The following is a 118,099-nucleotide window of genomic DNA, read 5'->3' as shown; positions in this document are numbered from 1 at the left end:
CCGGTTCCACTTCCTTCCTGAAGACTCCAGCAGTTTAATTCCCCCTTCTTGAAGCTTGAAGTATTTTTGTTATTTAACACTTAACACATTCACTGTTTTCCATCACCCGTTTTGGTTGTAAGCCCCATGACAGCAGACTTCACTAGTTCCCACCCTATCGGTGCAGCAGCATTCCACAAATATACCTGATGCTCAACCGAGCTGAATTAAGCATTCAGGGGTAAAACCATGTAGAGCTAACGAAAGAATACAGGACACAAACCTGTAAGAACTTGGTCCTCACAAAGGCTAAAAGCCAAGAGTAAGTGGGGCCTCCCAAAGTGAGGGAAATGTGGCAAAAGGGACTGGTACTAAACATCAGAAACATTTCTGGAAAGGAAGAATTTGACCCAATTCAAGATAAAAGAAGCTATAGCTTGAGGAAAAGGTTCTAAGAAAAACATTTACAAATTGATGGAAAACAATTTAAGCACAGAAGCTTAACTGCAAAACTTCAATTGCCTAGCCCTGATTAACTCCTGGAAGAAAGTCTTCATTAAGAACGCTCTCAGTGATAAGCGACAGAAAAATAAATGTAAACACAGGTTAATGTTACCCAGGGTCTTGATGTTAAAAACACAGCAATAACAACAAAAACTTTACAGAACGTATAAAATGAAAAAGTGGGCAAATATATCTTGGAAATAAAATAGTCTATTGATTATTTTACCAGTATAGTTTACCTGACAACTCGCTTCTCAATCTTGATTCTCAAACAATAGCAGTTACAAGAACCAGCATCACTTAAATCTTCAACTAAATCTAGAAACAGTTACTAATCAGAAACAATCTGAAAAACATTTGACCACCTAATAGGGGCAGAGTGCTATAAAAAGGAAGAAACTGACCTTCTGGCACTAGATTGGTTTTGGTGTTCACTAACTACAAAACAAAATGCTTCACCTATATTCTCATTTAAGCCTCACAATCTCCCTTAAAGTGCCTGTTAATTATTACCATTTTAGAGATTAAGGGAAATAAATCACCCAAGGTCAAACAGCTGATAGGTAGCAGAGCCAAGATTCTAACCATTCTGAATCTTAAAACCTTCTTTATCTACTCCACCTCACTGTGTAATAACTGGAAATTTTAGCTTGAAGAAAACGGACTTTATTCTGACAAGGCAGAGGGAATAAGAGGTCTTATTCATGTTTATATCCCTCATGCCCTAGGGCATAGTGTTATTTGCATCTAAGTTTTCAGTAAATAGTAATCAGAATTATTGGAAGCAGATGCACAACCATTATATTTCCAGAAAAGGGGGATGAGAGGAGGAAAAGAACCAGGCACTGAAATACAAGACATCTGGTACATCTTATCACTTGTACACTGATAAATGCATTGACTATGTATTTGCTTCCTAATGTAACATCAAGTTTTACACTACAACCTTAATAGCTGTTAGTCTAAGATATCACCTTTCCTTCTACACTCAGCCACGCTGGTTAAGATTAGATCTTCTTGTCTTTCACTCTAGTTGCTGTAAAGCAGAGAATTGTTCAGAAAGGACAAGCCTTTCTTAGATGAAGGGCTGTCCTCACATCCTGAGGTACTGCCTCAATCACTCACCAAATATTTAGAGTGCCTCCTCTGGATCAGTAACTAGGCTAGGTATCATTTGAAAATGCAGGTTCTAACTTGATGGAATGATTCATGGTGACTTGTGACTCAAGCCTATAGGCTAAGGTGGACCCGTGTTCATCTGATTCTCAAATCTCACTTCCAAAAGGGAGAATAAAAGGTTTTGGTGTTTCCCCAAAAGTAGAAAGGAAGCTGAGTACAAACCTAAGTAAGGAACTCTTGCCTCAAGTTGTTCAGGGGAAGATCAATGGGTATAAGGGAATTTGTTTTAAAAGCTCCACTCTCATTAGAATGCATACTCATAAATATACACACCAAAGAGCTGTGTGCTTCAGAGCCAGCAGTGCTCTGGCTCTGGGAAAACAAAGTACCACCACGGCTGCTTCTCCTTCAAACAGGTTCAAGGATTATGAAGGTAGAATACTGGGTCTACCAGAGCTCCTCTCCACACCCCTAAATAAAAGCTTAAATTCTATGCGGATGGTTGAACCTAGTAAAGAAACATACCTTCTTGTTTCAATGTAAAAAAGGTATGCTTTTTTACATTGGCGTACATTGGCGTATGCTTTTTTACATCCAGGCATATACCTGGATGTTATATTGAAAACAAAGTAAATAAAATAAAATACTTGTTTTGGAAAGAAATACTCAACCTATTTAAATTAAGTCATTGAAATAGTTCAACAATTTTTTAAAACTAGAAACTATGTGTTAGGAAATGTTAATAATATGTTGGTAAGGGGGAAATCTCCCCTCTATCTTTTTTGAGTTTTTTTTTTTTTTGGCTGGTCTAATGATTAAATTGACACCAGACAGACTAACAGGAGAAAAAAATGAATTTAATTACCTATGTGTGGGAGTCCATAAGAATATGAGGCCCTAAACCAAATTAGGCAATTGAGGCTTACATGCCATCTGAGAAAAGGAGAAGGGTTTAGGGATTTGGGACTCCAAAGGGGAGGAAAACACTTTACAGGAAGATGGGGAAATGTTTGGTAAACAAATGTTTGCTGGGCTACGCAGAGACAATGGGACACAAAGAAGACACTGGTCTCCAGGCCCTGAAGAGTTCCCCTTACCACTCTTAGCCCATATTCTGTGTAGGTATCTCCCGCGATGGTGCTCTTCCTGGACCAGGCCCTTTATCTAAATTCTTTTAGGCAGTTAAGGGGGAGGTAAAAAAGAAAGACCTCCTGAGTCTTTTGTTTCTTAAAAATAATCAGCATAAAATAATGCTCATACCAAAGAGAAACATTTTAGGGAGGCAAATTTTGCTCCCCTACCGTCCCACCTTTAAAACTTCCCCCAAGAAATTTCATAGTCCAGAAGCTGAGTTGGAAGATTGTTTTATCTCACTGAACCAGTCTCTTAGTCCTGACAATAGATTAGTTCAGTTAGACTCATTTTAGGAGAAGGTGATTCAGGTGGGCTCCCCAAAATAGGGCTGTGGTGCAAGCAAACAGGCATTTAATGAGGCATTTCTATGGGGACAAAATAAAACAATGGTTAATGACTAGAGCAGACACATAATCCCAGTTCCTGGGATCTGAAGGCAGCCAGTGGAGATTTCTAGATGTCCGGCTTAAAGCATATTCAGATGGAATAGGGCAGGCAGTGACAATTTGACAGATTTTCCTGGTTTGTCACTCAAATGTCTTTGGTGATGTTATCAGGTATACCAGTAAACTTTCTGAGTGGCCCACATAGCAAGAGGCACAAAAAAGATAGTCTAAAACATGAGCAACTGTGGTGATTTCTCTGAAGTTTATATCAAGTTTTCTAGTTTTAGTTTGCAGGGCTTCAGGAGAAAAGGCAATTCTCAATAATTCCAAATCAAAAGGATGGGGAAAAGCAGACATTAGTTCAGAGAGTTGTAGCTAGATATGAGGAAACTAGAAGAATTGAGGATCTAGTCCAGTTTATAGGTAGAAAACAAACCTCAAAGACAATGGACAGTATTAGAAGCTAATATCCACAGTGTATTACTGAAACATAAATTTTCTCTCTAAAATCATGTTTTTATAAGTTTATTTATTTATTTTGGCTGCATTGGGTCTTCGTTGCTGTGTGTGGGCTTTCTCTAGTTGCGGCGAGCGGGGGCTACTCTTCGTTGCGGTGCACGGGCTTCTCATTGCAGTGGCTTCTCTTGTTATGGAGCATGGGCTCTAGGCGTGCACGCTTCAGTAGTTGTGGCACGTGGGCTCAGTAGTTGTGGCTCGAGGGCTCTAGAGCACAGGCTCAGTAGTTGTGGCACATGGGCTTAGTTGCTCGGCGAGATGTGGGATCTTCCTGGACCAGGACTCGAACCCGTGTCCCCTGCGTTGGCAGACAGATTCTTTTTTTTTTTTTTTTTGTGGTACGCGGGCCTCTCACTGTTGTGGCCTCTCCCGTTGCGGAGCACAGGCTCCGGACACGCAGGCTCAGCGGCCATGGCTCACGGGCCCAGCCGCTCTGCGGCACGTGGGATCCTCCCGGACCAGGGCACGAACCCATGTCCCCTGCATTGGCAGGCGGACTGTCAACCACTGCGCCACCAGGGAAGCCCGGCAGGCAGATTCTTAACCACTGCGCCACCAGGGAAGTCCCATCACCCTAATTTTTTACCAAAGGTAGTCAACTTAAGACAAATTTGTCTGCAAAATAAGTTTAGTTTCAATAAACTTGGCCCGTTTATCTACTTAAATACAGCAAGAATTGCAACTGACCATGTAGGCCCTCCTAATCTGCTTTGTTGGAAACTTTCATAAGGAATTTCAGACTGGACTTTTTTTTTTATATGTTCAGTATCAGAGAGAAAACCAAATTCTAATTTTGCACAGGCTTACTTTTGTATTAAAACTCATTTACTTAAATAAATGTATTCCAATCTTAACCAGTCCTGACCATACATAAAATTTCTTCCCAAAGATTCCTTTTTTCACAATTCTTCTATAACTTTCTATATCTATTTTAGTTTGTCTCTTGTTCTCTTTCCCATTTAGAAATAATCAGTTTTAGGACAAAGACACTTTCATTTCCATCAACAAAAATGCACCTCCATATCTCATACCTTTTCTTAACCAAAAATACATCTTATTTTTCTTGCATACAGAATTGTTTTCCTAATTATTTCTAGCAGCCTTAGTCACACATGTTAATTAGAAACCTTAATTTCTAGTGAAAATAAAGAAGCAAACAATTGTGAATGGTATTAGCATTTTGTGGCTTGGTGAATTTATAAATACCTTTTATAATTTATAGAAACATGTACCCTTGTATTTATTTTTTAATGTCTTTATTGGAGTATAATTGCTCTACAATGGTGTGTTATTTTCTGCTTTATAACAAAGTGAATCAGCCATACATATACATATATCCCCATATCTCCTCCCTCTTGTGTCTCCCTCCCACATTCCCTATCCCACCCCTCTAGGTGGTCACAAAGCACCGAGCTGGTCTCCCTGTGCTATGTGGCTGCTTCCCACTAGTTATCTATTTTACATTTGGTAGTTAATTTTAATTTTTTGGCTGCGTTGGGTCTTTGTTGTTGTGTGCAGGCTTTCCCTAGTTGTGGTGAGCGGGGGCTACTCTTCATAGCGGTGTGCAGGCTTCTCATTGTGGTGGCTTCTCTTGTTGCAGAGCACGGGCTCTAGGCGTGCGGGCTCAGTAGTTGCGGCAAGCAGGCTCTAGGGCGCCCGGGCTTCAGTAGATGTGGCGCATGGGCTCAGTAGTTGTGGTGTATGGGCTTAGCTGCCCCTCAGCATGTGGGATCTTCCCAGACTAGGGATCAAACCCATGTCCCCTGCATTGGCAGGCAGATTCTTAACCATTGTGCCACCAGGGAAGTCCTGTACCTTCTTAAATAGTGCAATCTTTCAATGTGGCACAGGACGTGGTTATTAATAGACACAAATTTATCTTTACTTTCTCTGCAAGAGGAAGATAAAAGTAGATAGACATATATTCCATAACTAATATTGTATTACTTTATCTTATTTGGAAATGACCTAGATATTCAATGAGTTTCCATCATTTAATTTAACTTAGCAAAACTCTAAGGTTTCAAGTTACCAAAAGAATTCTGAAAAGTATTTTTAAGTACACACACCATGATACGTAATTATTGTTAACAAGTTCACGTAAAAACTTTTTATCCTATTTGCATCTATTTAATTTGGTTTAATTATTACACTTAATGCTGATAATGCTAAAGACATGCCTGTTTTAGTTAAACCAATAACCTTAAATTTGCTTTTATTTTCTAAAGATTAATCCTAGATCATGTGAACCTGAAAAATATTTGGTTGAGTTTCTATTATATTTTTGAGAATTTTATATAAGCACTTGTTTAAGCCAATTGAATAGGGCTCCACTGGTATAAAAATATCACACATCTACAACATATATATATAGACTCATACACAAACATATAGACAGATACAAGCAATGATCTTATAGCTTTCATTTAAAAAAAAACTTTAGTCATTAAATGGGCACAATGGTACAAAACTTACTAGTTTACAGAAGAACATTTGGATCCAAATTTTGTTTCAGCAGTTGGAAAAAGTTAAGTTTATCTGTAAACTTAAAGGTTTTTTACTAATACTGGTGGAGAAGACACATGAATTTTCATTCATTTAAATTTTCAAATGACCTTTTCCTCTTTTTGTTATTTTTCTGATAAAATGACCTCCCTTAACCCTCCTACACTGTTGGTGGGAATGTAAATTGGTGCAGCAACTATAGAAAGCAGTATGGAGGTTTCTTAAATAACTAAAAAATTGAGTTACCATATGATCCATCAATCCCACTTCTGGACATATATCCAGAGAAAACTCTAATTCGAAAAGATACATGCAATATTCTTAGCTGTACTATGTACAATAGGCAAGACACAGAGATGAATGGATAAAGATGTGGTACACACATACACACACACCCAATGTAATACTACACTACTCAGCCATAAAAAAAAAAAGGTGAAATAATGCCATTTGCAGTAACATGCATGGACCTAGAGATTATCATACTAAGTGAAATAAATCAGAGAAAGACATATACCATATGATATCACTTATATGTGGAATCTAAAATATGATACAAACGAACTTATTTACAAAACAGAAACAGACTCACAGACATTGAAAACAAACTTATGGTTACCAAAGGGGAAAGGGGGTGGGAGAGGGATAAATTAGGAGTTTGGGATTAGCAGATACGAAGAACTATATATAAAATAGATAAACAACAAGGTCCTACTGTATAGCACAGGGAATTATATTCAATATCTTATAATAAACCATAATGGAAAAGAATATATATGTGTGTGTATGTGTATATGGAACTGAATTACTTTGCTGTACAGCAGAAACTAACACATCATTGTAAATCAACTATACTTCAATTAGAAAAAAGAAAAAAAAGCAGAAAACCTCCCTTAAGTTTCTGGAACATTTACATCCCAAAGGCACAGGAAAGGAATGCAAGTTCTCCAAGGAGTTGATTTCTTAAGGCTGGAATACTTATACATCTTTTGAGATAGATCAGTGAAGTTAGTTGCTTATCATAGGAATGACATGCCCATCAACTTATGTTGGAATGTTTTTCTTTCTATCCGGATACATTTAGCTTAGGGGAGAGGGCCTAAAAAATTTTCCTATTATGCTCTGAATTTGAGTTATGGTCACAAATTCAGTCAGACCGGTGGCCTTCCATCTTATTTTCTGCCTTTTACAACAAATCTTTCAATGAAGCTATTTTGAAATTTTGAGGCCTTTTGGCAGCTCCTGCATACTAATTACAGTAGGTATCCAATTCTGTTTGCTTGATTTGGAAGCCCTTGCTTTTTTTTTTTTTTTTTTAATTTTGGGCTGCATTTGGTCTTCGCTGCTGCGTGCAGGCTTTCTCTAGTTGCTGCGAGTGGGGGTTACTCTTCGTTGTGGTGCACAGACTTCTCACTGCGGTGGCTTCTCTTGTTGAGGAGTAGAGGCTGTAGGCACATGGGCTTCAGTAGTTGTGGCACGCGGGCTTAGTAGTTGTGGTTCGCGGGCTCTAGAGCGCAGGCACAGTAGCTGTGGAGCATGGGCTTAGTTGTTCCACGGCATGTGGGATCTTCCCAGACCAGGGCTCGAACCCCATGGCCCCTGCATTGGCAGGAGGATTCTTAACCACTGCGCCACCAGGGAAGCCCCAGCCCTTGCTTTTAAGTACACTTTTTAAATGCTCTTATCTAACTGGAACATTCCTCATAATGGCCATTGTCATTCTAGGTTGTAATTTCCTTGAGGACTGGCAGCAGTTTGGTAGGACCCTAGTCACAAATGGAGTATAACCCACATTTTCTTTCTTTTTTTTTTAAAAAATATTTTCTTGGCCGCACCGTGCTGCATGTGGGATCTTGGTTCCCCAACCAGGGATCGGACCCAAGCCCCTCGCATTGTAAGTGCAGAATCTTAACCACTGGACCGCCAGGAAAGTTCCATAACCTACATTTTCTGTCCAACCATATCTAGCTGCAAATAGGGTACAACCCATATTTTTGTCCAGCTATTTTTTTATAGATATTTATAGCTTCCAGGGCTATAGTTCATAGTCATTTAATATTTCACCCCCCAATTTCCATATAGTTTATCTTTTTTTTTCCTTCTTTTTCTTAAGTACAGGACAATTGAACTTCCAATGTCCTAATTTTTTACAATATCTGCAAATGTCTGAAGGCAAATAGGAAGGGGTCTGAGTGGATTTTGATTTGTGTTCTAATTTCTGTCCTTCCCTCTTATTAACAGTCCCTAAAGTTAGCCATTACATATGTATATTTTTTTAACCCACATTTAAATTTGGTCCTTGGATGAGAGCTGTCTATATTTTCACTTTTAAATATAGCCAATTCAAAGGATGCATCATCTGGCCTTTGATGAGTAGGGTCCAATATTAATCTCAAATAGCAACTCAAATCAGTAAGCCTTTTTATGGCTTAACCAAAAATGCAAGAGGCACAAAGGATGAAGCCCTCATAAGATCCAGAAAGTTCATTCCCAGAATTCATCAAGAAAGCAAAGACCAGGACTTCCCTGGTGGTGCAGTGGATAAGACTCCACACTCCTAATGCAGGGGGCCCAGGTTCGATCCCTGGTCAGGGAACTAGATCCCACATGCATGCCGCAACTGAGTTCACATGCTGCAACTAAGGAGCCCACCTGCTGCAGCTAAGACCCGGTGAAACCAAATAAATAAATAAATATTTTTTAAAAAGAGAAAGCAAAGAGCTTTGTTGTCACAGGTGGTAAGAATGGTGTACTGCAGTGTCTCCAGTTTCTCATGAGAACATGAAATGCCTCCAGTCAAAGACCCACTAATCTGTGACACCAGGCAGGTACTACAGGAATTGGACTTTTCCAGCACTAACAAAACAATGAAGGTTGAGAAGACAAAGGCCCCTTATGGACTGGACCCTTATGATAAATTCCCCTGAGAGCTGGCACAGTTGGAAAAGAGAAGCCAGTTGCAAGGCTAGGTTGTTACCTGGGTTTCTGACCAACAGGCTACAGCTGCTCAGAATCCCAGTCTATTTGATTGACTGACTGCCAAATACACGCTGATACATGCACCTTCCTGATGGTGGAGACCAGAGAGAATATTCTCACTGGTCATAAAGCTAAGCTCTTAAGGCATAGAACAAGACAAACAACACAACAGACAGAGACAAAGAAAAACAGTGACCATCTCTGGGAGGAAAAGGATCAATAAAAACTGAGAGTAGGCATTTACCAAATTTTTACCAGAGTTGTTGTGCCCAAGGGACTTGTTCCACAAATATCTTCTCCTGCTAATCTAAATTTAGAAAGAGAGAAAAGGGGCTCTCACCACTTTTGATTTCACTGGACCCTGCAGAGATCTGGGAGGCTGACATGGTGAGAAACTTTACCTTCTGCTGGCTTTTATCAGACGTCCCAGGATCTCATCTGTAGCAGTTTTGGAAGAAAGTTTCCAGCCAGTGAAGATTATCCTGACTACACCAACTGTTGGGGAGGGGGAAATCTCCCCCCTACCCTTCTTGAGTTCTTTTGGCTGGTCTAATAATTAAATTGACACAAGATAGATTAACAGGAGAAAAAAAAACCAAATGTAATTACTACATATGGGGGCTGCATAAGAATAGGAGGCCCAAAACCAAGTTAGGCAATTGAGGCTTATACGCCATCTGAGAAAGAGAAGGGGTTAGGGGTTTGGGACTTCAAAGGGAAAGAAAACAATTTATAGGAAGATGGGAAATGTCTGGTAAACAAATGTTTGCTGGGCCATGCAGAGACAGTGGGACACAACGAGAACTTGGGTCTCCAGGCCCTGCAAAGTTCCCGCTACCACGCTGAGCCCATATTCTGTGTAGACATCTCTGGCGATAGTGCTCTTCCTGGACCAGGCCCTTTATCTAAATTCCTCTAGGCAGTTAAGGGGGAGTTAAAAAGAAAGACATCCTGAGTCTTTTGTTTCTTAAAAATAATCAGCCTAAAATAATCCTCATGCCAAAGAGATACATTTTAGGGTGGCAAATTTTGCTCCCCTACAAGTACATAAAGCACACTAAGAAGCATAATTTCAGATGAGTGTTTCAGGATAAAGTTAGTAAGTTTCTAGTAATAAGCTTGAGAGCATGTTTAGTAAAACTTGCTATAAAAATGGTAGAAAAGCACAGAGATTCACCAAAATCTAGGTAGGTATCTTATTATAAGTTCATGTGTCCCCAAAATACTTTAAAAAACCCAATTTCAGAAGTATAGTATAGTATTAGTATTTCTTTTAGAGTGTGGTCAGTAACTAAGAAGGTTCTTTCCTAATAAATTTTTATTTATTTATCAAAAAGGGCCATGCAAAGGCAAATGACAAAACGATTTATGTTTTAGCTATTGTTCTTCCTGTTCTAAAAGAATACACCCAAGGATTTCGTAACAGTTTACCAGGCTTTCTGTGTTAAGTATAATAAAGCAAACATGTGCATAGAAGTCTCAGAGCTACAAATAACATATGAATTGGGATTTTATACGAAAGTTCAAACTGAAACTCTTATCAATCATATCATAACATATAAGAAATCTGCTCCTTACTTTATTTCTATAACTTTAGAATCCCAATTATCCAGATACCATATAGCAAAATAGTATCTGTGCTATGCCTCAAGCATAATAGGTACTTAATAAATACTTGTCTGATATACCAAAACCTTTTCCTTGATCCTATCCCATAACATAACAGTCTGACTAGCTCATGCAGCCATTTACCAGGACTCAGGCAAAGCAGAAGCCTCAGCAACGCATTTAACACCTTGCTCACTGGTCGTCCACCCCTCAGTCTCTATTTGTGGTAAGAAGGGAAGCATAGAGACCCTAAGAAAATCAGGCCTAGGGAACTGGGAATGTTTTGGGACACAGGGAGAGCTCTTAAAAAGTTCTTGATTTTCAGGCCCAATGCTCAGTGTTGTCAGCTCTTAGGAGCAACTATGAAGCTTCCCTGAAGAACTTAGAAATAAAATTGCCCTCTTTGAACTACCTCTGAGATGAACATTTAAATGAAGTACAGTAGAAACACGCAAAGTCACTTTAAAGCTGACAAACAGACAATGCTTGGATGGGTATTGTCCATGGAAGTGAAAACTCAAGCCAAGTTTCTAGCAACAGTAACAAGGCAGTCTTGAAGGAAGATACCCAGGAAACACACCCCTCTGTATTGCTTCAGGCCCTGGGGAGCCACTTTTCCTGTATCAGCCCTAATCTTATCTTACCTGATGCTCTAGGTAAAGCATTCATGTAACTCGCCAAATTCTGATTTGCCCTCATAATTAATGCTTCAGTTTCCCACATGTCTGCCTGGAGAAGGGAAGAATTTGCTGGCCACACAATGCAAGTTTTACTTTACATCTGTAAATTGGCATCCATTTTCATACACTGGTCTTATGAACTTGGTTTCTGTGAGTCTGAGTCACCCCAAGAGATGGATGTGCTCTCCATTTTCTGATGAAATCGGTTTCTGAGCCTGCAATGCTGCAAATCAAACTCTGGACTACAATACATTCTCCCAAGTAACTCAACCTCCTGAGGCCTCTTGGGAAGCAGCCAAATAACTCTCCAGACAACACCTCTCTCCATTGATGAGAGGCCAAGTGAACTATTTCCCCTCATTTAAAAATTTCTACACTTAGAATTAATATTACAGTTTTTACTTAAGAAAACCAGCTTAAATACAGTAAAAACAATTTCAAGTGAGTCTTAGATAGCTATTAGACAGTCTGCTTGAGCAACTAATAAACATGCTAGCTAAAAAAAATAAAAGGTATGAATTTTTTCGAAGAAAGAGCTTCACTTTAAACAAAATGGGGGAGGGGAGCTATTAGAGATTAAAAGAAATTTAGACACACTCACCAAATGCAATGGGCAACACCTTGTTTAGTTCCTGTTACAAACAAACTATGGTAGGCAGAATAACAGCCCCAAAAGATGTCCATGTCCTAATCCTCAGAACCTGTGAATGTTACCTTACATGGTAAAAGAGACTTTGCTGATGTGATTAAGTTAAGGACCTTGAAATGGGGAGAGTAGCCTGGCCTCTCCAGGTGGGTCCAATATAATCACATGGGTCCTTAAAAGCAGAGAACCTTTCCCAGCTAGGGGTCAGGGGGAGCTATTACTATGGAATAAGCATCAGAGAGATGCAACATTCCTAGCTTTGAAGATGGAAGGGGACCACGAGTCAAGGATTGCAGCCTCTAGAAGCTGGAAAAGGCAAGTAAACAGTCTCTTCTAAAACATCCAGAAAGGAACGTAGTTATATTGGTACTTTGATTTTAGCCCAGTTAAGACCGTTTCAAACTTCTGACCTAAAAAGCTGGAAAGAATGAATGTGTTGTCGCTATATTTGCAGTAACTTGTTACAGCAGCAATAGAAAACTAATACACAAACTCAAAGATATTTTGAGACAAATCAGGAGATTTAAACAGGGATTAGGTATTAGATAGAATATTGAGGAATTAAGGTTAATTTTTGCAAGGGTATGGTAGTAGTATTTGGGCTTTTTTATCCTTGTAGAGATACATACTGGAGTATTTACAGATGAAATAATAGTGATATCTGGGATTTGCTTTAAAATAATACTGCCCCTCCCAGCAGGTAAGATACTAAATTAACAAAAGGTTGGTTAACTGTTGAAGCCTGGGGCTCAAGATACTATTTTACTATTGTATATACTTGAGATTTTTCATAGTAAGTTAAAAAAAAAGTAAATTAATTTAGGAGAGTGCACCTGAACGCTACAGATCAGCACTATCTGAAATATTCTATAATAATGGAAATGTATTGGTACTAGCCACAGGGCTATTGAGAACTTGAAATGTAGCTAGTGTAACTGAGGAATTTAATTTCAATTTTATTTTAATTGGCTAAATTTAAATAGCCCCACATGGCTAGTGGCTACCATATTACACAGTGCAGCTCTAGATATTAGAAAAGAGCCATGCTGCCTTACTGTTAGAATTCAGTTAATAAGTAAGCTCATGAATCGAGTCAGTGTACACCTATTATTTCTATCCGCCCAGCTTCTCTTTCCCTTTCTTGCTAATAGTAGTACCCAGCTCCGAGCCCCACTCCAAGCCCTTCTTCACCAAAGAGGTGGGGCATGAGACCCAGGCTACAGTACAACTTCTTCCTGGCCCAAGAATAATGACCAGAGGCAGGACAACCACACTCCTTGCTTGGAATCTTCTGTATTAGGAAGTAAAGTAACTCCCTTGATCAGGAGTTGTATGGATGGAACCCTAGAACTGCTAGCCATCATGCTCCCTTGACACATGATGAGACTCCTAAGAGAGTAAAACCAAAATTAGGATAAAGATGGGCAGAGTCTTCTCTTCAAGTTCTTAGATCCAGTCAACTGTGGAGTCAACTCCACCCTTTCTTTCCCTTCTTTCAGTTGGAGAAGCCAATAAATTCTTTCTTTTTTTTTTTTTTTGCTTATGCTATTTTTGAGTTAAGTTCTAACAATTCCAACTTTAAAAAGTTTTAATACAAAGTCCCGTAAAAAACTTCTTAATGCCAGGATCATTAGCAAAATAGTAAGACTAATGGCACTGCTATAAGCTGAACTGTGTCCCCCTAACCCATATCTGACTATATTGGAGAAAGGACTTTTATGGTGGTGATAAGGTTAAAGGAGGTCATAAGGGTGGAACCCTTATCTGACAGAACTGGTGGCCTTATAAGAGGGAGAAACAACAGAAGTCTCTATCAGCCACGTGAGGACACAGTGAGAAGGCAGCTATCTGCAATCCAGGAAGAATCCTCACCAGAACCTGACCATGTTGGCACCTGATCCCAGGCTTCCAGTCCCCAGAACTGTGAAAAAATAAATTTCCATTGTTTAAGACACCCAGTCTGACATTTTGTTATGGCAGCCCAAGCTGACTAATACGGGCACCCAGTATAACTTGCCTAGTGGCAGTTACTACCAGGTCCTTCTTCAGGGTGAAGTAGACCCTGACTAGCAAAAATAGTGATATTGGGCTTCCCTGGTGGCGCAGTGGTTGAGAGTCCGCCTGCCAATGCAGGGGACACAGGTTCGTGCCCCGGTCTGGGAAGATCCCACGTGCCGCGGAGCGGCTGGGCCCGTGAGCCATGGCCGCTGAGCCTGCACGTCCGGAGCCTGTGCTCCGCAACGGGAGAGGCCACAACAGTGAGAGGCCCACGTACCACAAAAAAAAAAAAAAAAATAGTGATATTGATCTTTTGTTATTCCACTCTCAGTCTTGATTTCAGTTTAGACTAAAGTTGCTTTTTAACTGGTTTTTACTTTTTCAAATAAAAAGATCAGCCCAGCTATCTTGAATCTCATTACCAATTCAGAAGCATTACACGAATAATATGGAAAAAAAGTTTTTAGTGACATTAAGCAGGTAGAATTACATTGGGGAGAAAAGCTGATAAATCACATAGTCAAATTCAAGTATTAATCTTTTTAATTTTTCATAGTTTATTCCTTATATTGATAGGTTAAGAAAGTAAAATTTTCCTAAGTACTGATTCATAATGTTTATAAGCAGCACACAAAACATTCAGTTTCACAAACAGTAATATCCAATGATCCCCTTAAATGCAATTTTAAATCCTTACTTTAAGCTAAGTGCAAGAATAATACAATAAGCTAAATACACACAAAACCTGTATATGCTGAACTACAAAAGTGGTTTCCATAGCCACACGTGGTCTTAGTCAAGTACACATTTCCACAATGAACAAGTACTAACAAATATGTTAATAAAACACGACCCCTGGGCTTCCCTGGTGGTGCAGTGGTTGGGAGTCCGCCTGCCGACGCAGGGGACGCGGGTTCGTGCCCCGGTCCGGGAAGATCCCACATGCAGCGGAGCGGCTGGGCCTGTGAGCCATGGCCGCTGAGCCTGCGCGTCTGGATGACTGTGCTCTGCAACTGGAGAGGCCACAACAGTGAAAGGCCCGCATACCGCAAAAAAAAAAAAAAAAAAAACACGACCCCAAATGCTTATCCTACCATCAGCTTTTTCAGCAATGCCATTCCTGCTACTGAAAACACTTATATTTAGAAGCTTTAATTTGACCTGGGGAAATGAGTTCTCTTAAAACCTGACAAACAGTATAAGACCCAAAGATTTTTTTTTTGCGGTACGCGGGCCTCTCACTGCTGTGGCCTCTCCCGTGGCGGAGCACAGGCTCCGGATGGGCAGGCCCAGCGGCCACAGCTCACGGGCCCAGCTGCTCCACGGCACGCAGGATCCTCCTGGACCGGGACACAAACCCGTGTCCCCCGTATCGGCAGGCGGACTCTCAACCACTGCGCCACCAGGGAAGCCCAGCCCAAAAGATTTTAAATCAAATAGGTCTTCCAACACAGAAGAATTCATAGGAAACTTTTAGTTTCTCAAAAAATTAAAATCAAAAAAATCACTTGTTATCTAAAGAAGAGTATTAAAACAAATTATCTTAAGACAAACACTCTTAAAAAGGCTGTATTTTCTATCATTTTCTCCTTAAAAGAAACACAAACCAGTTCACTATCTTTTAATAACTTAGACTACTGTAATCTAAAAACTTTAGAAACATCAAACACATGTCTTAGCTATCAAAGGTACCATTGAGATTTCACATATTAAACAGCCACAGTACAGCCTACAATGGCACAAAATCAGAAGGAACTGAATGGTTTGCAAGGTACTTTGACTTACATGTGGTCATTAAAATCCAGTAAGTAATTCAAAGTATAGTAATATAACGGCAGGCAATTAAAGGCTCAAATATCACTCTAAAATTGAAGACATGAATAAAGACTGAAAACGTTGTGGTTCTCTATCTTTCATTCACATGGCTAGATATCAGAAACTTACTGTGGAAAATATAGTTATTAAATATGGTTTCCCCAGAAAATAATGAAGCTTCAGAAAGTACCAAAGGTGTCAAGATCCATAGTTTGCTTCATCAAATGCTTTTCTAGCTCGTTTCAATTCTTCATTCATAGTAAGCAAGTCTTTAACCCTAGCAAACTTTCTTGGGTCCTTTCGAATCAAGAAGACGATATCTTCAACTTGTACCCGACCTTGTCTTCCAATTGACATTGCCTTGTGAGTCTATTACAAAAAAAATATTAAATTCAATTAATTTTTTAAAAATCTAACATTTTATTCTTTTAACTTGTGTCTATTTAATGCTGGTGAGTTTGAAACTTTCTCTTCTAATTATTATAGCTAGTCACTTATGAATTGTCTTTCTATTAATGTCCTTTGTCCACTTTATACCGTTATTAGCAATGTTTCAATGCTTTATAGACATTTTAATATTAAGGACATTAAAACTATCAAATTCATTGATTTAAAAAAAATTTTTTTTACATCTTTATTGGAGTGTAATTGCTTTACAATGTCGTGTTAGTTTCTGCTGTTTAACAAAGTGAATCACCTATACGTATACATATACCCCCATATCCCCTCCCTCTTGTGTCTCCCTCCCACCCTCCCTATCCCACCCCTCTAGGTGGACACAAAGCACTGAGTTGATCTCCCTGTGTCATGCAGCTGCTTCCCACTAGCTATCTATTTTACATTTGGTAGTGTATATATTTCAATGCTACTCTCTCACTTCATCCCAGCTTACCCTTCCCTGCCCCTCCTGTGTCCTCAAATCCATTCTCTATGTCTGCGTCTTTATTCCTATCCTGCCCCTAGGTTCATCAGAACCTTTTTTTTTTTAGATTCCATATATATGTGTTAGCATATGGTATTTGTTTTTCTCTTTCTAATTTACTTCACTCTGTATGACAGACTCTAGGTCAATCCACCTCACTACAAAGAACTCAATTTCATTTCTTTTTATGGCTGAGTAATATTCCATTGTATATATGTGCCACATCTTCTTTATCCATTTGCACTGATGTTTCTTTCTGTGTGTTCTGATATATGTAGTTTGTCTTCATTTGCATAAAATAATTTTATTTCTTTGTAACCACCGCTTCATTTAAACTTTGTGTCCATTTCAGTAGCTGATAAATATTGGTGGGTTTCCTTAAAATCAAATCTCATCCCCTACCATTACATATTCATACTGTAAAAACAAAAATTCATCACAGCATTATTTCTAATGACTGAAAAAGGGAAATTAAATATTTAATAAATTGAACAAATTTGAGCACACCTAGTCAATTAATATTGTGAAGCCATCAAAAATATTAATTATGCGGTGACACAGGGAAAATGTTGTAGACGTACCTAAGTGAAAAAGCAGGTTCTACGACTATATATACTGTATGATTTCAGTTTTATAAAGTTTAAAAATATGTGTAAAAAGACAAAAGAATATTCACTAAAATCTCAGCATTAGTTATCTCTAGGTAGAAGGATTACAGATTTTTATTTTTTCCCCTGCACTCTTTAATACTTTCTAAATTTAATCAATATTACTTTCATAAGCAGAAAAAGATTTAAAAAATGGACTCTCTGACCCAGTAATTTTACTTCTATTATTCTTTACGAAGGAAATAGTCCAAAACACAGGGTAAAAATTCATAAGAACTGAACACAAACAAACTCAGTATTCCCATCCCTGCAAACATATCCAGAGAAGGGGGAAATTTCATGAATATGGTCATTCAAACTTATCTACTCAGTTGAAAATAATATGTAAATAATTTCAATAGGGAAATGGTTAAGTATATTAGAAAATAATTTGAATGAATTTTATGCAGCTACTAAAATAATTGTGATCAGAACATAGGAAATATGTATTAAAAACTTTGAGTAAAAAGAATGTTTACTATGATCAACACTATGTAAAACACTGTATATCTTTACATAAATACTGGAAGAGGGAAATTTATGTTGGATGATCGGATTATGGGTAATATTTTACATTTTATTCAAGGATCTTATAATTATGTCCTTATAAATAAAATTCAGAGGAGGGGGTAGAATATATTGTGTGTGCATGTGTGTGTGGGTGTTTGTGTATGTGTGTGTGTATACACCCACACACACTTATCTCTCTCTATCCTTAATGATAAATAGTAACTTCCACAAAACAGGCACTCAAATGGCACTCAAGCTTATTTCAAAGGATGCCATAGTTCTAGTCTTATCTAAAAGTTAGAATTTCAAATCTATTCCTTAATTAACTAAGACCAATTACCAAAAAAACTTACCATTTCAGTGATGAACTCTATGACAAGGTCTTCAAGAATATCTACTGACTCAGTATAAGGATTCTGGTCATCCCCAAACCCATACATCATACACCGTACTGTAAAAAGAACAATCATTTTTGTTTAAACAAACTTGACCAATACTTTTTCAAATTAGAACTAAGCTATAGAAGATATTGGTATGAAAGTATATTTACATTGTATTTCTTGTCTCCAAGTATGGATTTTGGTGTAAAAGGTATTAACCACTAGCACATAACCAACTGTTCTTACCTAGCCTTCCCTAGGTAGGAACTCCCCTTCCCTCCCAGCTACTGAACCTTGATATCAATATTCCTTCCCTAATCTCTATTATCTACTCACCAACAACCCCAGAATACCTTTAAGTAGGAAACTTCGTAGCAGGAACAGGATGAGTAGCAATGGTTTAGCCTTTACTGGGAGTGTTTTCAGGGGGTGAGGGGTAGGTCTTGGAAAAAAGAAGGCAAAATCCTTTCTGATACTACCATAAGGAAGAGGACATGAGAGAAAGTGCTCCAATTACCTTCTTATAGGAAGAACAGGTTAATCAAAAGGAGAAAGCAAAGGGCTTACTATACAGAATCTTGACATTTTATTCCCTGGATCAAAGCAACTGCCAGCAAAGCCCTTTTAGTCTTCATCTGAAGGAACCATAGAAAATGCAAAAGAGAAGAAAAGTCTACAGAGTAATGAAAATAACTGCTAATAGCTAAAACTTATATAGCCCTTACTGCATGCCAGGCACTGTTGTAAGCGCATTTAATCCTCAGGACAATCCTCTGAAGTAGGAACTACTATTATCCCCTTTCTACATAGATGAGAAAATTGAGGCATAGAGTTTAAGTGATTTACCCAAGGTCACACAGATAGTGAGATGGAACTTGAATTTGAACCCAGATGATCTGGCTCCAGAGTCTATACTCCTACCCACAACACTATTACACTTCTTGGTAATTTAGGGCAGATGAGATCCATATGGATTCTTATGCTATAGCCTATAAACTCCCAATCAGTCCATGGACAAGTTTTGAGAAGTCCTGGAACCCTACTGAAATTACATGTAAAAATTTTATACTTTATTTGTGTGTGCATTTTTCTGGGAAGAAGAATCAACTCTTAGCAGATTCTCAAAGGGGTATAGAAATACTAAGAAACTCTGTCATATGTTAGAAATGTTTTGTATCTTGATCTGACTGGTGGTTACAAGTATATGTATATATGGAAAATTCATCAAGCTGTTCAATGAAGACTAGTGCAATTTATTGTATTTAAGTTTTACATTTAAAAAAAAGGAACGGGGCTTCCCTGGTGGCACAGTGGTTGAGAGTCCGCCTGCCAATGCAGAGGACATGGGCTTGTGCCCCGGTCCAGGAAGATCCCACATGCCGCGGAGTGGCTGGGCCCGTGAGCCATGGCCGCTGAGCCTGCGCGTCCGGAGCCTGTGCTCCACAACGGGAGAGGCCACAACAGTGAGAGGCCTGCGTACCGCAAAAAAAAAAAAAATTAAATAAAGAAATAAATAAAGAAATGGAACGAACTCCTAGAACACTTCTAAAAGTAGGAATGAGTACGTTAAGAATAATTTCCATTTAGGAGAAGCAAAAGCAGGCAGAACTAAGAAGACAGTAGACCAGGCCTGCGGAAGAAAAGAAACAGGTGACCTAGAAGTCAGACTAGGATAGAGAAGTGCCCCTAGGGTTTATTCTGGCAAAAGCTTTTAGGTCCAGATACAGGAGGGAGAAAACAAACACAGGAGCCAATATTTTCTCCCCTCTGTGTTTTTTGGATTCTGAAATTTTTGTTTGCTTTTTTTTTCGTTTGTTTTTTTAGATAATTTCAGACTTAGAGAAGAGTTGCAAAAACAGCACAATGTTCCCGAATTCCTATATCCAGCTTCCTCTTATGTTAACATCTTACACAACCAAAGACATTTCTCAAAACTAAGAAATTAACACTGGTACAAATACGTAACTTATTCAGATTGTACCAGTTTTTCCACTAGTGTACCTTTTCTGTTTCAGGATCCCACAATATTTAGTTGTCATGCCTCCCTAGTTTCCTCTGTTCTGTGACAGTTCCTCAGACGTTCCTTGTCTTTTTTTTTTTTTTTATTTATATATTTATTTATTTATTTTTGGCTGCGTTGGGTTTTCGTTGCTGCGCACGGGATTTCTCTAGTTGTGGTGAGTGGGGGTCTCTGTTTGTTGTGGTGCACAGGCTTCTCACTGCAGTGGCGTCTCTTGTTGAGGAGCATGGGCTCTAGGCGTGTGGGCTTCAGTAGTTGTGGCTCGTGGGCTCTAGAGCGCAGGCTCAGTAGTTGTGGCGCACGGGCTTAGTTGCTCTGCAGCATGTGGGTTCTTCCCAAACCAGGGCTCGAACCCATGTCCCCTGCATTACCAGGTGGATTCTTAACCACTGCGCCACCAGGGAAGCCCTTCCTTGTCTTTTATAACCTTGACACTTCTGAAGAATACTGGTCAGTTATCTTGTAGAATGTCCCTCAGTTTGGGTTTGTCTGATGTTTTCTCATGATTAGGTTATGGTTATGCATTACTAGAAAGGGAATCACAGTGATGATGTACCTCTTAATGCGTCATATCAGGGGTATGTAATGTCAACATATATTACTGGTGATCTTATTAACTTTGATCACTTGGCTAAAGTAATGTCTGCCAGGATTCTCCATTGTAAACTTAATATTTTTCCTTAAATATTTTGAGGGAGATACCTTGTCATTAACATTCTGATGGGGAGAATTCATCAGTAGGGAAATATACTTCACTGGAAAAGCAAAATCATATTAGACAGGAAGTATGTGAACTGCATTTGGTTAAAGGGTCTGTAAAGACATAAACAAATAAAAGTGAATGCTTTGAAATTTTGTGTTATATTAGCAAAAATTTTTTTTTAAAAAGAAGGTCTAGGAGAACAGATCTTGGTCAGTAAGTCATAGGAAGATTCAGGTAAGACAAGGAAAAGGCTGTGAAGATTCCAAATTCTTGTCATCACTCTGGGATGCTCTGGTGTAGGAATCCCCTTCTTATGCCGACTTAGGTAAAACCACGTACAAATGGAGTAAATAACATCAGAGATGGAATAAGTAGTGGTAAACTTAAGGTGAGAAATTGAGATATAGGAAGGGATTTGAATGGCAAAAAAAAAAACCCCACATATTGACTCTGTAGTTTCAAGAGCATTTGGGAACTGCTTACATCGGAACTAGCATAAATAAATCAGGTGATGTGTCGCCTTCTCAGGACTGGGAGATGGAGAGCACTTTCTCACGGTGCCTTAAAGGGGCTGACCTTGAACATCAGTAGTAGCAGCAGCTCTCCTTGCTGCTGCCACAAAAGGTCTACTGAGGGAACAGACTAGACAACCAAAACCTTATAATCTCTATGCCACTGGACTGCCTCACATTGTTCATCATCTTCCTGCCTTGTCCATTGCCTTAGTCCAAAGCCCCAACTTAATTCCTACCCTCAGCACCTGTTCCAGGAACCAAAAGAACCTTTGGCTTACAGTCAAAGGAGTCCCTGCTCCTACTGCTTAAAGGTAAGGGACAGGGGAGGTAACGGAGGTATGTTCTTAGGCCCTGAACTGAAACACCGATCACATCTCTTTACTTAAAAAAAAAAAAAAAAAAAGTATGGGTGTGTGTGTATGTGTGTGTGTGTATACACGCATATATATAAATACATAAATTGGGGTTAGGGTTATTACTATCTGTGATTCACAGGTTAAACAGAATTTATGCACAAGTCTGAGAATATTGTCCCTACAAGGAAACACATTCAGAACAATAAATCTACTTTGAACCGACATACCCAGAAGTTTTTATCTATAAAAAATCATTGTCAAATACTACTTACATTCTTTAGAAAAAAGTCTCTTTCTTTTACCCTGTCCACCTTCTGCACCTCCTCCAATTTCTTCACTTTCTTCCTCAAACTAGAAGTTAAAATGTATATATAGATACGTCAAGCACTGCTTTTGACTTTTAAATAATTAACATTTTTTTCCATCTTCAACACTGATGTCATGCCAGAAAGCCTAAATAAAGCAAGCAGCAAAAAACCATGAAACCTTAGCATTTTAGGGGCCTTACAACTATCCTATCCAACTTCAGACTCACACAGGAATGGCTTCTACAATGTCCACAACAACTGTACTGCCTCTCCTGGAGCAGTTCCAACGACCATACATTCTTTTTTTTAACCAACAAAGTTGGCCTATTTCTAGACAGTTTTACTATTAAAAGAGGTGATATTGAATAAAAGTAAGCAAAACTAGTATTTACTAAGCACTGCTTACACAGTGCTAAGAACTTTCCTCAAGTGAGACTTAAGCCTATTTTATGACATGAAAACCGAGGCTCAAAGTTAAATAACTTTGCTCACAGAGAACAAATACTAGCTTTGTCCTCTGATGATTCTCTAGGTGTTTCAAAGGGTGTCTGGCAAATATGGACCAAAAGCAAAGGGCAGGGGACCACCCTCCTACTCTTCCTGCCCCGCGTCCTACGACTAATCGGAAGAAAAAGCCTAGCACGGGGTGAAGTCCCCGATTCTCTCGGCTGAATTCACTAAGGAAAACAAACCCGATTCTCGGCCTCCGCTACGGTGCCCGAGGGAGTGAATAAAAAAGTGGGTTGGAACAGAGGCGGTCACTCACCGTGGGGTCTTCTTCTTCATCTGCCATCCCAGCAACCAGCCACCTCCAGGGCGCGCCCGCATCCCATGGAGCGGGTTTTACTACTTCCGCGGCCTCACTTCCGGTGACGCGAGGAGGTGGGGCGGGGCCTAGTTGGAAACCCGCCTGCGGAAGTGGAGCGTGCGCGTCCCGCCCAGCGGTGAAACCACAGCAGTACTAAAGGAGGGATGGGTGTCGTCTTGGCAAGAAGGAATTAAAAATTAGCAACGAAAAGGAAATCACTGGCTAGGTGCCGTGTATCTCGCTGTCTCCTTGAACTTGCTTCTGCGTATCAGATCACCGCTTCCTTATTCGGGACTGCGAAGCTTTGGATCATTGAGGGGCTAGCCAGGGGTGTAAACAATTTCAACAACTTAGAGTACCACTATGATTTATTGCCAAGCTTATTCGTTATTGGGGATATTGTACTTCGCTACCAGTTCTCAAGGGAATGTTATCTCCCCTTAGACTGAGGATTTAATTTTTGTGGTTTTGTTTGTTGTTTTTTTAATCAGAACAGTGCTTGGGAAAACCAGGGACATTAGAAGGCTAAAGCTAGGGATATAAAGTGTTCTGCAATGCAAGAGATGATGTCACCAGGGAAAGATTGTTCCACAATACACTATTTCTGAATGTCCTGCTAAACATTCCTGTGAGTGAAAAATCTGTTCATAATTAGCTGGGACTAGAACATAACTTTGTTAACATATAAACACAAAGCATTTTCCTATGCTTTTAAGGTACATTGAATTTTCTAGGAACGCAACTGTGAGATAGTAGAAAGTATATGTATTGGTCTCTGCTCACCCACCCCACCCCTCTTCCTGGCACAGAGCTCCTAAAACCCTTGTAATTTGCTAAGTGATAAGAACACTAGGGCGTCTTTTGTTCTAATGAGGCAACTCTGGGTGGGCTCCTGGATGGCTCCTGGCTGTGTCACCAGAAAAACCAAGCCATGATTAGAAGCTTGGAATTTTCAGCCCTCTCCAGAGCGGGGAGAGGAACTAGAAATGGAGTTAGTAATTAATCATGCCTATACAAGGCATAACAATTGCCTTGTATTGCCTACTAATTCCAATAGTAGGAGGTTCAGAGAGTGTTCAGGTTGGGGGGCACATCCGCTTACCTGGAGGGTGATGCACCCCCAACTTCATGGAGACAGAAGCTCTGTGCTCAGGATCCTCTCAGACCTTGCCCTATGTGTCTCTTCATCTGTATCCTTTACTATACCCTTTAATAAACTGGTAAACGTGTTCCCCTGTGTTTTGTGAGTTGTTCTAGGAAATAACCAAATCCAAGGGGGAGGAGGTCATGGAAACCTCTGAATTTTAGCCAAGTCAGACAGAAGTTGTGGGTAACCTGGGGACCTACTACTTTCGATTGGCATCTAAAGTTGGGAGCAGTCTTGCGGGACTGAGCCTTTGATCAGTGGGATCTAAAACTATCTCCAGGTAAATAGCGTCAGTATTGAGTTAAATTGCAGGACACCCAGCTGCTGTCACAGAATTGTTTGGTGTGAAGGGGGGAGGGGGGACCCACATATTTGGTCATGAGAAGTGTCATAAGTGAAGCGTTCAGTGTAAAAGTAAAGGAGAAAGATACACAGGAAGGAAAAAGCTGAGAGTTTTCCCCCAAACAGTAACTACCCTGAAATTGGAGAGATATAGTTCTTTGTTTTATTTGCAACTTATCAAGAGCTGTGAAACATTTCAGGAAACAATGTCATGAAAGGCTGTATCAGTTGTAATAGTTTGGATAGCCAAAACTCACTGGAATCAGTCTGCATTTTAGCTCCTGCATTCATGGTGCAAGCATATACACATGGGTGCAAGCATCTGAAATCATTATACCCGCTAGTGTAGTCATAACTGAGCATTTACATATTGAAACACATATTATTATAATTTACTGTCTTTATTTTACTTTACATTATAGTTAGGACATTATATTTTATAGTTACGTGGGTAGTTAGGTTAGTTATTATTACTGTGAAACAAATTATCCCAAAACTTAGTGGTTTAAAACAATGAACATTTATCACACAGTTTCTGTGAGGAATCTGGGCACAGTTTAGCTGGATGCCTCTGGTTCAAGGTCCCTTATGTTGCAGTCAGGGTGTTGGTTGGGCCTCAGTCTGATCTGAGGTATTGATGGGGAAGGATCTGCTTCCAAAATCACTCACGTTGTTGTCAGCAGGATTCAGCTACTTCAGGTTACATTAAGGGCCTCAGTTCTTCACTGGCTATTGTCAGAGGCCTCCCTCCATTCCTTGCCATGTCAACTTCCTAGGGCAGCTGGCTTCTCTCAGAGCAGGTGAGGGAGAGAACCAGGAAGAACACCCAAGAACACAGTTTTTTTGGTAACCTAACCTTGGAAGTGACATCCCATCATTTTTGCCCTATGCTATTCACCAGAAATCAATAAATGCAGCCCACCCTCAAGAGGAGGGGATTACACAAGGATGAGAATACCAGGAGGCAGACATCATTGGGGGCTATCTGAGAGGCTGCATACCATAGTAGGTTATATCATTTGTGAATTTCATTTCAGAATAATAAAGGAGACATATTTGTTATTTAAGGAAGTTTGTTGGGTCTGAAAGGGTTGAGAACTGCTATGTGAGGTAGTAATGAAACACTGGCCTTGTCCAGGGAATCAGGTATAAAATATTCAGTGTCCATTATCAGGGGAATGGATAGGTAAAATGTGCTGGATGTACACCAAGGTGTACTATACAACAATCAGAAGCAATAGACTAGCAACATGGATAGAGCTTAGAAACAGAGCGCTAAATTTAAAAAGTAAGAAATATGAGCTCTATAACAAAAGACCGTTTATGTATATTAAACACATATACACACAAAAAATACATATTTTACAGGAACGTATAAAAAAAGCATAGACATCAAATACATTAGGGAGGTTACAGGGTAGGAGACATAAGAATAGGGATAAAGAGAATGCATAAGATACATAACAAGTGAAGGACTTGGGAAGGGTCAGTTACAATAGTATGGCATGAACTGTGGAGTGTGAATAATTCAACATTCTGAGCCTGAGATCCAAAATGTAAAGGAAAAAAAAAATCAGTGTTGTGAGCAGAGCGGAAATAAAGCCCAGAGAGTGAAAAGTCACCGTGTGCTTCTAGAGGATGTTTCAGGTGGGTTGCCAGAGTCAAGTTTGTTGGGTGGAGATGTAGAAAATGAGGCTGGAATGAAACTGGAGTTTGAGTTTGTGAAAGGCCTTGAATATTCTCTTCAGAGACTGAACTTCATTCAAAGTGCCGAGTGCCTGGGAGGTCTTTAAGCAGAAGAGTCACATGACCCATCTTTAAAATAAAAAATCACTTCAGCAGGGAGACCACCTAGGATGAGAGCTGATTAGAACGTGAATTAAGACAAAGGAATTTTAGGAGCAGAAATCACAGGACTTTGTGTCTGAATGAATCTGAGAGCTATGGAGAGAGAGGTTTATATCCAGATGGAATGCTATTAATATGAATTGGAAAGTAAAATGGAAAAGCAACTGGGGAGGGAAGGAAATGAGTTCAGTCTGAGTGTGAGAGTCTAGAGGTGTCCTGTAGACATATGGAGGTGCAGGTCTGGAAATCCAGAGAAATCAGGACTAGAGAAAATGGCATGGGAGACATCAATGCGGGGGCAATCGTTTAAACACTGCACAGAAACAAAAGTGAGAGAAGGGAGGCAACGGGCAGATCCTCAGAAACAGTACATCACGGGACAGAGAGAGAAGAAATGGTCCAAGAGGCAGAAAAAGATAAAAGAAGAAAAATGAAGAGGAAGTGAGGGAGGAGGAAGGGAAGAATATACAGTTGACTCTTGAACAACATAGGTTTGAACTGTGTAGGTCCACTTATATATGGATTTTTCTCAATAAATACCTACTACAATAAGTTACTTTTCAGCATTACCTTCATGAACTCTATAATCCAGTTCCACAAGGCCACTTTCAATTATTCATGCAACAAATATTTATCAAGCACCTGAACAGCACTTACTATAGGACTGTTGATAAAATGATAACATAAATACCCAGTTCAGGGTTCATGAACCTTACAATGTAGCAGGGAGACATGAATAAAATAGATATTGTATGCTTTGGAAGATTATGATGGGGAAAGGGGACCCAAGAAGTCAGAGAAGACTTCCTTGTGCAAATAACATTTGAGCTGAGACCTGAGAGATGAATGGAGTTAGGCAGTGAAAGAGGAAGGGGAAAGTGGGCTGTGCCCCAAACTTATACCATCTTCAAGCCTATGGTTACACTACTCCTTTCCCACTAGGATACCTTTCTTTTCCGTTGAAATGCTACATGTCTTTCAGGCCCAGCTAACATGTCTGCCCCTCCATCAAGCCTTCCCTGAGTGCTCCAGTTGAAGGCACTTTCTCTCTTACACTCCCACCAGCACTTACTTTTCATTTTCCTTCAACACTTCTTTCTAATGTATTTTCTGATTACTTATACACACAGCTTGTCTCGTACACTAAATCTTAAAACTTACTAAGAAAAGAGTCTGTTTCTTATTCACCTTTGAGCTCCCAAAGGCTAGCACATTCCTCAGACTCCCGGAACAAATATTTGTAGCATAAATTAATGCTTGTTTGACATCCCTTTTCAAATATGTTGTAATTCAATGAAGCTATTGTTACAAGCTGTGCCTTTGGGACTGAACTTACTCTTTGGTTAAACCACAATCCCATAGTCATGGTCCCCATGACTGATTAGTGTTTGCCACAGGGACTGCAACAACCCTAACAAACGGGCAACTGTTCTTGACTGACAGGCGTTTGGCAACAACTGCCCGTCCTCCAGTGGAGGCTGAAATGAACTGAGGAAGGACTGTCTGAATTGAGTCCCCATGCAATGGGGCTCTATTTATCCCTTGCATTTGGGCTGTGAGAGACAGTGACCCAGGCTTTGGCGTGAGGCTTTGGGGCTTTTCAGGACAACAGAAACACTAATGCTTGGAACAAAATCGTCAAAGATCAATATCAATGGACAGAATCCTAATTTGAGGCAGTGTGATAACAAGGGGAAGGGAGCTTTGAAGTCAGACAGACTAGCTCTGTGATCTCACCCATGTGCCTTCTTTGAGCCTCAGATTTCTCACCAAAAAACCATTCTGCAAAACAGTTGTGAAGATCAAAGATAATGTCTTTACACATACAATGCCTGTGCTCTACTAAAATGTGTTTATTCATCTATCTTCGCCAATATAGTTTGTACCCTGAGGTCAGGGACTCGTTTTTTGCCTCTACGCCTGCAAAATTTAGCAAAGTGTGTAAATATTTTTTAAACAAATGAACAACAACAGTGAAAGCTAAGATTTATGGAGCACTTACTTCATGCCAGATATTGTTGTAAATAGTAATTTATTTAATCCTTCAACAACCCTACAAAGGAGCAACCATTATGACTCAATTTTACAGAAAGAAAGCAAAATATAATTTTAAAAAATATGGAATTCTTGGTATAACTAATTTTGAAATAAAAATCTGGTGAGATTCACTTTAATCAATAAAAAAGGTAAAAAAAAATTTTTTTTTTTGGCCACGGCACCCGGCTCCCCTTGCCCTTGGCGGTGAAAGCGCAGAGTCCTAACCACTGGACCGCCAGGGAATTCCTGGTAAAATACTTTTTAAAACCTGGAAATGAAAAAATACAGTGGAAGGAGAAAGAAGGAAGGAAATAAATGTAAAAATGGGAAGAAAGAGTAGGAAGAAGAAAGAGAGATAGACACATGGAAAAAGAAGAAACAGTAAGATACTGTGGACTATCACTGTCCTTTGAAATAATAAGTAGAAAACTAATTACTCTTCCCAGTTCTTCAACTGTGATATCTTTATTCTTAAACTCCGAGAGTGACAGGGGACGAAAGACTTATCTTTCAGAGCATGACACAATTGGAGTGGTTTCCATCCAGTGAAAAGAGGAGGAGACAAAGGTTATCTCCAAAAGAGGAGGGCATGAGCAAAATGTGAAAGCAAAGAGTACATTTGAAGAACACTGAACAGTGTTTTCGCAGCTGAAGCTTGAAGTCTGCCTATGGGAACAGTGAAAAATTCTGCTGGAAGGCCTTGAATAGCAGGGTAAGGAGTTAAACATATGTTCAGCAGACAGTCGCTGCTGTTAAAGGAAACAGCAGTTGTGGTCTGGAGCAAAATGTTTTAGTTCTGAGTTCAGAAGACCAGAATTATTGTTCAAGTCTGATACTGGTTAGTCCTTACCCTAAACCTTAGATTACCTCTAAAATAGGGGTGATAAGGCAGTTGTAAGGATTAAATAAGATATTATGACAAGGTGTGTTCACTTTACAAAGTAAAAATGTTATAGAAAAGTAAGTTTTCACTGGACTTCCCCGGTGGCGCAGTGGTTAAGAATCCACCTGCCAGTGGTTGAGAGTCCGCCTGCCGATGCAGGGGACACGGGTTCGTGCCCCGGTCTGGGAAGATCCCACATGCGGCAGAGTGGCTGGGCCCGTGAGCCATGGCCGCTGAGCCTGCGCGTCCGGAGCCTGTGCTCTGCAATGGGAGAGGCCACAACAGTGAGAGGCCCGCGTACCGCAAAAAAAAAAAAAAAAAAGAATCCACCTGCCAATGCAGGGGACACCAGTTTGATCCCTGGTCTGGGAAGATACCACATGCTGCAGAGCAACTAAGCTCGCGAGCCACAACTACTGAGCCTGTGCTCTAGAGCCCGTGCTCTGCAACGAGAAGCCACCGCAATGAGAAGGCCACATACTGCAACGAAGAGTAGCCACCCCCCCTCACTGCAACTAGAGAGAAAAGCCCCCACGCAGCAATGAATACCCAATGCAACCAAAAAATAGAAGAAATAAAACAATGAATAAATTGAGGCATAATTCAGTTTTAAAAAAATAAGTTTTCACTGTTGTGAGGATTTAATTGATGCTTGAAGACTGAAATGGTAAAATTACTAAAGTGATGGATGTAGAAATGAAAAGGGGGCAATTGGAACAACATTTTGGAAAAAAAGGAGTTAATCGATTCGAAGATAATTTACAAATTCTAAATTCAGTGATTAGGGGAAAAGGACTATTAACCATAGAAACAGGGAAATCAGAAGGGGGTGAGTTTTGTTTTAAACATTTCAAATGTCAGAAGAACATCTGCTAGAAATGTAGGACTGGAGCTTGGGTAGGACATCAACTTAAGACCTCTGCACGGGGAATTCCCTGGCGGTCAAGTGGTTAGGACTCCGCCCTTTCACTGCGGAGGGCTCGGCCACTTCGCCAAAAACAAAACCAAAACAAAACTCTTCGTAGAGGTGGTAGTTGAAGCCAGGGGACATGATAGGTCACCAAGTAAGGGTTAATAATGAGAAAAAGTGGGTGAGGGTATCTTAGGAACGTCTATGTTTACGTGGAAAAAGAGCCTGGGTAAAGAGAACAACGAAGTGCGGGTCAGGGAGGATAGCACAGTTCCATAGTATGTAAGAAAGGAGAATTTTTTTAGATGAAGATGAGCTACATGATTCAGTCTAAATTAGGGAACATGAATTTGTTTAGGACCTGGTTAGAGTATCTTGGGGCTCTTATCCAGCTTTGGTGCAGGGAACTAACAGTTGCCAGTGATGATACTAGTGCTGATACTGTTTTAGATAACTATTGATGAAAAGTTCAAAGGCAAAGACAATTAGGGATTTTTTATTGTCTTGTTTTGTTTTTGAGTAGTCCTTAGCAATTCTTTTGGGCAGGGAGATTCGTCTGTGTATGTATTTGCACACATTTATTTGCTTTGTCTTATTTTGTCCTGTATGTCTTCCCTGGTTTTTTGTTTGTTTCTGCATTTAAGCACATTTTCACAAGGAGTCTGTCCTGCATCAGACTTTTGTTGGCTTGCCTTTCTACTCCAGCTCGTAGGAGGCTTTGGTAGCTTTTCTTCTGCGTAACCAAGCAGGCCACAGCCAGCAGATGGCACTATAGCAAGAGGGGCAGAGGGTCCCTTTAGGACCTGACAACAACTGCGGACTAGTAACTTTACAGTTTCAGCCTCGGACGACTCAGTTGCACTTTAGCCCGGACTCTAATAAAGCAGGTCAAGCTGTGTGCAATTAAGAATTTCAATGTACAAATTGAATTGGGATCTGCGGCTTTGTCTCCTCCATCCTGGGCCACCATTAAACTGAAGGTATCGTCAAGCTGTGAAAGTGTTGTGAGAAGGGCTATCCCGATATCGCCGTTTCCTAAAGTGGCCGAGGTGACCCCACTTTAACTAAATACAGGAGTCAATCGAGACTATCCTGATAGTTTAAAGAAAAATTCATACAAATAGGCATTACCTAAGCGTTTCCCGACAACGTGTAGCTTTAGCATATGAAATTTGCGACTTGTTTTTGTTACGGGGTTCCTAATTTCATTTGAAAGTTCAGACACAGCCTCACTATCCAGATTTCCATAAGGAGTAAGAAAGATCCTCTGCAGTTCCGGAGGCCGCGGGGACAGCCTCTAGACCCCTATTGTCCGGGTTCTCTTACGTGGAAGCTTGAGACGGAGGCCTCTGTTGCAGGTGGGCTGCTCCTCACAGACACACCAAACGCACACACACAAACAGAGCAGCCGCCATAGCGGAAAACAAACTGCAAAACTGCAAGCCTTGGACTTCACTGGTGGCGCAGTGGTTAAGAATCCGCCTGCCAATGCAGAGGACATGGGTTCGAGCCCTGGTCCGGGAAGATCCCACATGCCGCACGAGCAACTAAGCCCGTGCTCCACAACTACTGAGGATGTGTGCCACAACTACTGAAGCCCGTGTGCCTAGAGCCTGTGCTCCACAGCAAGAGAAGCCACCGCAATGAGAAGCCCACGCACTGCAGCGAAGAATAGCCCCCATTCACAACTAGAGAAAGCCTGTGCACAGCAACGAAGACCCAACCAGCCATAAATAAATAAAATAAATTTATTTAAAAAAAAAACAAAATTGCAAGCCTTTACCTTTTCAAACACAACTCGAGCAGGTCAGGTTACACCCCAACACTAACTAAAGGGGCACCCAGAAAATATTGGTTACCATGGCCACGTAGGAAGCCTCCCGGATAGCTTTCTTAGCTTTCTTCTTACACACACTTACTCACGCGAGCTCCACTCACGCGAGCTCCACCCACGCAGGTCCCTAGCTCGGCAATCTGCTAGCCACGCCTGATTGCGTTCTGCGCTCGTCTCTCTGCCCTTGCACCTGCGTACTACGGCGCCTGCCCGTCGCCGCGGCCCGGATCGGGAAGTGTCAAGCGGGAGCTGGGTTCCCCCGCCTTTGCCGGTATCACCGCTGACCCCCGGACGCCAACTCCAGGCCCGGGCCCAGCCGCCATGACGAACGGTGAGAACTAATGCCCAGAGCCGAGGATGGGAGTGCAGTGCGAGTGGAAACCTGGCGGGCGGAGCCGGGACTGACGTGGCCGTTCTCCCCGCCCCCTCCCAGCCCAGTCCCCCTTTGGCCTCTCGGTGCCCCAACTCCTGTCCCCTATACTCCTCCGGGGGTTCCCCCGTTCCGTGCCCGTATAGAACCCCCAGTGCCTCTTGTGCCCACACCCGTAGTTCTTGGTTCCCACACTGTGCCCTTCTCCCTTCCTAGAAGTTCGTTCTGACCCTTACAAGCCACTTCGCGAGGCCAGTCCCAGTTGAACTATTGCTTTAGCACCAGGAAAAAGAGGAGCCTCCTCACAGCTCTCTGTGTTCTCAAACTTTTGGATAGTAGGTTCGTTGGGATGACCGATGAATCACACAGGATTTTAAACCCCATACTTTGGGGGGGGCGGGGGTGAATGTAGATCCTAAAAAAAAGTTCTCCTTGTTTTGTTAAAATGTCGGGAAGCTTTCTCGTGTTTGATTCTAAAGTCTTGCCTGGGCGATCCCATCTGGAGACCGTGGCTAGTGTTGCAGGGGTTGGATTTAGACACTGCCTTTTCCAAAGATGATGTGGCAGTTGCCACCCTGTTTATCTGACCTAATTTTCCAGGCGTCTTCAAATACTTTATAGACGTGATTTCTGAATTCCAGGGAAGGGCAGGAAACGATGACTTTGTGGTCTTTAGAGTCGATCTTACAGGAAAAAAGATGACAAGACCTCTTAGGCAGTATGATTTGAAGGGCATAGGACAGCATTTCTCAAAAGTACCTTCTTCATAAGCCTGGTACTAAAGTTTCAAATTTCACTTCCTTGTGACTTTTGGCTTTGCAAAAACTTACGGGAGACAAGACTAGCACGTATTGTTCATCATAAAACTTGGTGTATGTATTAATTTACTGGACCCTTTCCTGTGTGACATCTAGTTGTGAGATAGTTTTACTGGAGGGAGAGAAGGAGATGGAGTGGCCCAGAACTGGCAGATGCCAGTTGTGTAAAATATCCTTTTGGAGCTTCCTGGGCAGTCAGAGGTCTGAGGTTAGTAGGCACAGTACAAGAAGGGACATCACCCGGAGAAACAAATAATCTGAACTGAGAAATAAGAGAGCAGTTGGACACATAGTAATTAATAAGTAAGTTTTAGTCATCCTTTCCCCTTTTGTGGTCTGATTTTTTTTCTACTTAGGTGATTCTTTGCGCTTACAAGACATAGTTTGGTTTACAAATGTAAGAAATAGAACTAATTGTTCAAAGCTTTTTTCCCCCACAATTGTTCCACCTTGTTGAAGCCTCAGATCTTTTATTGCTTGTTTGTTTTCAAGAATCTGTTAACTCAGGCAGAAATTTGGTTTGTAAGTAGAGTATCATGCGTGAAGTGTAAGATAAGCATAGGAAAATTGTAGTCATATGGATTCTAACTCTTGCAATTTCCATTAAGCTTTACTTTTGCCTTAACATATTCTTCACCAACAGATGCAGATCTGAGAGACTTGGCCAAATATCTACCTCTCCTTTATCACATGAGTGATTTATAGGAAGAACATGTTTCATTCTCTCAGCTCAGGCTCGAAGGATTCTTATGCCTCTCTCAACCTAATGCCAACACTGGCCATTCCTGGTAGGCTGATTCCACATAAAGTGATGCACTCTTCTCAGAATTTATACTTCTTGAAAGGAGAGGGAAGGGGGCAGTGAAATCTTTGTAAGGGGGTTGTCTACAAGTGATTTGGGGGAACAGAAAGGTAACCTTGTTAGTCCCGGGACCTTGGCTTCCTCTTGTCAGGGCTGGCACTGCAGTTGAGATTATCATCTTGATATTTTATCACATTCTGTTCTCCAGGGGGATCACCTGTCCCAAACTGGATTAGCACCAAAGGTTTTTTTCTCTTTCTGTAACAGTGTACTCCTTGGATGGGATTCTGGTGTTTGGTTTGCTCTTTGTTTGCACCTGTGCCTACTTCAAGAAAGTACCTCGTCTCAAAAGCTGGCTGCTCTCAGAGAAGAAGGGAGTTTGGGGTGTGTTTTACAAAGGTAAGATCATATCTGTTCAGGGAGAGGAGATTGCCATCTCTGGACAGTGAGGTGCTGCAAGGTGGGGGTGGGATAGGCTGGAATTGTATGTGGTTCAACTTTTACATAATTGTTTATTTTAGCTCCAAGGTAATTTTAGTATTCTCCATGGAGTAAAACTATATAAATTAAACAATTTTAATTGGACTAGAGTTGTTGGAAGGAATATTTTCCCAGTGAAAATTTTTTGTCTGAATTTCTGGAAAGAATTTATTGGAGTCTCTTTTAAGTATTGATTTTATTAACTCAGATGCTTTTTTACTTTTTATTTGGGGCATCTTCATCTGGAGTCCTACTTACCTAGATCTTTTTTCAAAATAAGGCAAAATATAAACTAACAGTATATTCATCTAGAACCTAGGGCTTAAGGGTAGTATTTAAATACATTCCTGGGTGGGTTCTTGAGACCCTTGATAGGTCTCGTCGTCTGTGACTAGAGATTTCAAATCTTGAAAGTGAGGACTTATATGAAGGGCAGGGTTTGACTTCTTTTCTCCTTTTATTTTTTCCTGCTAGCTGCTGTGATTGGAACTAGGCTGCATGCTGCTGTAGCAATCGCCTGCGTTGTAATGGCCTTCTACGTCCTGTTTATAAAATGAATTCCAAAGCATCCATTTCATCAACTGCCAACCAAGGGGACGAAGGTGAAGAGCCTGTCAGGAGCCTGGGCCCAGCGTAGGAGAGTTCAGCTAAAATCATCAAAGTCCCCAGGATGACACCACAGCATCTGCCCCTACCTTATGTGGGGAAAACTCCTCGTGGTTACAAACATTATTTATGCTTCAGGGGACTACAGAAAGCCAGCTTCCTTTGACCTGTATGTAAATCAGTCCTCAGCAGAGAGCATATAATGTCCAGATGAATTACACCCCTCAGTGATACGATTACATACCTCCTGCTTAAAAATCTGTCACCTATTTTGTGCTTCAGCCCCTCATCAGGAACTTTTCACACTGAGGCTCATTAGGGGAGGATATAAGCTGTATTCAAACTTCTTGGAAGGAGAGATAATTTTCAAGACTTGACTTTTTTTTTAGTGTTTGATTTGGATTTGGCAAATTGCAGGGGGCTGAGAGGCTGGGGTGGGGAGGCTGGGTGGGAAATAGGAGTTAAACAATGCCAAGGAATTTTTTGGCTTTGGAAATTTATCTTTCATATACCCGTCTGGGAACATAAGAGAGAGGCATGATCCTCATTGCAAAAAGAGAACAGACGAAATAGCTGTGCTGTGTGCTGGTAGCCAGAGAGTTTTGCCAAGAGAATCTGGGCCTACATAAGATTTGGAAATTGTCTGTGATGAGACCAGAAAGGAGTAACTTAGACAAGAAACAATGTTCTATTCACCAGTATTCCCAAAAGGAAACTTCACCCCCTCAAATGGTATATTGAAACTGTTGCTATTTTCCTAAAGCTTTTTAAATATTTTCTAAATTACTGAGTGCTAAATACTGTTACTCAGTTTTAAATGCCACCACTAGGGGAAAGAGAAACTATTGAAGAAATAATTTGCAGTTGGGGTAGAAGAAATAAATAAATCTGGTATATTAATTCATATACTAGTAAAGTCATCTAGAATTTATTGTGATGTTAGATAGAAGTTCTGTCATGTTAACCAACATACAAACTTATTCTTTGTTTAAATCTGGGTTATGGCAATTTTCAGTCGATTACTTGTGTTTCTTGGCCCACTTTTAATTTTCTTCATATTGTAGTATTTAGCTGTCTCTTGGAAATTATAAGAACATGGGAAATTTGAATGAGAGAAGTTGATGGCATTCATAGGCATGTTTGGACAGTTCATAGAATCCATGAATAAAATGAGAGTGTTTTCTAAAGTAAAGGAAAGCAGAGGTTCGCAATTGAGATTGATGGGCTTTTCCATGGAGTATGGGAACTCCTGAACAAATCATTTTAGATGACTCTACATTTGAAGTGAAGACTTCTCCATTCCCTCCTCCTTTTATCTGCAAAAGGATCAACTGTTGCATTTCTGAAGCCTAGAACTTCTCTATTAAAAAAAAAAAGAATTGGTCTAAAATTAAATTATTGTAAAGAGCAAGCAGAGACATAGGTCTACCAGTGGAATTATTCACTAAAGTAAACTTGACTGTGGACAAGTTGGCTGTGGTTGACCCCAGTGTGGCAGTAAATTGTCTTTTGTCTTATTCCAAAAGAACAAAAGCTGCTAGGAAGTTTAGGTTCTGAAACATTCAGTTTAGTGCTTTGATGGTTCCTAGAAGTATAGAAAGTCATCAAGTAAACACTACATGTCTAATCATCTCAGAGTTATGGCTGTTGTCTCTTCAGGAATTGGTCCACAGGGTAAATTTCAATGATTCATGTATTTTTCATTGTCATTTCTGAGGATCTTTCACACAAGAGAAAGGAAGGCTAGTGGAACAGAAAGAAGAGTTACACCTTGTGGGTGTGAGTTTGGAACCTGTTGGCCAACGGGAATGTCACTCTCTGGAAATACAGGTTCAGCATGTTTTGCACTTGTTATTTTGTAGCTTTAATGACTTTTGTTTCCTAATAGGGCTAATATCTCTAAGCTTGGTGTTTAGAGCTGCTTCATATTTTAAACTAGTCCCATTTCACAGTTCAGATCAGTTTTTACAGCCTCCTGGGTGGGTCATCTTGACCTAAGCTCTTGAACTGTTATATTTTGAGATGTTTTCATACCAGAATGTACCAAAAAGTACACAGAGTGAAGGTAATTTACAGCAAGAAACAAATACACAGCTTATTTCATTTCTTGACTTTAGATAAGCAGAAACTTGTTTAATTCATCACTTTGGTTGATGTGTCATATATTTTTGACTGAAAATTGTAGGAAGTTGTTCCTCTAAGGGAGTCTTTTAGGGGTGGAAGAAGGGGGATAGCAGTATTGCCTCAGATTCAAACTGGCGTCACCATAAACCCTGTATGCCAGGGTGGAATGAAGTCAGCTTTTTATAGTTGAAATAAGACTTTTTATTCACCATTGTCTGCACAAATCCTTGAAAATAAAGTTTCTTTCCCTACTGTTTTTGTCCATTTTGTCACATGCATGCTGAATTATTGAACTTTGTTCAATATTCCCCTGGGTTCTGCCCATAGTATACCTTTTTAGTTTATATTAGTGAATATCATCAATCCTGTTAACCCCTTGTGATGGTCACTGAATGTATGATATAGTTCAGAATCTATGAGGGTATATCTTTGAGGGAACTAATTTTTTATATATATATATATATATATATATACACACACATTTTGAGGTGTATTAAACAATGTAGATAACATTCTCCAATACATTTTACCTACCAAAGCTATTAAAAGTATCAACTGCCATTACAAGCCATAAACTTCTTCAGTGAAATGAGGTTATCAGGTTACCCAGCCACATACCTAGAAAATCCTTGGGCTTCTGGTACATACAATGGACACTTTTCCCCAATTTGTTTATTCCAAGTACATGGTGGGACTGGCACAAGTACAAATGATAACAAAATTCTGATTTGTCTTCCCCCCTCACATATGTATTTCTTGAAAAAGGAAAAAGAAGGAACTGAGACATTCAAATTGTGCTTTGTGATGTGAAAGGAGCTAATTCTAACTTACATAATTGTTCCTTTTTTTTTTCTTACACTCATTCTTGAAAGATTTATTTTAGCGGATATGAAAGTAAATGAAGATTCAGCAATATGACTGCGACAGCAAGTTCTGGGTAGCAAGAGGGCTCTGTGGGGACAGGGATATGTCTTCCTACCTTTACTTATACTACTACCTAGTGTATATTAGGTAGTATATTAGTAGTATATATAGTTACTATATTTAACTACCTAGTCCTTGGACTTAAGTAATCTATTCTTACCTTTCCCTTTGGTAAAATGATGTTTGCCTTCTCCCATGGGAGAAGGAGCTCCTAGGGAAGCTGATGTTGGTAATGACCAGAATTTGCCTTCTCCCTGGGAAAGAAATCATTCACCTAGAGGTCTCTTGAGATTGAATCATGTTATATCCAGAACTTGGATCAAAGATCAAAGAAAAACTACAGATATGGATATAAATGTGTAGCTGCACAGAGATCCAAGGACAATCACAATTCAGTATTGTGGGAATTTGTCCCGCCTTTACCTGGGCCCTTGGTTCCCCTCCGAGCCACGTGGGGGCAGGAAAGTGCGCACTCGGCGAGGGCCTGTGCTCGGTTGTTCCTCCCAGAACCCTCCGGGGCGGAAGGCTTTAAAGGAGCTTGCGTACTTCCGCCCTTTCACCGGAGGGAGAGCGGCGTGGGGTGAGGCTGGTCAGAAGTGTGGCGAGGTGTGTGGAAGGCGCCTGCGGGCTGTGTGTGTGAGTGGACGCGAGAATGTGTGAGTGCGCGCGTGGTGCGTGCAAGGCGAGTGCGTGCGCCCGCCCCCGTGCCCCTCCCCCGGCCTACACCTTGATCTTATTTGATCGGGTTGTGACTCCCGCCCCGCCGGACCAACCCGAAATGAAAAGCTCCCCTCCTGCGAAGCCCCTTCCTCGGGGCGCTGTGCAGCGAGGCCCCTTGGGCGGTGGCAACGCCGCGGTCCCGGAGGTCCCGGAGCTGGTCCTACGAGGCCCGGCGCTCAGAAGTGATGAATTGATCAGATAGATGAGGCTGGGCTTGTCCTGGACCACTGATTATCGAGGCGATTCTGATCTGAGCCCGGGCCCAGGGCACGGCCGCCCGTGGCGTTGAGGCTAACATGTCAACGGTCGGCTGCGGGCCCCGGGCGCTGGCGGACGGAGGTAGAATGAGCCGTCGCCTCGCCCGCGGGAGCGGGAGCTGAAAGGATATGGAGGCCTTGTTCCCCGCTGCAGTTTTGTAGCCGCCTCCCTTTTTTTCTTTAGACCCGACTTGTCATAATGACTCTTTTGTATGGTACCAACACTGGTGCCCCCGGTCTAAAGGCACTATACAGCGCCTGCCGCGAAGGGATATATGTATATATGCATGTCTGTATACGTGTATATATCTGTAAGAGAACTTGGAGACCTTACAAGAATTCAGATTCCAGGGACCCGCACCGGATTTACTGAATTAGAATTAGCGGGGGGCGGGGGGGGCTTGTCTAGGAACCTATATTATTTAAAGCCTCCATGCATGGATCGCAGTAATAAATTTTTTGATGTTCAGTATCAACCCACATGAGGTGATTATCCCAGAAAGTCACCCACTCTGCCACTTTCAGCTATTCTAAATAAAGAGAACTGAAAATATTGCCACTGGGCAGCAAACACTATGAACCGATTGGAGTATCTCGGTGGAAGAGGGGCTGTAATAGTTTGGTGGTATTGACCCTGCACCTGAGTACCAGGAAGAAGCCCTTTCATATCTGATTTATTCAACAATGCATATGCTGTCCAATCTTAGAAATGGGAACTTAGTGTACAATATTCTAAAAGGTCTGCCATTTCTTGCTCATTTTAACAGCAGGCTCCTGTGAGTGGCTTGTAATTTTAGAAACCACATTACTGTATCAGTTTTTAGGTACCTTCAGACCCTAGGATCAGGTTGTTGAACGCTGTTTCCAAGAATAGGGGGCTATATATCACAGCACAAATCAAGGCAAAGAAAAGAGAATTGACTCCCAGGCAAGGAGACAGTAGCAGAGTTAAGAGAATGAACAATGGCAAGGAGCCAGGGAGATGGAGCCCTCATGGAAAAGTAGAGCTCAGCAGATGACTAAATCCAGAAGGTCTGAAATCTGTTAAGCGTGACCTCAGCGTAAGTGTTAATGCCACAAAGAGCTACTAAAATTAGTGTTTGTAAGCTCAAGAGAATGGACTATGTCCATTCTTGCTTTCCCAACACTTAGCTCAGTACCTGACACATAAAGTTTGCAAGAGGGTCTTCCCTGGTGGCGCAGTGGTTGAGAGTCCGCCTGCCAATGCAGGGGACACGGGTTTGTGCCCCGGTTTGGGAGGCTCCAATGTGCCGCGGAGCGGCTGGGCCCCGTGAGCCATGGCCGCTGAGCCTGTGCGTCCGGAGCCTGTGCTCTGCAACGGGAGGGGCCACAACAGTGAGAGGCCCACATACCACCAAAAAAAAAAAAAAAGTTTGCAAGAAATGTTGAATGGATATGGTTCGAATGACTCCAGTTCACAAAACGTGAATACCTGTCTCCTGCCAAAAACAGTGCTGTTCTGTCCTAAATCTGTATCTTTTCAGCAAGATGACTTTCCGAGTTGCAAATATGCCCAACAGGATTAGTTTCTAGAAGTTGAGAAACTTCCATATTTTAAGAGTAGTCATGTGGCAACTGGTAGTCCATGGGTAACAGATACTCCAGGCTTCATCTTACACAAATCTATTTCATGGAGATGGGCGGCAGGATGTTCCACTATGATTAATTAGTCCAGGGGCCCGTCAACACTTAGGTGGAGAAGAAGCCACCGTCAGTCTTTCGGGAATATCCTCCATTGCTGGCTGCAGTGTGAGGGGACACTGTGGAGAAAAGAGAAGAGGGAGTGGGCTGTGAATTTCAGATCCTTTGCCTTTTCTGGGAACTTGTCGCCCATACATTTATGGGGACAATGGAGAAGGTTCTAACAGCTGAGGAAACTGGCATATAGAGGACTGATGGGAGGTAGCTATAGGTCTTTCACTCCCCGGTTTCTGCCCTTTGCTGAAAATTTTTGTCCACTAGACCTAAGGCTGAGGTAGTGGCTCTGAAAAACTGAATTCATTTCCTAGCTCTACAGTCAGCATGTCCCCTGGTTTTAGTCTGATATGTGCCAGACTCTCAGTTATCCCTGATGTTCCTTAATAGCCAATCACCTCAACTCCCTGATTCCTGTGACCATTTAGAAAAACTCTTGCACCATCCATCTGCCTCCCACCCCTCAGTCTTCTGACCCTTACCTATGGATCCCTGGATGCTGTGAATAGACTCCTTCTTAGGGTTGATCCAGTGTCTGATGTTAGCTTGGGAAGTGATGGCGGGTGGCTGGGGAGGGGATAAAGATTCTCCAGAGAATTGGATCTTGATTCTAGAAGATGGTGTGGGGAAGAACACGGGAGAGTGAAATCAATCAGGAGAAGAAAGGTAAGGAGGGAAAGAGTTGCATGCAACCTTAAAGCAGCTGAGGCTTCGCTTGGTGGCACAGTGGTTGACAGTCCGCCTGCCGATGCAGGGGACACGGGTTCGTGCCCCGGTCCGCGAAGATCCCACATGCCGCGGAGCGGCTGGGTTCGTAAGCCATGGCTGCTGAGCCTGCGTGTCCGGAGCCTGTGCTCCGCAACGGGAGAGGCCACAACAGTGAGAGGCCCGTGTACCGCAAAAAAATAAAAATAAAAATAAAATAAAGCAGCTGAAGGCCGTTTTTACCCTCTGGAATGAACCAAAGATTTTGTGCTACAGATGAGCACAATCTTGGAAGATCTCTGTTCATTTTAGAAAATAAAAAAACAGAACTTGTATTACAGAAGTAAAAAATAACAGAAATCTATAGAAACAAGAACCTATTGATTGTTATTTCCCAGATGACACTTTACCTTACTTGATTGGCGTTGTACTTAGGGAGAGGCTCCGCCTCCACCACTTACCCATGGGCATCCTGAATGGTCTCCTGGTGTATCAGTGTCTCACTTTTGCTCTTGAACGTCCCTGTGTGGTGGTTGTACAAGGCTGCTAATCGGAAATCCAGATCGTCCTTCGGTATCTACGGAGGAAGCCAACCCCGCCACTCCCAGGATTAACTTGCCACATTTGCACCTGCTCTAGTCGGGTTCTGTTCGGCTCTACTCTTGCCCCAAAGCAGAGTGAACCCTTTCTGGGCCTGAGATCCACCAACTCCCTACATACCAAATTACTATACATGATGACTTCTTAACTCTTGTCCATAAAGAATTGTCTCATGGTTAGGTCTAAGGAGTGGGGAGCTCTCCTGGAGACATGAGAACCACTATATTGTCCTGGACTTGAGCTTAACGGGCCTTACCTCATTCATGGTTATAATGAGAAGTCTGGTGAGAGAATGATTTGCTCCAGATAATCAACTGCAGCAAAACCCAAGCCTTCTGACTTCCCAGAGGAAGTTGATAAGTTGGTATTTGGTTTTAGATTTGGTAGGATCTTGGATTGGGGACAAGATAAAGATGCTAAGGTAGTCAGGGACAGACTACCTTTCAAAAAGGATATTAATTAGTCCTAAGTGGATATAAGGAGAAATAGCATTTCAATGCTAGGTACCTCAGGATCAAAAAAATAAACAGCCTGCCTCATGGACGTGATTGTGGGAGTTGAGCTGAGTCGACACCAGGGTTCCTGTTGCTGAGCAAGGTGAGTTGGGTTCTTATATGGCAGTTTCTGCAAAAGAGAAACCACATCGACCCCTGGTTACCAGAGGCCTTGCTGATGTGATAGGGTCAGTGACATCCATCCCCTCATCCCATCCCATTTTAACTGAATCGCAAACATCTAAAAGAGAAGAATGAAATGGGGCAAGACTCCCAGGCTTCTGATCTTCCTAAGTTTTCAATCTCAGAACTGACAGAAATGGGCCAGGAATACAGGGAAAGGGGTGAAGTGGGACAGGAGGTGAAGGGTGGGGAGCAGAGAGGCAAGATGAGCTCAGGTTTAGAAGTCCTGAGCTTGAAGAAGAGAGAAGATATCCTAATGCAATTAACAGGTAGGAAATTGGAGGTGTGCAGTTGTTGGAGGAGAGCTCAGAACAAGTAGAAGAGATCTGGGGGTCATCCCCCTGAAGTGGTGGTTGAAGCCTGCAAAAAGGCGTCTGACCAACAAGGAAGAGGCAGTTCATGAGGACTGCACAGTATTATAATGGGGGTGGTGGTGGGAGCAGTCAGAGACAAGAGAATCAGGAGAGAGCAGTGTCTAGGCAGGTGAGAAAATTTCAGTAAGCAGGGAAGGGTCATTGTGTCTGCAGGAATGTCAAAAAGTTCATTGGATGTTCAGTCCTCTAATTAAAACCCCACAAGTACGAATATGAAAAGCACACAGCTGATTTCTTCATTACATGTAAAATGCCATACTGTTCACCACTGTATCCCCAGTGCCTAGCACAGCGACATAACACATGGTGTTCTAAAATGAAATATTGATTGAATCAATGACTGAGTTCCAGTGAGTACAACTACAACCTAGTAGAAATCTCGTTCAACCTATTGGATGTAGGAACCCTCCTCCTCCCCTGTATATAACACAGTGCTGTGTGACTCAGCTCAATTAGGCATTAATTGAGTGGTGTGAACCAGGCAGTATACTGTCACCAAGAAAGATGAAAAAGGAAATGGGAAAACTACAAATACATATGATGCAAGCACAGGCAGCTCTCTTCCCATTCCTCGAAGGCTGCATAAGCCTCTATAAGCAGAAGGCTGAGACGGTCTTTCACTGAGAAAGTCAAGCCTGTCGAGCGTGAGTGCCATCTTCACATCCATTTTCCTTCCCTCTCAGAGAAAGGGAAGTCCCTTTTATTCAAGAGTCACCCTTCCCTGAACCCAGCCCTTCCTGGTGCTTTAGGGCCCTGTGCTATCCTGCCAGCCCCTGTACCCAGCTTCTCCTCATTCCTTCGTCACTGTCTAGCTACCCACTCCATGACCTTCCCTACCGAGCCAGCCTTCTTAAAGAGTCAACACTTGCCACCTCCACTTCCTCCCCGTTCCCATTCCCTCTTCTGCCCACTGCTGTCTGGCCTCTGCCTCAAGCACCCACTGAAACTACTCTTGCTGGTGACCACTGACATTTGTGGCTAGGTCAGGTGGATCCTTTCCAGTCCTGACCTTCTGACCTCTGCGGTTTCTGCACCACGACTCTGATTCCATGAAATGTTCTCTCCATCCTATGTGGGTCCAGATCCTCCGGGTTCTCCTCCTACCTCTGGCTATTACTTCTCAGCTTCCTTCTCAGCTCTGCTTTCTCTCTCTGTCCCTTAGTGGTATTCTCCAGGGGGGTTGTCTCTGCCTTTCTGACTCTCACATTCACTGGATGAGCTCATTCTCTCCTATACCTTCAACCACCAGATGAATACTGTGGCTTCCAGACATTTTCAACCCACAGCTCTCAACCAGGTTGCCTACTCTTCATCTCTATGGAAATGTCCCACAGGCACCACGAAAACAACAGCTACATAACTGATCTCAACATCTTTCTCCCCAAACTTGCTTTCCCTGGATGCCTCATTCAGTAAATGGTATCAGGTAAGCCCTCAGAAAGCTCTCCCTGACTCATCCACTCTCTTGAACCCATGTCCAGTCAGCCACAAAGTCCCAACAGTCCTGCCCTTTGCATCTTACCGCCATCCTCTGCATCACTGCTGTACATCCGTTATTCCTCCTGGAGATCGCTGCACCAGCCTCGTAGCTGATCCCTCTTGTCGCACTAACATCCTGTCCAATCCACTGCCACTTGTGCTTTCTACAACACCCATCTAGTATGCCACTGCAGTGCTTACAGTCCTGAGATGATTCCCCAGGATGAAAACCTAGCTCACTAGCATGCTGTACACAGCACACCCACCCCAGGAGGGTCACCTCTCCAGCTTCCACCCTCTCCACTCCTCCATTTCACACCAACGCTTCAGCCACTTTGGACTCTTTGGTCCCAAAGAGGCCACCATCATCCTCCTCTCCATGTATGTGCACCTGCTGCTCCCTTTGCCTTGAATGTCTGGTTCCTGTTTCCTTCCTCCTAACTTACATTCCACCTCCTCCCTCCCCTGGTCCAGCTGACTCATATTTGAATGTCAAAACTCACCTGCTCTGGGAGGCTTTCCTTTAAGCTCCTGTTTCCCATGAGAAACCACATATAACTGTCACAACACATGTGCTGCTGTGCAAGCACTTTTGCTGTTGCTGTTGTCAGTCTGGCTTTTATACTAGATTTCCCTGAGAACAGGAGCTAATCTAATGTGTCTATACATCCTCAGTTTTTAGCAGAGCGCCCGGCATACAGTAAATAATAAATGTTGAATAAACAAAAGAGAGTGCTTTGATTTTGTTATTAAGCCACAATTACCATTTAGTTCACCTTATTTTTCACCACTTCAAACATCTCAAATACTTCTACGAGAAAAGTGGAACCTGGGCCTGGGTAAGCCCCATTTTGGCAATCATTGCTTAGGGCTGTGAGTGCCTCTTGTTCCTCTGGACTAGAACTCCACTTGCCTCTGCTCAAAAGCACCTGTGAAATGTTGGCAGACCTGAATATGGGGACATGGAGGAAGGCAGAGAACAGACTTCTCCGGTACCTGACTCAGTGTCCTCACCATAGTCCTTCAAGTTACCATCTCTTCCTGTCGCGCCGACAGAAAGAAGAGTGCGGTCGACCCTACTGGGAATCTGCGCAAGAAACCTCAGTACCTTGGAAGCCCGCAGTTTTCCCAAGTAGGAATCATCGTTTTCCAACGTAGGATGCTGGAAAGGGTCTCGGGTGAGAGGCATGGTAAAATGCCGAGCGAGACACTCTTAAGAGTGATGAGAGGCCCGCGCAGCCGCTCACAATCTTGCACGCGGAGGAGCCGGGGTCCCAATTGTTTGGCACGCCCAATTTCAGTTGCCAGGCAACTACCCCGCCGTCTATGACTGAGGCGAATTCCCTCCGAGAATGGCGCCACCTGGCGGTCCAACGCGGGAGGCCCCTCGGGAAGAAGCTACTGGGAACGCAGAGGGAAAGCGCCGCTGAGTGTACCGGGGAGCCCTGGATTGGCACTCGTGAGACTTCGGTGAAAAACGCCGAACAGGTCTTCTGCAAAAGACTTCAGTTAAAGAAAGTATTCCTAAAAGGTGGCCCAGAAATGTCCTTCCTCCTGGCATCTAACCAAAGGATTTCTCAAAGCGATGAGAGAATGGGGATGTCAAGAGACGGAAGAGTCCAGGTGTCGTGCTTGGAAAATTGCCGGCTAAGGCAAACTCTCCTTGCTTAAAGGAGTCTCAGGGCTTAGCATAGCGCCGGTTGTAAAGGCACAGATGGATTTGGCGGGGTGGAAGTAAGATCTCCAGAAGAGGCTGTTAGAGTAGGTGACACGTGCCGGGGCCACTCTTCCAGGCTATAAGCTCTGGAGAAGAGACGGCATCTCAATCATTTTACTATCGCTTCACACAGAGGAGGTGCTTAATAAGTATATATAGAACGCCACGTCTGCAAAATTAGAGGTGTTCATAAGTAGCCGATGGCTACGAAATAATGAATTTGGTGGCGATGGCTTGGAGGTTGTTTCCACCGCGTTCCTTACACGAGCCCTGTGAGCGCCTGTTGGGACGGTTGCAGACCCTGGGCACTCGCATTCCCACGCCGCGCGCGCCAGTGGCGGCGGCTGCCATGGCGACCGGCAGGTGAGCTGCAGAGGAGCTAGTGGTCCGGTGCCCCACCCGCGCGGAGGGAACGAGGAGGCGGTTGCCAAGGCGACGTGGGTAGGAGGAGGAGAAGAGGAAGGAGGGAGGAGGAAGGATGGGCTGCCTAGGCGTAGCCGCAGGGAGGTGACTGAAGCGAGCCCAGCCCCTTGCATCCTCCCCCCTGTGAACCTCCCTCCCCTTTTTTTCCGCCTTCTTCCAGCAGTAGCTGCAGCCGCAGCACCTGAACCGCTGCTGCCGCTCGCTCAGAACAACACTATGGCTGAGCCTGGGCACAGCCTCCATCCCTCTGCCAGGGGCAGGGGAAGAACCGAGCCGCGCACACTCCGGCTTCTGCGGCTGCTGCTCTGGGTTGGGACCACCTTCCAGGTGACTCAGGGAGCGGGACCGGAGCTTCACGCCTGCAAAGAGGTACTCTCCTCCCGACCCGACCCCACTTAGGTCAGAAAATCTTGGATCTCGGCAGGGATCTTGGGACCCACGCAAGACATTTTCAGAAGCCACGGAGTTTAGGTTTCTTTGGGGATGGGGGTGGGGGAGGAAGAGGAGTAGACTGGCGTCATGGAGAAGCCAGCCCACTGGAGGACTCACGAAACAGATCAGCCTCACAGCTTGGGCTGCTGAGCTCAGGGGAAAGGTCCCAGCTCCAAGGACCTCAGGAGGGACCTGAGTGCCTGGACTTGGGAATGAGGGAAGGAGAAGACATGGGTTGTTTCCCAGCTGGGATGAAATTACCTTAAAAGTGGTTGAAAACAAAAGATTATGTACAGAGGGGCAAAATAGAAAGTGGGAAAAGGGAGAAGTGGGGTAAGAAAGGAGTTTGGAAGGCCAACGGAAAATAATGAATCGAAGTGGGAATCCTTGTGATTTTATCATGGCTTCAAGAAAGTATGAAAATGGGAGGTCTGCAAGGGGGACTGAAGGATCCCATCACCTCTCTTCCCTTGGTATTAAACATCCAGTTTCCTTGTGGGCTGCTAAATGTGGATCCTGTTTATAGTTTGCCTCCCCCGGTGTGCTTTCTTTAGTGTACCTGACAGTGCATGACCCACCTTTGGCCAGACTTTGAGTTCTGTAGTATCTCACTTTCAGCCAATCTCTACTTTCCTTCTCTGGACTTTTGCTGACATATGTCGTAAGTCTTTTTCAAGGTGTTTCTAAAATGTTGCCAACATAATTCAGAGAATAAGTAGTGAATGTCTTCCAACCAAAAATGCCTTTGAACATTCTTTTGGAGGGATACAAAAAAGGAGTAACAAAACTCAGTAGTTTCTATGGTATTGAAATAACAATAATTGGTTGTGTTCTGAGTAACTTTTTAAAAACCATATGGCAGACGCAGCAACAACATATTTACAAGAACTTCATGGCAGAAGGCAAATAAAGTTGTTATCTACGTGAAATATGAAAGACTTTGTAATACGTTGAGTCTAGCCCTGTACAATTAATCTGAAATGTCATACTTGGCTAAGGTTTTGAGAGGTTGAAATATTATTTATAAGTTGTCATGGTTAACTAGTGATTAGCAACCATAACCCCGTCCCATATGGAAATGTATTATTATGACGGTATTCTAACCATTAGACCATCTATGACAAAACAGATCATGAAGAAGTGAGGGGGGTGGGAAGAGAGAAGAGAATTTTTGTGTGAATAAAGATACTTCACTTCATTCATGAATATGAACAAGTGACCCCAGTCAGTGGAAATTTTTGTAACTTGTATCAGTACCAGCAGTGTCCTGCCCTGGGCCATCCACATTTTCACCCAGTCACTGTATGACCTGTTTTAAAGATGGCTGGGAACAGGATGATTTTGTCAGTAAGTGTTGCTTACTGGCCTTGGTGGCCTGTGGTCTAACCAACCAAGTGAGTTCCATCAAGCAAACTCACTTGCCTAAGAATCCAACATAGGACTCCCCCTGTGTGGAAGGTAACAATCTTACAGTTCAACTACCACTTCTTGTTGATATGTTTGTCCACTATGGAAAATACGAGCCGGTTAAGAAATTAAACACTTTGTATCATCTTGCTTGGGAGGGAGGGAAGAATATTGATACTTGAGAGCTCTAACTTTTGTAGAAATTTTGCCTTTAGTCCTTTTTAAATGATTGGCATTTGCCTAAGCAAAAGGCCTTGCCACAGAGCATAAGCTGAGAGCAGTGGAAAGCTGTGGAACTCAACATACCAGGGTTCCAGTCCCTGCCTGTTACTTACCACCCAGGTTTTGGATCTGTAGAATTGGTATTTCAATAACACCTACCTCAAAAAAGATTGCTTTGAGGACTGAAAGAGAAAATACAAATAAAACACAAATTAGAGTTATCTAACTCTCTTTCCCATTCAGCTTCTTTACCATTAGATCCACACCCCATGCCGGAGTGAAAGTGGCTTAAAAGTCATCTATGTTGGCCACGGGCGTCAGCAAGTCCTGTTTACACTCTTCTTGAGCAAACAGTGGCTGCTGAACACCCTCGACTCCAAAACAATAAGGAAGAGAATAAACCCATTATTATAATATTCTTTGTTTGGCAGTATGAATTGACCCAATAAGTTTTAGGGGCTTCCAATCCTAAATGGTGAAAAAAAACAATTCAGGGTAGACTAACCCTTCCCTGTTCTTACTCTTCATGTGAATTTCTCGTGCGTCTTTGCTGGGTATTAATGGCAGGGAGTCTTATCGGCCAAGGCTGACCCTCATGACAACAATGCTGTTCCTGCCTTGTTTCTGAAATCTGAGGCATCCGTCTGGATCGAATCAGGGAACAAAGAGGTTTAGGGTAAAGCCTAAACTGAGGAGGCAGAGAGCTGGGAGTTCTAGATTGCTAAACGTGTGCTGGGGCTTGGCGTTCCTTTCACAGTTTTACAATAATCAGGGTCACCGGTGGAACTAAACATCCTGTGTGGCGTTTGTCTTCATGAATCATTTCTTTAGTCCTGTGCTAGCCCAGGCTAAGTGCTGACTGAGAGCCAAAGGAGCATTTTCTATAGCACAACGAATCTATATCAAATGAGAGAGGAAGAGAAAACTGCCTTTCCCAGATAGGTATTGCCCTGAGGCTTCAGTGCTAATAGCCCCCAAAGGGACATCCCAATCTATGTTGAAAAGCCCAGAGGGCTTAGGAATCTGGCAGACATGGATTAGAATAAAATTTGGTGAAGGAATGATGACTCTGCCACTTAGTAAGGATGCTACTTTGAGCAAGTTAATTAACTTCTGACAGCTTCAGATTCCTGATCTGTAAAATGGGGATGGTAACACCTATCTCACAAGGCTATTGTGAGGATTCAATTAAATTGGATAACACATGTAAAATGCCTAGTATATATCCTTGACATGTCATAGGGGCTTCAGAAATATTGGTAGGCAGAAAAGATAAGTCCACAAATAATGACGTACAAATGATGACATAATGTTAACATGTGGTAAGCAATGCGGGAATGGCAATATAGAGTTGATAGGAAAAGAAGAAAACATATTTGAACAGTTGACACTTGACCTGCTTCTGGAATAATCAGCAGAGTTTCAACAGGCAGAGATGGGGGGAGCATGATTTCTAGATAGAGAAAGGAGACCAAGGAAAAGATCCTGACAATTGCAAGTAGACCACGTGGCTGAAATGTGGAGTAGGCGTGGGGTACCATAGAAATCAAGATTGGAAAGTGGGAAACTAAGTGGAGAATCTCTGAAGGATTCTTAGCAGAGGTAGTGGATTAGCATGAATATAAAGTAACTAAGTTGAGATAGGCCAAAAGGTGAGAGCAGAGAGATGGGGGCGAGAAGACCAGTTCAAAAGATCTTACAGAGGTCAAGGAGGAGGTTAACAAAGGGACTGCACTGGGATGGTGGCAGTGGGATAAATAGAAAGGCTTGGATATGAGAAAAACATGCCGAAGGTAGAAGTTAGAGGATTTGGCTACTGATTGAAGGAGTCAGGTGGATCACTGGGAGAATTAGGCAAGATAATGCTTAAAGTGTTTTGCAAAATGCAGCGCATAGAGTAAGTGCTCAGTAAATATGCTTTTAGAAAACGTAATAGAACATCATTCTAAGTCATTAGATGGCCTTGCATAACACCATTTTAATGAGGAACGGAATGAACTACCTATCCTGACTAATCCCTAATGTCAACCCTTTCGCTTTGACCATCCACACTAGACCCACCCCTTCTCACCTTCTTCTTCTTTTTTTTTTTTTAATATTTATTTATTTGGCTGCACTGGATCCTAGTTGTTGCTTCCACCTTGCCCACATATTGTCTAGTGCTCAGCCAGAGTAAACCTACTGAAAATAAGACAGATATTGCCCCTCCTCTGCTCAAAACCTTCCAAAGGCTTCCTGTCTCAAAGTAGAAACCAGCTCCTTACACGGGCCTACAAGGCTGTATGTACAATCCTCACCTCCTCCTCTGCAGTCACACCAGCCTCCTCACTCTTTCTCAGAACTGTGGGGTAACCTGCCCCCTCAGGGTCTTGGCAATTGCTATCTTCTCTGCTTGGAAGGCTTTCTCCCAGGATGTGCAGCTTATTTCTTAATTCCCTTCAAGTTTTTGTTGAAATGTCTTCCCACTTCCTATCCCATTTTCTGTTTTATTTTCTCCAGAGAACCTACCACTTTCTAACGTGCTCTATATTTTATTTATTTTACTTATTTCTGTCTTTTCCCACTAACACGTAAGCTCCACGAAGGCAGGGCTTTTTGTGTTTCATTTAATGCTGTGTCTCCAACACCCAAAATAATATCTGGCACATTGTGGGCCCTTAATAAATTAATGTAATAGATTAATAATATTCCACTGATGAAATTTATTTAACCAATCCCCCATCATTGAACATATATGTTAGAAACATATGTTAACATATGTTTCTAATTTTTGACTATTATAAACAATGCTAAGATGAGCCTCTTTTTGCATATTCTTTCCAACACATCTGTCATTACTTCCTTGGAATAAATTCCTAGAAATAGAATTGTTGGATGAGAGAGTAAGATCATTCAGTTAACTCCTTAAGTTATATTTCTAGAAATGGGGATTCCTTGATCAAAAGTCACATATATTTTATATTGTTCCATATTATGAGATCCTCTTTTGGAGAAATTGCATCAATTTTTCTTCCCATCAGCTTTGCACATTTCCTCACATCCTTGGCAAAACTATCAATCCTGGGCTTCCCTGGTGGTGCAGTGGTTAAGAATCCACCTGCCAATGCAGGGGACACAGGTTCGAGCCCTGGTCCAGGAAGATCCCACATGCCGCGGAGCAACTAAGCCTGTGCGCCACAACTACTGAGCCTGCGCTCTAGAGCCCACAAGCCACAGCTACTGAGCCCACGTGCCACAACTACTGAAGCTCGCACACCTAGAGCCCGTGCTCCGCAGCAAGAGGAGCCACCACAATGAGAAGCCCGTGCACCGCAACAAAGACCCAACACAGCCAAAAATAAATTAAAACAAACCAACCATCAATCCTTTCAAATTTTGATAAATCACTAGACAACACACACACACACACACACACACACACACACACACACATACACACCCCTTCATTCTTGCTTGGCTCATAGTGGAGGGACCCTGTGTGTTTCAAGGAGGATCCCATCTATAGCTCCTAAGTGACCTCAGAGTGTTTTGGGATGCTCTTACTGTGACTGAGAAGTAAAATGCTTGCTCATTCTATAGCAAACAATATAAAAATCCCTACAGATCATTCTTATTCTGAATCCCTTCTCAGCTGCTTCCCCCTCCACCTAAACTGGAGTGAGAACTCTGCCCACCCACGCTATGCCTGGCTTCCCCTCTCCTCTCTTTCACATTTCCCCACCTAGGTGGTCACTGGGAAGGAGTTCTTTTGGCTTGAAAAGCAAAGTAGATATTCATAAATAACCACCCCAGCTGACCTATGCATTTGGTTAAGTGCTATGAGAGAAAAGGGAAAGATAGGCTGAGAGATTATGAGAGGAGATCTGACTTAGATCAGGGAGGTTGGAGCAGGACTCTCTGAGGAGTGAGTTTAAGCGGCGAGCTGAGGATGTGGAGGAGTTTGGTGGGTGAAAATGTGCAGACGAGCTTGCAGACAACAAAGAGTCTGGTGCTTTAGGGGATGGGGAGAAGGCCAGTGTGGCTGGACCACATGATTTTATACTCATAAATGAAAAAGTATATCCCCATTTTGAAGTTTCAGAAACTACTAAAGAAAGAGGTGAGATTTTAGTCAAAGGTTCCTGGGGGCATGGGTTTGTTTAAAAATTATCATTTAGGGGCTTCCCTGGTGGCGCAGTGGTTGAGAGTCCGCCTGCCGATGCAGGGGACGCGGGTTCGTGCCCCGGTCCGGGAAGATCCCACAGGCCGCGAAGCGGCTGGGCCCGTGAGCCATGGCGGCTGGGCCTGCGCGTCCGGAGCCCGTGCTCCGCAACGGAAGAGGTCACAACGGTGAGAGGCCCACGTACCGCAAACAAAACAAAACAAAACAAAATTATCATTTACTTTTACATGCTAAAGTAATATATGCTCATAGCAATAATAATAATTCATATTTATTGAGTGTTCTACGTGACCAACATGCATTAACTCAGTTCCCACAGTTACTCTATGAGGTAGGTCCTATTAATATCCCACCCCACACCATTACCTCTCCTCTTTCCTGTTTTATTTTTCTCCATAGCACTCTTTACTATCTGACATATATTTTACATATATACATATGTGTGCATATACATACATATATATGTATATTTTAATTGTCTATCTCTTTTGACAAGATTGTGAAGTCTACGAGGGCAGGTATTCTTTTTTTTGGTACTGTTCTTTTTTTCTTTTTTATACATTTATTTATTTATTTATTTATGTTTGGCTGTGTTGGGTCTTTGTTGCTGCTTTAGTTGTGGCGAGCGGGGCCTACTCTTCATTGCGGTGCTCGGGCTTCTCATTGCTGTGGCTTCTCTTTGTTACGGAGCACGGGCTCTAGGTGCATGGGCTTCAGTAGTTGTGGCGCATGGGCTTAGTTACTCCGCGACATGTGGGATCTTCCCAGACCAGGGATCTTCCCGGACCAGGGATCGAACCCTTGTCCCCTGCATTGGCAGACGGATTCTTAACCACTGCGGAGGGCAGGTATTCTTGTATGTTTTATTCATTTCTATATTTCCATTGCCTGCCATATAGTAGATATAGTAGATACTCAAAAATTGCCCTGAATGAATCCCCATTTTATAGATGATGAAACTAAGGCAAAGAGAGATTAGCCTGCCCAGGGTTACTTGGCTGGTAAAGGAGCAGGAACTCAGGCAGCTGAGCTCTTAACTACCGTATTTCCTGCCTGTCCATGTTAACAATCCAAACTAGGCAGAGGGTATAAGCTGAAAAGTACAAATTTTCCCTACCACCTGCAAATCCCCAAAGGCTAACCTCTGTCAACACTTACTTAAATATATTCTTCTTGAAATGTTTTTTGCCTATACAAGCACATCCGTGTATTCTTTTGCCCTTCCTGTACAAATCAGATCAAAATATTTGTCCTATTCTGTATTTTATTGTGTTCATCACTATAGCTCCACTGCGATTCATTATATGTGTGTACTGTGATTTATTGAAACAGAAACTTGATGAATAGGTTGATTCCAGCCACTTATATGGTAACATTGCTGCAGTGAATATCCTCCTACAGGAGTACATACTGATGCATACTTGTTTGAGTCTATCTGCAGACAAATTTTTAAAAATAGAAATAGTGGGTCAAAGAGTCTAAGTGTTTAACATTTTGATTGATGTGTGTCAAGTTGGTAGCATGGATTTTCTTTTTTTTTTTTTTTGTGGTACGCGGGCCTCTCACTGTTGTGGCCTCTCCTGTTGTGGAGCACAGGCTCTGGACGCGCAGGCTCAGCGGCCATGGCTCACGGGCCCAGCCGCTCTGCAGCATGTGGGATCTTCCCGGACTGGGGCACGAACCCATGTTCTCTGCATCGCCAGGCGGACTCTCAACCACTGCGCCACCAGGGAAGCCCTCTTTTCTTTTTTAATATTTATTTATTTATTTGGCTGTGCCGGGCCTTAGTTATGGCAAGTGAGATCTTCGTTGCGGCACATGGGATCTTTAGTTGCCGCACGTGGGATCTTTTAGTTGTGGCGTGAGGGATCTAGTTCCCTGACCAGGGATTGAACCCGGGTCCCCTGTATTGGGAGGGCAGAGTCTTAACCACTGGACCGCCAGGGACGTCCCAAGCAGCATGGATTTTCAAAGAGCATTAGTTTTCTCCAACTGCAGTCAATGGAGGAGGAGGGAGGCTTTGGCTGTGAGGGTGGCAGTCAGAGTTTACTCTCACCCGGGAATCATAGAGACCTGGAGGGCCCTTCCGGAGAGCCTGTCAGCCTTACCAAGCTGCCAGCTTGTCCCAGGCAGGACAGCCGGGCCTGATGTTAATTCTGCCAAATTTTCTGAAAAGAAGTTGGGCAAACTCGTAGCTTTTCCTCAGTCTGTACTGTCCCTCTGGTAAGTGATAAAAATTGGGCCATTTGTTACACTTCTTCTTAAGCTTTCCTTCCATGTCATAGCAGATAAAGCACAGAACAGATAATTATAGTTAGCGCTTGACAGCTGCTGAAAGAAAATATATTTATCGTACTTCCTAGGCTCTCCACTTTTCAAATTCCTTGAAGTCTGAGAAGCCTAATATGAGGTTATCACCTATTTTTCTTCTTTGATTTGTCATGTACCATGAAAGGCATGTAAAAAAAAGACCCAGAGAACTATGCTGAGTGACAAAATAAATAAATTGAGTTTCATAGGCCCAGAATGTGATTGTCCAGGTCTGATTCTTACTGATGATACAAAATAAAAGGCAAAAAAATATATGGACTTTAATAAGCCTGCATGCTAATTGGAGCATCCTTCTTCTCACCCCATGCCGAACAATAAAGCTGTTTCTGAACTAGAAAGGAAACTGAAATTGGCTAGCTTTCTGCTTGAAATTGATGACTTCAGTCTCCAATGGAAACTGGAAACATATGACAATAAAAGGGTGGCTAGTAAGCCACTAAGAGAAAAGATAAAGGGAGCATCAGTTATATCTGTTCATCTGACTTTTCCTTAGGAGAACCATGCTTACAAGAATTTTAAGGACGGTTCTGACTCAGGATAGCACTTGAGAAAAGTCAGCATGTCAAGCACTGTGCTACACACAGACTAGATGCTCCATACAGTTTGAGTTAATGGATCAACTTAATTTTCCTTGTAAAGAAATTTTAAAAGATTAGGGCCAGAACCTCCATTTACAAATATTAATTCAGCTGTGTAAATCATCTGTAAAAGAAAAGAAGGAGCTGTGCCCAAATATAAAATAAATAACAGGTTAGCAGGACATGAGAAGAAAACAAAGAACTATGGTGGGGCGGGGGGGAAAAGTCAGATTTTAAAAAGAACATACAGACTTTTAGTCCTGGACTGTCTAAAAGGCTACCCCCTGATTCTTGTATTCACCAGCTTATTTCTCCCATGTAGAGACAGGCCATGTATGATTTCTGAGGAATGTGTGATAGTGGCCAGTGCACTTGGTTGTCTTTGATGCAGGAATTGCTTATACATTCTTACGTTAGATGATGAGTAGCTGAAGGGCAGGGACGTGAATGAGTATGAGCAGATAAAGGTGATACCACTGGGAGGATGCAGATAGATTCTCAGGAGCTTCTCTGCAAGAGGAGACATCCTTTTAATTTTCAAAAACTGAAAATTTAAGGTTTTTAAAAACCTTAGATTGCTATCATCCCAAATTTATGAAACTCTTTTTAAAATTGAATTATAGTTGATTGACAGTATTGTGCTAGTTTCAGGTATAAATCTTAATTTGATACTTGCGGAAACTGAGGACCAAGGAGATCTTCAGAGGATGCAAGGAGATCAACAGGTTGGTGCAATCTAGGTCATTTAGATATAAAATTGCGACCTTGTAAAGTGCTGGTGTTAGGGTGGGTCTCAGTGATCATTCACACCTAAGGCATCTTCACCAGCTCCCTAACATAGCGGAGCGGGTGCCTATCCTCAGGTGCGTTAGGTTGCCTAGCAATTACAAATGTTTAAAAAGGAATACTTTTGGGAGTTCCCTGGCCGTCCAGTGGTTAGAACTCAGCGCTTTCACTGCTATGGCTGGGGTTCAGTCCCTGGTCTGGGAACTAAAATCCCGCAAGCCACGCAGCGAGGCCAAAACAAAAACAAAAACAAAAACTTTTTACCCTGGGTAATGAGAAGCTCACTATTTCTAGAGTTAAGCCATATCATTGGGGCAAAAAGTATTCTTCTTTTAAATTTGTAATTGTTAAGCAGCATAACTGGTTACCTATTATAAATGTCATTATTTCTGACATTTACTTCCTCTACCCTATGCCCTTTCTGTTTTTTGTCTCTCTTAGGAATATTCACAATACTGTCCATACTGATACCTGGTCCCAGAAAGCAGGTATCATCACAGTACTCACAGTCTGAAAACATTAGTGACAGATTTCCTCTAGATTGTGGGCTACTGTTATGTTTTCTGCACCAAATACTTATTCTTTTCTCTTTTATTTAATTTTCTTAATCCACTGAAATTTAAAATAATTCATTCATCGAGTTTTATTGAACATAATGGACTGAAAGAGACACAGAAGAATTATATACAAGAAACTAACACTGATGCACGTACAGCCTTTCAAAGGACAAGCAGTTACAAATAGAGATCAAGTGCCTGATGCAGTGAGGCCAGATAGGAAGGGGCAGTGGGCAGAGCACATGTTCATAGCCCAGGTGAAGTGCTCCTGGCTGTGGGACTCATTTACCAAATGAGCTTATCATATTTAATTTGAAGGATTGTCGTGAAAATGAGGAATGAGAAAGAAGATGGGAACATTAACTAGCTGTGTTAGTTTGCTAGGGCTGCGGTAACAAAGTACCACATGCTGGGTGTTTTAAAGTGGCAGAAATTTATTCTCTCACGGTTCTGGAGGCTAGAAGTCTGAAATCAGAAAGTCGGCAGTGCCACGCTGTCTCTGACAGCTCTAGGGGAGAATCTTGCCTTGCCCCTTTCCAGCTTCTGGTGGTTGCCAGCAATCCTTGGCGTGTCTTGTCTTTGCAGCTGCATCTCTCCAAACTCTGCCTGCCTTGTCACACGGCTTTCTCCCTGTGTGTCTCTCTGTGTCTTCACATGGCTTCCTTATAAGGACACCAGTCGTTGAATTGAGGGCCCACCCTAATCCAGGACGACCTCATCTTAGCTGATTACATCTACAAAGACCCTATTTCCAAATAAGATTATACATTCTGTGGCTTCGGGTAGACACAAATTTTGGAGGGACACTCTTCAGCCTGGTACACTGGCACATAGTAAGGACTCCATAGGTGGGAGCAATTATAGTTATCAAGTGCCAAAGTATACACAGAAAAATTATTTCAGTGTGGGCTGGAGTGGTTAAAGAGAACTTTGCGGAAGAAGTGAGAGAGTCGAGCAGGGCCTTAAAGAGGTGGTAAAATTAGGTAAGAACTGAAGATGTAATAGGGTGTATCAGGTGAAGAGAAGAGCGTATCAGTATTTTAACACAGAGTTATTAACCTTGTAAAATCAGGAATCTCCTTTGGTCCAACAAGAATGAAAAACTGTACCTTTTTTGGGGGAATGGATTGTTATCTATTATCTATTAGGCAATAGCCTTATAATAAACTACCCTAAAATTTAGTGATTTAAAATAACAAAAATTTTTCTCACAGTTTCTGTGGGTCAGGAATTTAGGAGGAGCTTAGCCAGGTGATTCTGGCTCAGAGTCTTTATGAGGTTACCAGCAAGATTTCGGCCAGGGGACTTCCCTGGTGGCGCAGTGGTTAAGAATCCGCCTGCCAATGCAGGGGACACGGTTTCGATCCCTGGTCCGGGAAGATCTCACATGCCACAGAGCAACTAAGCCTGTGCACCACAACTACTGAGCCTGCCCTCTAGAGCCCGCGAGCCACGACTACTGAAGCCCGTGCACCTAGAGCCCGTGCTCCGCAACAAGAGAAGCCACCGCAATGAGAAGCCCGCGCACCACAACCAAGAGTAGCCCCCGCTCGCTGCAACTAGAGAAAGCCGTTGTGCAGCAACAAAGACCCAACACAGCCAAAAATTAAAAAAGGAAAAAAAAGGATGTCGGCCAGGGTTGCAGTCACCCAAGAGCTTGTTTAGAACTTGAGGATCAGCTTCCAAGATGGGTCACTCATGTGGCTATTGTCAGGAGTCTGTTCCTCGCATATGGGTCCCTCCAGAGGGCTGCTTGAGTGTCCTTATGACAAGGCAGCCAGCTTCCTCCAGAGCGGGGAATCAGAGAGAGCAAGGAAGAAGCCACAACACCATTTATAACTTAATATCAAAAGTCACACACCATCACTTTTGCCATATTCTGTTTATTAGAAGCAAGTCACTGAGTCCAGCCTACACTCAGGGGGAGGAGAATTAAGCTCTATCTTCCTCTTGAAGGGAGAAACATCAGAGACTATGTGGACATATTTTAAAACCACCACATCACAGTGTATCATGAAATCATCCATTCCATTAACTGTTGGACTAGTTTTCCTGAATTTGATGTTCCGAAATCCCCATGTTATTATTATTACTTATTAATACAGTAATTATTTTGAGCACTCCAAATGTGTCAGGCACTGTGCTTGCAGATGCAAATGTGGAATGAATTGGCCCAATGCTTGCCCTCAAGGAGTTTACAGTTTAGTGGGGGAGAGGGATTATGTCCATAAATAGAATGCACTTATATAAAATTGAATATAAACAAAGGGCTTTTTGTTTGCACTATAAGAGGGAAATTGAAGAAATCAGAGAAGGCTTTGGGGGTATACTGGTAGCATCTGAGGGCCTGTCTCAAAGCTTAGTCCTCACCCCAGTATAGAGTAGATTTTGGGCAGGTCACCAGGGAAAGACATTTGAGGCCAGGAGATGGGACTATGCAGGGCTTGTGTGGGGGAATTTCAGGTTGTCCAGAGTGGCTTTAGTGGAGGGGAGAGGAAAGGGTATGGGAAGGTGGATTGAGGCCAGTCTTGGAGGCTCTTATAGAATAGACTGTGTTAAGGAGAAAGATTGAACTTGATTCTGAACACACTGGAGAAGTTTTTTGAGCAGCGTGGTTATATGCTTAGATACATGCTTTGGAAAACTGAAATAAATTGAACGAGAGAAGCCAATGTGTATGTATGTATGAACTCATTCATTCAGTTAATTGTCTTTCAACAAATTTTATCACAGACCTACTATGTGCCAGGCATTGTTTATAGAGAACTTATAGTTACATATATATATATATATAGCTGTATTTATATCTGAAATATAAATCATATATATATATATATAGAGAGAGAGAGAGAGAGGGAATGAGTATGTTAGTTTTTATTTATCTTTTTTTTTAATAATTAAAAAAATATTTATTTATTATTTTGTCTTCGTTGCTGTGCACGGGCTTTCTCTAGTGGCAAACGTTGAGGTGCATGGGCTTCTCATTGTGGTGGCTGTAGGCACGTGGGCTTCAGTAGTTGCAGCTCGTGGGCTCAGTAGTTGTGGCGCACAGCCTCAGTAGTTGCGGTGCACGGGCTTAGTGGCCCACGGGCTTACTGGCCCTGCGGCATGTGGGGTCTTCCCGGACCAGGGATTGAACCCTTGTCCCCTGCATTGGCAGGTGGATTCTTAACCACTGCACCACCAGGGAAGTCCCAAGAATCTTAGTTTTAAAACCAATTTCCTTTGGTCTCAAATTGAAATAGCCGGGAACTTGATGTTTAATTACCATCTATTAACCATTATAGAAGTTGGCACAGCTCAGAGTGGGAGAAAAAAACGAGGCAGTTTATCAGTAGGTATAAAAATAAAGAAGTGGGAAGGTTTGTCCTATTTCCTCCTGTGGCTGCTGAAAAAACAGGAGCATCATCTGAGGTCTTCCTGAAAATTAGAGAGAATGGCATCCTGCCTTAATTTCTAACACCAAATTTCACTCTTGGACTCAGGCCATTTCTACTTTGGCAAAGCAAGAGGTGGTGATGTGGACTCTGTTCCCAGTGATGGTGGCCCAGGCTGCCCCAGGGGAGCCTTTGGAAATGACTGTGTATGGTGGTTGCCAGAGCCTCTGGCACTGTCAGGTGCCTGGCTGTGGGTGGAGGACGTGGAAGGGGCAAGAGGAATGCTGAGACCAATTTTGGTCGCGTGTAAAGGAGCATTTCATTTTTCTATCTTGTAGAAGACACCCAAGAAAGTGAACATAGGCAAATGGCTTGAAGTTGAGCATTCTGCTTTAGATCCTGTTCTTTCTTCCAGCTCCCCTTCCCCCAGCCCCACCTCCCCTTTTGACAATGGACAATATTACAGTTTCCCAAAGGAGAACATTGCTGGCGAGTCAGCGGCACAGTTCCCTCCTCTTGCTTTAAGCTGCAAAGCCTCCTAACCTTCTCCAGGCTGAGCCCAGTGGCAGAACCCTGGTTTGGGCCTTACGCAAGCCTTCACCTCACAGGGCTCCAGGCCTCTCCCCTCCAGCTGCCATCTAGCTGCCACCCTCTTCTGCCATCCAGATCCTCGGGAAGAAAAGTGCCATTCTTTAAGAAACAGGTCATTCTTGCAAACGGTTCCTGAGTCCCAACCCTCCATCCAGTGAACAGCTGGCTTAAGATTTATGACCGTGCCCTGTTGGTTTACAGATAAGAAATGGATATCTGCTCAGCCGGCTGCTGCACCTGCTGCTCTGGTCTCTTCTTTCATGATTGTGTGGATGAAATTCTGCAGAGCTGAGTTCATTCCACCTTCAATTACTTCATTCACCTTGGAAGCCCTTTGGCAGCTCTCAAAGCATCTTGCCAACTTTATCCTTGAGAGGACTGTCAGTGTTCTTTTCTGGGTGAAGCCGAAGCTGAACTTGAGAGTTCTCATGGTGTTTTCATCTGAGCTTCTCCCAGGGTGTCTCATTATTTGCAGCAGAGGAAAGAAACTGGAAGAAAGAGTTCAGATTTGAATACTTACCTCTGGGCACTCTTATCTCTCTTTCCTCCCTCCTTTCTGAAAATAGTGGGGTAATGTAATTTTTCAGCATCAAAAAATAACAATGGTTGGAATAGAAGGTAAGGTTTCTGGAAATCCTGGAACTGCATAGGCAACTCAAAAAAAAAAAAAAAAAAAAGACCAAGCCAGTCTCTAAGGTCACACCCACTCTCAACTTCTCCCAGTTGCTTCCCGGTTTAGCACAGGGGCTGCCAAACTGCTGGGGTCACCTGGAGGGCTTGCTAAAACCCAGAATGCTGGCCCCATCCAAGAGGTTCTGATTCAGTGGATCGGTGAAGAGGCCTAAGAATTTGTATTTTTTTTAACTTTTTTTTCATACAGCATGGGTAACTTGCAACTTTTTATTTATTGTATTTATTTATTTATTTATTTATTTATTTATTTAATTTTTAAAAAAATTTTTGGCTGTGTTGGGTCTTCGTTGCTGCACACGGGCTTTCTCTAGTTGCAGCGAGCGGGGACTACTCTGCAGTGCGCGGGCTTCTCATTGCGGTGGCTTCTCTTGTTGCGGAGCACAGGCTCTAGGTGCACAGGCTTCAGTAGTTGTGGCACGTGGGCTCAGTAGTTGTGGCACACGGGCTTAGTTGCTCTGTGGCATGTGGGATCTTCCCGGACCAGGGCTCGAACCCGTGTCCCCTGCACTGGCAGGCGGATTCTTAACCACTGCACCACCAGGGGAATCCCTTTGCATTTCTAACAAGTTCCCAGGCACTGCTGGGGCTGCTGGTCCTGCGAACATACTTCGAGAACCATTGGCTTAAGTATAATGGAAATGACATGCACTTTGAAGAAAGGCAGGCTTGGGCTTGAGTTCCAAACCTGCAGCTTCCTTACCAGCTGTGTGACTTTGGGACATGTGTCTGAGCATCTCTGCACTGAGTTCTTCATCCTTAAAATGGAGGAAATAACATCAACCCCACAGAGTTCATTGACTCAAAAAAATATTTGTTTTATAACTGTTGCAGCACCAAGTTCTAAGCTACACAGTGGGGATATGACAATGGATGGGACAGTCTTTGATGTCAAGGAATTTTGGGTGGTTGTGAAGACTAAAGAGATGAAATTTGCAAAGTTTGAGGACCATGAAAGATGCATAATAAGGATTAATTTTATTTCTCTCGAAGGAGGCAACATAATTCTGCTTTTACTTTTTTTTTTTTTTTTGGTCCCAAAAGGGAAATTTCTCAAATTTCACAGCATGGAACTTAGAGCTATGAGTCTTTCCTTGTCTAGATGGAAAATCTGAGGTGTGGGCACTGTTACGGGTTGAATCGTGCCCTCCAAAAATTCATGTGTACCTTAGAGCAGAATGTGACTTATTTGGAATAGGGTCTTTGCAGATGTAGTCAAGTTCAGATGAGGTCATTAGGGTGGGCCCCAATCCAATATGACTGGTGTCCTTATAAAAAGGAGAATTTTGGACTCAGACATACACAGGGAAAATGCCACGTGAAGATTGGAGTTATGCTGCTGCAAACCTAGGAACGCCAAGGACTGCTAGCTGGAGAGGTGTGGAACAGATTCTCCCTCACAGCTTTGGAAGGGATCAACCCTGCTGACACCTTGATTTCCGAGTTCTAGCCTCCAGAACTGTGAAAGAGTGGATTTCTGTTGTTTCAGCCACCCGGTTTGTGGTACCTTGTTACAGTAGCCCTAGCAGATTGATGCAGGTCCTGTGATGGTTAATATGGCATCATTCATGGGTGCAGTGAGGAGAGGTGAAGGAGGACATTTACTTTTTATCCATACATCTCTCTGTTATTTGAATTTTTATATAAACATGCTGATAATTAAAAGATTTTAAATTAAATTTAAAAAATAAAAAAAGATTTTAGTGTAGGTATAATTACTGCTAAATAATCTGAAGAGTACACTCCTCTGCCTCTAGATCTTTTGAATCTCTCAGTTGTCTAACCTCTCTACCATCCATCAGGTCACTCAGGGATGTCTGCACCAGGTTGGAGTTTAGATTAGTAGACCTCGCTTCAATCTACGATAATATGACATTTTCCAAAATGCCTGGGGAGTGTCTGTTGCAGGCAAAGCACAGTTATTCATTTAGGGGTTGTGACACAGAAATATGAGTCAGAGAATTTACCATCTAATTGGGACCAGGTGAACTGAGAAGTAAAAACAGAGCAAGGCAGTTGATGATCATCACGCCATGAGTGGTGTGAAGGATGGAGGTCTCACCTTCTAGAAGGATCGAGACTGTTTCTTGAAGGCCTAGGAAAGGGTGCTTCATGTGGGACCGGAGGGGTGAAGAGGGTTAGGCAGGGCATTCTATGGGGTCGGAAGAGACAGTGCAATGCTCTCTTCTGACTCTTTTATTTTGGAGATCAGTTGTAAACCCAGGCCACTATGAAGAAATAAATGACAAAGGCAGGGTGATACATTAAATATATATATATATATATATATATATATATTTTTTTTTTTTTTTGCGATACGTGTGCCTCTCACTGTTGTGACGTCTCCCTTTGCGGAGCACAGGCTCCGGACGCGCAGGCTCAGCGGCCATGGCTCACGGGCCCAGCCGCTCCGCGGCACGTGGGATCTTCCCAGACCGGGGCACGAACCTGTGTCCCCTGCATCGGCAGGCGGACAGACTCAACCACTGTGCCACCAGGGAAGCCCTAAAAAATATTTTATTTTTAAATTTATTTTTTTGAACAGGTAATACAGCCACATGGTAAGCAATTCAAATCGTATAAAGGGCACACGAGAAAGATCTGCGTTCTCTCCTTCACATGTGTACAGACTTGTCTGATTTCTTAGCTATTTCTAGAATGAAAATTAAGTTAACTGAGGCCCAGGAGTACTAGATTGCCGCTTTATGGGACAGGGACTGGAGTCTGCTGGTGCAGAAACTTGGTCAGCTGCTGGGAGTCATTTCTAAAACCACCTGCCCCAGCACAATTTCAGCTACTCCTGCCCCCAGATCTGGACCCTGGGCTGCAGCCAAGTCTGCTTAAGCAAGAGCCAACATTTTGTTTGCTTTTAGGATCAGGTTGAACAGAGGAGGCCAGGCGTTCTAGAGCTGATTCTCCGCTCACCCATCTCCAGTTTCCCCAGTGATGGCAGGAGGCTGGGTCAGAATCTCTGTTGGTGACACGTGGCAATGACCTAGGGTGAGACTGTCTCAGAGAAGAGCCTGGGATTTTTATTCACAACTTTTGCAAACAATACATCCACAGCTACACCAGTCACCAGCACAGTTTTCATTTTACAGGACAAGAGGCACCTGCCCAGGTGTCTACTCAGGCTCTCTGGTTCTTGCATCCACACATCACCCTCATCAGTGCCCATAGCTGATAAGATCCCTGGGTGAGACACAGATAAGACGTCAAACATAATAAGAGAAACTGTTCCTGTCACCCTCCCTCCACCAGCAGGCTGAGACTTCCTGATTTCCTAATTTTTCCTCTAAAGAACGTATTCCCATGGGTAAGAGAAACACAATGACAATGTCAGCTCCAGCCCAGGTGGTAAAATATGGCTTCAGCCTCCATTGCCAGCTCTAAGAATACTGACAAAACAAAACAAAACAAAACAAAACCACTTCCCTCTAAGGGAGGCATTGCTTAAGAAAAAGCAAACTTGATTGAATTTTTTTTAGCAGGTAATTCACCCACATGGTAATCAATTCAAAAAGTTTAAAGGGGTACAGAATCAAAAGTAAATGTCCCTCCCACCCTTGTCCCCCACCACCTAGTTCTCCTGCCAGGAAGTGATCCCTGCTGCCTTCAGACTTACTCCTGAAGTTAGTTTGCACTCCTGGGGCAGCCTGTAGCCCTGGTGGCACACAGAAGACATGATGGCAGCACTGACCATAGGCTTCTCTCTCTAGGAGAATAAAATCAGGGGCACGAGAATGCTCATGGAGCAACATGCTGGTCACAAAAGCAAGGTATCATGCAGGGTTCCTTTAAATTAATTTTAATTATTCAGAATGGGACCGAATGCCAGATACTATAAACCAGGAGATTATAGACATGGATTGGAGGTAAAAAGATAGCTAGGAAGCATTAAAGAAATCACTTCTTTTTTAGATTCTTAAAGCATGTTATTTCTCAACTGTCACTTTCTCCCTGATATTATGCTTCTGTATATATTTAGAATATTCTTACTTTGTTGTATGTGTTTTATACACTAGGACCTTAGTAGACTATTATGTGAATAGCACTCTCTGGGATTGTGCAGTGTACAACCTATTCAGCTGTACACAGTGGTCCCTATAAATGCCAAGACTGCCTTGATCATATCTGTATCCCCTCACCATATTCTTAGTGCATATTTTTAGTTGAATTACTTTGAGGTAAAAAGGCACCATCTCAAAGTGTTATGGCCTTGGGCATAGAGCAGGAATAAACTGACAGATGGCTGGAGAAGTAAGCAGGGGCCAGGGAGTAAAGGCACTTGTATTTATTTATTTTTATTTATTTATTTATATATTTTGGGCCGCACCGCATGCCATGTGAGATCTTAGTTCCTCGACCAGGGATCGAACCCACACCCCTTGCATTGGAAGTGCAGAGTCTTAAACACTGGATTGCCAGGGAAGTGCCTGAAGGCACTTGTAGACCTTTCGAGGAGTCTGGTGCCAACCCTGAGGGCAACAGTGGGGCAGTGATTCAATCTGATTTGCATTTCAGATGGGTCACTCTGGCTGTAGCCTGTAGAGTGTCTTGGGGGAGAGGAGGGAGCAAAGCCCAGGAGAACAATGAGAAGGCTCCTCTAGGCAAGAAGTCACTGTTTTGTCTTCATTAGTAGCAGTGCGGGTGGGAGACTGATGCAAGAGATATTTTGGAGGCAGAAAATAGATAGGGTCTCAGTGATTATACACAGGGCCTAAGAGAGAAAGGTGTCAAAGACATGGTTCCTGGCTTGAAGAGGTGCTAAATGTAGCAGTGTCAAAACTACAATGAGGTATCACCTCACACTGGTCAGAACGGCCATCATCAAATATCTACAAACAATAGATGCTGGAGAGGGTGTGGAGAAAAGGGAACCCTCTTGCACTGTTGGTGGGAATGTAAATTGATACAGCCACTATGGAGAACAGTATGGAGGTTCCTTAAAAAACTAAAAATAGAACTACCGTATGACCCAGCAATCCCACTACTGGGCATATACCCTGAGAAAACCATAATTCAAAAAGAGTCATGTACCACAATGTTCAATGCAGCTCTATTTACAACAGCCAGGACATGGAAGCAACCTAAATGTCCATCAACAGATGAATGGATAAAGAAGATGTGGCACATATATACAATGAAATATTACTCAGCCATAAAAAAGAATGAAATAATGCCATTTGCAGTGACAAGGATGGACCTAGAGATTGTCATACTGAGTGAAGTAAGTCAGACAGAGAAGGACAAATATCATATGATATCGCTTATATGTGGAATCTAAAAAAAACGTACAGGTGAACTTATTTACAAAACAGAAATAGAGTCACAGATGTAGAAAACAAACTTACGGTTACCAAGGCGGAAAGGTGGGGAGGGATAAATAGGGAGATTGGGATTGACATATACATACTGCTATACATAAAATAGATAACGAATAAGAACCTACTGTATAGCACAGAGAACTCTGCTCAATACTCTGCAATGACCTATATGGGAAATGAACCTTAAAAAGAGTGGAGATATATATATATATATATATATATATATATATATATATATATATATATATATATATATATATATATATATATATATATATAACTGATTCACTTTGCTGTACAGCAGGAACTAACACAACATTGTAAATCAACTGTACTCCAGTAAAAATTAATTTCAAAAACCCCTGAAGACCAGTATCGCCATCACAAAGTGGATGATGGCACCATTCAGTTAGATACAGAACAGCAGTGGGGAGAGCAGTTGAGAACTTTCTTTTTTTTTTTGCTATACACGGGCCTCTCCCGTTGCGGAGCACAGGCTCCAGACGCACAGGCTCAGCGGCCTTGGCTCACGGGCCCAGCCGCTCCGTGGCATGTGGGATCTTCCCGGACCGGGGCACGAACCCGTGTCCCCTGCATCGGCAGTCGGACTCTCAACCACTGCGCCACCAGGGAAGCCCGAGAACTATTTTAAATGTTGGATCTGATGTGCTTGAGGCACATCAGGCAGTTACACTAGATAAGGACTGGGAGCTTAAGAGTAAGGGCTGAGCTCCAGATAGAAACTTGGAGTCATCAGTCCATGAAGGCAATTGAAACTCTACATATAAGAGAGTTCAACTGAACCTTAGAGAAGACTAGGATTTTAATTGAAGTAGAGGATGTGTAGGGAGAAGGGTGGATTTGCAAGCTGAAGAAAAGAGCAAGTCAAAGAAAGCTATGGAGTTTGGAGTAAGTGGATGCTGTTAGTGATTTGCTGATAAACGTTTAACAACTGGCTCTTTAGGGAGGGGAAGGGAAGTTCGACTTTTTAATGTTTGCTGATTTCCATGGTGTGGATACTTCCATCATAGCCAATTTTAAGCTATCAGTGTCATTGAGCATGGAGTTGGGAAGAGATGAGCACAGTCAGCTCTTGCCAACTCAGACAAGTGAACTCTAGTCCACAGCTGCATGTGGCCCTGATGGAAACAGAGGATTCTGTCAGGCGGTAGTGGAGGATCCATTTAAGAGATAAAGTGGGGCTTCCCTCGTGGCGTAGTGGTTGAGAATCCAGTGCAGAGGACACGGGTTCGAGCCCAGGTCCAGGAAGATCCCACATGCCGCAGAGCAGCTAAGCCAGTACACCACAACTACTGAGCCTGCGCTCTAGAGCCTGCAAGCCACAACTACTGAAGCCCACGTACAAGAGAAGCCACCGCAATGAAAAGCCTGCACACCACAGCAAAGAGTAGCCCCCGCTCTCCACAACTAGGGAAAACCCGCGCACAGCAATGAAGACCCAACGCAGCCAAAAATAAATAAATAAATAAATTTTTTAAAAAAGAGAGATAAAGTGAACCACTGGTGCTGCCATAAAGACAGATAATAACAGGTGTTGACAAGGATGTGGAGAAATTGAAACCTTCATACATTGCTGGGGGGAATATTAAATGGTGCAACCACTGTGGAAGACAGTTCGGTAGTTCATCAAAAAGTTAGGCATAGAGTTACCTTTTGACCCAGCAACTCCACTGTGAAGTATATTCCCAAGAGATTGAAAATATATGTTCACACAAAAACTTGCATGTGAATATTCATAATAGCATTATTAATAATAGCCCCCAAATAGAAACAACCCAAATGTCCATCAACTGATGAATGGATAAATAAAATGTGGTACCTCCATACAATGGAACATTCATGAGCCATAATATTAAGTACTGATGCATCCTACAACATGGATGAACCTTGAAAACAATACGCTAAGTAGAAGCAGCCAGATGGAAACGGCCACATATTGTAGGAGTCCATTTATATGAGATGTCTAGAATAGGCAAATCCATAAAGACAGAAAGTAGATTTGTGGTATCCAGGGGCTGGGAAGATGGTGAGTGACCGCTAATGAGTAAGCGTTTGACGACTCTTAAACCCCAGTTTGAAAAACAGTGTACTGGGAGATCGTGGTGTTGCAGCTGCTCACGTATATTTGTTCCTTTGGAGTTACAGAAGCCTTGTCTGTTGACTTGGTTCTCTAGGCTAGAAGTCTGTTCTCCAAGTTCAAGCTCTCCACCCTAAACAGCTAACACGTCCAAACACTAAGCTATCCTTGGAGAGTTTTGCATAAGCCAGGACCTAGATGGCCTGTTTCTTTCAGGCATGATTAAAAGCCTAGGTGAAAACATTTAATGGAACATTTTGATCTCATTAAAAACCAAGAAAGGCACATCTTTGAAATACAATCTCATAAAGCCCTGCCTTGTAGACAGATGTGTGTACCAAACTCTCACCTATCAGAAAGGGATTAGAATTTATAAAGGGACATTTTGTTTCCTGGCTACAAGGCCATTTCAATCCTAGGGATATTTACAAGCAATATGAAAAGCTCTCTGCACCTGATGGACTGGCCGCTGTTACCGAGTGTCATAAATGTCAACGACCAGGCTTTCTCCTGGAGAGATTAGCTTTGGGGGAGTTGCTGGGGGGAAAAAGGACAGATGTTGTTTCATATGTATGAGTAGACTAGGATCAGAGAAGAGGGTGAGTCAGCGTGGGTGGTAAACATCAGGGGAAACGAGGAGGATCGAACTGCTGCTGTCATCTTTGCCGTTAGGCCAGAAATGTCACCTGGCTCCTTTCTCCCTGTCCTATTGCCAGAAAGAGGAGAGAAGGACCTGGGTGACCCCTCCACGTGCCCTCTCTTCTTTAACCAGTAGCTGGCTTCTTCTTCTTCTTTAACCAGTTTACAAAGAGCATTCCTGAACCTAATCTCCTAATTGTCTTGATAGTTTGATGTTAGTCAGTTTAGGGGGAAGGAATCTGTTAATCATCTTAGCAGAGTGTTAGCACCCCTGCTCTATGGGGGAGGGAACTGAGGTACATGGAGATTTAATAACGGGCCCATAATCATATAGTTTGGGGGCGTCAGGCCAAGATGAGAGTCTAGATCTTTTGGCTGTAATCTGGAGTGTCTGCACAGCTCCAGAGCTACTCTCAAGTCATGCCTTTGCTCACCATTCAGTCACTCAACAAATACTTATTGTTTTATATTTATCATTTATTTTATTTTTTTAAATTTTATTGAAGTATGTTGATTTACAATGTTGTGTTTAGTTTCTGCTGTACAGCAAAGTGACTATTTATACATATCTATGTATTCTTTTTCATATTCTTTTCCATTATGGTTTATCACAGGATATTGAATATAGTTCCCTGTGCTAGACAGTAGGACCTTGTTAACAAATACTTATTGATAGCTATTGTGTGTCAGGCACTCTTCTGAGCTCTTTGGCTGCATCAGTGAGCAAAAGCAAAGATCCCTGGAGCTTACATCTCATCTGCAGTGAGGGCAGGGGCAGAAAGACAATAAATATAATGAATAACTAAGTTATAAAGTGTGTTTGAAGGTGATACGTGCTATGGAAAAAAGGTCATTCAGGATTTGAGGATCAGTGGGACTGAGGGGAGTGGATTACAACTGTAAACAGGGAGGTCAGGGAAGTAGGGATAATAGCAGGGAGGCTTGTGGGACTAAAGGGAAGATGCATGTAAAGTGCCCAGTCCAGAGCCTGGCACATGGGTGGTCATAAGCCCTCATTAGCGGCAGCTGTTATCACGGTACCAGTCCTGTCTCCTAAGAGCCCCCAACCAAGACTGTGCCCAAAATGGACAAGCAGCTTAGTTACAGACAGGTTAGACCTCAGGGTCAGAGGCCTGTCTGGCCCAGAGCATGGTGCCACAAACTGCCCCAGCTGGGTGTAGAGACCCCGTATCTGCTTTGTGTGTTGTGTCCACGGCCAAACCAGCAGGGCAGGTCCTGCTGGGGACACCAAGCACCATCTCTGCTGTATTTGATCAGAATGGAATCTGGAATTCCAGAGTAGAATAGAAAATGTGAAAGAAGGGGCAATGCAAGACCAGGGCTCCCCCATACTCCTGAGATCCCTAGGGCTCCTGACACCGTGTTGCTAGGCAACAGCACACAGATTGAGGACAGCTGGCAGGGGTCAGCCTGCTTGAGGTGTGTCAGCTGGTGCCTGCTCTGGGAGAGAGGGGGCATCGCTTGTAGGTAGAGGTAACAACTGACTATGTAGGGGGATTAAGAGAAGGCCAAAAAGGCATCCTTAACTCTGTGATTCTGCCTCATGCCTGCAATTTCACCTTTAGGGATTTGCTCTTTCAAGTAAAGATTGGTGTTTAACTTTTTCTGAGTGTGGAACTTTTTTTTTTTTTTTTGCGGTACGCGGGCCTCTCACTGTTGTGGCCTCTCCCGTTGCGGAGCACAGGCTCTGGACGCGCAGGCTCAGCGGCCATGGCTCACGGGCCCAGCCGCTCCGCGGCATGTGGGATCCTCCCGGACCGGGGCACGAACCCACGTCCCCTGCATCGGCAGGCGGACTCTCAACCACTGTGCCACCAGGGAAGCCCGAGTGTGGAACTTCCGATTCAAACAAAACCTAAACTGAGAAGACTAGCATGTTAAACAGATTTTTAAAAACAACCTTGCTCCATTAAAGTGGGGAATCCCCACTCCCCTTTGAAGGGTCTGGCTTTCTAAACCCCTAGACTCAGGAGCAGAATTTGAAAGTGCCTGGGTTAAAATATTTCAGCCCCCTGTTAAAAAGTGAACAGCCTGTTGTGGGGTAAAAATATTAAGCCATTTAAAAATTAAGAACGCATTATTATAGATTTCAATGATTTTCCTGTGTGTGAGGGGATGGATAACAGACTCCTTAGAGGATCTGATGAAAACAGTGCCCAGAAAAATGCATATACCTAAAATTCTGTATCTGGTTTTATGGGGAAAGTGGTCCAGGATCCTAGATTAAAGGTCCCTGTCTTGTGTGAGATGTATTTATATGATTTGCTTCCAAATGGGATAAATATTTAAGTCTTGAGGCATAGAAGAGTGAGTTTTGAAAGAGGGCGGAAGGAGAAAAAGATCTAGTGGGGAATCAGAATCTTGGAGGTAGAGCCCAGGAATCTGTATTTTTAATGTGATCTCCAGACGGTTGTGATAATCAGACAGATGTAGGCACCAGAGGTTGAGGGCTGATATGTCTAGGCCTTTAGGGCCCAGGAGACACTGCTACTGAGTCAGCAGTCTTAAAAGGGTGGGAAGGAGGGAGGGAGAGAAGGGAGGAAAGAGGGAGTCTCTCCAGTCTGATGGCTAGCGAACAATAGGAAAGGTCCTGAGAGGTCAAGGTCACTGTGTCTCTGAGCCTCAGCAGACCATCCACCCAAAACCTGAGTGAGGACACTCCGAAGCCAAAAGAACAAAGAACAGGAGTTTGGGAAACCATCCAGCTAGGGCTGGGCCACAGAGAAAGTCTCTCTGGGGCCGTGATGTTCAAATTCTGACATTTCACCGTGGTCTTCCATGTTCTGTGCTAAGTAGAGCTCACTCCTCCCTCCCAGCGAAGGGCTGGTCTCTCCTTGACAGTCAGGATTGTTTAATGGGATCTGCTCCCGTCTAGGTCAGAGGCTTTCCAAGCAAAGTGGCATCTGCAGCTGAACCAACAAATACCTACTGACCCCACTGTACCAGCTCAGGTGTTTGCCTGGTGCACCCGGCCCCCATATTGACATTCTCCCCAAAGGATCTGCCCTTCAGGGATGGTGAGAGGAGACGGGGCTGAGCCTGCAGCTGGGGGAAGAGCAGGAGGGGGCCTCCTCCAGACCCCAAGGCCTCTAGTCAGAAGCCGGGTTTACTTAAGAACCTGTTTCTTGACGCAGGCCCTGTCCCAGCCAAGACAAACCCAAGTTGTGTTGCTCGCCTGCTTCCTTGGTGGCTGTGACTTTGTGCAGCACTGGCTCGGTGACTCTAAGACTCAGGATCTGAGACTCTGCTTGGCTCTGTCTGTGGGGGGTGGTGGCCGAGGGGTTACCACTCTCCCCAGCAGTCTCTGGGCGGTGATTCTTTGTTTTACTCAAGTGTAGCCATTTATCCAAACTGAACAAGTTAAGATTTGTGCATTTCAGTGTATATAAATTTTTGCTAAAAATAAAAAAAAAAACCTAGAAAAAATAACAACTTCGATTGGAGAGGAGTGGATAGAAGTAAATGAGGACTGCATAGAGGTAGATGAGCAAGAATGGCAGAAACTGATAAGTATGGAGGCTGGGTGATGGGTACATAGGGGTCATCATATTCTGTCTTTTTAAAATATATATTTGAGGGACTTCCCTGGTGGCACAGTGGTTAAGAGTCTGCCTGCCAATGCAGGGGACACGGGTTCGAGTCCTGGTCCGGGAAGATCCCACATGCCACGGAGCAACTAAGCCTGTGCGCCACAACTACTGAGCCTGCATGCCACAAGAAGCCCACACACCTAGAGCCCGTGCTTCACAAGAGAAGCCACCGTAATGAGAAGTCCGCGCTCGACAATGAAGACCCAACGCAGCCAAAAATAAACAAATAAATTTATTAAAAAATTAAAATATATTTGAAATTTATTGTAGTAAAAAGTGAAGAAATAAAAAAGACTTAGAAATGTCTGTTTTCTCTTAGAAATATCCTCCCCGATCAAGAATCTTAAAGAAACTCATACTCTTTACCCTAGTAATCCCACTTCTGGGAATCTCTCCGAAGGAAATAATCAGAGATACACATAAAGCTTCATTGTAGTGCTATTTAAAATAAGGAAAAATTGGACAAAACTCAATGTCTGACAACAGGAAAATGGTTAGAGAAATTATGGTGCAACCTTAAAGACACAGGAGAGTGCTTGTGACCTAAAATGTAAAAAAAAGTCAGAAGAAGAAACCACATACCATATGATCTTCATTTTGTTTTTTATTTATTTATTTTAGGCTGTGTTGGGTCTTCATTGCAGTGCGCGGGCTTCTCATTTCGGTGGCTTCTTTTGCTGTGGAGCACGGGCTCTAGGCGTGCGGCTTCAGTAGTTGTGGCACGTGGGCTCAGTAGTTGTGGCTCACGGGCTCTAGAGCACAGGCTCAGTAGTTGTGGCGCACAGGGTTAGTTGCTCCGCGGCATGTGGGATCTTCCCTGACCAGGGATCAAACCCGTGTCCCCTGCACTGGCAGGCAGATTCTCAACCACTGTGCCGCCAGGGAAGCCCCTTGATTTTGTTTTTTAAAATGCATATGCATGTATAGAAAATGAATTTGAAAAGAAATACAATAAAACGTTACAACTAGTGATCTCTGCTTGGTAGGCTTATGGCAGACTTTAATTCCCTTTTTAATTCTAGCCTGTATTTTCAGCTCTTCTACAATTAACATTTACTACTTTGATAATTATTTTAAAAACTGAGAAGTGCCTTTTTTTTTTTTTTTTTTTGTGGTACGCGGGCCTCTCACTGTTGTGGCCTCTCCCGTTGCGGAGCACAGGCTCCGGACGCGCAGGCTCAGCAACCATGGCTCACGGGCCCAGCCGCTCCGCTGCATGTGGGATCTTCCCGGACCGGGGCACGAACCCGTGTCCCCTGCATCGGCAGGCGGACTCTCAACCACTGCGCCACCAGGGAAGCCCAGAAGTGCCATTTTGAAGGAAGAGGGGGAAAGGTGGAAAGAACAGATTTCCATGCACACACCAACCATAACATAATGAGGTATTGGAACTGGAAGGAATCTTAGAAGCTAGAAATCGCCTAAATCCAACTTCCTCATTTTACAAATGAGAAGACCGAGGCCCAGAGTGTCGAATGCCCAACTAAGCCATTTGTTCTTAGTCTCTCTGACTGCTTGTTTTAGCAGCTCACTGAGCCCTCATGGTCCCAGGAGCTTTGCAGCCTGTGCCATACCCACAACGTTAACAACTGGAGGCCCTGTTTGGGAAGCAGCCCTTGGACTCTCCAGTCAGTCTGGGCCACCCGTTGCCAGTGTCCTTGGCCAGCTGGGCTGGAGAAATGCCCTGGCAGGAAGAAGGCCACTGAAACTCTAGACCTCACTGCCACCCAATCACCAGTGCTTCTCCCTCGGACAGTCGTAGCTGGCCATCTCTGTCTTCTCTGCTGTGGCAGAGGTTACTTCTAGGCAGCTAGGCTATCTTTTTGTCAGGTCTGGCTTGTCATGACTTTCAAACCATCATGAGTTGAAAAAGAAACAGTGTGGTTCAATGGTTCGTGTCAAGCTGGAGTCAGAGACATGTTGCGGTCTTTGCCAGAGTCCCTAGACACTGTCTTCATCTGTTTGGACTGCTAAAACCGAATACGATAGACTGGGTGGCTTAAAACGTGAACAGTTTATTTCTCACAGCTCTGGAAAGTTCACAGTTCTGGGAAGTCCAAGATCAAGGTGCTGGCAGATCCAGTATCAGGTGAGAGCATTCTTGCTGGTTTGCAGACAGCCGTCTTCATGCTATATCCTTTCCAGGCCTGAGAGAGGGCTAGCTCTGCTTCGCTTCTTCTAAGGGCACTACTCCCTTCATGGGAGCTCCACCCTCATGACTAAATTATCTCCCAAAGGCTCCACCTACAAAGACCATCATTTTAGCGCTTCAACATTCCTTCTCTGGAGAAAGTGGGGCCAGCAAGAGTGTACAATGACAAATAATTGTAGAGAACGGTGGAATACTGGAAATTAGCACGTGCATAAGTGTTTATAGTCTGTCTCCTCCCCAGTGCATCCCTGCCCCACATTCCCCGCCTCATACACATCTACGCTGCTTGAGAGCTGTGACTTTGTCTCAGACACCACTGCTTCACCAGAACCTAGCACACAATAGGCCCTCAGTAAACACTTGTTGAACATGGAATGAGTGAACACCATTTTCCTAGAACGTAGAAGACCTGACAGGTTCCAAGTTAACAGTATTTCCAGAATTTAAACATTTTAATTCCAAAAGAGCAGAATGTTTGAAAAAACGTAGTTTTTAGCATTAATATTTATTTGCACACCTGCAATGCAATGCTTCAAAGAGTTGTCAATGGCAAACACATAAGCATCAGGGAACCACCATGGGCATCTCCAGGGAGACTGTCATGATGTCCACTCCAGTCTGTTGTCTTCCACTCCTTCCTCCACTCCTCCCTCTTGAACTTGGCCATCCAATTAGCTGACATACATAATCTTATTGGGGGGATATTTCTTAAATTTAGACTACCAGATGATCCTGCTTCTACTCTCTGGGGGACTTATTAGGATAAATCAGAGATTGGGCATGTTCCTGTAGCATAACTTTTTTTAAAAATTGTGATAAAATACACATAACATAAAATGTACCATCCTAATCATTTTTAAGTGTACGGTTCGGGCATTAAGGACATTCACATTGTTGCGCTAGCGTCGCCACCATCCATCAACAGAATTATTTTCATCTTACAAAACTGAAACTCTGTACTCGGGCGCCCAGCCCCTGGCACCCACTCTTCTGCTTTCTCTTTTCCTGAACTTGACTACTCTGCGCACCTCACGTACGCGGAATCAGACAGCGTTTGTTCGTTTGTGGCTGGCTTATTTCACCTGGCATAATTTTCAGCTTTATGACTGCTGTAGATTTTGACTGGGGAGGGGCACCAACGTCAGCCCTAGGTAGAGCTGAGAAGTAAGGAGGGGCTTATCCCCAGCTAGCCCACTTTCCCGCCTCATCCTTCCCTGAGTTCCCAACGACTTCAGGTCCCTACTCACGGTGAAGTGGCCTCACCCCCTCATCCCATCTCCTGCTTACCCGGAGAGAGCCTCTGATTTGCTTTGTGTGGGCCGTGTGTCCGTGCCTTGGCAGAGGACAGATGGCCACCTCTTCTGACGATCCCGCCTAGATGGAATAGAATAAGGAGGTGATGTACCTCCAAAGAGGCTCTGCTGCATGGGAGGGAGCTGTGGATAGTGGGCAGGCAAGAACCGCAGGCATCCCTGATGGGGAGGTCCTCCAACCAGGTTTAAGTGCCTTTCAGCCTTCCCATTCCACACAGCGCCAGGCTTGACTGTTTCCCCTTTGGGCCCTGTTCACAAAGGTTTTGATGCCTTGGCTTTTGTTGCAAAATTTTCAGCAGCTTGAGTGCCAGTGCCGGGCCCCAGACACACTTTCACTGAGTGTGACTGTAGCCCACACAGGCTGCCCTCAAACACCAGCAGCCTGGAACACAGGCTACGGACTCAGATTGCCTGGGTTCGGTCCTAGCTTGGCAATCTCCAGGCTATGTGGCCTTGAGCAGGTAACTTCACCTCTTGACGCCTCAGTTTTCCCATCAGTAAAATGGCAAAATAATAATACCTACTCCATTAAGATGTTTTGAAGATTGAAAAACCTACTGCTGTAAGTGCTTGACCTGTATCATCTTATTTATGATCACAACCAACCTACTACCCATGGGAAAAAGGCACCCCCTTTCTGGGCACACTGCCTAGCATGAAGAACTTGAGCTAGATTTCAACTTTACTCACACTCTGAGTTGGGCAGCCTTCTGGAGAGCCTATATACACTGTACACAGCAGCCTTGCCATGAGGCAGGTACTTGTGTGTCCCCATTTTCCAGATGAGGCAGCTGTGGCTGAGAGAGGTTGAGCCCCATGTGGTGATGGGGTGTGGAATCCCTTCTAGCTCGCCTATTTACTTAGTGCACGTGCCAAAGAAGCCAAGCACCACCTGTGCCGTGGACCACATCCCTTTGGCACCAACTCATCAGCTTACACCTTGTGCATCTTCCACAGTAGATAGCGACCACATGCCTCTCTAGCACTTAATCTGTAGACCGGTGATACCAATCTCTAGTCTCTAATCTATTACTTTGACAATCATCTAAAAAACTAAGACATGTTATTTGAAAGAAGGGGGAAAGGTGGAAAGAAGCACACATTTGCATCCAGGCACCATCCTGGCTTGGTGATTATTTTTTTCATTTCAGCAGCCCACTCATTACCCAGACAGCAAGGACCCCAAACCTTGTGGGTCTGAGTGAATCCTTCTTCTGGAGCTGAAAGATCAGTGTTGCCAATATTTGGCAAAGCAGTGCCGGCTTTGGGGGTTTTCCCTCTAATTTCTTGTGTTCCCTGGGAGCATTACATGTGGCTGGGTGACTTAGGGGAGGGCAGATTAAGTAAGATGCCCACCCCTCGTTTTCAAACCCTTCCCTTCTTTCCTCGATGAACAGGCAGCAGCCACTGCTTCCTGTGCCCCATTTAAAATTGTGATTTGTGTCATATCTTTGTGAATGGGGAGAACAAGGAATTGTATGCTGGACATACGAATTAAATCTATTCGTGTGTCTCCTTTGTGAATCTGTATATTATGCAGACTGTATGCTCTCAAAGACAGATCACTGGTTAAACTGAGGTACCGTGGGGGAATTGATTTGTTCACAGAACTCTGAATATAATTGAGGAGCGCTGCCAGTTATGTCTCTGATTTAACCGTCTGTCTAAGCCTATGTCTTGGATGGTGAGATCGCAAAGTATAGTTCAGATTTCAAACAGCTGCAGCAGAGCCAGCCACATTGGGTGGTGTAAATATCCCCAAGTGACATGAAGGAAAGTAGCACATATTGAAAGGGAAACTTTCTAAGGTTTGGAACCAGCATTTTCCCGGCAAACCTCCCACCAGGGCGGGACCCAGGGGACACCAAATGAAAGACGATGCAAAGAGAAGCAGGCTTGGCCCATGTGTCTCTGAGAGGCCAAATGCAGTCAGAGTGACTGAAACGATCTGCTCGAACAGATTAGGTTTTGTTTGTTTGTTTGTTTTTGAGGTACGCGGGCCTCTGACTGTTGTGGCCTCTCCCGTTGCGGAGCACAGGCTCCAGATGCGCAGGCTCAGCGGCCATGGCTCACGCGCCCAGCCGCTCCGCGGCATGTGGGATCTTCCCGGACCGGGGCACGAACCCGCGTCCCCTGCATCGGCAGGCGGACTCTCAACCACTGCGCCACCAGGGAAGCCCCAGATTAGATGTTTTAACACCACTTCTCAGGCCTCAGAAGCGAGCCTGGTTGCTGGCAGACAACCAACACTGCCTTGCTTAATTTTTAGATTTGGCTGTTAAATTGCTCCCAGTGTGAGTTTGTGTTTGATGGGACTTATGAGGGCGGAAGATTACTGGTAGCAAAGCCTGAGTTCTAGCTCAGTGACTTACCAGCTGTGTGACCTTGGACAAGCCATTTCACCCCATGGAGAGTGTTTACTCATCTGTGCAATGGAGGAAACGCCCCCTGCTCTGCTTGCCTTCTGGGAGTTTAAAGATCAAATAAGATGGTGTTTGGGAATGTAAAAGCACTGTGCAGATGACAGGCATAATTACGTTCGCGGACAGAACATTGAATCCGTTCTGCCTGATTCACTCAGTTCTCCATTTAATTTACATACTGTGGATTTTACCCCTCTTTCTTGCAGCAAAACCCTTTGGAGAGTATCATTTTTAGACCTGAATTGATATATGTGTAGTTGCCTTATTTATCCTCAGAGTCCTCTGGGATGAAGAAAAGAATGGAATTAAGAGGAAAAGTAGGGGCTTCCCTGGTGGCGCAGTGGTTGAGAGTCCACCTGCTGATGCAGAGGACATGCGTTCGCACCCCGGTCTGGGAAGATCCCACATACTGCGGAGTGGCTGGGCCCGTGAGCCATGGCCGCTGAGCCTGCGCTCCGCAACGGGAGAGGCCGCAACAGTGAGAGGCCCATGTACCGCCAAAAAAAAAAACAGTTAGGCTCACAATTCCCCCAACTCCTCCTCCTACTCCGCATCTGCTCCCTCTGGATGAAAGTGCCCAGTTTATGCATTGCTGTCCTGAGCCACACTGGACACAACATCTAGTACCTCTAAGTGCTGGGAAGACAATATATATTTGGTAAATATTTATAATAGAAGACAATAAAAATGGAGCTCTAAAATTGTTCTCTCAGCACCCTAAGTTTCTGAAACTACAAATCAAGAAACAACATGTTTACTGTATTTCCACAAATCTGAAATAACACTGCTTCTAAGACCAAAAGAAAGCCTGTGCTTAGTAGATGGGCCTGGAGTGAATAGCATAAGGTACAGGGAACCCCTAGTGTGTCTACAGTTCCATGGAAGCCGCGAGAAGCCAAGCTAGCACAGGAGAAACAGAACTGTTTTTTATGTACCAAGAAGAAAGGAAAAACTCCATCAGTTAAAACATGACACGATGCTTCCTTAATTGTGTCAGTTATAAGCCACAACTTGATTTCACAGATGTTAAAATGTGAAAGAAATACGCATCTTAGAAGAGATGAAAGGCAGTCTATTTAACCCCTCGGAAAAGTAAAGATTTCTTTTTTTGGTTCTGATACATTCTTAGGTTAGCCAACTTCAAACTGTCTCAGTTTTAGCCCCAGCTCCTTGCATTTATATATTATGCAATCATCCTTTCATATGGGTAGAAGGGGGACATTAATTCTATTTTTCTTATGGATACAGTAATACAAAGTACTTTAGGGCTTGAATATAGTTTTTGGTAAGTGAGGATTGTAAAATGCTTATCAGAACCAAATTCACATTAATTCTTATAGTTTTTTTTTTTTTTTTTTTTTGCGGTACGTGGGCCTCTCACTGCTGTGGCCTCTCCCGTTGCGGAGCACAGGCTCCGGACGTGCAGGCTCAGCGGCCATGGCTCACGGGCCCAGCCGCTCCGCGGCATGTGGGATCCTCCCGGACTGGGGCACGAACCCGTGTCCCCTGCATCGGCAGGCGGACTCTCAACCACTGCGCCACCAGGGAAGCCCAAATTCACATTAATTCTATGGACTGTTGTTTATTATGAGATTTAAAAGAGGAAGAAATGTTGAAGAGTATTTGGCTCGTTTATTGTGCTTTCTTTTTCCCAAGTAGTGCTTTCTGTGATTTTTGTTGTGGCTCTTGCTGTTTTATTTAATGCTTGATTTGGCAGTTTTGTTGTTGTTATTCAGTTTATTCTTAGTTCAGGTAAAGCAACTGAGCTGTGAGTTTCCATTGCATAGAGAAATTAGGCATGAATAGGCTCATGTGATGAGACCCCATCACCTGCCGGGGCTAAATGTGACATTTTCATAAAATTCGAGGTGGGAATTCACAGTTTTTCTGGAGAAAAGGAGAGAGCATGAAGAATGTAAGGAAATCAGGGAAACAGAAATACAGCTTTTGTCACAATCCTTTGTAAATTTTTCATGGACCTGTGCCTGCTCATAAATTCTGCAGTTTGGGACAAGAAAAATTCCACCTGTTTGTAGCCTGTTCTTTGGTTACCTTCTCACATTCCTCTGGCCTATCAGGACATTTATACACAACCACAAAGAGAGTCATTAAAAAAAAAAAGGGGGGGTGTTTCTAGGGACTAGACCATGGCCGGTGGAGAGGAATGATCCAATAACCGTAGCTCCTGTACGTGTTTGATAACAATCATTTGGTTCCATGATGCCTTGTTTCCTGCCGGGGTCCCAGGGCCCGTTACTGTGATGATGAGTGTCAGTAGCCATCGTGCTGGACAGGAAGTGGGTAGGAAGCTGTTAATGTTTGACCGCTACTAATGCACATTTTCCCCACTCTTCTCTCATCTGCAGTCTGAGTACCACTACGAGTACACTGCGTGTGACAGCTTGGGTTCCAGGTGGAGGGTCGCCGTGCCGCATACCCCGGGCCTGTGCACCAGCCTCCCTGACCCCGTCAAGGGCACCGAGTGCTGTAAGCAGCCCTGCCTCTCAGCTTTGGCCTCTGCCCCAAGCCTCCTGCCATCCAAGTTAGGCACTTCCTGACAGTGTGGCTGCCTTAAGGAATCAGATCTCGCCCCGCCCCCCTCCCACCGGTCAGTCCTCATCCCCAAACCTCTTGAGATTTGGTGCAGAAGTGTTATTTCGTGGATGCAAACTGGGTATTTCAATTTACTTTTGTTTTATTTTCAGATTTAAATCCCATGAGGGTATAAAGTAAAAATAATTCCGGCTGTGTGCCACTTAGATATTTTCTCTGTTTGCATACATTTTCTTTTTTTGGCTGTGCATTTCTCTCCAACCTACACTCACTAGCCACAGTCACTCATTTAGGAAAGATTGTGATTTGCAGTCGTTCTTGAAAAAGAAGCCAGAGAAGATGACTTTCTGCAGAGACAGACCTTTAAAATGCACTGGGCATTACTTCAGGGAACAAGAATCTTCCCTGACTGTGGAGCTGACCGTGCAGCCGGAAAGGCAGTGACTTCCCTGCAGCTCCCACCCCACCTCTGGGACTCTGCAGCTACAACTTTGCTACCACTGGCAGCTATTCCCCCTGAGCTGTTCTTTTTAGAAATGCAAAGGGGGGCAGTGGATAACAATAAAAATCAGGAACTAGAATCAAGGAATACTTGAAAATTTGGAAAGGAGGTTGAGGGCATTTAAAATCTAAAATAAGCTTAGCCTAGTGCCTGGTTCAGTAGGTGAGCAAATAAGTACTTGTTAAATCTGTGAATGGATATTGCTAAGATCTGAGTAGAACTGAGGTGTGACTAATGGAAACAAATGAGCCATCTTCAGTAAACTTGGCCAGCGTTCTTGAGCACTACGTGCACCTGCTATGTGAACCACAAAGATAAATAAGGCACAGTCTCCGCCTTCAGAAGCGTACAGTCTGGTGGAAGGAGCAGACACCCGTTCATCCATTCATTTTTTTCAGCAAACCTTTATGTAGCGCCTGCTATGTCTGTGCCAGTCGCTGAGCCACTGTCCCTAGAGGAGCTCAGAGCCTAGTGGGAGGCACACATCAATATGATGTGTTGTATGAGGTGAAAAGAATGAGAGTTATGGATACTTAGGGATCAGGAACCGCTGGGAGAACCCCTCGAGCAAAAGCTTGGAGGTGGGAGAACATCAGACACATTCAGAGAAGAGCTGGGCTGGGGCGGAGGCAACACAGGGAGGGGATGGATGGGAGTAGGGTGGAGAAAGGTCTGTAGTGGGAGATCAAGCCGGAAAGTTAGGTTGGGGGAAAATTGGGGAAGAATTTGAATGCCAGGCTGAGAGCTTAATTCTATAACCCGAAGTGGGGATGGTGCCTGATTATTTTTTAAATAACAGAAATAATAGTACATATGAGTGTTTTAGAAAGATACTGCTGACCACCGAATGAGCAAAGACAAGAAACAGGGAACTAGTTAGGAGGACATTGCAATGGTTGAACTAACAGGTCACGAGAATCCCAACTAGTACAGTGGCAGTGGGACCAGAAAGGAGAAGACAGAGGCCAGAAACTCAAGGGGGAAGTTCAAGGCTGAAGGGCTAGGTGCCATTCAGAGGGGTCAGCACGAGAGACCATGGTCTTCACTGGAGAGCTCTCAGAATGGCTGAGGCTACCCCTTAGACCCCTTAGGAAACGAAACTGACAGAGACAAACCCAAAGTCCTGCAACAAGGCCCTAAATCTTTTTTTTTTTTTTAATTTTAAGCTTTGGGAATTCCCTGACAGTCCAGTGGTTAGGACTCGGCATTTTCACCGCCGTGGCCCAGGTTCAATCCCCCGTCAGGGAATTAAGATCCTTTAAGCCGTGTGGTGTGGCCAATAAATAAATAAATAAACAGATAGATAGCATAAATAGAATAAAATAACAGCTTTATTGAGATATAATTTACATCAGAAGATTCACCCCTGTAAGTTGTAAAGCTCAGTGGCTTTAAAATATTCACACAGTTGCATAACTATCACCACTATCTAACTGCAGAACATCTGCATCACCCCAAAACGAAACATATCCATTAGCAATCTCTCCCCACGCCCCCTCCCCCAAGCCCCTGGTGCCACAAATCTTCATTCTGTCTCCATGGATTTGCCTACTCTGGACAGTCCACGGAAGTGGAATCACACAAGATGCGCCATGGCTCCACATCCTAGTGGGGGAAGCTCCCAGGTCTCCATCCTCTGCTCCTCCCCCTAGGATGCACACAACCCACCCACTTCTCCTGCGTGGCAGCAGCCTCACCACCCACCCTTGTCCCCGCTCTGTGTTCCAGCCTTCTCTTGCAAAGCCGGGGAGTTTCTGGACATGAAGGACCAGTCGTGTAAGCCGTGTGCTGAGGGCCGCTACTCCCTTGGCACAGGCATCCGTTTTGACGAGTGGGACGGGCTGCCCCATGGCTTTGCCAGCCTCTCAACCAACATGGAGATCGAGGACAGCACCACAGATTCCACTGAGAACTGCACTTCGTGAGTCGCCCCTCTCCCCACACTCCACGCCCACCCCCATAGCCCCATGCCCCCCTTACCTCCCTGCTCCCCATATTGGGGAAGGGGCTGCAGGGAGCACTTCACAGCCTCCTCTCCTGCTCCTCGGGGTGAGGGCTAGAGCAGGTCCCCACTGGACTGCTGGACATGAGATCCACATCAGCCCAGCCTTACTGACCTAAGCTTACCAGCGACTGACAGGTATTTGTGACAGGTGAAAAACATGGTGAAATAGAGATAGGTGGATAAGATCAACAAGGGTTAAATGGCCCAGTCCCTTTAAAACAAAATCCAACTGGATTCCACTGTGGAATTTTGGATCAGCCACTAAACTTCCTCAACTTGATTGCAACACCATGTGCAAAGCCTTGGGTATCTTCCTGGCTTTGGTGCTAGCTTCTAAAACTGGTCTGAGTTTATGGGTTTGGGAGGATAAAGTGGGACCAGAGCTTTGGTCAGTGACGGCTGAGATCTTCCAAACCCTTTGAGATCCTGATGACCAGAGAATTCTCCAGCTCAGAAGGAAATCTTTTCAGTAATTGAAAGGCTCAGCCCAGGGTGCTTACAGAACGGGTGAGCGATCCTTATCAAATCTCTGCATATTTAATTCCCGGGATGGGAGTATCCTATCCCTGGAAATAAATGATGTGCCTTCTATAGTTCAGGCACTATTCTGGATGCTTTACGTATATTATTTTCTCTAATCCTCACAAGAACCCTTGTGACAGTGAAATAAGTATTATTGTTCCCATTACACAGATGAGGAACTGGAGGCTCAGTGAGGTTCAGTGACTTGTCCTTCATTACCTAGCTTACACCTGGGGAGACTGGAATTCACACCTGGTCCAAGCTTTCCACTGCCCCATGCTGCCACCTTCAAATAACATTTAGTGCACGCAAGGCAATATCCAGTCCTAGAGAGGAAAAGTTGGGGGATGCACAGATGTAAAAGACAATCGTCCACTGCTCTCTGTTAAATATTGACAAAGAATACAGGAGAAAAGTACATGAAAGTTTCTCTTACACCCAAGCAATCAAAATGATAAAAAAGGATTAATTGTATTACACCTGGATTTCTAAAGTTGGGAACAATGTCTCCCATTCCTATACTTAAATCTCCTAGAAGCACCACTGTGTGAGCCAGGCAGGAGGCCTCTAACAGTCCAATTTTAATGTTGTTTCAGAGTTCAATATTGTGAGTCAAAATCATTAGCATGACAATGTTGGCAGCAGAGATAAAGCTGGAGAGGATTCAAGCTGGAAGGAGAGGGAATGTGTGGGTTAAAGACAATCAACCCCCATTTTAGTCCTAACAGAGAACGTGACTGACCCTGGACAAGGCGCAGCCCGGGCTCAGTCGGTCAGTCACCACGCGTGTGCAAACAGGGTTTTCTCCCTGTCTGGGGAAGCAGTGAAAGTCCAGAAATCATTCTCTCTCAGCGAGGCCGGATGTGGGTCTGTTCAAAACGACTTGTGTTTCCACAGCACAGACTGCTTCAGGGCCTGGATCTTAAGGCATCCCACGACATTCCCGGGAGGGGGAAAAAGGAGAGATGGAGAGGAAATGGCCACCTAGAGAGGGTTTGTGATTTCCCCACCGTGCCCCAGAAAGGCAATAACAGCTGCTCTCACGTCACCAAGTGTCTGGCTTTCCTGCTCGACTGTGTATTTACCTGAATCCAAGCCCACTGCCCCCAAAATAACCCCCGCCAGTGGCGCCTCCCACCTGCTCTGCCTCTAGCGCCTCCCAGCTGGTCTCCTCTTCCACCCCCAGCTTCCTGCAGGCCACCGTCCCCTCAGCAGCCAGACTGATCTTCTTAAACACAAGCCCAATCACAGTACGTTGCTGCTCAAAACTCTGGAGTCTGTGGATTCCCACTGGAATAAAATCCAATACGTTGTCACAGCCTGCAGGGCCTCTGCCCCCTGCCCCTTCTTCCAGCCTCTCTCCAGTGCCTCTCCTCCTGCTTATAGAGCTCCAGCCAGCTGGCCACCATGCTCCGGCCCTCCTGGCGCCTTTAACACACTCTTCTTCAACTCTTCCCCCAGCTGACTCCTGCTTCACCCTCGGGTCTCTGCCTAAAAGTGACTGCCTCAAAGAAGCCATCCCTGACCCCACAGGCCCCTGTTACACACACATACATCATCTTGTATTTCTCCTTATGGCACTTACCATAGTTATTACTATGTTATTAACTGCGTGTTAAGTTTCTGTCTCCTCCACTAGAAATAGAATGCAAGCTCCAAGAGGGAGGGGGTCAGGGCTGTCTTGTGCTTTGCTGTGTCTCCAGTATCTAACACCTGGCACAAAGCAGACACAAAATAAATAATTGAAAACACAACAGGCCAACTGAATGGAGTTTCCATGGCAGGTTCCTGAGCCTTCAGGGGGTCATCCTTGGTTCCTGGGTAAATGTCTTAGGACTAAGGTGATGGAAACAGTCCTCACATCCAAAACTGGGATAAGCAAAAGGGAATAAGAGTGAAAAGGGAGTCGTGGAAAGGATGCTGTACGTTCACAGAGAAGAACAGAACACCAAATACTGTGAAGGTGAAACAAGAATGAGAAAAAGCATTAAAAAGGGTCTCAAACTTTGGAAGCCTCTAAGTTTTCCTGTACAGTTTCTTCTTTCTAACCTGAATTTATAAACAGTGCTACCCAGTGTGAGCTTGGCAGTGTGTCTGGGTGGCCACCATATGAGAATTCCTCTTTGAAAACTTGCCTCCCTTTTCCCCAGGGCCACGGCAAAACAAAGCAGGTATAAGCAGATCACAGCTAAATGACCGGGGGCAGGTTCCTAATCTCTTCCATGCCTTGGTGTCCTCATTCTAAGAACCAGTGATAAAAATAGTACTCTTCTTAGAGGCCGTGGTAAGGATGAAACGAAATGATACTTGTAAAGATTTGGAGCGATGCCTGGCATTAGAAATCAATCAAGACATGTTATCATTGAACGTGAAACGATCTTCACCAGGGACAGCTCTGACAAAAGTCAGAATTGTGACGCATTTTGCAAATGAAATCCACTTATGGCATCCTTTGAATTATTCATCCACCTTCAGGAGTTATTTATAGCTGATGCTGTGGAGCACATCAGCTTTAAGTGCTGTCTCTTTTAACAAGGAGAAATCAGTACCGTTAGGTTAGCTGGGTATCTTGGATGAGCTCAGCTTAGGTATTTTGGATATGCTTCCATTTGAGAATAACACTAACTGTTGAAGAGCTGGAAGTACCATGTTATTCTGACAAACACAGGGGGAAAACAGTGGACTAATCTGAGGTCCCCTGAACTGACCATTATTAATCACTGGAGACTGGGCTGGTCTCAGGCACAGCAGTGAAATAGTGGGATTGTCTTTGATCACCCATTTCCCACATTCAGCTGTTTAATGCCCTGAGTCCCTCTTATGTGCCAGGTCCAGGGCTTAGTGCTAGGGACGCAGAAGTGAGCAAGTTAAGTTTGGTCTCTGCCCTCACAGCATCGACGAGCCAGGCAGGAAGACAAGCAATTCAAGAAGAATTCAAGTATGACCCGAAGAGGAAGCCAAACTGCAAATAAACTAAGAAAAGATGCTCAACCTCACTTATAGTTAAGGAACTAAGATTTAAAGCCCACTGAGACACTCTGTCCTACCGTATCATATTGGCAACAATTTTAACGTCTGACCGTTCCAGATGTGGGGGGGGGGCGGGTTGTGGAGCCAGAACAGCTGTCTTTCGCTGCGGGTGGGTGTAGCTGACGGCAGCCACTCTGGAGCACAACGTGGCCATAGCTGGTAAAGTTGGAGGTTCACATACCCTGTGACCCAGCAGTTCTACCCCCAGACTTTCCACTCAAATATGCGTAGAAGGAGACGTGCGAGAATGTTCCTAACAAGAGTGCGCACAATAGCAAAAAACTGGAAACAATCTAGATGTCCGTCAACAAGTAATGCATGAATAAATATGGGCGAACCATAGAAAGCAATCTTATATACTGGTGAAAGTGAAAGAAGAGCTGTTATTCACGTGTGACTATGGATATAGAGGAATCCCACAATCATTATACGTGTTGAGGGAAAAAAAGCAAGTTTCAGAATCCGTGAGCACATAAGATATAAAAACGTGCAAAATGCTGTCATACAGTATATTGTTTAGAAATACATACATAATTAGTGAAGGGCAGAGAACCACATGGGGACGTCAAGCACCAAATTCAGGAAAGTGATTACTTGACAGTGGGGAAAGGTGTGTGTGATGCGGAGGGGGTTGAGATTAGCCAGGGGTACACCAACACTTCTGCTGTGTTGCATTTCATAAGCAGCGTGGCAGGTCTTAAATATTTCATAACATGTTTTAAATGAAATACAGGAGGACTGTGATTATGAGAAAGGGAACAGTGAGAGCTGAGGGCACACGTAGCAGAGGCAGGTAAAGGAGTCAAGGAGGACTTCTCAGATTAGGTGACGTTTGCTCTAAGACACGAGTAGGAATTAAATAGATAGAGGGAGGAAGAAGTTTGTTCCAGGAAGAGAGAACAGTGTGTGGGAAGACCCAGAGGTGAGAGAAAGTTTGGCAGAAGAATTGAAAGAAATGCTGTAGGGCTGGAGCATAGAGAGTGGGTGAGGAGTTCGTACCCCATCCTAAGGGCAACAGGGAGTCAGAGTTTCAAGCAGGGAAGTGACAGGGTCAGATTTTTCTTCTGGAGTCTCTCTCCAGCCACACTGTGGAGAAGGGATTGGAGGAAGCAGGACTGGATGCAGGGAGGCGAGTTGGGGCTGATTCAGAGCTGAGGGACATGCGGGGAGGAGAAGGAAGAGCCCTTGGGCAGAGTAGACACAGTAGAGGTATTTGGGAAACAAAATCAACATGCCTTCTCCCTTCCCCCTTCCCATAAAAACCAGTTCCTAGTAGCATCTAAAAGTGGACATTTCAAAACAAAAACCAAAACCAAAAAAATGGGTGGATTAGATTGGATGGACTTCTGAGTTCTGAAGAATAGCTTTATCTACTAACTTTCTTTGAGAGCTTTGAGTTTGGCAAACCTGGGTTTGAATCTCAGCCCTGTCACTTGCTGGCTGTGTTATACTGGGCAAGGCACTCAAAAAGCCTCCGTTGTGTCATCCCTTAAATGGGGACAAAATTGCATTTCCTCTTACTGATAGAAAGGAATCATGAATATGATAGCATATGTAGTTCATCATCTGGGAGCTAGTAAGCAACCAATAAATATTATCTACCTCCCCCTATCCACAACCTTACCTGCCGTCTATCTTCTGGATAGCTCTGCATAATGTGGAGGTACACCTACCTGTCCTCCTCTTGGCTGTACCGCCAGGCTCCTTGACTTGGAGGTCATTCTTCACTGAGCATTTTCAGGTGTAAGCTTCCACTTGTGAATCACAAGTCTGGAATTCTGCAGAGACCTAGCAGGACATGAGACCTGCATATCGCACAAGCTCTGGTGGGCTGGGCTCCTGACTGTGAACTTGGCTCCTGTTCCCTCACAGGTCCAAGTGGGTTCCTCTGGGTGACTATATCTCCTCCAACACGGATGAGTGCACGGCCACGCTGATGTACGCCGTGAACCTGAAGCAGTCTGGCACTGTTAACTTTGAATACTACTACCCAGACTCCAGCATCATCTTCGAGTTTTTTGTAAGCCCCTGGCTGAGGGGGAAGGTGGGAGGTAAAGGCCCTCCGAGGCTCACATTCATTTACAGGAATCACACGCATAGTCCTGCTCGGGAAGTTTTCACAGTTGTCTTCCCTCTGGAGAGAACTGTGGTCAAAGTGAGCTGAGGCTTCAAAAGGCAAAGAGAAAGGCAGAAGTCAAAGGACCCTGGGGGGAAGAGTAGATAGAGTCTGGGAGATTCGTAGGTGTTCTGCCCTGTTCAGACATGAAAACAGCACGTAACAGCTCTGAGTTAACGCATAATTTCTTTAGTGTCCACGTACTGACATCTTGTGTGTGTAACTAGCTCCTGCCATACTTCAAATCTCATGACTTCTGAACTCAGTCCTTCTCCCATAAGAAGGGCCCTCTGAAGGGCTGGGGCATCATGGGGTAAGCAATTCGTTTCCTTAGAAAGCTGAGAGACCCTGATCTCAAATTCCTGCTGCCTCAGGTTCAGAATGACCAGTGCCAGCCCAATGCAGATGACTCGAGGTGGATGAAAACCACAGAGAAAGGATGGGAATTGCACAGTGTGAGTATCAGAACAGCCTTCTCCCTGGAGATTCCAGAAAAGGGACCAAGGGCCTTTCCTCCAAAGAGTGCTTCCTCCCCATCTGGGCCTCCACTCTTCTCTCCCTAGAGGGCAGTTGTCTGACAACATGAGGATGCTATAGTTTCTCCCCTCTTGAGTTGACATAATGTGGATGTGAACTGACTTGCTCCTCTGGCTTGACCCCAAGGACCAGCAGCTTTCCGGCTTTAAAGGCCCAGTCTTCTGGGGCTGGGGCATGGATAAATACAACCAGAGAAGAATGAGGGAGTTTCAGCCACCCTGTTGTCAGTACCCTCAGGTCCCTTCATTGGTCTCAACATAGAAATGCTCATGGTATATGTGACTGAAGGAGAAGTGGGAGAGGGCATGAGAGGGTTGTAAGAGGAACCTTAGAAGGAGAGAGGAGGGCTCCCCTGGTGGCGCAGTGGTTAAGAATCCACCTGCCAATGCAGGGCACCAGGTTCAATCCCTGGTCCGGGAAGATCCCACATGCCATGGAGCAACTGAGCTCGTGCGCCGCAACTACTGAGCCTGCGCTCTAGAGCCCGTGAGCCACAACTACTTAAGCCTGCGCGCCTACAGTCCGTGCTGTGCAACAAGAGAAGCCACCGCAATGAGAAGCCCGTGCACCACAACGAAGAGTAGCCCCTGCTCACCGCAACTAGAGAAAGCCCGTACACAGCAACGAAGACCCGATGCAGCCAAAAATAAATAATAAATTTATAAAAAGAAAATAAGAAGGAGAGAGGAGCTGGGAGGAAGGGCAACACTGAGGAAGTTGAGGGAGAGGAGCAGAATAGGCACTGCCATGCAGACTGCAAGAGGGGGGATCCCAACAGGAGGCTAATGCAATGGATTAGCAATACCTGTCTCTGTGACTGAACTAACTCCTGTTTGTGGTTTTTAGGTCGAACTAAATCGAGGCAATAACGTCCTCTACTGGAGAACCACAGCTTTCTCAGTGTGGTCCAAAGTTTCTAAGCCTGTGCTGGTGAGAAACATCGCCATAACAGGTACAGAGAACAGAGAATGGGGTTGGGTCTGGGGTCTGATGCTGACTTCAGCAGGGAGGGTGTGGGTTAGTCCTCAGGGCGTTCAGTCTCTAGGCTCAATTCTTGCTTTCCTATGTTGTTCGTCCTCCCTAGGAGTGGCCTACACTTCAGAATGCTTCCCCTGTAAACCAGGCACATACGCAGACCAGAAGGGTTCCTCCTGCTGCAAACTTTGCCCAGCTAACTCTTATTCCAATAAGGGAGAGACTTCTTGCCACCAGTGTGACCCTGACAAATATTCAGGTGATGTTTCTGAGGGCGGGAAGAGTTTAGTGGGGGGGGTACCAACATATACACAGGGACAGACAGGAAGTGGAACCATCTTTTTGGCCAAGCTGAAGACAATTCTTCTTAAGCACTTGCTTTCTGGGCCCTGGAAGAGCCCACCTAATCCGCCAATCACTCTTGAAATGAAATCATTCAGTAAGTATTTATCAGGCCTCTACTATCTGCCAGGCCTTTACTCTAGGTGTTTGGAATACTTCAGTGAAAAAAATAGACAAGGGTCCCTGTCTTCATGGAATTTACATTCTAGAATGTAAATGGCATACATAATAACTATAATAACTAAATAATAAATATACAGTAAATTATATAGTGTATTAGATAGCAAAAAGTGCAGGGCACCACGGCAAAAAGCAAAAGCAGCTCAGAATTAGAGGAATTAGGAAAGCTATGGAAAGGGGTTGCAATCGTTTTTTAATGAAACCTTAATTAAGATTGGAATTATAAATAATATATACAGTAGATAAAAGAGGCATAAATTTATACATCTTAATTTATAACAATTATTATCAAAGTTAATTTAGAAGAGCCATGAAGTCATATTGTTTTTTTTTTTTAATTTTATTTATTTATTTATTTTATTTTTGGCTGTATTGGGTCTTCGTTTCTGTGTGAGGGCTTTCTCTAGTTGCGGTGAGCGGGGGCCACTCTTCATCGCGGTGCGCGGGTCTCTCACTATCGTGGCCTCTCTTGTTGCAGAGCACAAGCTCCAGATGCGCAGGCTCAGTAGTTGTGGCTCACGGGCCTAGTTGCTCCGCGGCATGTGGGACCTTCCCAGACCAGGGCTCGAACCCGTGTCCCCTGCATTGGCAGGCAGAGTCTCAACCACTGTGCCACCAGGGAAGCCCCATGAGGTCGTATTGTTACTCAAAACATTTTGATAGCAAGAAGCTATAATCTTTCATCCACTGAATTCAAAGCATCCATTGAATTCAAAGCAGGCCTTGTCAGGAAATCCAGGGATCCTTGGAACACAGTTGGAAAACCACTGCTCTAAGGGAAAATAAGAGGACAGTGGGAAGCAGCCTATTTCTGCAGTCCCTGGATAACTTCCTAAAACAGCCCAACTTTGAGAAACGGGACCTGGTTATTTGAGAGGATCTCGACAGCAGCAGGGCTCTGGTATAAGATGGGTAGTGTCCCCAGAGGGCCCTGTGCTTAGACAGTCCAATGACTGGCACATCAACCAATCTCCAAGACAGGTTCTGAAACAAACAGATAGGGAGAGAGAAAGAGTCCCCTCCCTTCCCCTGCAAATGCCCATAACTATTCCATTTTTCCTTTTTTACACAGAACTATATACAAACCCGGCTCAAGGCCCTCTCTTAATCAGACACGCCCATCCCTACACAGACACACCCACCCTTCACACAGGCATCACAGTACGTGTTTGCTCAGCCAAGACCCGCCACTGACCTTGTGAGCTGCTTATTTCTACACCATTCCTAAAATAGAAGTTCTCTTTATCTACACAGATCTTGCCAAATGAGTGTAGCTTTCAGCAAGAACATAGATTTTTAGATCTTGGGGGAAGTTTTTACCTATAAGTCTAAATTCCCGTTTTTCCACTTGAATTTCGTATTCCTCTTCCCTGCTCTATCAATAGCGGCCTTTGTTAGTCTTTTTCTCCAGCTCCCTTTCCAGCCCCGCTGTGGTACAGGGTTTAAATGGCAAGGTGGTTCTAGAAGAACTGCCTACAGAGTGTTTTGATCAATGCTATGTAAATTGATTTCTATCCAGAGAGCGGTTAGGAAGGTATTAGTTTGGGAGCCTGAATTCTTGGAGTCTATTCTCCTTTTGCCACTGATTTCTCCATCCACCTCTTTAAATGGAAAGTGAGATTTTACTATGAAGAATATGTTCAGCTTGGGATACAAAGAGTATCACGTTTCTTTGGGACTTGATTGTTCTAGAATACAGGGTCAGTGGGAGACTGGGAAAATGCAGAGAGAGTCTGATGAGAGCCTATGATGGAATGTACATAAAGGGAGTGGCAGGAGGCCCTGTGACCATTTAGTCATTCATTTGTAAATATATTCTGAGTGGCCACTGGGTGCCAGGGCTTGGACTTGATGCTAAGGTTACAGCTGGTGCTGCCCTCCAGGTTATGTCAAAAGTGGAAATGTGGTTATAGAAACACCAAGTGTAATAACTCCACGGTACAGGAGGTGCTAGGATAGGAGTACTGAGTGTAATGTGCGGTGGAAGCAAAAGGGGGAAATGGTCAGTCCTCTCTGGGGAGGGAGGAAAGGCTGCACTAGCTGTGGTCTTGAAAGATAAGCTATCTTGAAAGATGAGTTGGTGATTTGATGGAGGCAGGATATTCTGGAAGAAGTGTGAGCCAAGGCCAGAAGGCTCAGGGATCCAGGAGTAACTCAGCATTGCTGGAGTTTACTTAGAATTAGCATCCAAGGCTAAGAGGTGGGCAGGGAACAGATTACTGTTAAACCCTTCTGTGCCATTGCTACAGAATTGGGATTTGATCCTATCAGCGTTTGAAGACATTGAAGAATGTAAAACTGGGAATGACATGATCTGGCTTGTGCCTTTGAAAGACCATTCTGGTTGCCATTTGGAAAATGGATGAGGAAAGGAAGAGCTGGAGGCAGAAGCTACAGTCAGAAGATTTTGCATCAGGTGCCATTGCCCGTATTCAGGACCTAGACTAACGAGGAGTTGATGCGCATGAGGATGTCAGGGACAAAGGCTTGACTGAAAGCATCTTTCTCATTGAGAGATTAAATTTGATCATTAGGATTAATTCCTTTGTGTTATGTTTAATATTAGGGATTCATTTCCTAATAGAACAGCACAGGGTTTAAGGGCATGGACTCCAGAACAAAATCACTGCGGTTCAAATACTTGCTCCACCACTTCCTAGCTGCGCCACCTTGGGCAAATCACTTGTCTGTGCCTCAGTTTTCTCATCTCTAGAATGGGAATGACAATAATTGTATCTACCTCATAGCATCATTGTGTGCACGGATTAAAACAGGTAAAGATTTAGAACAGTGTCTGGCAGGTAGTAAGCACTGATTTTATTTATTCATTTACATTAAGGCCTGTCCCAGCAGTCTTCTTGTGGTGTGAAACCACTCTGGGCATAGGTAACAATAATAAGTCACTTGTACAGTACTTTACAGTTTACAAAACATTTTCTCATTACTCGTAGCATAGCGAAGGGGTGATTTCCCCATTTACAAATGAATTAGGAGAAGCTCACAGAGGTTAAGGGATTTGCCCAGAGTCTGTGGTGGTGTCGGAGCTGGGCATTGGGTTCATTCGGTACTGAAATCTTCAGGGGAAATGTTTTCCTTGGATAAAAAGGATCAGAACGAGAAGGTTGTATTTCCGGAGGCAGGGGGAAGATACGGAAAGGAGGAGGAAGGTACAGAAAGAGCAGGTGGAGCCCCCAAGACAAACTTTATCTACAAACAGTTTTACCCAGGGCCAGTCCTACAGGAATCACTTTTCATTTTCTCAACAAATATCTAGGCCAATCCTTCGAACATGACTAGTCTCCAGTTTCAACACCTTGATGAAACCTGAGCTGGGAAAGTGAGGTCTGGCTCAGCATTTGCGTTAATCATTTATTAAAACCAGTTTAGAAGTTGTCAGTGTGTAAACAGCTGGACCCTTTTTGCTGAAACCCAGAGCTGGGGTGTCAGGTTGAACAAATATTTGACAAGCAGAGAAAGGTCCCTGTGTGGAATGCACTTTCTAACACGTAACTTGCAATTTGCTAGATCTAGTATGCAAGGGCCTGGGAACTGGCTTATTTTCAGCATCTCCCCCCAAATTTCTCCTGGCCAAGTCTGTCAAAACCAGGAGTCCCTGGATCCCTCTATGTTGAAATAGGCCTTTGTTTGTTAACCAAGTAAATGAGCTGAGAAGACCCCAGCTGTTTCCCAGCCAGTAGTTCCCTCTTGCCCAGGCTAATTAAGATGGGGACAGAAGAGGCATGGAAATGTGTGATTGAGGGAACTCCCCAATGCAGGCCAACAAGGCGGTAACTAGGAGATTCCCCGATCTAGCAACTCATTTGGTGCCTTGGGAAGAAGAAGGGACCAGTTGAGAAATAAGCCTTAACTGGAAGAGAAAGGGGACTTCTAATCCTTATTAAAAATCCCATGACAGCTACCAAATAAAAATAAGTCCCACAAACCCAGGTGATAATAGTTACCAGCACTTAGCAAATTCTTACTTACAATGTGTCAGGTATGTGCTGGCTCCAGTAAGAAGATGTTATTCTTCCTGCTCTACAGGTGAGAGCACAAAGGCTCAGAGAGGTTAAGTAACTTGCCGAAAGCGATGCAGCTAAATGATTAAGCAGGATCCAAACCCAGATCGGTCTGACTTAAAAATCTCATTCCGTTCTACCAAACTGCCTGTCAGGTAATAGAGAGAAGAGGTCTCACCATGATCACCTGCTTAGCTGCAGGTAACACAGTAGTCACATTAGAAATAGTGGTGACAGTAGTAGTAAGCAGTATTGTACTGGCACTCTGTAAAGCAATGGTTTTTATTCTGGAGAAAGTAGATCTCCTGGAAATTAAAAAAAACTATTTGCATAGAGTATGTATATTTTTCAGGATATAGGAAACAGGTCTTTTTTTCAAATTCTCAAAAGGGTTTGTAATTCAAAAAAGATGAAATCCATTGCTTTAAAGAGGGATTCATTGAAATAGTTCTTGCTATCCAGGGGTTCATAGGGTTAAAGCAGAACTAACCTAGATATAAGAAGAATATATAGAAGGGCTTGCCTGGTGGTGCAGTGGATAAGACTCCACACTCCCAATGCAGGGGGTCTGGGTTCGATCCCTGGTCGGGGAACTAGAGCCCACATGCATGCCACAACTATGAGTTCTCATGCCGCAACTACGAGTTCTCATGCCGCAACTATGAGTTCTCATGCCGCAACTACAAGTTTGCATTCTGCAACTAAGAAGCTCGCATGCTGCAACTAAACATGCCACAACTAAGACCTGGCGCAGCCGAAATAAATAAATACATAAATATTTTTTTTTAAAAAAAAACATACAGAGAGTAAAGTAAATAAAAATGATAATAACATTTTTCATTAAGTTCAGGTCAAAGCTTAGAGAGTACTGTGAGGCCTGGGGGTGGGGAAAGTGGGAAGAGTTGAATTAAACCGTCACCTTATTTGCGTAGGATCGCTGCATGGAGAAGCGGAAATACAGAGGTGGAAGCCCTTCATTCTAGGCGTATATTAAGAGACAATTCAGAGACAGAATTGGAGTAAGAGGATGAAGCACTGTCCTAGCTTTCCTATGTTTTGCTTCAACCCTTCAGGAGTAGAAAAACCACCTGCACAGTCAGGGTTCTGAGGCACCTGGAAGATGGCGAGTTCCAGGGAATTGGTGGTAAACCTGCAAGATGCTCTTTCTGGCTACCTCCCTCCTTGCTGGTCCTTTGGCCAGTCCACCTCTCCATGCCCTGCTCCACAGGGCAGGCCCAGTGGTTTCTCATCAGCACCGGGGAGAGGCGCAAAGGGTGTATCTGAGCAGGGATTTAGGGACCGAAAATGTTGCTGCTCAGGCAAAGGGAAGGTGGGTGTGCAGGACTGTCTACTTTCTGCAATGTCTGTGTTGTGCCTCACCCCAAGGTCTGGGGCGTTATAGCATCGTAAGCAAGTGGTCAAGAGCTCTGCTTTTTTAACTTCAAATATTTGTCCTTGCATCTGCCATTTAGAAAAAGGATCCTCCACCTGCAGAGTGCGGCCAGCCTGCACAGACAAAGATTACTTCTACACTCACACGGCCTGTGATGCCAGTGGAGAGGTGGGTAGCACGGTCATGGGGCCCCTTTGCCTGCTCCTTGGGCTTTGCCAGATCCGGACCTCCAGCGGCCAGTGATGCTGGCACCCCAGAAAACCCCACAGACCTCTGCAGTGACCCTGGGGCCAGTGGGGAAGTAAAACGAGATGACCTCATTTATTTTCAGGTCAGAAGCTGTTTTTGCCACATTTGTTCTGCTGCTTATTCACATAGGCTCTGTTTCGAAAAACACCTTCGTTTTCTTTTCCTCGGTTTCTTCCATTTGCTTCACCCCCTGGGCAATGGCTGCCTGTCCACGCGTACTTATCTCTTCATGGAACTCATCAGACTTGGCCCCTCGGCGCTGCTCTTGTGGGCTGGCAAAGGGGATGATTCCTACTTCCTGGCTCACTGGAGAATGGCCTGACTTGTTCCGTCTCTGCTGGCTCCCTCGTTGCCCCCAGGCTTTCTGCCTCAGAAAGACTTTCCTTTGTAGTCTGCTCTGCCATTGAGTCAACAGGCATTTTTTGAGCATCAGCTGTTGCGCCTGGCACTGTGCTCCAGCTGGGGAATCAGAGCTGAGCGAGAAGGGCTCCTGCCCTCAGAGGCTCACAGTCCTGTGGGGGAGGGCAGGGACAAGGAAGATGGGCCTTACGGTGTGCAGGGCACTGGGGGAACCCAGAAGAGGAGTGACCAGGATGGGGGGTGGCGAGCAGGGAAGGCGTTTCAGAGGAGGTCATTTGTTCACATGTACAACCAGCCACTGTGCTGGGCGCTAGGTGTGCAGCAGCTCACAAAACCAAGGGAACGTCTACTCTCGTGGAGCTTAATTCCTGTTGGGGAGCAAGTGGAGGGAGAGACAACAGACAGACAACAAATGGGTGTATAGTCATACGTCTGATGGTGGTATGTGGTAGGAAGAAAAACATAAAACAGGATTGGGAGATAAAGAATGACAGAGCTATTTTAGAGAGGGTAAGGATGACCTCTGTGAGGAGGTGACATTTGAGCAGACATCTGAGTGAGGTGAAGGGGAGCTCTCCAGGCAGGGGGCACGCAGCAGGTGTAGAGGGGGCAGGTGTGTGCCGGATGACTTCGAGGAACAACAGTAAATGAGCAGGGAGGGCTCAAGGGCACAAGTGGAGAGATCTGTCTCAGATTAGACATTCTGAATGAACTGCTGCTATATCCCTAAATCAGAGCCTCTCAGGAAACAGGAGTGGGGAATTCTGCATCATTCAGCGCTAAGCATATGCTTGGCTATTAGGATGTATAAATGTTTCCTGGCTGGCTGGCTGGCCGAATCCTCTTTTTGCTAATTAAGCATGGGATAAAGTCCAATCCTTTACGGTGATTGTTTCTATAGTCATCTCTTACTGCCCCCGCACTGCCCCACCCCACCCTCATGTTTCGAGCAAAATCCCCTTCCCTAGCAGCCAGGCGAAATGATATATCTTGTCAGTTGCACCTTAGACCCCGTTCTGTAGTGTCTGGTGTTCTGCATGACCTTGTAAAAATTACTGTCATGTCCTTGGCCTCAGTTGACCCACTGATTAAATGAGGACAATCCTGCCCCTCTTCTCCCTCCAGGGCATGACATGTGGCTGATTGTGGCTGTCTTTGCTTCCTTCTGCCCCACTCTTTCCCCTCCCGGCTTAGACCAAGGCATTCTAGATCCGTCGTGTGCTCTGATGCCTGCAAGCCTGGGTGCCTGCCCTCCCCTGATCACCTTGAGGGTCTTTAGATGCTGAGTGGGGCCAGAGCCAGTGCTCGCACCTTGCAGCCCCGCCAAAGCACAGCTCAGGGAGGAGCCCTGGAGTATACACGGTGAGGAGTGCCCAGGGATATGCAGTCACCAGGATTGCTTTACAGAAGCCTCAGCCCTCAGGCCCACACTGGTTCTGCTTGGGATTTTGTTTTCTAAGCTGTATTTTAATATCAAGGGACTCCTATTATGGCCTTTGCTGTGCCTCAGTGCTTTCTCAGGGACCAGGATGGCCAATCCACTGGGGCTGCTGAGTGTGCTGCTCCAAGAGATGGTCTAAATCAGTCTACCAGCTCCCCAGACCTTTCTCTCTATGAGACTCAAGGAGACAAGCCAGTTGAGATAAGTTTAGAGCACTAGTCCAGGTCTCTGGTCACTGGCTGCTCTTCACAGGGAGAAAGGCTGAGCTGAGCAGGGAGAAGAGTTGTCTGTCTCAGGGCTCACCTTCAATGCAGGCAGCACGGGACCCTTTTAAGACCCTGTCATTTCTTATCCTTAATAAAATGGACCGATGCTTTATTCACCCACCTTTTCACATGTATGGTATGCTACACAGAGCATTTGCATCATCACCTCAATGCAATCCTTTTGTTTCTGACTTGCCCGAGGGCCACACGGGAAGCTTCACACTGCCCAACCTCACCCCTGATTCACCAAGGCCTCCTGTAATTCATCTCCTCTTCTCTATCCAATTTCTCCATCAAAAGACTAGGGACGACCCTAATAAGTGACAGATACAATGCTTCTCTTGTTCACTGACTTGGTGGCTGGCCGTTCCTCTTGCCTTTTTCCCCTGGTTTTTTTGAGATATAACCGACACATAACATCGTGTAAGTTTAAGGTGTACAATGTATTGATTTTATACACTTACATACTGCAAGATGATGACCACCATAGAGCTAGCTAACAGCTCCATCAGGTCACATAATTACCATTTCTTTTCTGTGGTGAGAATGTTTAATATCTACTCTCTCAGCAGCTCTCAAGTGTATAATACAGTATTATTAACTCTAATCACCTGTACCTTAGATACCCAGAACTTACTGATCTTATAACTGGAAGTTTGTGTTCTTTAACCAACATCATTCCTCTTGCCTGGATGTCCCAGAGAACGTAGTGTCCATACCCCCATGGGGATTGTTATTATGTGCTTGGTGCTCTTGCTAGACGGTGAGCTCCTTGAGGGCAGGGGCCACGTCCTTCGTCTCTGAGTCACATAGATCTATTAGACTTGCTATAGATGCCTACTGAATAAGTGAAAAAGCAAAGAAAACACTTGGAAGACAAACTGGGGCACCTCAGCCAACCTCTCTTCTCCCCAGGGGTTACATAAGCCACCTCTACTCCATGCCTTTTCGTGTTCTGGGATTTTCACCGGCGGCTTTTCCTGTGACATTGGTAGGAATAAGATTCTACACTGGAATCAGAGCTTTCTCTGGAGGCAACTGGTCCCCCCATTCCATCTGACACACGAGTCCTCATTAGGTCTATCCCTCTTCATTCAGTCAACATGCATTCAGCAGATATTTATTGAGCATGACCCTGTACCAGGCGCTAGGCGACGGGCCTGGGGTATATCGGTGACCAAAACAAAGTGCCCCACCGTGGTGGAGCTTTCACTGGAGCCCAGAATCCCCCCACTCTCAAGGTAAATTCCTGAAGATAATCCCATGCAGGAAGGCTGAGTCGTGCTTTGTTTCTGCAGACACAGCTCATGTACAAATGGGCCCAGCCGAAAATCTGCAGTGAGGACCTGGAGGGGGCAGTGAAGCTGCCCGCCTCTGGCGTGAAGACCCGCTGCCCACCCTGCAACCCTGGTTTCTTCAAGACCAACAGCAGCACCTGCGAGCCCTGCCCTTATGGCTCTTATTCCAATGGCTCCGGTAACCCCTCCCCCACCCCACTCCCTGCCTCGCGTCCCTTCCCACGCCACCCACATGGGTGGGCCACGTGGGCACTCCCAGTGTCAGCTGAACACGGGCTCTGTCTTTCCAAGGGAGGCAGGAAGGGCCAGGCCACCTCTGAGGTCCATACTCAGGAGAAGAGAGGTCAGGGTGGGCCCTGTCTGTAGGTCCGAGTCATACTTGAGAACTGCCGACCTTCCTCCTCATTCCAACTTTGAATGTGACTCAGGCCTGAAGGGACCCAATCCTCACATCAGAGGCTTCCAGCATGTGGCAGGGACACTACCTAGAAGGTTTAGGGAGCTGGGATGGCCACACTGACACAATCAGGATTTGTAAGCCACTCTGCAAAAAGGGAGTTGGGGGGTTTTGTATACCTATGAATGTGAAGGCATTTGAGGATAACAATGTGACAAACAATATTAACTATATGTACCAGACCAGAGGATATGTTTAAGCTTTAAAATGAATAATTTGATGGGCCAGTAGCCTAATTGGAATATGATAATGAAGGGTCAGTGTTTACACCCTGAGTTTGTTAAATAACATCGTCAGAATGCTTTCAAGTCAGCTTGATGTCACTGTGCAACGGTGCTCAGCACCACCTCTTGTTGGGCTGCCCACCTCTGTTGCCACTTGTCTGTGTGACAGCAGCTCCAGTAAGGGTGGCTGTGGCCTTCCTGCTGAATGCGTGGATCTTACGGCTCCCCCAGATTGTAGCCACTGCCCAGCGGGGACCGAACCTGCCGTGGGATTCGAATACAAATGGTGGAACACGCTGCCCACGAACATGGAAACGACCGTCCTCAGTGGGATCAACTTTGAGTACAAGGGCATGACAGGTAACTGCCTCCCTCCTGACTGTGAGCTTTCAGCTCGATGCACTGCCACAGGGGCTCTTCCCACCTCACGTTTCTTCATAATAGGGATGTCTGGAGAAAAATGAGCTAATCGTGCCATGCACTCCCCTGCATGCTCCACTGCCCATGGGCATATAATATATATTCTGCCAAGCCTTTGTTTTAGAGACAGAAACAGAACTAGAAACAATGTGTACATACTCCAAAGGCCGTGCTCTGAGAGTTTCAGAGACTTTGACCAAAGTAGCCAGAGAAGTAACATGGTTTGTTTGGCGGTGATTCTGAACGCCTCAAAGGACGGTGTTATCTCTCTTCCAGAGTGTCATCTGGGTGCACATTTGCCCTGCACCCAAGACCACTGGGCATTAACTCTTCCCTCTCCTTTTCCAGGCTGGGAGGTGGCTGGTGATCACATTTATACAGCTGTTGGAGCCTCAGACAATGACTTCATGATCCTCACTCTGGTTGTGCCAGGATTTAGGTGAGGAGTACAAAGCTAAAGGGAAGCCCATACCACCCTTGGCCACATCCAGGTCCCACATAGCTAGGAGTGTTGTAGAGGAGAAGGCTTCTGGCTTGTGGAAGTGTCAGTTCAGAACAGAGGAGATCATGGTTATGGTCTGATAAAGTTAACCTGAATGCTAACACTCATTCTTAGTTGCTGCCCATGCTGATTACCTACTGCTCTCTCATCCTGTCTAGCTTCTCCCATCATTTGGCCACATGCTACTTGAATTCCTCCTCCTCACAGCATCAGATAAGATTTTAAAAACCTGTAAAAAATAGGGCCAGGGGTGCCCATAGACAGTTCATCTTTATTTGGGGCAAGAAGCTTGGGAGGGATTGTTCTTATCATATTTATCCCCATATCCCAAGAAGACCTAGGATAATAAGCAATTTGTTTGCCATTAAAAAAAATACAGGCAGGGTGGTACAGTGCAAAGAACACGGGACTGGGAGATAGGGCATTTGAGCTTTGCCACTTACTGGCTACGTGAACTTGGGAAAGCCATTGTGCCCCTATAGGCTTTAGGCTCCTTGTCTGTAAAACAAGAGGGATTGACAGTCTGTGATTTTGGACTAACTCAGATTGAGATGATTCTTCTAGCCCATCGGTTAGCACCACTGTGTAGGGAGGAGCCAGGAACTGGAGGTCCTCAGAATTCAAGCAAATGGCCAAAGCCAAAAGAAAAGCCATAAATGGATTTCCAAAGTCAAAGTGAACTCTTCTGCCTATATGTGCTTTAGAGGTCAGGGGGAACCACTGAATCGGCGTCCCAGTTGCAAATTTGGCTTCTCCATTCCCTCCTTCAAGCTCCCTCCTTTCCATCCCTGGCACAGTGCTCAGCCACAGCGGTTGCTCAAAAGGTTTCCCTTCCCTTAATTTACATTACTCAGAGCTGAACAGCTATATCCCATGTTTATGAGGTAAGCAAACTTTTTAGACTTTTGGGAGGTAACACTCCCCAAAGTACTTTTCAATTTGCAAATATGATTATAGCAGTAAAGCACTTCCTCACCCCACTTATCCCCCCTGCCATCCCCACCCATCGGGCATGGCTGTCTCTTTCTCCAAAGAAGGACCAGCTGAGAACCTTGTTAAAGAAACAAGTTGAGGGCTTCCCTGGTGGCACAGTGGTTGAGAGTCCGCCTGCCGATGCAGGGGACACAGGTTCGTGCCCCGGTCTGGGAAGATCCCACATGCCGCGGAGCGGCTGGGCCCGTGAGCCATGGCCGCTGAGCCTGCGCGTCCGGAGGCTGTGCTCCGCAGCGGGAGAGGCCACAACAGTGAGAGGCCCGCGTATGGCAAAAAAAAAAAAAAAAAGAAACAAGTTGAAGTACCTGCTAATTCGATCCAGGCAAAACCCCACTATCCCTGGGAGAGAGCTGCTGAGCAAATGCAGACAATTGACATCTTATGATAGTGATGATTCTCAAACTTTAACGTGCATATGAGTCACCTGGGAATCATGTTAATGCACAGATTCTGATTCAGTGGGTCTGGAGACCGCACTCTGCTGGTGAGGCTATACAGCATTTTACAAAGCACTTCCACATCTGTTATGCCTTCGGATCTTACCACAATGATGGGAGGTAAATAAGAAAGATTATTACCTCCGTTTTACAGATGAGGAAACTATAGTTTGTCTAGGTCAAGTTCACACAGCTAGGGTGGCAGAATTGGACTTAGTCTATGCTCTTTCCAACATACTCAGAACTTAATCCTGTCCCCCAGCAGACCCTTTGCTGCCATCTGGGCTCTTCAATAAGCACTGTCTGCCTCTGGAACCGACTTTTGATTTCTGCCCCACAGACCTCCACAGTCAGTGATGGCAGACACAGAGAATAAAGAGGTGGCCAGGATCACGTTTGTCTTTGAGACCATCTGTTCTGTGAACTGCGAGCTCTACTTCATGGTGGTACGTTCTCTTTGCCTGCTTTGGGGCTTCCAGGGACTATTGGGAGGGCTGGCCCCTCTGCCCTGTCGGGGTATCAACATAACTGACACCGTTGCTTACAGTGATTTCGCAGAGGAAGGGCCTGACTGTCTGTCAGGGACTGCACCGTTTAATATGGGTCTAACCCACTGTGATGGCCCCCAGGATGGCAGCGGTATGGGCATCCTCTCCCCACCAGCCACCCAGCCATCATGCCTTCTTCACTTATCTGTCTTGGGTTCAGGGTATGAATTCTAGGACCAACAGTCCTGTGGAGACGTGGAGAGGTTCCAAAGGCAAACAGTCCTATACCTACATCATTGAGGAGAACGCTACCATGAGCTTCACCTGGGCCTTCCAGAGAACCTCTTTTCATGAGACAGTAAGCTCCTCCCCTTACTCAGATGCTCAGCGCCCAGAAGAGACCTCTGAACCTGGAAGGATTCCTGCATTAGCTTAAGTATGAGGTTGAGCTTCAGAATCCAGGGATTAGAAGACTCCTAAGGAGTCAAGCAAAGAACGCCTATTCCAGCCCCTGAGGAGCACCTAGCCTTAGCTAAATGACTTCCAGGGGAAAATGACACTCTAAACTCTTAAAATTACCTGTCCCTCCTCAGCAGACCTGCCCTGAGGACATGTGTGGTTCCTGACCTGGTATACCCTGTTCAGTCCTGCTCTTTTTTTTTTTTTTTTGGCGGTACGCGGGCCTCTCCCTGTTGTGGCCTCTCCCGTTGCGGAGCACAGGCTCCGGACGTGCAGGCTCAGCGGCCATGGCTCACGGGCCCAGCCGCTCCGCGGCATGTGGGATCTTCCCGGACCGGGGCACAAACCCGCGTCCCCTACATTGGCAGGCGGACTCTCAACCACTGCGCCACCAGGGAGTCCCTGCTCTTGTTTTTAATAATAATAACTCTGGTTTTGTTGTATTTTCTCAACTCAAAATAATGTAGTTTCATTGCGAGAAAACTTAAAAGATAGAAATAAGCAAAAAGAAGAAAATCCCCCATAATCCTACTACCCAGAGATAACCCAGTTAACATATGAAGTATCTCCTATACAGTCTTTATTTCTCCACAAATACTATTTTTTCTTTTATAAGGAAAAAAACTGCTTTTTTAAAAAATATGAGCATCTACTGCATATTTCCCCACGGTACTTAATATTTTTATATGTCATTTAAATTGTTCAGTCTTATTGTAAAATGACACAAAATGTACATAGTTACTGTTAAGTGAGTAAAAAGAATAGGATGTTTCTAAAGGTTTTTCTCAAGTATCACAGGATAAGAAGTATTAAGTCATACTCTTACTATTTCCAGAGCACTCAATTGCTACTGCTCAGAACTTGGCCCACTCTCCTCTTGTCTCTGTTTCCAGGGAAGAAAGTATACCAGTGATGTCGCCAAGATCTACTCCATCAATGTCACCAATGTCATGGATGGCGTGGCTTCCTACTGCCGTCCTTGTGCCCTGGAAGCCTCTGACATAGGCTCCTCCTGCACCTCTTGTCCTGCTGGCTACTATATTGATCAGGATTCAGGAACCTGCCGCTCCTGCCCCCCTAACACAATCCTGAAAGCCCACCAGCCTTATGGCGCCCAGGCCTGCGTGACCTGCGGTCCAGGAACCAAGAGCAACGAGGTGCCAGCAGTTGGCTGTACATCATAACCTTGGCCCTCTGAATGGGCCACCTCAGAGGGTGCCGGGTCCTGGGTGGGGTTCTTGAGGGGCTAATACCCAAGGACCACCCCCCCTAGTATACGCCCAGGTTGGCATCCTAGAGGACACCCATCCAGGCTATGACCATAGATGGAGATTTCTTAGCTGTAGTGGTTGGTTTTCAGGGTCTGGGCCTCAGTCATGAGCGAGTCTCATCTTCAGGGGATGGGTAAGGGAGATCTGTGACCATCTGGTCCAGAGGGTTATTTGACATCTGTGCAGAGACCTGAAGGGAAGGAGTAGTGGGACTTGTGGCTCAAATTCAGCCTACTTCAGTCCAGCCTGTTATCATGGGAATTTGCCTCCTCTTTGTGGGGAGGGTAACCCACCTTTGCTGGGACATATGGTTAATTGGCATATTGCTGTCTCCTTTCCCAGGAGTTTCTTCTAAAGCGGAGCAGCAGTGCTGTTTCCCCCATGCACTTCCTGAATCTAAGAAAATACTATGACCAAAAGCTCTTAGTTATTCATTAATGCTTTTAAGTGAACTTGAATTTTACTAATCACAACCACATGGACACACATTTGTAAGACATTGTTTACACAGTCTGCAGATGCTGCTCAGTTCAGCTGTGCAATAAGTGCATCAATTCTGCAGACCCCTGGCAACCTCTCTGGGGCACCCTGGACTTTTGCCACAAAATTCCTCCCCCAGGGCTCCCTCTGCTGCTGTGGGAGGGATTGACAGTTGTGTAAGGCCGCTGCTGCCTGGGGACCTTAAAAGGAGCAAGAAAGGGGTTTATGGCTCAGTTTCCTACAGAGAGCCTGGGAAAAAGTAATCTGGGGTTCAGTGACTTTTAAATGGGGGAGGGGGACCAGGCTTGTAGCTTCTCTTCTGCCATCTTGGACACCCTTCTTCCAGTTAGCACCTTGTTGTCTTTTGCTTGAAAGTAAGAAGGGCTATCTTGTGTCTTGAGAGAGTTTTATAATCTAGGCATAGGAACAAGGCTACAGAATCTGACCCAACTACCTATTGAAAAATAAGAGGTTTGGGTTTGTACATCATATATGTGCTAATAATTGAATGGCAAGATGTACATAACCACACTAGCCCCTGTTTTGCATCTTTTAATGCCCACACCTAATCCATACTTCCTCTTCTCTCACCCTGCGTGGGCTGGACCAGGCTGGGGAGAGAGACTGCCACTCTCCGTGGGGCCTCTTCAAGGCCCTGCCTGCGCAGCCGGCCTGATGGACCCCTTTCCCCTCAGATCCACTCCCTGTGCTACAATGACTGTACCTTCTCAGTCAGCACTCCGACCAGGACTTTTGACTACAACTTCTTGGCTTTGGAAAACACCGTCTCTCTGGCTGGAGGGCCAAGCTTCACTTCCAAAGGGCTGAAATATTTCCACCACTTTACCTTCAGTCTCTGCGGAAACCAGGTAAGCTGTGCAGGTACTGACCATGTGAGAACGGAAAGGGGGCGCCAGCGGATCAGAGGCCAGAGGACACGGGAGGTTCAGATCGCAGAGGATTGAGGAGATTCAAAGGTTTTTTAATGATTATTACTCTCCCGGAGGACTTTCTCCTCTAAAATCAAATCATCTGGATTATAAACATTTACGAAAACGAACGTGTTTAAAATAAGGTGTAGGGAATTCCCTGGCGGTCCAGTGGTTAGGACTCCGTGCTTTCACTGCCAGGGCCCGGGTTCCATCCCTGGTTGGGGAACTGAAATCCCACAAGCCGTGTGGTGCAGCCGAAAAAATTTTTTAAATTTTTTTAAATTAAAATAAAATAAAATAAGGTGTACATTTACTCCTCCCTGACCTTTATTCTCTCAAAATGATTACATAAAAATTATGCACATACATCAACTATACTTCAATTAAAAAAAAAAACTATGCAGGAGAAAGATTTTTTTTCCTTAAGAAAGCAGTCTTCAGTAATCATGACACTTGCCTTTCATTTTCTAGAGGCTGAATAAAATAAATTACTCTTTATTTCATCTACATGTATCTTTGCTGACAGTACATGTTACCATCAGCATTTCGGGCTGCTGCAAATATTTTGGATGCAAAATTCAGAGGCAGAAATGTAAAGGATAATCACACCACCACTGCACTTGACTAAATTACAAACAGGCCAGGATTAGCGGTTGGAAAGGTAATTTCAAATGTTGCAAAATAAAAAGCGTCTTGAGCATTTAGTCTGTGACTGTGTGTGGAAGTTAGGTCTTTATACCACAAAGCTTCTACCCATCTTCTGCAGCATGCAAAAAAGTTGATTTGTGTTTATAGAGAGAACATGCCAAGAAATAAACTAATCTGTGAAAGATTAGAGACAGATGTCTCTATCTTGTTTTTAAGAAGTCTTTGAAGAAGTTAAAGCCTCAGAAGTGACAGTGATAACTCAGGAATTGAGACTGATTAAAGCAAGCCCCATGCAGCAAAAGTTTCAGTCAGTGAGTTGGGAGAGAGAAGATGGGAATTTGCGGAGTCTGTGAGTTTTCTTTTCTTTGCTCCCTTATTCTTATATAATCTAAAGCTTCCTTTCTGTTCTCATGTTCTTTACCTATTTCTTACAATCTTGAAAATAAACTGAGATACCAGATTTAGCAACTTAGCTCTATTTGTAATAAAATTTATCATATTGAAAATCCTACATTCTAAATGCTAGGTCCACTTAAATTTAAAATATTGAACAAATGATCTTATATTAGCAAACATGTTATATATTCATATTTCATAAATTTGAAGAATTATTTATTTATTGGCTGTGTTGGGTCTTCATTTCTGTGCAAGGGCTTTCTCTAGTTGCCGCGAGCGGGGGGCCGCTCTTCATCGCAGTGCGTGGGCCTCTCACTGTCGCGGCCTCTCTTGTTGCAGAGCACAGGCTCCAGGCTCGCAGGCTCAGTAGCTGTGGCTCACGGGCCCAGTTGCTCCAAGGCATGTGGGATCTTCCCAGACCAGGGTTTGAACCCGTGTCCCCTGCATTGGCAGGCAGATTCTCAACCACTGCACCACCAGGGAAGCCCAAATTTGAAGAATTTTTAAAGGAACAGTATCTCAATATCTCTTCTATTACAAAATCTCGAGGAAGGAGTTTCAATTCCCTCCATCTTCCAGAGTTCTATTCTATACAGTATGGGTTGTTAAAGACTGGAGGAGAAACAATCTTTCTTCTGTTGATAAATATTTTATTTATTTATTTATTTTGCGGTACGCGGGCCTCTCACTGCTGTGGCCTCTCCTGTTGCGGAGCACAGGCTCCGGACGCGCAGGCTCAGCGGCCATGGCTCACGGGCCCAGCCACTCCGCGGCATGTGGGATCTTCCTGGACCGGGGCACAAGCCCATGTCCTCTGCATTGGCAGGCGGACTCTCAACCACTGCGCCACCAGGGAAACCCAATAAATATTTTCAAATGGAATAGGGTCCAGTAGATCCTAAGATGTCCTACCTCAAGGCAGGGAGAGGGCTGGTTATGGGGTCTGTTTTAACCCCCAGGACACTCTGGAAGGTGCTTCCAAAGTAAGTATGGTAGAATCACAGCTCCAAGGAAGACACAGAAAGGGAATGGGAAGCAGGCCAGAGGTCCAGATAAATTTCATGGGATTAGTTACACATTTCAGTATCTGCCTAGAAAACTGACTAGGATAAGGAAGGCCCTTAACGGGTGGGCTGGTAGATTAGATCTCCAAATCAGTTGCCGCCTTCACAGCACTGCTTATATAGGGCTCCCAGGTGACTCCAAGGAAACAAAAGACTGGGGATCCCTGAACCAGAGTTCCGGAAACTAGGACACCTAGGCCTTATTCTTAACTTTTTATCTTTTAAAATCTGTCTTGTAATTAGAACTGGGATGAATCGTTCCACTGCAACACACTCTTAGAAAGTTGAAATTTTAGACACGGAAAAACTGTTCCCTGTTCCCTTCTGGGAGCTCTTCTGTGATCACTCATTCCTTCCTACTTCCTCCCCACATCCCCCTGCCCAGGGTAAGAAAATGTCCGTGTGCACCGACAATGTCACTGACCTCCGGATTCCTGAGGGTGAGTCAGGTTTCTCCAAATCCATCACAGCCTACGTGTGCCAGGCGGTCATCATTCCCCCGGAGGTGACAGGCTACAAGGCCGGAGTGTCCTCGCAGCCTGTTAGCCTCGCAGATCGGCTTATCGGTGAGTAACACAGTTGCTCTCGCCTGTCTGAGCATGTCTGTAAGAGAGAGTGAGCCTACCAGGCTCTGAGGTAAAAGGTCCCAGGTGAGGGGCCCAACCTCCTGACCTCTGTTTCCTATTCCATCCTGGGGTACGAAATGCTCCTGCGGCCACTGACAAACCTTTGTTTCACCCTTTCATGAGCCACTCAAGGATGTGATGAGATGAAGGAAGGTGGGATGTGGACAGGTATTGAAAGAACAGAAGTGGTTGCCAGCTAAATGCTACTAGTGAGGACTAATTAGGAGCTCTAATTTGGCAGGGGTGACAACAGATATGACTCTGGACGGAATCACCTCCCCAGCTGAACTTTTCCACCCGGAGCCCTTGGGAATACCGGACGTGATCTTCTTTTATAGGTGAAAATGAGAGGCCAGGCTAATGCAAGTGAAACCCAGGGCTCCTCCGCAATCTCTGTGGTGTCCCTCCCTCTCTAGCCACCTACTACTTATCAAGCCAGACCACTTCCAAGGTCTAGCAGACCTGCCCAGCAATGAGCGCTAAAGGCTGGGATTTCCCCATCCTAGCTTCTTGGGTATTCCTGGGGCAGGTCTGCCTCTGGTGGCAGGGAGGAATACTGGATGACCTGTGGCGGACTACCCTTCCTGCCTAAGGGAGGCTCCAGTGTTGTGCATCTGCTAGCCTTTCCTAGACCAGTGCATTTCCCCTTGACCAGATCTCCCTGACCCCAACACTCTCCTGTGTGTCAGGCCACAGCCCAAGTCCAGACTTCCCCAGTGAGGGAACCGTTCCATGTTGACTTTACTTAGTGGCTCTCCAATGACACAGATGAGTGACTCGTTCCCCCATGGGGGCTGCTTTCTCTGCAGGTCCAATGATGTGACCCAGTCCTGCAGTTCTGGGAGATCAACCACCATCCGCGTCAGATGCAGTCTGCTGAAACCTGCTCCTGGAAGTCTGTCGCTGCCAAGGTAAAGGGATGTAACAAAGTCTCCCTCCCTTGGCCTCATAACGTCCCAAGAACCAAACAAAGAGTACTGCAAAAGAGCAAACGAGAAAACCATGTGAGATCCATTAATGGGTTCTTGGGGACACAGTCATGGCTCCAAACCCTCAGTCTTTAGATGTCAAGAATGGAGCAGAAGGAAGGGTCAAAGCTACCCTCACACTCACAGACCATTATAGGGGCAGCTGCCTAGCAAAGTGACGAACTGCTGGGGCTGAGAGCCAGATTCGATTCCCCTCCTCCACTTACCAGCTCTGTTATGGATACAGTTCTTATCTTCTCTAGGCCTCTTCTTCCTTATTTGTAAAATGGGGATAGTAATATATTCCCTCAGGGGGCTGTTATGAGAATTAAATGAGATAATAAGACTTGAGGACTTCCCCAGATGTCTTTCTCAGATGTGGTTACTTCCTATTATCATTAGGATTAGTAAAGGTTTAGGGAATCCTCGGAATCTCTCTACAGCTGGAAGACCCTATTCTGAGTTTAATAGCTGAGTGCACTAAATTGAGGACTCCTGAACTAATTTGATTACAGTACCCTTCCCCCGCCAACCTTCCTTTTTTTCACATAACACTAACATCTTGAGGGGTACCAGTCTTGAGGAAGATGGTTTGGGAAATTCTGCTCCTAGACAATAACTGATCAGGGAGATGGGGAGCCCAGCAGCACATTTTGACCCAGCAGTGGTGTCAAAGTGTAAGATCACTATTCTTGTTGCAAACGTTACAGTAAAGTACACTGCAGATAGCAGTGACCTGAAGTTCATTCCTGAACCCTGCCCCCCACCTCCACCCTCTGCAGGAAGCTGCATGTGACTTTTGCAAAATGTCACATGTCCATGGGTTGGACAGGAGCTTCTGAGGGGTTAGTTGGGCAGCTATGCTAGAGCTCAGACAGCTTACATTAGTTCTCATCGGATGTCAGCAGAAACAAACGGGCAGAGGGTGGGAGCCCTGGTGAAGGCCAGAAAGGCCTCTTATCATCAGGGAAATCGGAGAGCGATACCTGGGTTAAGGACTAGTTGGAAGGATCCTGATGGAGCTAACAGTTTGGCAAGGAGAGGACAGATCAGGCAAGTTATGAGACGCCAGGACTCCAGCCAGATCTTCCCAGCAGTCCTGCGAGTGTGCGCTCATGTCTCCTTTCTGCTCTGCTAGCACATGCTCCGATGGGACCTGTGATGGCTGTAACTTCCACTTCCTGTGGGAGAGCGTGGCCGCTTGCCCACTCTGCTCAGCTGCTGACTACCACGCTATCGTCAGCAGCTGCGTGGCCGGGATCCAGGTAGGTGTCCCTGCTTGGGGACTTCCCAGGAGACAAGGGAATGTGATATCTGAGTTCCTTGTTTTTCTCCCCGATAGAAGACTACTTATGTGTGGCGAGAACCAAAGCTCTGCTCGCGTGGCATCTCCCTGCCTGAGCAGAGAGTCACCATCTGCAAAACGATAGACTTCTGGCTGAAAGTGGGCATCTCTGCAGGCACCTGCACTGCTATCCTGCTCACCGTCTTGACCTGTTACTTTTGGAAAAAGAATCAAAAGTACATGATGGGGTATTGCAGTTTGGGGATGGCCAGGATTGGATCATTGAGCTGGGAAGAGAATATCTGAGAGTATAAGTTCATGGGGCTATTCTCTGGCATTGGCCACAGTCCCTGTGACTCTGGCCAGAGCTATGTTGAGCCACTTATCCAGTGTATGCCTTGGTTATCCTGACTCCTAAACAGGGATGGTATCACATGGCAGTCTGTGAAGGGCTGTTAGATTCTCAAAAGAAAAGCAAAGAGAATTCTTAATTTGTTATTATTAATGATAAAAATAATGACTTTACAATTCCATTATTTCTATTAAGCTTTGAGATCACAGAAACACCTATACTTGAGGAAAAAGATCCCTGACTTGGGAGTCGGATTCCTTAGTTATATGCCCAGCCCAACACCATTTTGCTATGCTTCAGTTCCATTACCCATGGTATGGGAATATCTCTTTACAGCCCAGCCTTTCTCCCTTTCCCTTTTATTCCACATTTTGGTGTCTTGTCTTTCCCATCCCCTCCTTTTATTCCACATTTTGGAATGTGGACAAAAATTGCCAGTGAGGAAAATTCCTCATCCTTGAGTGCCCCATTCCTAGAGGCTTGGGCCATATTAGGGAACAGGTGTGTCGTATTTTGAAAGAACACAAGGAAGTCAAGATTTTAATGGGGCCCTACCATCCCCTTGTTTCATAGGCTAGAGTACAAATACTCCAAGCTGGTGATGAATGCTACCCTCAAGGACTGTGACCTGCCAGCAGCCGACAGCTGTGCCATCATGGAAGGCGAGGATGTGGAGGATGACCTCATCTTCACCAGCAAGAAGTCACTCTTTGGGAAGATCAGATCATTCACCTCCAAGGTAGGGAGCCTGGCCAGTGCACTGAGGTCAGCCTGGAGGGCTGGAGAAGATACCAGTCCTAGGATACTGAATGACCCCACACTGTTCAGGGACCACTACTCTGCTCCCCATCCTCCATACTATTCTATCCCCCCACCCTGTGAATCCTGGCTTCTGCCTTCTGTATTTCCACACCAATACTCTTTCCCCTGGGGCCCAAGGCTGCTATTGACTAGGCTCCTTCTCTCCCGACATGCACTCCAGTGGATGGACTGTTTGGGCCTTTAACTTCCAGAAGTATTGAACCACCCATGTTGTAAGAAGATTCATGACCCCCTCCCCCCTGCCCTTCTTTTCCTTTTTTTTTTTTTTTTGGAGGGAGGGGAAGAGGTGATCTCTAGGATCAACTTCCGATAGAAGTGCGGCTCTCCTTTGGCCATTGGAGGGTGCTGTCCCACGGATGTCTGGGCCTGGGCCTGGGGCAAGCAGAGAACATTCAGGCAACTCTTACAGGGCCGCTGCCCTCTGCAGCCCCACTCTGCCAGTGCCCACAGCTCACTGCTGCCCGGAACCAGTTCATCCAAATGGGGTGGGGAGGGATGGCGAGGAAAGGAAGGTGGGGAGGTGTTTACTTGGCTGAATCTCATTCCCTTTGTGCTGATCTTCCAGGGTGACTCCCTTGGCCTCCTTAGACCTTGAATTTTTTTTTTTTTAACTAATGGGAGAACAATTTATCCTGGGACGCTTGAGTCTTTCTGGAACTTCTAGAATTCAACACAGATGCAGAGCAAGGGGTTTTAAAGATATTTCTTACCCTTTGACTGGCTGAAGGGAGCAAGAAGAATAGAGGATATCTTAGGTCCATGTTTCCACAAAGCCACTGAAAGCAGGAATTTCATGAGGGCTCCTTCTGTCACCTATTTTCCATTTCCCTCCTTTGTTCCCCAAACTTGCCCACGTGCAGCAGCCAGCTCCCGTCACCATCTCTCTTTCAGAGGACTCCTGATGGATTTGACTCGGTGCCACTGAAGACATCCTCAGGAAGCCCAGACATGGACCTGTGAGGGGCACTGCCCTCCCTCACCTGCCTCCTCACCTGGGCACATCACCTTGCAAGCCTGTGGCAATGTGGGTGCCAGTTTCCTGCAACACCCACTGCTGGAAATCTCTTCGTTGTGGCCTTATCAGAAGAAGTTTGAATTTCAGATCTTTGTTTTTTTATAGAGTACCCAAACCCTCCTTTCTGCTTGCCTCAAACTTGCCAAATATACCCACACTTTGTTTATATATTACTCCCTCGCTTGCATCTTGTTTCCCCAAATGGACCAGCCATTGGAGCCATAGCTTCATCTGCTCATATTTCTTATAGCTCTGGAACAAAAGTATTTCTCTCTTTTTAAGTATAGAAACTCCCTCCCCTGTCCTCTTACTTAAGGGCACAAGCAGCTGGGAGTCTCCCTGATCATATGCCCTCAGCTCACGATCTCTTTAGGAGAGAGGCTGGGTGAGGAGGGTACTGGCATCCCCTGATGAACCATCTTCACGGTTGCCTGGATTCATCTCTCCTGGATAACCAACTCAAACTGGTATAGTGGGTAGGCTGAGGGCCAGATGAGTAAGCCCTGGGTAAGAAAGGGCTTGATAAGCACAAAGAGGCAATAAAGGAAGGATTTATTTTGTTTTTTAAACTGGGTACTTCATTCCCTTTCCTTGAGTAAGCTATAACTATTCTCACTGGAGCCAAAGGAAAATGTTCATTGAGAAAATGGGGAAAGCTCTGATGGATCTATTCTCCCCGCAACCCACTGCGTTTTGTTTTGTTTTGTTGGGTTTTTTTTTACCTCCCACCATCTCCCTATGACACTAAAGGGAACCAGGTAAGCCCCAATCCCAGATGTTCTAGCTTTATTCTCTATTTGCTTCTACCCAGAAATGACAAACATTGCCAGTGAGGAAAATTCCTCATCCTTGAGTGCCCCATTCCTAGAGGCTTGGGCCATATTAGGGAACAGGTGTGTCGTATTTTGAAAGAACACAAGGAAGTCAAGATTTTTAATGGGGCCCTACTAGAGAGTCAGCCCACAATGGGATGGACCTGAGGTGGCCATGATGTCTGCTTCTAAACTTAATTCATCTGCTCAGCCACAGAATAGACAACCTCAAGGCTGGCCAAGAAAGGCATGGACTTGTAGCCTGTGCCCCAGCAGTGAGTAGATCCAGATCAGTCTTCAAGGAGGAAACACTAGGGGAGTTGGACAAGGTGTTCACCAAACTGGGAACCCTTGCACTTTCATGCCCCTGTCCTTCCCTTCCTCCTGTTCTCATTTCCTTTGTGTGCTGAAAAACTAAAAAGACTTCCGGCCCCACCTTCTGGCAGCATCTGTTTTGAAAGGTGAGTAAAGTGAATGTTCTCTGTGCCCCTTTTCTCCACTTTCACAACAACTATAACTGATGAACTTTAAGTAACTAGAAATGGTAAAACCGGAGCAAGAGTTTAAATTCTCTTTTTCTTTCTACTATGGCTATTCTCCTTCCCTCACTGGCAGGCTAGAAGGACCATCCTTGTTCAAGGGCCCTGTTGCCCATGGTTTGTGCCTGTCTCCTTTCTCAAGTGACCATTTGGTGACCAGATGGTAGGTAAAGAATGGAGACGGCGCTTGTAAGTGGTTTGTCTGCCACATGATGGTGTGCTGATGTGATTGGCCACTGCTGCCTTGGCAATGGTCTTATAAAAGGGTCAGTGAGAATTGGAACCCTGCTGTAACTTCTGGCCAACAACCGCATCACTGAAGACAGGCAGTCCCTTTGGTTCAATAAATCTAGAAGCTTTTCTTTGGTATCTAAATTCTCCCTCCTCCTGTGGGACTCAGGCTCTCAGAACCTGTGGCCATGCTGGAATTTCTCCCAGTGGATGCAGATAGCCAGCTTCCAAGCTCCAGCCTGAAGTTTTCTGTAGCCTCAGCAATACCCCGGGCAACTGCCTTTCCACCAAATAAATTTCTTTTGTGACAAAGGCCATGGAAGATTCTTAGACTATTCTAGAATCACTCAGAAAAAGTACATACCCCACTGACTTCTTTATTCTGACATCATGAATCTGAGTGCCCCTAGAGCAAACTCAAACTCTATTGACTTAATCATAATATTTTAAGGATCTCCTTTCTACACCCTTTAGTGTACCGACTTCTGCAGATCTTCCCTGCATCCTGCCAGGAACTCCTGAGTTATGCTATCGGGGTCACCTGTTGCTCCCCTAGCAACTTAGACACATGTTAGATATTTTTTAATAGCTCTATTGAAGTGTAATTCAAATACCATACAAGTCACTCATTTAAAATGTACAATTCAATAAATTTTAGTATACTCACAGAATTGTACACCCATTACTACAATGAAATTTAGAATAGACACGTTATTTTATATGGGAAAAGCTTTTAGCAAACTAAGGCTATAGCATTTTGCACAAGCTATTGGAGGAGGGAGTGTGGGCTCAGGAGACAAAATACTTAAATCCCATTAGGTTACTTAGAGTCCGAGAACACACATGTAACTCTCATCATGTAGGTGTCACCTGTATTGGGCTGGGAGTACAAATGAAGATTGTGGTGTATTCAAGGAGAGGGATTTCTTATGCCAACAAAACTTTTTTTTTTTTTTTTTGGTCTCACTCTACATTAAAGATAAGACTGACTATATTTATACAACAGAGACTTTGTAAGGGATTTTTCAGCTTTGTGAAATCAAGTTTTTGTCTCATCAAGACTGGTTGGATTTCCTTTTTACTCTGTATTCCAAGAGTTCGCAGATTGTTAGGGGATGGGTATCGCATGTCACACTTTTTTGTGAAATAAAAGCATATCTTTCAGCTGTTTTTCTTGAACATAGGTTGGATGGCTGGATGGGTGAGTGAGAAGTGGTAAATGCCCTTGAAGCTTAAACTGAAGAGAAGGATTCTGGAACCCCAGAGTGACGGAGAAAAGAGCATACTTGGGAGCAATAGGGACCTATGCTAGAAGCCTCTCACCACCTGGCGAAGAATCAGCCATCAATCAAAGCCTCAGTTT

General features: G+C 44.3%; 4 protein-coding genes across 10 annotated transcripts; 2 read left to right on the top strand and 2 right to left on the bottom strand.

Moving 5' to 3' along the window:
* Positions 1–14,622: 14,622 nt before the first annotated feature.
* On the bottom strand, positions 14,623–23,083 carry TAF13 (TATA-box binding protein associated factor 13). The gene is made up of 4 exons (XM_082656697.1): positions 22,997–23,083; positions 22,195–22,273; positions 18,302–18,399; positions 14,623–16,238 (listed from the first exon to the last, which is right to left on the bottom strand). The coding sequence occupies exons 1-4, from the start codon at positions 23,021–23,023 to the stop codon at positions 16,068–16,070; spliced, it is 375 nt and encodes a 124-aa protein (XP_082512823.1). The 5' UTR covers positions 23,024–23,083; the 3' UTR covers positions 14,623–16,067.
* A 9,170-nt stretch (positions 23,084–32,253) lies between these two features.
* TMEM167B (transmembrane protein 167B) lies at positions 32,254–37,484 on the top strand. Of its 2 annotated transcripts, XM_082647064.1 has the most exons (4): positions 32,255–32,370; positions 33,871–34,015; positions 34,297–34,428; positions 34,984–37,484. In XM_082647064.1, exons 2-4 carry the CDS (start codon positions 33,940–33,942, stop codon positions 35,064–35,066), a joined length of 291 nt encoding a protein of 96 aa, XP_082503190.1. In that variant the 5' UTR covers positions 32,255–32,370; positions 33,871–33,939; the 3' UTR covers positions 35,067–37,484. The 2 variants fall into 2 exon arrangements, with proteins under 2 accessions (XP_082503191.1, XP_082503190.1); XM_082647065.1 differs by lacking the exon at positions 33,871–34,015 and having other exon boundaries at positions 32,254–32,370.
* Positions 37,485–40,850: 3,366 nt separating this feature from the next.
* Positions 40,851–45,880, bottom strand: CFAP276 (cilia and flagella associated protein 276; the record flags this gene model as incomplete). 2 transcript variants are annotated; one of them, XM_082676142.1, is made up of 5 exons in its annotated part: positions 40,851–40,921; positions 41,339–41,466; positions 42,023–42,138; positions 42,669–42,785; positions 45,800–45,880. In XM_082676142.1, 5 exons carry the CDS (start codon positions 45,878–45,880, stop codon positions 40,851–40,853), a joined length of 513 nt encoding a protein of 170 aa, XP_082532268.1. The 2 variants fall into 2 exon arrangements, with proteins under 2 accessions (XP_082532268.1, XP_082532269.1); XM_082676143.1 differs by lacking the exon at positions 42,669–42,785.
* Positions 45,881–47,047: 1,167 nt separating this feature from the next.
* Positions 47,048–115,209, top strand: ELAPOR1 (endosome-lysosome associated apoptosis and autophagy regulator 1; the record flags this gene model as incomplete). Of its 5 annotated transcripts, none has more annotated exons than XM_082674524.1 (22): positions 47,048–47,200; positions 81,894–82,014; positions 84,311–84,503; positions 90,012–90,159; positions 90,630–90,710; positions 91,639–91,744; positions 91,877–92,026; positions 97,781–97,869; positions 101,316–101,493; positions 102,228–102,356; positions 102,765–102,855; positions 104,689–104,794; positions 105,057–105,194; positions 106,189–106,452; positions 107,742–107,915; positions 110,472–110,652; positions 110,954–111,050; positions 111,522–111,623; positions 112,819–112,945; positions 113,023–113,201; positions 113,891–114,056; positions 115,031–115,209. In XM_082674524.1, the coding sequence occupies 22 exons, from the start codon at positions 47,048–47,050 to the stop codon at positions 115,097–115,099; spliced, it is 3,042 nt and encodes a 1,013-aa protein (XP_082530650.1). The 5 variants fall into 5 exon arrangements, with proteins under 5 accessions (XP_082530650.1, XP_082530649.1, XP_082530651.1 ...); XM_082674523.1 differs by having other exon boundaries at positions 114,986–115,209; XM_082674525.1 differs by having other exon boundaries at positions 115,000–115,041.
* Positions 115,210–118,099: the final 2,890 nt, after the last annotated feature.

Source organism: Grampus griseus (assembly GCF_964374135.1).
Source record: "Grampus griseus genome assembly, chromosome: 1".
In the NCBI taxonomy this organism is placed as follows: domain Eukaryota; kingdom Metazoa; phylum Chordata; class Mammalia; order Artiodactyla; family Delphinidae; genus Grampus; species Grampus griseus.
The sequence above is the reverse complement of the archived record's forward strand: the minus strand, read 5'-3'. Positions and strand labels throughout refer to the sequence as shown.

What these genes read in the sequence shown, in the direction of transcription:
- TAF13 (XM_082656697.1), bottom strand. Translation starts at nt 23,023, where the DNA reads ATGGCAGATGAAGAAGAAGACCCCACG. An exon ending in ATGAAGAAGAAGACCCCACG is followed by an intron (nt 22,274 to 22,996) that starts GTGAGTGACCGC and finishes TTTAACTTCTAG; the next exon opens with TTTGAGGAAGAAAGTGAAGA. An exon ending in TAGAGTTCATCACTGAAATG is followed by an intron (nt 16,239 to 18,301) that starts GTAAGTTTTTTT and finishes TTTTTGTAATAG; the next exon opens with ACTCACAAGGCAATGTCAAT.
- TMEM167B (XM_082647064.1), top strand. Translation starts at nt 33,940, where the DNA reads ATGTTTCATTCTCTCAGCTCAGGCTCGAAGGATTCTTATGCCTCTCTC. An exon ending in GCCAACACTGGCCATTCCTG is followed by an intron (nt 34,016 to 34,296) that starts GTAGGCTGATTC and finishes TTTCTGTAACAG; the next exon opens with TGTACTCCTTGGATGGGATT. An exon ending in TTGGGGTGTGTTTTACAAAG is followed by an intron (nt 34,429 to 34,983) that starts GTAAGATCATAT and finishes TTTTCCTGCTAG; the next exon opens with CTGCTGTGATTGGAACTAGG.